At 33.3% G+C, this 144,179-nt stretch overlaps 1 protein-coding gene across 1 annotated transcript; it reads left to right on the top strand.

Annotated features, from left to right (window-relative positions):
• The first annotated feature begins 40,854 nt into the window (after window positions 1-40,854).
• On the top strand, window positions 40,855-73,059 carry LOC128984028 (loricrin-like). The gene is made up of 3 exons (XM_054403310.1): window positions 40,855-40,919; window positions 66,539-68,346; window positions 70,400-73,059. Exons 1-3 carry the CDS (start codon window positions 40,899-40,901, stop codon window positions 70,725-70,727), a joined length of 2,157 nt encoding a protein of 718 aa, XP_054259285.1. The 5' UTR covers window positions 40,855-40,898; the 3' UTR covers window positions 70,728-73,059.
• The last annotated feature ends 71,120 nt before the right edge of the window (window positions 73,060-144,179 follow it).

Here is a 144,179-nt window from a genome sequence, read left to right as displayed (position 1 = left end):
CAATAAGTGGTGCAATTAGGGGTTGGTACATAAAGGTTAATGAGTCGTTGCATCACTGTCAGTTATGAGTAGTGATTATTATAATAGTACCTAATTCAAAAACGGTCGTAGGTAAAGTAATGTAAGCAACTCGCGTAGTTTTAACGACACTATAGAAGTTTTGTATTGACATTTTGTACTCGTGTCGTTACACTATCTTTACACGATCGTTGCGTAGACTACTATTAATGTGGCCCTTACACTGTTTACAGTATCACTAGGACATAATGTTACGTTTTCCAAGAACATAGGATGTTTTAGGACCCTCCAGAACATGTTTCACCATTCTTCCATACAAGGTAAGTATACTTCCAAGGTACCAGATCCAATAGTCAATGGTACCAGGTTCCAAGTAGGTTAAAGTAAGGTTAAAGTAGTAAACATCATAGAAACCTATCCGGAAAATATTAGTAGGCCACTTTAGACATAGAAATATGCCAGTTTGCGCTGTTTTTGACGTTGCTTAATTGTTTTGTGAACCGATTCTGATTTGAATTTATTATTCTATTATTTCAATTTATTATAAAATATTAATTATATATAATCCATTATTAAGTAGCCATTATTCTCAAATTTGGAACTAAATTAGGAACTAAATATTGTCTAGTCAGAGTTTCAAATATCATTAAAATGAAGAAAATAAGCAGGGAAACCATATGGCTGTGAGTAACTTTAGTATGGGGCCTTCGATAATATTATGACATATGGGTTCTGAGACACCATGTATACATATCACACACACTTGGTGAATTAAATGTACGTTTTTCTGACAGAAGGAACATTAATTACTTCAAGCTAGCTCTGACGTAAGCTATGTCTTTTTTTAAATAATATTAAAAAAGTATCAATATAAATGGATAAAATACTAAATGACTGTATAAGAAATTAACTACATCTGAAAGGTGGCATAACACACAGGTACCGGTAAATATTTTTAGAGAGAAAAACATTTTCCTTCGTTGTCTATCGTACAAAAACAATAAAAAAACATTTGGGACCTTAACTCGTTTTATTTCAATGTTGTTTTGACCGACTTGCAGTTAGTGAACTCAGTTAACGTGTGTTGGATTCCCTCAGTTTCGGTTGGCAGTTTGAGGTTTACGTTGTAAATGTAAAACACACACAACACAGCTGGCTGCTACGTTGGCTACGTTGGCTTGCATCAATTATTGAACCTTCTATTGGTTTCTCGTTTCAAATTGGACTTTTAAAATATTTACTCTCCAACATACATATAAATCACCTTTAGAAAAACATAAGATAATATAAGTTTAAATTAATTTGAACTTGATCTACTATACAATAGATAGAATTTTTTAACGAATGTTAATACTGTGTGCTTTTGAAGTGGGCGATACGCTGAGTACTTTGGCCACTAAATGAAGTAATTATAACACACACTTACAAAAAGGGAGTTTCATCCTTTTAAACATGCAATTAATTATGCACGCAATATGCTTTCTTTAAAAATAAACTTCCTCAACCCATTGTTATATCTACTAGCACTGAAAATAAAACAGTACAGCGTTATATTCAATGCCATTCTGGATGACCATTCAAACTAAATTTACTTAGTTCCACTCCAAAAGTCAAAACCTTCTACTCTAGAAATACCAAGAAGATAAAATAATATCTTATCTTATTTCTTCTTACTAATATTATAAATATGAAAGTTTGGTTGTTTGTAAGTAACTCACATTGAGATCCCCTGAAAACTACTGTGTTTTATTTACATTGTGGAAATGTCTGTGTTATTAAACAATAGAGCTATATTTAATTAATGAAAGGTTGTAAAAGTGTTCCGGATTTTCACTTTGAAATTTGTGTAATGAGCTGCAGTCACAAATCACAGAATTTCGAGTCAAACGTGTCTATTTTATGAGACATTAATTTATATTTTTCCTACACTACAGTATGTTTTGACCAATTGACTTCAAATGAAGAGTAAGAAGGTACCACATTTAAGTTAGCGCATCCTTTCAAATTAAATCATGGTAATAATAAGTATTTATAAACATGTATTATTGTGCCACTTATTTACCGTACTAGATAGCCTAACTCTATTCCTTATTTGAACTAAAAAAATCAAACCAATCGGTGGCCTAATGTGTTGGTTTCAAAATCAATCATGGATAAGTGATTACTTGATGCATCAGGTTTAAAGATCCACATTATTCTGTTCCACATCATTTTCCCGTTGCAAACACGGATATCAGCTAGTTTAGAATAAAACTGAAATAATGTTTAATTTATTGTTCTTATAAAGCAAAATTCCTACTGATGTACTACCATAACATCTAATACCGTATACTCTAATAAGACATAGCGTCTGGCTTTGTGTTTGTATGGTTGTACAACTCATCTCGACATCCAGCAAAAGGATTTTCCTAAAGTTTGCAATTAGAGGCTTGTCCTCCTAAAAACTTGATTGGCGAAAGTCAATACCTCAAGAAAACTCAAGTTTCCTTACACATCTTATAAAAAAAAATACATTAGCCATATGGGTTGCTAAGTATTGTTGGTTTGTCAAAATAACAAGGAAAACGTAAACAAAAGAAATGTAACATAATATTTATAAGATTAATTAAGCAATTACTTAACCTGCTGAACAATAGTCAGTGTGTAACCAGACTAAAAAGTGTTGTTCGTGTGTTGGACCTTAAGTACAGATTTGTTGAAATAAATACCGGTAATAAAATTTTAGTAAGACTTGTTGATAGGCGCTTGCTCCCTGCCAATTATTTTTGTTAAATGTTGTTAATTGTTTTTAAACTTATTGTTAGAAGAAATAAACAGATTGTAAAACAAATTCTGATAAGTAAAGTATTTATAAGAAGCCATTCACAGTATACTAGCAAATTAAAAAAATATTGTAAAAAGGGGAAAACATCAGTTGTAACTATTGAGCTAATATTAAACAGATCTCAACATTGGATCTATTTGATCGAAAAAATAATAGTTTTGATCAGATACTGATTACTTTACTTGGCTCTCTCCCACCAATAATACTCCACAAAACTCCAAGTGCTAAGAAAATTGTTAGCAAATTTAAGTTTAACAGTAAAATACATAATATTGATATTAATTTATCTTATGTAAATGCAAATGCTTTTGAGGGAATGCAGTCCAAACCCGTACTCTCCAAGAAACATTTACTAATTATAAATCTAAGGGAGTATTAATGTGTAATGTATTTGGAGAGATACATTAACAAATTAACCATCCATTGTAGTTCCATAACGTATATAATAATATCCATACAAATATTACCAACTATTTATACAATAAATCCTACAATAACCGAGGAAAGAGCTTCGTTAAGGACATTGCTGCTAGTAGCCGTTAGTGGTAGGATAAACATCTGGTCGAGGTTAATTGTTAAAGTGGCGTCCTTTAATGGATTAGACGAGGTTTTAGTGGCTCATAAAACAAGGCTCATCGCTCTTGTCGGCTCACCTACATCCCACAATCCTGCGCTACCTGCAAAACGTACAAACATCGCTTATAACACTTCTAGTGATCATAAAACAAGGCTCAACGCTCTTGTCGGCTCACCTACATCCCACAATCCTACCTGCAAAACGTTCAAACATCTTTTATAACACTTCTAGTGATCATAAAACAAGGCTCAACGCTCTTGTCGGCTCACCTACATCCCACAATCCTGCGCTACCTGCAAAACGTTCAAACATCTTTTATAACACTTCTAGTGATCATAAAACAAGTTTCATCGCTCTTGTCGGCTCACCTACATCCCACAACCCTGCGCTACCTGCAAAACGTACAAACATCGCTTATAACACTTCATGTGGTCATAAAACAAGGCTCATCGCTCTTGTCGGCTCACCTACATCCCACAATCCTGCGATACCTGCAAAACGTACAAACATCGCTTATAACACTTCATGTGGTTTATAAACAAGGCTTATCGCTCTAGTCGGCTCACCTACATCCCACAATCCTGCGATACCTGCAAAACGTACAAACATCGCTTATAACACTTCATGTGGTTATAAAACAAGGCTCATCGCTCTTGTCGGTTCACCTACATCCCACTGCAAAACGTACATACATCGCTTATAATACTTCATGTGGTCATAAAACAAGGCTCATCGCTCTTGTCGGCTCACCTACATCCCACAATCCTGCGATACCTGCAAAACGTACAAACATCGCTTATAACACTTCATGTGGTTTATAAACAAGGCTCATCGCTCTTGTCGGCTCACCTACATCCTAGAATCCTGCGCTACCTGCAAAACGTACAAACATCGCTTTTAACACTTCTTGTGGTCATAAAACAAGGCTCATCGCTCTTGTCGGCTCACCTACATCCTAGAATCCTGCGCTACCTGCAAAACGTACAAACATCGCTTTTAACACTTCTTGTGGTCATAAAACAAGGCTCATCGCTCTTGTCGACTTACCTACATCCTAGAATCCTGCGCTATCTGCAAAACGTACAATCGTCGCTTATAATACCTCTTGTGACTGGAACGTTTGGGGTGCAATGATTGAAATAAAAACACCATTTGGGGAATTAAATAAAACCCGGCCGACTACATTTTTACGGTTTGTTAGAATCTTGAGGACTGGAGAGCAAGGAAACTTTTGGATCGGCGGTTAAACGTGGAGGGAAAAGTGGCAAAGTCCGGCAATCCGGGAGCTTTATTGAAATCATACGATATGACGTCACAGTCGCCTGATCGCAGTCAGGACACAAAATGCAAAACATATTGCCAACTCTTTATAACACAAATCTAAATATCGTAAAAATGGCAACATTATGGTACATTATGGTATACATTATTGTATACACTACATTTCCTCCCCTTTAAGTTTAAAATTATTTTTTCTTAAAATACGCCATTTTTATAAACACATCAAACCAATTGAATAATCATTAAATAACCTAAAACAAAAAAAAACTTTTTATAAAACAATATTGTATGATTCAATAAAATAATACAAAACAATAAACATTAAAACATTATTGTATACACTACAGTGACCATAAACACGATTTTGAATATTACCTTTACATTGGAAATGAATTAGCCACTAGATATTGGAATTTAATTTTCAATTCAAATGTTAGTATCTAATAAAAACAATAATGCTGATTAGATTATAATTGTTTATGTGGAAGGAATTTTAAATTGTTGACAGCTCAGCTTACAATAATCAGTATATTTGTATTTGTTCTTTGTGCAGATTATAGGTTTACGTTGTTTTGGTATTTTCAAATTTGTATAATTTTAATGTACAGTATAATTGTCTTTATTGCAAACATTTTCACACGCCTAAAACTGTGCAATGAAACGTGTGAGGATAAAGAATAGTTTTTATTTAATAAAATATGTAGGATTTTTTGGCAATTTGCTACCAAAAGGGTTATAGGCACTATCGTCATTCAAAAAGTGGTAAAGAATTGATCGTAATAACTAAAGAGCATAACTGATACTTACGAATCCTGGTATTTAATTACGGAATCGGCTTGTCCTAGTTAAGACACTTTAACGTCGTTTATTGTACACTCAACCTTTATTCTTCGAAGCGTAAAACTACGCAAAATGGCGTGACGGCACTGTAACCAGGAAAAAACATCTTCTTACTAGTGAGACAAAGCGTTAGGTAAATTGCAAATTATAATTTTTTTCTGAAAAATCAATGGAATAGATACTGGAGAAATGTATAGGTAAATTCAATATCACAAACCAAATCTTTAAATATAAGTTAAATTGTTTAGTGAAAGGTGGCATAACACACAGGTACCGGTAAATATTTTTAGAGAGAAAAACATTTTCCTTCGTTGTCTATCGTACAAAAACAATAAAAAACATTTGGGACCTTAACTCGTTTTATTTCAATGTTGTTTTGACTGACTTGCAGTTAGTGAACTCAGTTAACGTGTGTTGGATTCCCTCAGGTTGGGTTGGCAGTTTGAGGTTTACGTTGTAAATGTAAAACACACACAACACAGCTGGCTGCTACGTTGGCTACGTTGGCTTGCATCAATTATTGAACCTTCTATTGGTTTCTCGTTTCAAATTGGACTTTTAAAATATTTACTCTCCAACATACATATAAATCACCTTTAGAAAAACATAAGATAATATAAGTTTAAATTAATTTGAACTTGATCTACTATACAATAGATAGAATTTTTTAACGAATGTTAATACTGTGTGCTTTTGAAGTGGGCGATACGCTGAGTACTTTGGCCACTAAATAAAGTAATTATAACACACACTTACAAAAAGGGAGTTTCATCCTTTTAAACATGCAATTAATTATGCACGCAATATGCTTTCTTTAAAAATAAACTTCCTCAACCCATTGTTATATCTACTAGCACTGAAAATAAAACAGTACAGCGTTATATTCAATGCCATTCTGGATGACCATTCAAACTAAATTTACTTAGTTCCACTCCAAAAGTCAAAACCTTCTACTCTAGAAATACCAAGAAGATAAAATAATATCTTATCTTATTTCTTCTTACTAATATTATAAATATGAAAGTTTGGTTGTTTGTAAGTAACTCACATTGAGATCCCCTGAAAACTACTGTGTTTTATTTACATTGTGGAAATGTCTGTGTTATTAAACAATAGAGCTATATTTAATTAATGAAAGGTTGTAAAAGTGTTCCGGATTTTCACTTTGAAATTTGTGTAATGAGCTGCAGTCACAAATCACAGAATTTCGAGTCAAACGTGTCTATTTTATGAGACATTAATTTATATTTTTCCTACACTACAGTATGTTTTGACCAATTGACTTCAAATGAAGAGTAAGAAGGTACCACATTTAAGTTAGCGCATCCTTTCAAATTAAATCATGGTAATAATAAGTATTTATAAACATGTATTATTGCGCCACTTATTTACCGTACTAGATAGCCTAACTCTATTCCTTATTTGAACTAAAAAAATCAAACCAATCGGTGGCCTAATGTGTTGGTTTCAAAATCAATCATGGATAAGTGATTACTTGATGCATCAGGTTTAAAGATCCACATTATTCTGTTCCACATCATTTTCCCGTTGCAAACACGGATATCAGCTAGTTTAGAATAAAACAGAAATAATGTTTAATTTATTGTTCTTATAAAGCAAAATTCCTACTGATGTACTACCATAACATCTAATACCGTATACTCTAATAAGACATAGCGTCTGGCTTTGTGTTTGTATGGTTGTACAACTCATCTCGACATCCAGCAAAAGGATTTTTCCTAAAGTTTGCAATTAGAGGCTTGTCCTCCTAAAAACTTGATTGGCGAAAGTCAATAGGGTGAATGGTACAGTTGTTGGCACCTTAAGACAAATTTTCTGTTTAAAGTTTAACCGTTTACAGTGGAATCAGAATTTTGGTGATTTAAGTTGTTGAATACATTGTTTGAAGGTTTAAAATTCTATAGCAATTATTGTATTTTCTTTTCTTGTGTTACATCTATTTTTTATAACAAATTTAAAAAAAAAATGTACATAGGGCACAGTTGTTGGCACACATTTCATAGTCATTGGCACCCTAGGGGCACAGTAGTTGGCACTGAATATTTTTATGTATATTCCTAGTTATTTGTGTATTTCTAGCATTATGACTAATTTCTAAAATTACCTTAAAGGAAATAAGTAAGAAGTGAATGAAAATACATAACAAATTGTCATAAAAATGTATTTAAATATAAATGTATAAAAATTAAAAAGTAAATAAAATATCAAAAAAGTATCGAAAAAACAGGAATAAAATACTGTTCTTGTTCGTTTGTCAAACAGGAATAAAATACTGTTCTTGTTCGTTTGTCAAACAGGAATAAAATACTGTTCTTGTTCGTAGACCACTTACACTGACAACACATGTCACATGGTAAACCTTGTCACACAAATCACACTCTGCAGCTTCGTCATTAGCTTTAAAACCACGCCCGCAAGAGTAACAGAGTCCAGAAACATGTGTTTTAACACTTTTCTTTCCCAAGCTGGATGTAGGGGTAACTTTATCAACAAGTGCAGGACTGGCTTGTTTTTTGTCATCATGTTCAGAACTGCATTGTTCTTCAAACTTCTTTAACATTTCCGATTTATAATTTTTATTCTTTAACAATTTAATGTCCTTCATAGTTAACACTTTTTGGCTTTCTGTTTTTGCACTATTAGACTTATCTGTTTTTTCACTTCCAACACTGAAACCAACATTAGGCCTAGGTTTCTTTATGGCAATAGCATTTTTTTGTTTGCTCGTTTTAACCATTTGATTTTCTTTCTTCAATTTTTTTGACATTTTGTTTTCTTCTGTTTTCTTCCTTGCTTCTTCTCTTTTTCTCTTTCGCTCAGCTTTGGCTAAATATTCTTGTTTCTTCTTTTTTTCCTTCTCTGTAAAAAGCTCCTTCCGCTTCTTGGAAGTTACTACAAAGGGCAGCCTTTCAATTACTTTAGTTCAATTACTCGATCTTGTTTACATCCCATGGACACAGGCCACAGGCTTTAAATCCATTTTCAAGTGTCTTGGGTTTCACAGTGGGTATGACATCTTTAAAGATTGGAGCAACATTTAATTTGGTTATGGCATCATTCGGGTGAGTTCTGCGCCACTCCATGACACCCTGCTTCCAATGATATTTGATAGGCCTAAAAGCAGCAACATCAGCTGGTTGAAGAATCCTCGTCGCATTTGGATATAGGGCAACCACTACAATTTTCAGTTCTGTACAGAGCTGGCTCAATTGATAAGTGAGATGGGTTTTATGTCCATCCACAAATAAAATTACAGGTAACTTTACCTTTTCCTTAATCAAATAGTGGTTGAATACATTTCCTATGTATTCGAAGAATACCTCGGCCTTCATCCAGCCACTATCACTATGGCCGATCCCCCAGTGATTTGGGACAGATCGAACAATATCTGTAGGAATCCTCTTGTATGGATATATGATCATTGGAGGCACTACCTTCCCTGATGCAGAAAAGTAAACATAACAGTCACAGCGGACTTGGATTTACCTTGTTCTATTTCATAAACGTTTTTTGTACCCTTAGGAGCTAGAACTGTTGAATTTTTTGGACACAACACAAAATTTGTTTCGTCCCCATTGAATACACGTTCAGGATCCTTCAGTACTTCAAAACAACCCTCTTCTTTTAGAACACTTTCTATTTCGGCGAACCAATTTCTTATGTTTGATTCACTAACACAAGAACTGGCGTTAGTCACAGCTTCAGGCTTTCTTGGTACTATTTCTGGATGACGTCTTAAAAAAGCTCGATACCATCCTCTGCCAGGGTAGTTGTTATTGAATATTGTTTTTCTTTTGTTAATATCCAAGAATTCCCTAACACTAATCAAAATGTCCTCTTTTCTTCTAGGGAATCCTTTCCACTTAACTAAAACCCCTTCTTCTTCTTTACTTAAAATTGTATCAGGTCCTTTTTCTTTCTTTACAAATTTGTTACTCAAACGAAACTGAATAGTGGATCGAGGTACTTTATATTTAATCGAGGCTGCTTTTTTTGGTAAGGCTCCTCTTCTTACTTCGCTAACTGCAGCATCTAGATCTGCCTCGTTATATTTTTTCGCTGGCATTTTGATTGGTCCCAAACTATTTTTTCTGAAACAAAAGAAAACCAAACCAATCACTCGGCTATATAAAATTTATAGTGGACCTAAATGGGACTTTTTAATTCCCAAAATCAAAAATATTTAATATGCCAACAATTGAAACCACCTTACCAAAGCATGTTTCAGTCGTTGGCATCTTTATGCCAACAATTGAAACAGTGAGGTTTTATGTTACAGTTATTGGCACCCCCTGGAAGTGGAAATTTTGGAGGTGTTGGCCACAATCCTGACATAAAATTACTCACTAAAGACTTTTCTGGGTCTTAAATTGTGAAATAATTGGTCTAAATTACATAAAATTTGTGTAACTATATATTTTATAAAGAAGGTTTCTTAGAAAGATTTAGAATGTTGGACATAATAATTCTAAATAGCTATAAAACATACATAACAAATTAACCGGGTATTTCAAAATTACAATTTTGACAGCTGAAAAAGTAACATATGCAGCATTAATCATTATTTTAAAATGATTCATTATTTTATTATATATTAAAATTAAAATATTAACCATGCCAACAACTAAAACACATGGTTTTCAGAGAGGCACAGTTATTGGCACACGAGTGCCCACTACTATAACATCATTACTTATTTGGTTTAGTTATTGGCACCCTCCTTAAGATCAAAGTTTTTAAGGTTATGTTACAAAACATAACCTAAAATGAACCAATAAAGTTTAATGTTAAAAAAATCAGTGGAATGTAAAATGTCTTTGATTTTTGCCGTTGTTTAAAGAAATTTTAAACATCATGTTTCTAAACAAATGCATAAAAGGAACTGTAAACTACTACCTACCTTCTCGAGAATTATTCCTAGCACGTGGGGGGAAGACAAGATGCTTGCTGTCATCCACTAAGAGAACTCGTGCTGCACCCTTTTGGCAATGGCGAGAATTATCTGTTTCCTCCATAGAGTAAGTAGTTCTCTTATTATAAGGAATATAGTAAAAAGGTGACAACTACTGTACCCCTGCCAACAACTGTAACGTTCACCCTACCTCAAGAAAACTCAAGTTTCCTTACACATCTTATAAAAAAAAAAAAATTAGCCATATGGGTTGCTAAGTATTGTTGGTTTGTCAAAATAACAAGGAAAACGTAAACAAAAGAAATGTAACATAATATTTATAAGATTAATTAAGCAATTACTTAACCTGCTGAACAATAGTCAGTGTGTAACCAGACTAAAAAGTGTTGTTCGTGTGTTGGACCTTAAGTACAGATTTGTTGAAATAAATACCGGTAATAAAATTTTAGTAAGATTTGTTGATAGGCGCTTGCTCCCTGCCAATTATTTTTGTTAAATGTTGTTAATTGTTTTTAAACTTATTGTTAGAAGAAATAAACAGATTGTAAAACAAATTCTGATAAGTAAAGTATTTATAAGAAGCCATTCACAGTATACTAGCAAATTAAAAAAATATTGTAAAAAGGGGAAAACATCAGTTGTAACTATTGAGCTAATATTAAACAGATCTCAACATTGGATCTATTTGATCGAATAAATAATAGTTTTGATCAGATACTGATTACTTTACTTGGCTCTCTCCCACCAATAATACTCCACAAAACTCCAAGTGCTAAGAAAATTGTTAGCAAATTTAAGTTTAACAGTAAAATACATAATATTGATATTAATTTATCTTATGTAAATGCAAATGCTTTTGAGGGAATGCAGTCCAAACCCGTACTCTCCAAGAAACATTTACTAATTATAAATCTAAGGGAGTATTAATGTGTAATGTATTTGGAGAGATACATTAACAAATTAACCATCCATTGTAGTTCCATAACGTATATAATAATATCCATACAAATATTACCAACTATTTATACAATAAATCCTACAATAACCGAGGAAAGAGCTTCGTTAAGGACATTGCTGCTAGTAGCCGTTAGTGGTAGGATAAACATCTGGTCGAGGTTTATTGTTAAAGTGGCGTCCTTTAATGGATTAGACGAGATTTTAGTGGCTCATAAAACAAGGCTCATCGCTCTTGTCGGCTCACCTACATCCCACAATCCTGCGCTACCTGCAAAACGTACATACATCGCTTATAACACTTCATGTGATCATAAAACAAGGCTCATCGCTCTTGTCGGCTCACCTACATCCCACAATCCTGCGCTACCTGCAAAACGTACAAACATCGCTTATAACACTTCTAGTGATCATAAAACAAGGCTCAACGCTCTTGTCGGCTCACCTACATCCCACAATCCTACCTGCAAAACGTTCAAACATCTTTTATAACACTTCTAGTGATCATAAAACAAGGCTCAACGCTCTTGTCGGCTCACCTACATCCCACAATCCTGCGCTACCTGCAAAACGTTCAAACATCTTTTATAACACTTCTAGTGATCATAAAACAAGGTTCATCGCTCTTGTCGGCTCACCTACATCCCACAACCCTGCGCTACCTGCAAAACGTACAAACATCGCTTATAACACTTCATGTGGTCATAAAACAAGGTTCATCGCTCTTGTCGGCTCACCTACATCCCACAATCCTGCGATACCTGCAAAACGTACAAACATCGCTTATAACACTTCATGTGGTTTATAAACAAGGCTCATCGCTCTTGTCGGTTCACCTACATCCCACTGCAAAACGTACATACATCGCTTATAATACTTCATGTAGTCATAAAACAACGCTCATCGCTCTTGCCGGCTCACTCACATCCCACAATCCTGTGCTATCTGCAAAACGTAAAAATATCGCTTATTTTGGGGTCATAAAACAAGTTTCATCGCTCTTGTCGGCTCACCTACATCCTAGAATCCTGCGCTACCTGCAAAACGTACAAACATCGCTTTTAACACTTCTTGTGGTCACAAAACAAGGCTCATCGCTCTTGTCGGCCCACCTACGTCCTACAATCCTGTGCTATCTGCAAAACGTACAAATATCGCTTCTTCTTGTGGTCATAAAACAAGGCTCATCGCTCTTGTCGGCTCACCTACATCCTAGAATCCTGCGCTACCTGCAAAACGTACAAACATCGCTTTTAACACTTCTTGTGGTTATAAAACAAGGCTCATCGCTCTTGTCGGTTCACCTACATCCCACTGCAAAACGTACATACATCGCTTATAATACTTCATGTAGTCATAAAACAACGCTCATCGCTCTTGCCGGCTCACTTACATCCCACAATCCTGTGCTATCTGCAAAACGTAAAAATATCGCTTATTCTTGTGGTCATAAAACAAGGCTCATCGCTCTTGTCGGCTCACCTACATCCTAGAATCCTGCGCTACCTGCAAAACGTACAAACATCGCTTTTAACACTTCTTGTGGTCACAAAACAAGGCTCATCGCTCTTGTCGGCCCACCTACGTCCTAGAATCCTGCGCTACCTGCAAAACGTACAAACATCGCTTTTAACACTTCTTGTGGTCATAAAACAAGGCTCATCGCTCTTGTCGGCTCACCTACATCCTAGAATCCTGCGCTACCTGCAAAACGTACAAACATCGCTTTTAACACTTCTTGTGGTCATAAAACAAGGCTCATCGCTCTTGTCGACTTACCTACATCCTAGAATCCTGCGCTACCTGCAAAACGTACAAACATCGCTTATAACAATTCTAGTGATCATAAAACAAGGCTCAACGCTCTTGTCGGCTCACCTACATCCCACAATCCTACCTGCAAAACGTTCAAACATCTTTTATAACACTTCTAGTGATCATAAAACAAGGCTCAACGCTCTTGTCGGCTCACCTACATCCCACAATCCTGCGCTACCTGCAAAACGTTCAAACATCTTTTATAACACTTCTAGTGATCATAAAACAAGGTTCATCGCTCTTGTCGGCTCACCTACATCCCACAACCCTGCGATACCTGCAAAACGTACAAACATCGCTTATAACACTTCATGTGGTTTATAAACAAGGCTCATCGCTCTTGTCGGCTCACCTACATCCTACAATCTTGTGCTATCTGCAAAACGTACAAACATCGCTTATAACACTTCATGTGGTTATAAAACAAGGCTCATCGCTCTTGTCGGTTCACCTACATCCCACTGCAAAACGTACATACATCGCTTATAATACTTCATGTAGTCATAAAACAACGCTCATCGCTCTTGCCGGCTCACTCACATCCCACAATCCTGTGCTATCTGCAAAACGTAAAAATATCGCTTATTCTTGTGGTCATAAAACAAGGCTCATCGCTCTTGTCGGCTCACCTACATCCTAGAATCCTGCGCTACCTGCAAAACGTACAAACATCGCTTTTAACACTTCTTGTGGTCACAAAACAAGGCTCATCGCTCTTGTCGGCCCACCTACGTCCTACAATCCTGTGCTATCTGCAAAACGTACAAATATCGCTTCTTCTTGTGGTCATAAAACAAGGCTCATCGCTCTTGTCGGTTCACCTACATCCCACTGCAAAACGTACATACATCGCTTATAATACTTCATGTAGTCATAAAACAACGCTCATCGCTCTTGCCGGCTCACTTACATCCCACAATCCTGTGCCATCTGCAAAACGTAAAAATATCGCTTATTCTTGTGGTCATAAAACAAGGCTCATCGCTCTTGTCGGCTCACCCACATCCTAGAATTCAGCGCTACCTGCAAAACGTACAAACATCGCTTTTAACACTTCTTGTGGTCACAAAACAAGGCTCATCGCTCTTGTCGGCCCACCTACGTCCTAGAATCCTGCGCTACCTGCAAAACGTACAAACATCGCTTTTAACACTTCTTGTGGTCATAAAACAAGGCTCATCGCTCTTGTCGGCTCACCTACATCCTAGAATCCTGCGCTACCTGCAAAACGTACAAACATCGCTTTTAACACTTCTTGTGGTCATAAAACAAGGCTCATCGCTCTTGTCGACTTACCTACATCCTAGAATCCTGCGCTATCTGCAAAACGTACAATCGTCGCTTATAATACTTCTTGTGACTGGAACGTTTGGGGTGCAATGATTGAAATAAAAACACCATTTGGGGAATTAAATAAAACCCGGCCGACTACATTTTTACGGTTTGTTAGAATCTTGAGGACTGGAGAGCAAGGAAACTTTTGGATCGGCGGTTAAACATGGAGGGAAAAGTGGCAAAGTCCGGCAATCCGGGAGCTTTATTGAAATCATACGATATGACGTCACAGTCGCCTGATCGCAGTCAGGACACAAAATGCAAAACATATTGCCAACTCTTTATAACCAAAATCTAAATATCGTAAAAATGGCAACATTATGGTACATTATGGTATACATTATTGTATACACTACATTTCCTCCCCTTTAAGTTTAAAATTATTTTTTCTTAAAATACGCCATTTTTATAAACACATCAAACCAATTGAATAATCATTAAATAACCTAAAACAAAAAAACTTTGTATAAAACAATATTGTATGATTCAATAAAATAATACAAAACAATAAACATTAAAACATTATTGTATACACTACAGTGACCATAAACACGATTTTGAATATTACCTTTACATTGGAAATGAATTAGCCACTAGATATCGGAATTTAATTTTCAATTCAAATGTTAGTATTTAATAAAAACAATAATGCTGATTAGATTATAATTGTTTATGTGGAAGGAATTTTAAATTGTTGACAGCTCAGCTTACAATAATCAGTATTTGTATTTGTTCTTTGTGCAGATTATAGGTTTACGTTGTTTTGGTATTTTCAAATTTGTATAATTTTAATGTACAGTATAATTGTCTTTATTGCAAACATTTTCACACGCCTAAAACTGTGCAATGAAACGTGTGAGGGTAAAGAATAGTTTTTATTTAATAAAATATGTAGGATTTTTTGGCAATTTGCTACCAAAAGGGTTATAGGCACTATCGTCATTCAAAAAGTGGTAAAGAATTGATCGTAATAACTAAAGAGCATAACTGCTACTTACGAATCCTGGTATTTAATTACGGAATCGGCTTGTCCTAGTTAAGACACTTTAACGTCGTTTATTGTACACTCAACCTTTATTCTTCGAAGCGTAAAACTACGCAAAATGGCGTGACGGCACTGTAACCAGGAAAAAACATCTTCTTACTAGTGAGACAAAGCGTTAGGTAAATTGCAAATTATAATTTTTTTCTGAAAAATCAATGGAATAGATACTGGAGAAATGTATAGGTTAATTCAATATCACAAACCAAATCTTTAAGTATAAGTTAAATTGTTTAGTGAAGGTTAATCCAATAAATCCTCCTGAGTGAGTGAGACATCCGCACTTCTATCTCGATGCTCATGTATAATGCAGACAACGGAAGTCCTTACCTGCCTTATACCGGTGTCCGGAAAGATGGGGACGAGGAAACTTAGGGACACGGAAACTTGGGGACAAATCGGGTTTTGAGCCGAGGGGGAGGCAAACGGAGGCTGACTAAGCTCTGAGAACGACTCTTTAAATTGACTCGTTCTCTATTGTTATTGTACCTAGGTCTAGTTGTAACTACTTGTTGTATTTATATCTAGTTCTACCTCCCCTTACATTTTTCACCTTGTTTGGATGGTTACTATTTGTAGAGCTTAGGGACAACAGATTTAGTACATTGAAGTGTATTTGTAGGGTTATTTTATTAATCACGGAGTAAACCCAAATTGTAAATGATTATTCAAGCGTACATTTTTTAAATCAAAAATGCGCTTGAATATTTCTAAAACAGTAGCTTCAACTTCGTGAGGATATTATAGCCTCCAATTTATGTTATACGACCGTGAACATGGACAAATTTCTCTCGTTTGTATTAGAACAATAATACAATATAATTCAGGAACAACCCGTGACTAGCTATTACTGAGAAAGATTAAAGAAATACCTGTTGTAAAATGTAGTCATTGGCATCTGGTACAAAGTATTCCACCTGTTGTTTAATCCAAGCAAACCCATAAACATTCAGTACTTGGAAAGGTAAAGGAAATATGAGTGAACAGAATACAGCGATGTCCCGTTAATCCCCTCGCACGTTTCTTCGAATCGGCTTCATTTGCAATTTCTTAGATTTTCCTTTTAAACAGGCCAGTTATTGGGGTGTCAGGTCACTCGGGTCAGTTAACTTTTGTGTAGTTGCGAGATTGTGATTTACAGCCAATTTCCAATTTACAGCCTCAATATTGTTTTGGTTTTACGTGGCAATCGCAAAAGAGGAATTCTAAGGATCAGCTGTTGATAAAACTATTTTTTCTGAATTCTTAAAAGTGGTGGTAATTTATTCCTTCGTCGTCAATATATACTGATTGAAATATTTATATACAAAATTACCCAAAACACTGATTTGTATGATATTGGACACGTTTTCTTCAATTTTTTACTGCAAACGTCACTTACCAAATACCAATAATGTGACGATATAATATTTCGTCTAAAAACAAATGCCGATCTGTTTAGAAATGTGTTCTTCCTACAAACTTGGTTGGTTTGGTTAGGTTATGACGGTTTAATTTCATAATAAAAAAATATAAAATTGAATTTGAGGCATTTATAATTTTATTCGATGAAAAAAAATAATTTTTCAATTACTAAACCTTCGTTATAGTCAATCAGAAGCCTCTAAATGACACTGTTGGCAAAATTAATCCTGAAAAACAAATTGTGCGCGTGGGTGAATATAGAAAGGTCTGTAAATTACATATTTTTGGTCGAGATTTCGACCACTGGACAACCTATAGTTTATTTAAAACCTTTACATTAAAAAAGTTATAAATTTATTACATTAATTTATTACCTCAGCCTACGTTGGGTAATTTATTGCCGAGAGATATAAGGTGATTGATCTAAGTGTGCCAGCCGTTTTATTCGAAAACCATAAGAGATACAAAAAAAGTTAAATTGTAAGTGCCTTGGATTTTTTATTAAAAAAATTATAGTCAAGTCAAAAATATTATTTTAGCCGCCATTTTTCCAATATGGCCGCCAACTTTGATTTTTCTTATGGAACACCCTGTATTTCTTGATGTATTCTGGTAGAAAATGTAATTTTAAGACGATTCTATTCTCGTAATTTTTTTCATAAACCTAACCGTTTCAAAGATAATAATGGTTTAAGTTGTGAAATTTTGAATGGTTTTAGAATAAAACAGCTGGCATGCATGCTTAGGCCTTTATTGAAACTCTTTCTCATGCAGAAATTTCAAAACTTTAACCATTATTATCTTTGAAACGGTTAGGTTTATGAAAAAAATTACAAGAATAAAATCGTCTTAAAATTACATTTTCTACCAGAATACATCATAAAATACAGGGTTGTACAGGGTATTCCATAAGAAAAATCAAAGATGGCGGCCATATTGGAAAAATGGCGGCTAAAATAATTTTTTTTGACTTAACTACAATTTTTTAAATAAAAAATCCAAGGCACTTACCATTTAACTTTTTTTGATATCTCTTATAGTTTTCGAATAAAACGGCTGGCACACTTATATCAATCACCCTGTATAGTATCAAAAAAAAAAAAAAAAACTGGCTGGGTAGCTGAGTGGTTATAGTGCTCGGCTACTAATCAAAAGGTCGCCGGTTCGATCCTGAAAAAAGTCAGTAGCTTTTTGATGGTTCGAAACTGGACCCAGCTGTTCCTGATCATTGGGCTTTAAATAAATGATCCTGGCTAATGAAACAGCTGATCTTAGTCAGTAACAAAGCTACACAGATCATCTCACACCATTCTACACTCATCCTTCACTCATATTTGGGTTAAAATACGCACCTAAGTGGCGTCCCCATCTAATGATTGATAATTGAATTGAATACTCGAACTCGATAGTATGCGACCGTTATTGCCAAGTGTTCTACGAAATAGACCCCCCAACGGACGACATTCATAATGTCCCTGTTCTGCAAATTCATTGAATAGAATACTGAACCTCTCAGAGAATTCGATATAGTTTTGCCAATGTTAGTCCTTCCACGAAACACAGGTCCACTGAACTATACCCCCATCCGTTATGTACACATATTAACAAAAATACATTGGGCCATTTTCACCAATTTAGTGAATATAAGAAAAAAGAGTTTAATCCCGTGGTGGATCCAGCCAAGGATCCCTTGACCAGAAAATCTTTAACCATCGGGTAATATCATATAACATATTTCGCTTTATTTTTACAAAGCCTTGTAAACCGATTTGAACCCCTTGAAAAAATCACTATATTTTTGTTGAAATTATATGTCAAAATGACAGCGGATCAGAAATTCAGAGATAAAGTGTCTATCCGACATAAAAGTAACCAAATACACGCAATGTGCAAACAAAAATACAATTTATTTCATAACGTTTGTCGTAGGCCTACACAATCACAAAAATATTTTAATTTTAAACTAATTATAACAAATATATCTTAACAATGTGTCATAACATTATATTCAGTAGTATTATTGTATAGAATGCGTTTATATTTTCTGTAATATATATTTAACTTACCCAAAATGGGTAAAAAAGAATCTAGCAAACCTAGGCGATTAGGCCTGGATCAATCAGTACTTGACTGACTTACACATTTTTAGTTTACTGTTTGGAAATATTCAAATTATGATTTTGAAGTCAATCCCGTTACTGTAGCTCTCTGTGAACTGAAACAGGAGAACGATTCGTTCTAAAAGAGTCGTTTCAGAGCCTAGTTCAGCTAATCTCTCCCTCCCCCCCGGTCGAACCCCTATTTGGCCCTAACTTTCCGTGTCCCTAACTTTCCTTGTCCCCATCTTTCCTAAACTCCCTTATACCCTTCAGTCCACTGCTCTTGTGTCCAGCCAGTATCATGTTACTATTAGCATACAGTGTACCAGACTACTTCTCTGTATTTCAAATGGTTATAAGCCCTGACAAATCTCGTAACTTTCACTCAACTATACTCTTTTCTTGAACGTGGTATGTGAGAAAGTGACAGAAAGGACTGGAAGATGATCCACCATTAAAAGATATACGGAGCTGGAGTACGTATAGCAGTTTGTTACCATATAGCTTTTATAGTTTAATTATAAACACAGATATTATTAGTATCACAGTCTTAACAAATATAATCTCTGAGTAGGCCTTGAAATTTAGAACGCTAGAAAAGCATTGCATTACTGTGCTGGTTGGGCCTGTTCTAATATTTACAGTTCCTCCGAAAACGCGTTGTTTCCGGTTTACCCAGAACTGACTTTAAATTAATTGTCTTTATAGGATTGAAATTCTGACCTCAGATATTAGCTTTTTCCAGATCTCAAACATAGCTCAACACCGTTAGGACATAACCGATATCACAACGATATGATATTGTAAATGTTTGTATTTACAGTCTAAAAGTGTGTACCAACAGTTAGTGTTCCCATCTAGACCAATTCATACTTTATATTTATCTGTAAGTGAATCAACCAAAGAATTTTCGTAAAACACATAAAGCTTTCAGTGTTTAATTTTGATTACGTCGAGCTTATTCTCATAGTAATTTAGCATTAAGGCAAGAAAACTGATTTAAATGAACGTCATTATGAATACACAAAATCTATGTTAAATATTTTAATATTGTAAAATTAAAATTTACTTATCCAATTTTCACTTTAAGGTAGTGTTGTGTTTTAATTTATTTTAATTAATCAAAACTACAAAAAATATTATAACTTTTTTGATTTTTGATGAAAGATTCAGATGATTAGTGAGTTATTAATATAGTTTTCTTAACCATTAGTTGTATCATTGACTAGGTTGTATTCCACAATATTGTACTAGAAAGAAATTTACTAAATAACCAAGAACAGTGTGCCCACTAGCACCACGTCACACAAACCTCACTCATGCAATGATTCGTTACTATAACACAGTGTGAAATCTCACTTTTAAAAATAAAGCGCTAAAAACAGCAGCAAATATTTTAAATGGGAGAAGTATTTCATATTAAAGGTAGTAATTGCATCGCACAGTTGACATAAATGTGTTGAATGTTGATGTGTTGGCGTATTGCGGACGTACTGTACGTTACGGTACAGTTGTAATACGAAGCACGTATTGCTAGGTTCAGTTAATTCACGTTTGCTATACACAGGACGACTCGATGATGTTGATTCTGCTCCAGTGTACAGTATGTTCCGTCCTGATGCTTGGGTTCAGTCTCCCATGTCAGTGGATGGGTGGCTTTAAACTCAAACCCAGCGTTTGTTTCATAATGCAGGTCTGTTTACTACTTCAGTTGTTGTCTTTTGCAGTCACTTATTGGCCAAATCAGATATACCTAAAAAAATATAGAGTTATTAGATACAAAATGTATCTAATAAATCAGTAACAATTGGAACAAACATAGCCTCTCATTTTATCCTAACGAAAAGTAAAATATATGCTGTTAGTTGCATACAGTTTAGCAAATTTTCTTATTTCTTTGTGGGTTAATATACTTTAGCAAATTAACTTTATGTACTTTTCTATTTCCACTAAGATGTCTAGTAAAACAGCACAAATGATTTTGATTTTGACTTACTATGTTATATAGCTCTCATAACTTGAAACAAAATGGTACAACCTGCAATGCTGTAAAATATGGTTCACAAGATATGAACATTTTTGTGATTTAACTCATAAAATATCATAATTATTTCCACAGCTTATCCATTATAATTAATTGTTTATCCAAACTTATGGAAGAAAGTACGTGTTACCATTCTGATACCGTTTATTTTATTCCAAATAGTTTGTAATTTATAGGCTAGGCATATTAGGAATATAAGTGACAGTTAGCGGAAAGTTTAGGTACAGTCCTAATCATCACTTTTCTTTATGTTTTTTGGGTCGCTGAACACGAATATGAGGTTTGCTGACAGATATTTTGCCCGAAACATTGGTTATTTTGTGAAAAACCTTAAAATTTGGGCACTTTCTTTGGTTTTTCGGGCAAATCTCGGTAAGTATGGGTTTTTGATAAAATCCTGCTTTATAAAATTAAAGATGACAAAATTTACTACAAGTTTCCTATATAATGTTTGTTTCTACGACGAACCGTTTCGCCACTAGAGCACACTAAAAAAGGCCAGAAGTACAAAAAATTAAAAACATTGCTAAATGCAGCCGTTTTACATTACGTTTCCATGGAAACAACCCATGTTACGATAATTTTAACTATTTATTCATGATAACAATTTGAAACACACTTAAAAATACCCCCGCCGCAGCAAACCTGCAGACTAAGCGAATTTCCATTTCCCTGATTGGATTTACACTAAAATGTTTCCTTAGAAATATCACATTTATTCCCTATTTAAATAAATGTTTAACGAGTACTTAGGTTTGCTGCAAAAGGGAGGGTAAAAAGGTTTTTTTATGTTATAATTTAGTATGAAATGAATGCATTTTCCAAATTTGGTCAAAACATGTTCATAAACAAGCAAACTACAACAGTTTACTTAGTCTCCATAAAAATAACATGGACATTTTAAATTTACAGATTTTTGGAATTTTCTCCGTAAGAAGGACAAGAAGTGTTTTAGTTCTTCATCAGAATTCTTAGCGTTGCTGATACGTTGAAACAATGTGTTGGGGTTTACGGACTTCTCTAGAATTCTCTACTTTCATCGCGTTATTTACTATGACAAGTGGCTGGACACGGTCTACTCGTCTGAATTTGACGTTACCAAAGTTAAAAGTTATCTACAACTCTTTTAATGTATTTCATCTTTTTTTCTCAACCACTATAGCAGTCAACCCTGTGGCCAGCAACATTCCCTGTGCTGAGAAAATAAATGGGGGATTTGTGGGAACGGGAAATGTTCCAGCAGTCAGTCATACATCTTGGCATAGATTTATCAAGTGTGTTTCAATTCATTATCATGAATAAATAGTTCGTAACTTAATTTATCGTAACATGGGTTGTTTCCATGGAAACCCAATGTAAAACCTTTGTAAAACGGTTAGGGTTTATTTTCATTTTTCGTTTTGCCCAGCATGATCGGACTATGGGAACAGGGATTTATGGGGGTTTTATGGGGTAAAAATTGGCTTTTCCTATTTTTGACCATATAAACTTAAAATTTAGCGATTTATTTCCATGCCATTTTGTAGAGCTTAAAAAAAATAGTTTAGTATATTAAAGCGTTGTTATGCGCCTAATGGTTACGGAGAAAATTCCAAAAATCTGTAAATTTAAAATGCCTATGTTATTCTTATGGAGACTAAGTAAACTGTTGTAGTTTGCTTGTTTATGAACATGTTTTGATCAAATTTGGAAAATGCATTCATTTCATACTATATTATTACATTTAAAAGATAACACCTTTTTACCCTCCCTTTTGCAACAAACCTAAGTACTCGTTAAACATTTATTTAAATATGGAATAAATATGATATTTCTAAGGAAACATTTTAGTGTAAATCCAATCAGGGAGATGGAAATTCGCTTAGTCTGCAGGTTTGCTGCGGTGGGGGTATTTTTAAGTGTGTTTCAGTTTGTTATCATGAATAAATAGTTAAAATTATCGTAACAAGGGTTGTTTCCATGGAAACGTAATGTAAAACGGCAGCATTTAGCAATGTTTTTAATTTTTTGTACTGCTGGCCTTTTTTAGTGTGCTCTAGTGGCGAAACGGTTCGTCGTAGAAACAAACATTATATAGGAAACTTGTAGTAAATTTTGTCATCTTTAATTTTACAAAGCAGGATTTTATCAAAAACACATACTTACAGAGATTTGCCCGAAAAACCAAAAAAGTGCCCAAATTTCAAGGTTTTTCACAAAATAACCAATGTTCCGGGCAAAATATCTGTCAGCAAACCTCATATTCGTGTTCAGCGACCCAAAAAACATAAAGAAAAGTGATGATTAGGACTGTACCTAAACTTTCTGCTAACTTTCCTAATATGCCTAGACTATTAATAAAAACAGGTGCTACAAACACTGACAATAATTATCACTTAAAATTCGTATCGTGGATGTTATTCCCTGGTGCCATGTACTACAGTTTTCGATTTGTTATGTACATAGTTTATAAAGGTTGTAAATTATAAATCTCACGATAAAACTGTGGCCTAGCTCGAGCTATACTCGCGGCCCATAACCCTTTACAGCTGGTTAATACTTCACAGGCCATAACTCTGCCAAGCTTCTCCGTACATTTCTGACGACTGGTCCACAATCCAAGTACTGTACAGTAACACAGGCCAACTAGGGGCATTTGTCTTACACGTTCTTAATTGGTATTAATTGTAAATATTTATAGCAAAACAGTGTTATAAATCGTCACAGATTGTTGTATATTCTCAGAGTGCAATTTAAAATAATTCGCTGGATCAAAATAAATACCACTGGCAATTTCAATATGCTGAAATTGTATTGTTTAACAAACACTGTCTCATTTTGGAATTATTAGGTATACATATTTTTTGGTCAACTAAACAATATTAACTGAAGGGTTTTAAAATAACTAAATTATGAGGGGTGAAAATTATTTTATGTCATTTTAGTTTCCAAAAAATACAGAGAAATTATTATAAAGTAGTGTGTGTATCAAAATCAATAATTCAAATGACAAATGCAATTGAATAATCAAAAATGGTAAATATTTGCAGATAGTCGAAGCAATATCTTTAATTGTAGAAAATTATTTTAAGTGTCTATGGTAATAGTTTAAAAGGATTATTTAAGGAAACTGTCTTTCGTTCTTTAACATCCAAAAAGTGCCTCTGTTTTGTATCTAAAACAAATAGTGCAACGAATGAAACTTCGGTAACTAGGGTAGAGCTAAAAACACAGAATGAGAATAATGATTTATAAGTTATCTTAAGCTACGTACTTGCAATAAAAAATAACACACGATTCATTTTTACGAGTTTGGGTAATTTATTTAGTGAAAAGAATTTATGAATTTAGTTAATTTGTTGTGTGAAAGTATAATTATTTTCGTTCCATGCAATGCAATTTTGTGGTTAGCATTGTAGGATATTTACAAATGTTAAATATGTCTCATAACATTATTTTATGGTGAATATCATATCGAATAAAAAATAACTGTATCTAACTACCACAATAAAAAATTTGTCGAAATAAGTTGACTTATTTCAAAGTAAATTTTATCAGAACCCTACCTTTAAGTTTTAAAACCTATTAATTTTATTTACCTGTAAATTGTTGCCAGTCTACCTGCAACCGCTGCCGCGCCGTGTCATGATAGAGCTATCGTGTTATTTCGTGTTTAAATGTCCCGTGTCCCGTGTCCCGTGTCGTGTATGTACTGTTTGTGTAAATTATTTTGATATTTTTTACCTAAAGCTCCGGAGATGCTGCATTGCAACGAAAAATGTCAGCTTTGAACAACATTATTTGAAGATGCAATTTTGGACTACTAACTGAGGGAGATAAGCCTATAAAGTCATTTATACATAGTCCAGGGGCTATCAGAATGAATACTATTATCAGACCAGTAAAAATCGATCCTGGCCTCACTTGACGACCGACAAAGTAATCCACTTTTAGACTGCTTATTGAATTATGCGTATTATGCGTACCACCACAATTCAAGCTTAAAAATGTAATATTCAAATGAAATAATACATAAGGATTGATGAATTTAGGGTTTGTATTTTTACTATTATTCAATATGATTCAGATACTGTAGGCTAGTCTAATATTTAAGGACAGGAAGTTTGGAGATATATAGTTTGTCTTGGTAGAGTATATTGCAGACGGTCTGACTTTATGTTGTGATCTCTGTGATATATGACCACTTCCCTTTACTGCATTGATACATAATGCCAAAAACAACTGAAATGTAAGACGAATAGTTTTTTCAACGCAATTTTATTATTTTACTGAACAACGTATAGCTAGCCAGCCTAATTGGTTATTTGTATTACAAAATTACTATCCAAGACCTTTCTAAGAAACCTTGAGTGATTTAGTTAACTCTGATGGTCGGCAAAATATATTTTTCAAATTTTATCTACATTGCACATGTAAGTACAAAGCATTTACAAGTTCAGAGGAAAGATTTATCACTCAAACGCCCATAACGCATTTAAAATACCAAACAAGTCTTCGTTCTATAGCAGCCTACAGTAGAAATAGTAATTATAAATTGAGAAAATTTTATAAAATTTGATTAATTGAATCTAAAGAGATCGGTAAAATAAACAATATTTGCAATTGACTTGGAAACAGTTCGCATAGTTTTGCAGTTTATCGTGGTAGTTGAATAGCAATGGTTATACGGTTGGCTGGGGCTTACAGCTGAAGTGGCATCCTTTAATGGATTAGATGAGGTTAAACTGGTCCATAAAACATACCTCGCTACTCCTCATAACTGATACCAGTGATACCCCCCACCTGCTACATTAGATTGGGAGGTGTTCAGTAAGTCCATAATATATTTCTGTAAGACACATTCCTTGTGTTTCGATATGAATTCAAGTAAATATATTTATTTGTTGATTCATTTTAAATATTTAAAACTATACAAAACAGAACAAAGAATTCGTTAACTGTTCCGTGTTGTAGTTTACTCTACGTTGATGTTAATTCATGATAGGTTAAGGATATTTGTACATTTTTTGTGCTTAAAATGCTTATTAGATAATCCAATTTTGAAATGAATTATTAAATAACAATCCATTATATTATCCATATCTATTCTATAATATTAAAACGAAACAGGGTTTTTTATTTCACGAATCTGAATCAACCACTAGACGGATTTTCATGATTTTTGTGTTGAAAGAAAGATAATTTTGAGAACTAGGGAATGTCGAAGCCATAATTTTAGTTTAGGGTCCCAGTTATTTAGAAGTTAAGTTTTAATTTTTGAAAAGTCTAGCAGCCGACGCTAAGATTCTAAACTAGATTTTTGTGTAGTAAATTTGTTTAACATGACAGCTGTAAACATTCAGCGTTTGTAACACAAATTCAGCATTTGGATACAATTAAAAGACATACTAAGGGTTGACTTATTTATACTATGTGTAATGCTAATCATTGATACGTTCAATCCTTCGAGAAGAGGATGACAGATTATTTAAATATACATAGGTAAAATACGAGAGGATGTTCAAAGGATATTTTAAAATAAATCTTTGCAATCTTCGGTTTGTTTTAGTGCAACATAATTTTCTTTTAACTAACAGCTGGTTAAACATAAAAATGCTCTGTAGAATTATGAGGTTATTTTATTTACTCTGATTTGTCATTGATTTTTAGGAAATAAGTAAGATTAGTAGACCACAGAGAAAAGTAACACCATCGATGTATACAAGTCGAGGTGTGTGTACACGAGTCTTAAAAAAAGGATATGCAAATTATTATACTCCTAAACTTTTTTAGGAAAGGGTAGGAAAATCCATTTTTTACACGTTTTAATTCATCTTGGTTTGTTTACAATCAATGTTTTTGAATGATTAAACTTTGTTTTGATTAGGCACGGAAATATTGATGTTGTAAAGAAGGAGATCAAGAATCCTCAGGAATACAATTTTAAATTAACACCACAACCCAGACGGGGTTTATCCAAAGATATACAGATATAAATGACATAGATTGAGCACAACGTCATCATTGACCTAGGGATACTGCAATTAGACTATAGCCATCCTTTTATGAAATCTAAAAAGTAGTTTGGCGTGTGTTTAGTTGTGGTTACGTTAGGAGGCGCTCAATATTTTATAGTTTAAATAAATGAATATGGGGAATTACGATGTACATTGATTCAATGAGGGTGGTGTAATAATTAAGGATATTAGAACTGATAACGGAATGGATAATAAACATAGACAATTAATTACGTCACTAGCTTTACAAGCGTGTTTTACGTTTTAAATTCCTTCAACATGTGACCAGTTCATTTGATCAAATGAATATTATTTTATTTTTGACTCAGCTGTTTACCAAAACAAACTATATGTTGTTGTTTTTACTTTTCTTTGTTTACACTTATTTATTTAGCAATTGATGTAGTGAAATTGATATAAAGGATATGTGTGGACGATTCGTTTAATGACATCAGGACACCAACGTTATAATTATGTGAACTGTGAATTTTATTGGATGTTTTCGTTTTATTTTAGGGAGTTTCTATTCAGACCTACCGGAAATTGTGTATAGTATGAGTAATTGTATTGTGTTGATATTGATTATGGAAGAGGCAGGTATGCGATGGAATTGGAAGGTAATATCGTTGACTAGGCCTATACAATTTCTCAATTTATAATTACTATTTCTACTGTAGGCTGCTATAGAATTTGTCTTTATACGTGTAAGCTAGCTGTTCTGATTTATACACAGTTTTAATTGACTACTCCCGTACGTAGGACGGGCTAACACCTCGTTAGGTATTAAATTGAAAATTCTATCCCACAAAATTAATACAGTCAATTAAGCTAGATAAATGTTTGCAAAAATATATTCTACATAAGCAGGATTACTAATGGTCATATTAAAGTTTTGATATTCTGACCTACTGTAATTAGAGGTGAGGTTTTAACAGATATTGATTAGTTTCCGATCAACAATGCAACATTGTTTAAATTTTCTCCTTTTAATTTTTATAACTATTTTAATAGTTTACGTCCGATTCGCATACCTACAGAATTTACACACCAAATTTCATAACGATCGGTGAAGTCGTTCCGGAGGAGTTTGCAGACAAACACTGTGACACGAGAATTTTATAAAATTTTCTCAATTTATAATTACTATTTCTACTGTAGGCTGCTATAGAATTTGTCTTTATACGTGTAAGCTAGCTGTTCTGATTTATACACAGTTTTAATTGACTACTCCCGTACGTAGGACGGGCTAACACCTCGTTAGGTATTAAATTGAAAATTCTATCCCACAAAATTAATACAGTCAATTAAGCTAGATAAATGTTTGCAAAAATATATTCTACATAAGCAGGATTACTAATGGTCATATTAAAGTTTTGATATTCTGACCTACTGTAATTAGAGGTGAGGTTTTAACAGATATTGATTAGTTTCCGATCAACAATGCAACAATGTTTAAATTTTCTCCTTTTAATTTTTATAGCTATTTTAATCCGTTACAAGGTTTTTTTAATGAAACAGATTTTTAAGCCCCTCAGTTGTAGAATTGAGTTTTGGTAAGCAATGATGAGGTAGTGTAATTTATTTTTACTGCAGCTTTGTATACATCTGCATTATTCTCTTCTGTGTTATCTATCATGTTATGAAGTACACTAGTAGTGCTATTTGCATAAAATATTATGTTATTAAGTTTATTTAAATATCCTTTGGCATTGCACCTATCTTCATACGAAATACCTATAGGTATGTACTAAACATTGTACATTGTGCTCTTCAATACAAATTTGATAGTAACCGTTATAGCAACCACTACAAATATCAGTTTAGAAATTCCAATTTAAAGTTAAAAGTAATGTCCCAGAGACTCCTATTCTCACTGTTAGTCTGTGTAATATTCCCGCGCTGCCGGGAACTGTTTCCAAGATTTACAACAGTTCCGATAACACATTGCTCCCAGCTCGGGCCGGACTGGCTTTGGAAGCTATCTTTGTGAAATACCGACCAAATACGGGTTCAACTCCTTCATTGCCCTTGGGGCCACACGTTGCCTATTACTTTAAAAAAGATTGCCAATTAGAGATAACATGAATTAAGCGTTTTCATTGCACTGGTTTGCTAAACATGCACAAATCTAAAACAAAGCTTTAAAGTACAATAATGTAACAGAGTATTGCATGCCGTTTGTTGAATATATAGGATGTGGCTATTTTCAATGCAGCATACGTATTGGTGAGGGTAAAACATAGTAACCTGTATTAAGCACAAACGACGAAAATTGGATTTGAGGGCCCTAAAAGATTGTGCAAATTCGGGAGCATACATTATTATTTCTTTCAAGTTGTGGATTATTACATATTCATTATATTCCACCATAAGGTGCATTAGTAGGTTTTAGCGAATTTCCCTATAGGGAAGTAGCTATTACCGTAGGTCTCATGGTAAGACTTAGGCCCGGGACCGATTTACTTTTTCATTTTGATGTCCCCAGAGGCCAAAAACACCATTCGTTCAAATTTTTATATATGTATATATATATATATATATAGATTTATATATATATATATATATATATATATGTGTCCGTGAACACGATAACTTGAGTAATTTTTATCCGATTTTGATGAAATTTGGTTTGAAGGTGTAAGGCGGGATAAACTTGAATGAGTTCGCGATCCAGCATGATCGGACCATGGGAACAGGGTTTTATGGGGTAAAAATTGGGTTTTCTCACTTTTGACCCTCAAAACACAAAATTTCCCAATTTTTCTCAAGACCATCTTAAAGAGCTTAAAAAAAACAAACAATTCAGTATATCAAAGTGTTTTTGTACGGTTATTGGTTACGGAGAAAACTAAAAAAATGGTAAATTTAAAATTCCCATGTTATTCTTATGGAGAATATTGTAAAATGTTGTAGTTTGCTTGTTTATGGATATATTTTGATCAAACTTGGCAAATTTATTTATTTTATAGTAAGCTATCAATATTTTACTAAAAACACACTTCGTTTCCTTGTAGCAGCAAACCTAGGTACTCGTTAAACCTAATGTTATTTAAAAAGATCAATTGAAAATCAATTCAGCCAAATGGAAATTCGCTTAGACGGCAGGTTTGATGCGGCGGGGTTATTTTACAAACCGATGGTTTAAATTGTACAATATTTCCTTATACAGGGTGTCCCGGAACTCTCTACCAATATTTTAGGGCATTGCTCCTGGGTAAGAAACATAACTAAATATCATATTTAAACTGTCCGGAAGTCCATAGTTACTCACACAGCCGCCATTTTGTTTTTTTCAGTTATTAATTTTTTTCATAAGAATGGTTAAACATACGAAATGGAAACTTCGCACAAACATTTATGACAACTAGACAAAGCTACCAAAAAATTTTCACAATTATTCAAATTCATAAAACAAAATGGTGGCCATTTAAATTTTTTGTAAAATCAATGTTTTGAGTTATTTAAGAAAGAAAATTTTAAATGGCCGCCATTTTGTTTTATGATCTTGAATAATCGTGAAAATCTTTTGGTAGCTTTGTCTAGTTGTCATAAATGTTTGTGCAAAGTTTCCATTTCGTATGTTTAACCTTTCTTTAGAAAAAAAATAATAACTGAAAAAACAAAATGGTGGCTGTGTGAGTAACTAAGAACTTCCGGACAATTTAAATAAGATATTTAGGTACGTTTCTTACCCAGGACCAATGCCCTAAAATATTGGTAGAGAGTTCCGGGACACCCTGTAATACTGACGTACATAATAAAGCAATAATCAAACTGGAAAAAAAATTAGCCGTCAATGTCATTTTAGCTAAAGCGTAAACTGTATCCTCGGGGTAGAACGAGGATAAAAAAAAATTCTTATAATTTGGTATGACTATTCAACACTATTTATCCATCCATCCATCTATCCATTTATATATCTATCTATCCATCTATCCATCTATCTATCCATCTATCCATCTATCCCTTGGGGGGGGGGGGATTTCTCTGTAACATTTCTTTTTATCCGTCCTACTCAACCGATTGCGATTGAGGGTCATTGTAAAACACCATCCATCTATCCATCTATCTATCCATCTATCCATCTATCCCTTGGGGGGGGGGGGGGGATTTCTCTGTAACATTTCTTTTTATCCGTCCTACTCAACCGATTGCGATTGAGGGTCATTGTAAAACACCTCAATCTAGTGGAGTGGCAAATGGTAACTAATTGAAACAGCTGTTAAGATTCATTAATTCCATTTCTCATAAGGTTAACATGGGAAATTCCAGAGCCACTGGGGCGGAGCCCTTTTAAGAATTTCGAAACGGGAAATAGTTTACGTCCGATTCGCATACCTACAGAATTTACACACCAAACATTGCAAACACTGTGACACGAGAATTTTATATATTAGATAGATATATATATTTATATATGTGTCCGTTAGCGCGATAACTCGAGCAAAATTGATCCGATTTTGATGAAATTTGGTACAAACGTGTAAACCTACATTTATTCGAACGAGTTCGCGAACCAGCATAATCGGACCATGGGATCAGGGGTTTATGGGGGGTTTTATGGGGTAAAAATGGGGTTTTCTCATTTTTGACCCTAAAAACTTTAAATTTCTTAATTTCTCTCTAGACCATTTTGAAGAGCTTAAAAAACAAATAATTTAGTATATTGAAGTTTTTTTGAATGTTCATTGACTACGGAGAAAATTAAAAAAAAATGTAAATTTAAAATTCCCATGTTATTCTTATGGAGAATAAATAAACTGTTCTAGTTTGCTTGTTTATGGATATATTTTAATCAAATTTGGCAATTTGTCTTATTTCATACTAACCTATCAATATTTCAATTGAAAAAACACACCTCAACATCTTCCCCGTAGCAGCAAACCTAACTACTCACTAAAATTAATGTTATTTAAATAGGAAATAAATCTGAAAATTTATTGGGAATATTTTAGTAGAAATCAAGCCGGGTAAATGGAAATTCGCTTAGTATGCAGGTTTGCTGCGACGGGGGTATTTTTGTTATGGACTATCACAGCAAAATAACTCTATATTTGGATATAAAATTATAATGGAATGCCAAATCATACATAGCCTTTGGGACCCTTTATACCTCTCGTTAGTGTATTACCTAAGGATATAGTAGTTGTTATACAGCGTTTAGTTGTTTTATTTAATTTGATATTTTCTATGTCCTATGTACAGACCGACGTTGTGAAAATTAATAAGTGTGAAAGGAAATAAATAATTTAATCATTTAGTAGTTTTACTCCCCTAATAACGGTCTCAAAAAAATAATCTTTGAAGAGTAAAATGTTATCGCATTATTGGGTTTTGGCTTTAAAAAATTCTAAGCCTATTAAAATGTGCAATTTCCGCACGGGTCCCCTCGTATTCAATTATTAGTTTAAAACTTCCAAATGGATTGTAGAGTTACATGTATTTTATAAAAACTTACGAGTTTGAAACCACCAACACAGATGAGGTATATAGAAATAATTATGATTTAAAATACGAATCGCTGATGGAGACAATTGATTGCAAAGGTCCCAGTGGGTCTTGTTAGAAGAACCTCTGGGGGGATGGAAAGTAAATAATCCATCAAACCAGGGGTATCTGCTGTCGTAATTGCATACAAATATGCCAATTATATTTAATCAATTGTTAAAAGAGGAACAAAGCTTTAACCGATAATTTAGAGAATAATCACTTGTTAAACGAGGAGCTTTTATGGCTAATTTAGAGAATAGTGTCTTGGAGGGAAATCGCTAGGTACTTGGAAACATAATTGTAAAACAAATGACATAGTTTAAATGTAATATGTCAAAAATAAATAGGCTACATAATATTTAAGCTTGCGAATCTTTTAGTCTTATTTACAGTAAATTGGTAATAACACTAAACCTTGGAGACAATAATGCAACGATGCATATCAGCTATGCAAGATCGTCAATAAAGTAAAGGAAGCAGTGCTGCCACGTTAGGATCTTGTTTTGTCAATAAACTATGAATGATATCTCTATATAATGTATAGTGAATTTCTGTATTTTTTTATCATGTTAGAATTTTCATCATTCTACATGTTTACTTCTCAAATTCAGCATGTGTACGTAAGTAAAAAATTTACTCATAAAAATACATTATTTTTTAATAAAACATATCGTTTGTGAACCCAGGTGTAACCTAGGCTTATGTTTTAAACGCTATTAAACATATCAACTTTCACTGCAAATACGAAAGCTGGAAAATTCATACATGAATGTGCATAATACAATTCTAATGTTTTGCTAGTATTAACTCCTGAATTTGGTATTCGCATCTGGTTCTAAACGATTTAAAAATGTTTGTAATTGCCAAAAGCGTTAAAAACCTCCCCTAATTGAACTCGTGTATGAGAAATGACCCTCTATAAAGCATGTTCATGAATAAGCAATATTAAACAAGATTCAGTAGAGGGTATTACGCCAAAACTGCGTTATGCCGACATTAATATTTTAAAAGGGTATAACGTTACCGCTACGTGGCTTGTTGATATTTTATCTTCAGTGTAAACTAAATTGCCTATACCCCCAATAAGTTGGCTTTCTGCTTTATTCATGGATTTAAATATTTTATGTATATATGCAACTATATTTTCAAAACATTTAATGTGTGCGTTGGGTTTTACACCGTACTGATGATTTCAAATATGTTGACCGCTAGTGTAATGCCACTGCTGTTTGTGTAGTTTAATACGTGTCGTGTAAGCAATAAACAATCCCTTTAAACAGTTGACGTATGCAATAAACACAAATGTAATTAATTTTATTTTGACTTACAACATTGATTTTACTACTCCAAAAAAGATCGAGGTGTTGCAATTTAATCATCCTCGAATAGTTAGTTTCTTGAGATACCATTAGTGTAGACTATTTCTCTTCGTCTTGGGGAAAGTTTTTATTCACTCGACACTAAAAGAATAATTGGGTTAAAATATTATAAAGGAAAAGTAATTTGTGGAAATAAACATATTATACGTTCCAAAAACTAACTATACTCGTATATCCTTATAGGGATAGTATACTATAGCCAAGTAAAAAGAAAGAAATATATATATTTATAGGAATCGAATTATCAGTAAAATAACTATTGACTTTTAGTATTCTTTAAGAACATTTAACATAATTTAACATAGTACTACTGTACTGTTGAAAGATAACACTTTTTAGCTAAGCAATATCTTGAAGACGTAATCGTTTATTGTATTATTTTAAACATGTATGCCACCAAATAATATTCTTTTCAAGACCAGGATTTTTTCTGTGATCATGATGATGAAATCATTTTATTTTATTTTATCATCATGATCACGTAAATAGTTCTGGTCTTGAAAAAATATTGTTTTGTGGCATACATGTTTAAAAATAATACAATAAACGATAAAGTCTTCAAAATAGTAAGGTTATCTTTCAACAGTAGTACTCTGGAATTGACGAGTTAGCAGGCAATTTAATAAACAACTTAGCGTAGCAGATATTCGTATGGGGCTGGAGGAGGGCCAAGTTCAACGTCGTATAAGATAATATATTGCGGCAATATCTAGTCTAGGGACTTTGTCATCACATTGATATTGGAGTAACATAGCAATGATACATTCTTGTATAGTTTATATACGCCAAATAGGAAAAACATTTTCACATCAAACATCCATAGAAAATATTCCTGCATATATAGTAGACGTTGTCAAAGTCAGGAACTTTAAGCTGGCCACCAGAATAGTAAAAATGTCTTGCAGTAATTAGTTGCATACTTTATATTAATCTGTAATAACAAAGTTTTCACGACTGACACAGTCTGAAATAGAAGTAGTTATAACAATGAAAGAATTGCTCATTAGCTGGCAACAAGAACAGACATTATGTATTGTATGCGATGTAGATATCAGTACACAATGTTTGTATCTCTTCGTTAAACTTCTTTTCATAATCTAGTAAAATATCACCTCAATTAAGGAGGCTGTGTGTATTTTTATTTGATCAGTTCCTTACTTAGTTTGGGATACTGAGGAGCGATTACAGTTCTGAGGCAAGTTAACAAAACATATCTTATCGTAAAATTGACAAGATTGGAATTTTTTCTTTTCTTCTTGTTAAATTAAGAATGTTAACTAATTGAAAGTAAAAATGTTTCACGAAATGAAAGTATTTTTAAGTTGGGAAAACTACGATATTTTTTGTATAAAAACAAAAAGAAGTTATTTTTTGTAAAGCTTCCTCAGTAAAATACCTTAATTCCTACTACGATGTCTAGTAAAATTACCTCTTGTAGCAGCTTCGTACAATTGGATAACTGCACATTCAAACTATGAACCAAAGTGAATAACAATTTAAAATGTACAACACAATGATTTTTGTTCATTAGCTCCAATATCTAATTATATATCTATTATATATGTATAAAATCGATGGTAATATTCCAATGTTCCAATAATATGATCGTAAGTGTGAGAACTTATGGTCTAAGTTGTGTGATATAATTTAAATTTGTTAAGTATTACTTCAAGTTTGCTACAGAGGTTGTAAAGGAATGAAATATTGCTATAAGTAGGTAACTTAGTTTTCAAATAAGAAGTAATAACGTTGTAGGAGCTAGGGCAATATTCGTGGACCGTAACAATCCAAGATTTACAGTCGGGGCAGCGGTGCCGGTGCTGGTGCTGGTGCTGGTGCTGGTGGAGGAGGTAGATATATCGCTGGCACTGCAGTGGATCTCACTTTATGTGCCCATCACCGTGAAATATGGATGTTTGAATTTCTAATAAAGCTTTTTACACAGTTCTGTGCTGCATAAATAAATTTGTGTCCAAAACTTCACTGCTCGGAAAAGTATAGGATAAAGTAACTGACAAATTGTAAATCGAAGTAATAAACATTTCGGTAGGTAGATATTGAAAATAGTTTTATTTGAATAGGAGCAAATTTGTTTTCGGAATAACTTTAATACAATTAGTATTTTTTTGAATTCATATTTGTTTAAATTTTGTTTGCAATCAAATAATGTGTATGAAATATTAATTTTATATATATATATATATATATATATATATATATACCATACTAATATTATAAATGTGAAAGTTTGTGTGTTTTTTTGGTAGTTAGTGAGTTTGTTTGTTTGAAGTTCAATCACGCACTATCTACTCGACGGATTGGGCTGAAATTTGGCATGATGATAGCTCACATTCCTGATGTACATCGGCCTATTCTCATTTCAAAAATCCTTTCGGGCTCAACCTCAGTGGCTCTGTAGTTCCCCATATGAGTATTCACATTTAAAAGGAACTAGTTGTACCCGCGGGCTTTGCCCCGCTTAACTTCATAAGTATTCGCATGGCTCAATCACGTCCTGGTTGAAGTTCGTTCGCTACGCTCACTCACCTTCAGGTTGGAAATCGTTCGCTGCGCTCACTTGTTTTCAGGTTAGCTCGTTCGCTACGCTTACTCGTCCCAGGTTGATGTTCGTTTGCTACGCTCACTCACCTTTTGGTTGCAAATTAGCTGTTGTCATAAATTTAAAATACCCCCGCCGCAGCAAACCTGCCGACTAAGCGAATTTCCATTTGTCTGAATTGATTTTCAGTTAAATATATTTTAATAACATTAGGTTTAACGAGTACCTAGGTTTGCTGCTACAAGGAAACTAATAAAGTGTGTTTTTGAGTAAAATATTGATAGCTTAGTACAAAATAAATAAATTTGCCAAGTTTGATGAAAATATATCCATAAATAAACAAGCAAACTACAACATTTGACAATATTCTCCATAAGAATAACATGGGAATTTTAAATTTACAATTTTTTTAATTTTCTCCGTTACTAATAAAAAAAAATACTTTTATATACTAAATTATTTGTTTTTTTAAGCTCTTTAAAAAGGTCTAAAGAGAAATCAGGAAATTTTGTGTTTTGAGGGTCAAAAGTGAGAAAAACCAATTTTTACCCCATAAAACCCCCCGTAAAGCCCCGTTTCCATGGTCCGATCGTGCTGGTTCCTGAACTCATTCAAGTTTATCCCGCTTTACACCTTTAAACCAAGTTTCATCAAAATCGGACAAAAATTACTCAAGTTATCGCGTTCACGGACGTATATATATATATATATATATATATATATATATATAAGTCTATATATATATAAATATATATATAAGTCTATATATATATATATATATACATATATAAAAATTTGAACGATTGGTGTTTTTGGCCTCTGGGGACATCAAAATGAAAAAGTAAATCGGTCCCGGGTCTAGGTCTTACCGTGCCACCTACGGTAATAGCTACTTCCCTATAGGGAAATTCGCTAAAAATGTCATCCCTTTTATTGTTTATAATACTTTGATAAAGGTTTTTATGTTTTAATATTTAACATTGGAGAATTTAAACGTTGTTTAGTGCACAGGTGTGCTGCGATTGGGGTTTAATACATTTGGACTTATTAAAAAGTAAAATAGTTTTCTGTGCTGCACTCTGTAGAAACACTGTGGCACTATTTCAAATCATGACTAATGCTAATATAGAATGTTGTGATTATTCAAACCTACAAAACAGTTGGTGAAAGTAAACATCTCCTTTTAAATTATATTTATTTGTAAACATTGTAGATCAAAAAGTCTGACATTGGCCCACTTAAAACCCTCTAGGGCAGAGCCCTTTTGACGGATCTGCACCAAACTTCACTCGAACCATCTTTGAAAGATGCTTAACAAAGCCTGAAAGTTTCATTACAATCTGTCTAGTGGTTTCGGAGTCCATAACGTATATACACACACACACACACACACACACACACACATACATACATAGTTCCTCTTTTAGCGAATTTCCCATATAGGGAATAAGCTATTACCGTAGTACTCATGGTAAGACCTGGACCCGAGACCAATCTAATTTTTCATTTTGAGGTCCCTAGAGGCCAAAAACACCATCCGTTCAAATTCATATATATATATTTATATATATATATATATATATGTGTCCGTTAGCGCGATAACTCGAGCAAAAATGATCCGATTTTGATGAAATTTGGTACAAACGTGTAAACCTACGTTTATTCGAACGAGTTCGCGAACCAGCATAATCGGACCATGGGATCAGGGGTTTATGAGGGGTTTTATGGGGTAAAAATGGGTTTTTCTCACTTTTGACCCTAAAAAATTTAAATTTCTCAATTTCTCTCTAGACCATTTTGAAGAGCTTAAAAAACAAATAATTTAGTTTATTGAAGTTTTTTTTGAATGTTCATTGACTACGGAGAAAATTTAAAAAATTGTAAATTTAAAATTCCCATGTTATGGAGAATAAATAAACTGTTCTAGTTTGCTTGTTTATGGATATATTTTAATCAAATTTGGCAATATGGTTTATTTCATACTAAGCTATCAATATTTCAATTGAAAAAACACACCTCAACATCTTCCCAGTAGCAGCAAACCTAACTACTCACTAAAATTAATGTTATTTAAATAGGAAATAAATCTGAAAATTTATAGGGAATATTTTAGTAGAAATCAAGCCGGGTAAATGGAAATTCGCTTAGTATGCAGGTTTGCTGCGACGGGGGTATTATAGATATAGATTAAATAATTTAGTCAGCTAATTGTCTAATTTCAATTAGGAATTGAATTTAGTCAGCTGCTGTTTCAACTAAACAAGTTGGTTCTATGATATGCAAGAGTATTGAAAAGTTGTTAGGTTTACCAACAGGGTGCAGCACTATTATTTTTTGCATTTATTACAATAGCTAATTTGTACTAAGCAGCAACAAAAAGCTGTGATACGCAATGAGAACTGTCAAAGTAGGATTGTTTACAGTTATGTTTAGGCCTATATAGTTTGTGATATTGTGCGAATATTTTATAATCCCCCCCCCATTGGTTAGGTGCAGTGGTAGAATTTTCCTTCCACCATGGTTATGGCTATGGTAGATGTGTTACACTATAGCATACCGTAAATTTAGAGAACTAAATTTTATCAAACTGTGTCCTCCTACATTGCAAACGCAAAGCTTGAGTATAAATACAATAAGCATTTTATGCTTATATGCCAACCCCGTACGAAGGACGGGTACTAATATATATATATATATATATATATAAATAAAGGTTAAACATTAATAAACTTAGTACCCAAGTTACTATGTATTAGTTACTTGGGTACTAAGTTTATTAATGTTTAACCTTTATTTATATATAGTAGCCTTATTTTTCATATATATATATATATATTTATTTATTTATATATATATATTTATTTATATATATATATTTATATATATAAAAAGATATAAATGCTAAACCTGTTTTGCTTTGGTTTAATATAGAAAAGGTAAATAATTTTGCATAGGTGACTGAACAATTATGTTTCCAAACGTTTTCCTAGTTTGTTAGTTGTATTTACAGTGTGTTTCTTCGAAACAAATCTGTTAAAAAGTATGCACAATATGTCACAATATTCGAGCATAGAATTTTTGAAGTGCTAGTATGTAATTTTGTCAAAGCTGGGTGAAGAAGACCCTAATTGGTGACAACTAAATTGAGAGAAATTGTTTCACGTACATCAAAGATTAGGGGGAAGCTTTCTCACTGGATTTCCTGGTGGTAATTGGAAGATATAACGGTAATGGTCACCTCTGAAGAAACCGGTTGCCTAGGTCACGCAAAAAAGCAGAATATCCTCGGAGGCTATTTCATTCCAATTCAACTCTATTGGCAAAATCACTGCCGTGTACTGATTCAAAATAACCACCAGAGATGTAAAGACTTGGAAATTTGTGTGTGATCACACAGGTCAGACGTGAGGTATCAGATTGATGCCAATCATAAGACGTCCTTCTTTGCAGTCTCTGTTGGTACAAGAGATAAGTTGGTTGATTAATATTTAATAAGTTTCAAATGTTTTTTTATCAATAAAAACAAATTATAAAGTTGGCATCTTCATTTTACTTTTCCCTGTCTAAGTGAAAGAAAGAGTTTTTAAATCTGAGTGAAAATAAAATGTATCCGTTCGTTTTAAGTTTGAGGCATCCCTGTAAGCAAGGTTTACTGTACAGTACTCAGGGTAACACCTTTTTTGGTTAATAATTTGAAAAAAAAAATTGAATTTATAGATAGTTCTTATTACAACACTAAATACTGTAATTGCGAAAGTAAGTAGGCCTATAGACTTTTACTTTCCACACCGTTCTGAGAAAAATCCAAAATTTTACTGTTGAAATCTTCCACAATTCTACGTTAGTCTTTGACAAATGTCATGTGTAGACAACCTTTGTACATTATTGAACACATCAAAATATAATAACTTGCGTTAATTCAACATATTTTGTAGCAAATACATAACAATCATGACATGTTACAGAAGCAAACATGAAATAATTGTAGGTAAACAGTTCTCGGAACGACGGGAACCGTGAGACGAAAAGTAAATTATGCATGCACCTGTCTATGTTTCATGACGAAATAAATTACTACAAAACAACTTTCTGTTTCCGACGCGACATCTTCTGGGAATGTTTTCATTTTCTGCAGGGTTGCTGACCGCGGGGGTAGCGGAGCGGCGCAGCGCATGTACCGATGTATCAGACATGCGCGCGAAGGTCACGGACCTTATAAAGCTGCGCAAAGCCGCGCGCGCAGATAGTGTGTGTTCTGCGCCGCTGCCAGTGCCGCGCAGTGTGCTCAGTACCGGCTTTGGATTATGGACCTCCTCACCCCTCAGGTAGCCCACAACCTTATAAGCCTATGTAACATATGTGTGTTGTAGACACAAAGTCTGCGCGAACAATTTAAAGATGGACTCCATTAGGACTTTCTTAAAATAATGCATGTTTTGCTACCTGAAACAAGAAAATTAAATTGATTGAAAAATTATATTTTTAATCCTGTGCGTGCTTTGTATGGAACTTAGGATATTGCAATGAATTTTACAATTGCATAAATACAATTGTTTGAATGGAATTGAATTTATGACGAAAATATCGGTGGACAGTAAATTTATTTTAGCAAACGTAGAACATCTTTGAATGAGTTGATAAAATATACAATACCCACATTTTAAAATTAAATAATGCAAATTAAAAATAAAACCTCAAGGTATGTACCATGCACATACCTTGAGGTTTTATTTTTAATTTTATTTTTTTAATTTTTACACACTTTTTATAAGATGTGGTATGGGTTTCAATGACACGAGAAAAATGCGTGCTTCGAACTTTTACAAAGCCCTTGTAACAATCGGTTTTGGAAGCAATTCTTGGTCTTTTCGAAACATTGCCTCATATAGCTCAAAAGTATGACGTGATCTTATTGAATAAATATAATACTCAATCTTGAGCAAGTGCTATATCCGTCTTACAAATATTTAATTTCCATAATTCACTCTCTATCTACCTAGCCAACCACAACAAATAAACTTATTTGTGCGCACGAGAAAACATGAATGGCTACTAAATCTAGATAAATAAAATAGAGTAGTAAATGTACCTCACTTAAGAAAGATTTGATAATCGATTTGAATAAGAGTTGTGTTTCATACACACTGTACATATCATGCTGCATTTGATGAAGTTGCTTAAACTTCTATGATAATTGATTAACGATTAAGGTTCTCAATTTATCAGTAACAGACTACAACATAACAATTAAAACAGTTTTAAATAATGTGTATTGGTTTTAGGGCGTATAGTTCCTCATAACATACAATAGGTAACGTTAAAGTTGATAAACCTAAGTTTTTGCAAAACTGAAAGGCAAAAATTTACTGATCTTAATTTAGTGACAAGTACAAGAAAAAAATAACACGAGGTATACACTTTAAAGTACAACGGATCAAGCAAATAAATTAACAAGAATTGTTAAAAAGTTACATTTTTTTACCTAAAAAGCTTCAGTGGTGAAAATTTACCTTGTAAATTCTAATCTCGATAATGATTTTACTCTGTCCCAAGTGTAATTCGTTTAAGGCAAGTTAAGATCTGAAGTTAATATCTGCTCGCTGTAATCCCATATAACGAGTTACTACAACGGGTTAATCCTGAATAATTAGAAGAGGATTACAAAGCAGCGTTGGACAAGAGCCTTTGCAGCTTTACCTTCTAGTGTTGTTTTGGGCCTAAAACTGGAAATGTTATGCGATAATGCATATACTCATGGTTAAGTCTAGGGGACACATATGTGTGGAGACTACTGATAATAGAATTATTTAGATCAAAGTGGCGTGGTGATAAATGTAATTGGTAGATATTGTGTTCAATACAAAACTATTTCCACAACTGGTGTAAGAATGCACTTAAGTTAACGCTAACCTTCTTATAATTCATAACATGGTCCGTTTACAGACACAGATTACTATATCCTGTTATTCTTTAGATTTTAGAACATAAACTAATTCTATTAGTTTGGGAAAATACGTTAATGAAAATATGATAATAGCAACCTTATGAATGTCACAAAGAATTCTTTAGCACCAGTCGACTCCAACATACAGTATTAGTTCAGCCAAAGTAGCGTCGGATTTTGAACTCAATAGGTTGCATGATGAAAGTAGTTAACTACCTTAATTCGTGGAAAGGTTTCCATTGGTAAAACTTTACATTTGTGGCGAGGGATCAAATAGTTTGAAGGTTTTCTCTGACTTCACAAATATCTCTTAACAGTAAATATATTAATTACCATGTTAATGGCCCCTGGATATCTCACTAATAATATTATGGTACTCACGGTAAAACATGTTGAGCTTTCACCTAAAATCAACAAAATTTGGATTACTTGACGAGGTAATCATACCATTATATTATCAGTAAATATATAATATATTGTTATAGAGCGAATAAAAAAATCTTAACATTTCATACAAAGTGTGCTATACACAAGTAAGATTTGTTTTTAAAAATGTCATACGCAAATACGATCCACTTCACAGTGGAGATTTTTAACCTATCTTTATGATGGTTATCGTAATCTTATAGGTTATTCTAGACGATTTATTCTTTAAGGTGTATCTGTTATTTATTTTACTCCTGGTATTTTCACAAGTTTTTTTATCTTTGTAAAATAATATTGCATGTTTAAATCGTTTCTACAGTGTTTCACTTAAATACATAGCCTTTTTTTCACTACTGTGACAACATCACTTGATAATGCAATATTAATAAATGCAGAAATTAACTACCTATGGTAATATTAAACCAATATTTTAGATCAACCTAACCAATTTATTTTTTATTTGTCTGTTCCCTAACTTAATATGGCACATACGGTGTAAAAATAACATATAATTTACTAAAAATAATTCAGTGTCCTAAGAATCTTAAAGGTATGAAGCAGGTCGAAAACTCAGGGTAACATGATTAATTAAACGCACCCTAAATTTTTTAAGGATAATTGTGTTAAATCATTTTTGCGTAAACACTGAAAGTAAATACTTTCAGGGGTTTCCACCAATTTATTATAATCTTGTAACTTTTTCAATGCAGACTATTTTAGTTGGCTTATTACGATTTCACCATTAAAACGCGTTTTCCCGTAACTAGCAATGTAAAATTATATAGTCAAAATTTAATAAAGCATTTTTTGTTTGTTACATAAACAGCAATATGGACTAATGACGTCCTTATTTTTACCAGGCCCTAACTAAAGCCCCTATTTTTAAATAAATTAATTATGTATTAACTTGTGAGATTTGTCAATTTGAGGAGGTCAGTAATGTAATCAGTTTAATCAGGAAAGCATAACAAGAAGCTACTGTTATGTTTATTATAATACTATGTAATGAAAATTAAAGACAAAAACACAATACTGAGCCAAGTAAACGTTTAAATACTGAAAACACATTAAAACCATTTATGAATGACGGTAGCTGATGTTTAAAATTCAAACTTAGTCAATTATATTTGACAGGGAAAGAAGGGAAGGAGTTATTTTCAAGAGGGATGTAGCTGTTCTATTGTTTACTGAAGTCGCATTCTAAATTAACTTCCTGAATGACGTCCTTAATTCTTGTCACTGTTTTATTTCACTCTAAGTTATTTATCTACATTAGAGTAGTTACTCAATAATTTATCAAACAATAAGAGTGGAATTATTTATGGCTTTTACAGAAAAAACACATTTACAAAGCTACGAAACACTTAAATATGGCCTGTAAAATGTTTTTTTTAAAAACAAGAGCGATACTTAATAAACGTATTTATTTTATCAGATTGTTACGTCGAAGATCACATATACAGTACCGTTTTTGGCTAATCCATGACACTGCACATCGTTAACGATTTTGTGGAAGATCTCTCCGTTCAAATTTGTTGAATTCGCAATGAACTTATCGGTTTTGGTTAATTGGGTTTTATCGTTAAAATAATATTGTAAACATACATTTTAAAAATTTTCTAAACAATTTTGTATTACAAACCATAAACTGAAATCACTGAAAAAAAAACAACTCTGTAATGTAAACGTATGCAATTAGACAACAATAATATACACTTTTAACTTTCTTAAGTAAGCACTACTCACACATAATGTTCCCCCCTTTTAGTCATTAAAACCTGTTGTTCGACTTTTACACTCACCAATGACAGCAGATAAAAACATTATACAACAAATCATATAAATTTCAAAATGGCTTGTGACGATTTTTCACTAAAGAAATAGAGACTATATATGTTTTTTCATTGGGATTTAACTCATGGTAATGGTTTATGTCAATTAACAGTCCTAGATATAATTAGGTACTCGGAATGCCTCAGTACTTCGGGGGCTAAGTTTTGGTGGGAGAGGGCTAAGCAAAATATCAGTATTTGATGGGATCTATTTTCCCTATATTGAGTAGTCTTCAACATAATGTTTGCTCAATAGTTATTCTCTTTTTACAGTTTTTTTATTCATTAAAAATAATTTAATTTACTGTTCTGTGGATTGCTTGTTAAAACACATGTGAAAAATCTTTTGTTTACTTTTTCCTTGTTATTTTGTTTGGCCAACATAGTTACTTGGCAACCCAAGGTCAATGTCAGTTTTTTTAAATTTTCAAATGAGTTGTGTAGTGAAATACGAAATATTCTGTCATAATACCTATGAACTGTCACATATCAATAAAGCAAGGTAGCTGTTAGCTGTCTTATCTTTGTGTCTGTGCTGCTCTTAAGCTGTAGAATCCTAGCCAGCTAATCGTCAAGTCATAATATCTATCACCTGTCATATATCGGTAAGGTGAGGTTACCTGTCTTATCTTAGTGCTTCTCTTTAGCTGTAGAATCCTGGTCAGCTAATCGTCAATACATAATACCTATCACATGTCTTATATTGGTAAGGTGAGGTAGCTGTTAGCTGTCTTATCTTAGTGCTGCTCTTTAGCTGCAGAATCCTGGCTAGCCAATCGTTAAGTCATAATAGCTATCACCTGTCATATATCGGTAAGGCAAGGTATTTGAGTTCTGCCCTTTAGCTGCAGAATTCTGGCCAGCCAATTCTCAAATCATAATATCTATGACCTGTCGTACATTGGTAAGGCAAGGTATCTGAGTGCTGCTCTTTAGCTGCAGAATCCTGGCCAGCCAATTCTCAAATCATAATATCTATGACCTGTCGTACATTGGTAAGGCAAGGTTTCTGAGTGCTGCCCTTTAGCTGCAGAATTCTGGCCAGCCAATTCTCAAATCATAATATCTATGACCTGTCGTACATTGGTAAGGCAAGGTATCTGAGTGCTGCTCTTTAGCTGCAGAATCCTGGCCAGCCAATCGTCAAGTCATAATAGCTATCACCTGCCATATATCGGTAAGGCAAGGTAGCTGTTAGCTGTCGTATGTTAGTTCTGGTCTCTGACCGTAGAGGCCTGGCCAGACAGCGTGGACCATTGTCTCAGAACAATCGGGCGTTTGATTTAGAGATCCTCTGCTCATCACTTGGCCCTCCTTGGCCTGCTTCGACCTCAAGGTGACGTCAAGACAGACTATACGATAGATAATGTATACAAGCAATATGTTATTGGATCCAATGCTATAGGTCCTTATAAGCTACCATATATGGAAGACGTGATTTGAATAGGAAACATAGAATAAACTATACAGTTTTAGTCTTTATTACATCGTATATCTTTTTAAAATATCTCAAACGTGTGCTATCTTGTAAAGTAATAATTTAGGAATCCATTGTTATTAAAAATATATTTATAAATTTACCCAGAATTCAACGGTGTAGAGGAATTGTTCGAGTGGTATAGGGCGTAGCGTGGTTCTGTGATGGATGTGCCGCAGTTTGTCTCGTGGATCTATTACTTCCAGCTGCTCTGCAGCTTTTCCAAACGATTTGCATCCAACAACATCAAATGGAATCCGTAGTCGTAGATCTTCTGCTGTACCTGTACCCACATAGCCAGAGAGAGGTCCATTGAGTTGTGTTGGTTAAGTGGTTGATGGATAGTTTAACTCATAGCTTGCAAATGATTTGCAGCCAACGAGCCAACAGATAACATAAAACAGTCATACATCCATTGTTTCCGACAACAGCGTACGTTAGGGCTCGGCCGTTTGTGACACCTTGACCTAGTCTCCAATCTTCGCAACACTTAACAATTCGTTTCGTTCCGCAGTTTATAGGCTCTGGCGCCTCTTCCCTCTTCCTCGCAAAATAGACAATTATATAAGATTGGCTATAGATAAATTTCTAATTTGCGAAATCAGAAAGATTTAAATTATGGAAGTAACAAAAACTAAACATTGGCTTGATGGGTGCAATATCGATAGGGGTTTATATCAAACTTATATCAATACTTATATTTATATCAAATCTATATTAAAATATGGAAATACCCGAGTTGTATTTAAAACTCTAGATTAATTGAAAAGCTGCTAAGTAAGTAACGGTATTTAATAGCGTTTTAAATTTACGTAACAAATTAGAGGCCTTTTGGGTATAAATAATTTCTCAACCCTCCTATTCAGAGATTAATCACTGGGCTACAACCCCCCAACCAACGTATCGAACCCGACCGAGGCGAGCCACAACTACTTCAGCTTGCCAATGTGAAATGTTCAATCCGTAAAACTGTCCATTTCTAACTTATTATTTACAGCAAACTGTTTTGTAATTGGTTGATTCTATCTCATTGTTAAAACCTTGTAAAGTAAAAATATGCCAACTGGGTTTTACAGTTTTAGACTGATAAACTATATTTATTTATTTATTCATTCATTCCGACGGCAATCGCTATTTTACAAAATAATACATTGACAAGATTTACATGCAACAAGATATACAATAGAAAACATCAATGAATGAGTAAGAAGTTTGGTGGTGGTGGTGGACAGTTTGAGTAAAATTGCAACAGTTACAACATTGTGAAAAAAGTAACAAAAACAAGCAAAGTGTGAATAAACAGTGTAAATAATTAACTACAATAACAATAAGTGTGAATAATTAACATCAATAAAATCAGTAATCATCAAAATGACAACATTGTAAATATGTTTACTAGCATATATGTTTGATAGCATTTAAAACTACACCCAAACTACTAATTAAATAGTAACTAATAACTACTAATTAAACTAGTAACTACTAATTAAAGTATATGAATTAAATTCTTACTTACAGATTAGTGCATTTATAAGGACAAGATGCATAGGACCTTGCTAGCTCAGTAAAAGTGACAACGATAAGCTAAAGAGACCGGAAAAACAAAATTTTGAGTATAATTCTCACTAGGCGTGTCAATTGTTAGTTAATGACGTGTAAAGACACATCTTGCTAGGGCCCTCATAAACAAAAGATATACGCTCCTTTTGAGAAATCTTTATCGCACTGTGCAGTCACAATGTTGAATGCGAAGGAAAAACATTTTTAGTTGAATTCAACTTAAGTTGGGCTTTACAGTTTTATATCTGTCATGAAAAATAATACCCCCACCGTAGAAAACCTGTAGGATTATCGAATTTTCATTATTGTCTAATTAAATTATGGCTAAAATATTTCCTTAAATTTTTCAGATTTATTTCCTATTTAGATAACATTAGATTTAACAAGCACAGGTTTGCTGCATAAGGGAAGGAAGAGTGTGTTAATGAAATAAATAACAAATTATTACAAATTTAATAATTTAAAAATAATAACTAAGGCAAATTGTAATTGTAGCAAATTATACGAAATGATACAATTTCCGAATTTTTTAAAACACGAGCAAGCTACACGGGAGCTAACATGGGAACATTATATTTGTAACCTTTGATCCTACAGAACTACAGAACCCTTCAATAAAAAAATAACAAAATAGATTTCAAAACTTTGGACTATGGTTGCAATGCAAATAAGGCGTGTTTATCTTTCTATGGTAAATATTTGGAAAATATATGGTACTGTAAATATTTGTGAATTAGCTGGTTTCTTTTTTGAAAAATTCAAAGCCTAAAAACACTCCCAATGCTGAAGTTGGACAGTTTCCACGACCCTATCATGATGGTTAGCAAAATATTTTGAATAAGCCTAGGCTTACTCGAGTTGAATAACAAAATGACTCCTGTTGTCGTGTTTACGGACATTAACGCATATACATATATATGTATGTACATTTTTACGAATGTGGTTTTTGAGTTCTGATTATAAGTTCCTGTATTTTAACAAACATCTGTTACCAATACTTTTTAAAATATAGTTTTGGTGATATGTATATTGTGAGTAGGAATTTTTATGTTACTGCCTTTGATTGTGTGTGAGTTGTTTTAAAATGCAGTTATGGCTAAATGTACAGAAACATACCACTGGCACAGCAAACCAGTAGATTATAGGAATTTCATTTAGTGTGATTGGACTTTTAATTAAATATTTCCATATTAAACAAGATATTTAATCCCTATTCAAGTAACATTAGAGTACAATGAGGACAGGTTTGCTTCTGCATGAAAAGGTAATGTGTGTTTTTTTTATTAATAGTATAGGACGAAATAAATATATTTGTTAAATTTAATCATAACATAGCATAAACAAGGACTGGGATTTTTATCATGTGCCAGTTTTCCGAAATTGTAAAACAATGTTTATTATACAAAATTCTTTGTCCTTTTACGCTTTACATGATGGTTGCAATAAAAATTGGGAATTTTCATGTATTTTGGGTCAGCTTTGAAAAACCCCATTTTCCGAAAAAGTTTTAAACTTTATAACCTCGTTTCCATCATGCTGGTTTGCAAACTCAATCCCGCAATCAAGTTTATTCCTATTTTAAAATTCATTCCAAAATTGGGGTACATCAAATTTTGACCAAAATTGATTTAATATTGTAGGCTATGTAATTTTTTATGTCTCAATATAATAATTTATTATTATGAAGAAATTATTCTTTCCTTAAAATGTCTTGGCCTCCGAATAATAACAATATCATCCTCTTCACTAGAAATACTAGATTCATCGATTGTGTGTTATCTTACTACGAAATTTCACTTTTCCAACTACAGTATCACTACTTGCTACTTGTAAAACCTTTATGGTGATTTAGAGATTGCTAAAATATTCCCCAATATACAGGTCCTGTAAAAGTTGCTCTTTATGAGACACTACACTAAAGATGTCCTGTATTATTTACTTGTAATACGGGAGAATTAACTGTAAATTACAGTTACAGGGGAGACTCTTTATGAAACATAAACTTGTAACTTTTACCCGTAATACAGGAACTTTATACCTACCTGTATTACAGGACCTGTAACTTTGATGAAACAGGCCCTGGGGGCATAAAAATGTTAAAGAAATTCGGTCCCGCACCTAGGAATTACTATACCACATACGGTAATAACTACTCTCCTATTGGGAAATTCGCTAAATACGGCAAATAAAACAATTACAATGATGTTTTTTATTTATATTTAGAAGTAAAAATAAACTCGGGGTCATGTTTCGATATATTTATTTGACTTTAATATTTTAATCTGAAATGGTGACCATACAAAGTAGGTAATTTAAGCCAAGTATGAATGGAGATGAGTGTAGATGAGTGACATGACCTTGAAGTCTTAGTTGTTAGTGACTTGCAGACATGAGTTAGGCCCTTAAAACATGAAAGTCAGGTATTTTACATTTTTAGTTGTATCATTCTCAACAAAAATGTTGTATTGTGACTTAAGTCTAGAACGAAGGGTCTTTGATATAACAAAATACATTACTTTGCCTGAGGTGAGACTAACTTTTGACTTTATGTATGAGCGGAAATTTGTAACGAGGATCGAATAGAGTTTCATAACTTAATCTAACTTCTTAATATTTCACAATTCACAGAAACAATACAGTGGTAGAAGAGAAAGTTATTGTTGGTGTTTGGTTGACTGTTATTTCAGCGTCCTTTGTTTGCATTGGGTACGTTTCGCTTATTTGCATTCTCTCGAGCAGCGCACTGAGTGTTTAGAATATTTCTCTTTTTAAGAGATTGCCTCGGTAAAAATTTCATAATATCGGAATTGATTTATAAACGTTTTTAGTTTTTAAAGGAAAATGCCAGACCCTTCCCTAACTAATAAAACATTCGGGATATATTTATAGTGTTTATATCCAAACCATGATTGGGAGGTCAAACTATTTAGTGTTAGCATTTAATATAACACTAGTACTAGCCTAAGCGCTTAAGGACGTATGAAGAACCGCTCAGACATAAGTAATTATAACTGAAATCGTCTGCCATTAAAGTAGAATAAGGTTATGTGTTAGTTGGGGTTTCTTAATGGTATGAGTGGTTAGTTGATTACTAAAGCATCATTTCAACAAAAGATATTTTTTCCAATTAGGTAATACTATTAGGATTGCTTTAATAGCAGTGAAAGCCAGTTGAGTGGAGCAAAAAGCAATAAATGAAAAAATGTTTATAGATAAAATACAAAATACAAATGTTTCCACACTCTACCACTCCGCTAGCCTTTACTACTTCCTTTACCACTTCCTACGTCGTGGACCTGTTTCCCTCTCTTCCCATCACATTTTATGATTGCGCAAAAGGTTCCCACCCTCTCTGCACTGCTAGCCTTCACTACTTCTTTTACCACTTCCTACATCGTGGACCTGATTCCCTCCCTTCATAGAGCATTTTAGGATTGCATATACATTAATCTAACTGCCCCAGACTGTTATCATGCTCCAGACTGTTATCATGCTCCAGACTGTTCTGCTTTACTACATCATTCTTCACTTCCAGCGTCTTGGACCTGTTTCCCTACCTTCCCATAGCATTTTAGTATTGCAGGTACATTAATGTAATTGCCAGAAACGGTTCCCACACTCTAAGTAGTAAAGGACTGCCAGCCTTTACTACTTCCTTAACCACTTCCTACGTCGTGGACTTCAGCCCCCTTTTCCATAGCATTTTAGAAACAATTATCTAGGTAACTGCCACAAACGTTTCTCATCTTCCGCACTTCTCAAATTTACTACTTCATTCACCACTTCCTTCATTATGGACCTTTTAAAGTTTGCCATTTATGAGATGGGTCCATGAATGTTATTTGTTATAACCTTTTTTAGCTACGTATATCAAATCTGTTAAATATGGTACTGTACTTAAGAAAGTATGCTTCATGCATGACTGTACTTAATTGATCAGAGGTAGTTTTCAAATCACGACTTAAATGTAAACCTAAGACTTTCTCTGTATTATTTGATCAGTGGTCATCATCTGATTTTTTTCCATTGTACTGTGTTTAGGTAGTGGCTTGCTTTTAACATATGCCATGATTCTATGTTTTGTTTACACTTTGTTGTTATTTTGTGTAACCATCATGGCAACCCATAAGCCCAATGTTAAAGTTAAAAAAACTTTGAGTTACTTTAAATTATATAGGCATTATCCAAAATTGAAATTTCTTACGTCCAAACCGTTTGACAAAACAACCTTGGTAAGTTTGGCTAAAATATGTTCAGCCGTTATTGAGATTAAGTGTTATAAAGATTGCATTGAAGTTAATCCCAAAGAGCATCGCTTCGCTCCGCTCAATAAATATATTAGATTTCAATTTCAAAATTGTATCTAAAGTTACTGTCGTAAAAAAATTTTAACGTCCTTGTTACATACATATCATTCCTCTTCTTACAACTCTAAGCTTAAAATACTTAAAATATGAAATAAATTGAATTATAATTACTATAGTGTGTGCTCTATTCGATTCTTCCAGGATTAGCCCTCGATAATCTATGTAATTTATGCCGTTAAATAGCAGTGCATTTTAAAAATATAAATGACAATAAAATAAAAACCTTTAATTGGCTGTACTGTTGTCACTAAAACAACTAGTTAGTTTTTTGTTAGTACAGTAGTAAGAAGAGGACAATTCAAAGCTTAGTCAGCGTATTCTCATAAATAAATATTCGGGGTTGATCTCAAGTTGTGTACCTACATTTTATATAATGATTTTGGTAGATGGTACATTTTTTTAAAGTGCAAAGTTTGTATAAAACGTGGTGATGCCCTTTATTTACCGGTTCTCAAATTATAGTTAAGACATTAAATTGAAGTAATATATCGCGATGTCAACTGATATGATGAGGGCCGTCCCCCTGAGGAGGTAGCGCGCCACTGAAAGGTGTGTTAAAATGTTTCTAATGCCCATTAACTGAGTAGCAAGCTTTAAAGCTCTGTTAGGGTATTTGAAATATTGAACTGTCCTGGGACTTTTTACACCCTGTATATATATATATATACTGTATATTAGCTGTATATACTGATAAGCGTAAATATACGTTTACATATTTCGACGAAGTTGATTATAAGGCGTAAATCTTTAACAGATTTAGGCCTATTAGGGATGAGTACGAATGATGAAATGTCTTTAGAGTATTGGACATGAGCAAGCAGTGCAGTGCGTTGGAGTGCGACTGGAGGAAGAGCCGGTTCCAGTCCGGTGGTTGTTATATCACTGTCACTGTGTTTGCCTTGACAGACAGCCGCGGGACACTTCCTATTGGGCAAACCTCCCTGCTGCGACGGTCCGGCGATGGCTCAATCCCCATCACATGGCTGTTAAACAACCACCTCATAGGTATCTCATATATATCGACCAGAGACATATCTATAACATATTACAAAGAGACACACACAGTGTGCCACTGTCAGAAATTATATTTTCTCCCCTAGTTACTGTGATAGTTTATGTAACATAAAAAGTGCTATAGTTTACAATAGTCCTTCTTTCTGTATATGCTAAGCACAAACTCGACAGAATTCATTAATTTATTCCAGCGCACTATGTTGGTGGATCAATCCTACTACGTTAATTTAATTTGTAACTGGCTACAAATTAACATGTGGTGAAATGTATGGATTTCTTTTTCGGGGTCAAAAACTAACGTTTCATCGGAGAGTATGTATGTTAGAACTTGTGTGAAAATATTATACAGGGTGGCTGAAAAGTAACTTGCACCCCCCCTTAACTTTTCAACCATTTGAGATATTTGAAATCTGTTTGCGGAAATCTTCTTAGATATGAAGCACTACAATAATTATGGTCAATTTTGAAAATTTTGTCCTTAGGGGTAGCGGGGGTAGGGGGGTAGCTCAAAATTTTCAAATATCAAATATAGTCGAGTTTGGTATCATTTTGTAGGTCTTGACAAAACATAAATATTGACATAAAGAAAACCAAAATCGGCTCACTAATAACAAAAAGCGCCTTAAAACGTTTCAAATCCAAATAACCATGAGATTGGAAAAAAAAATATCTTGCACCCTCTTTAACTTTTTAACTATTTGGGATATTTGAAATCAGTTTGCGGCAACTTGTTTGGATATGAAGCACTACAATAATTATGGTCAATTTTGAAAATTTTGCCCTTAGGGGTAGCTCAAAATTTTCAAATATCAAATATAGTCGAGTTTGGTATCATTTTGTAGGTCTTGACGAAACATAACAATTTACATAAAGAAAATAGAAATCGGACCATTAATAACAAAAAGCGCCCTAAAACGTTTCAAATCCAAATAACCATGAGATTGAAAAAAAAATAACTTGCACCCTCTTTAACTTTTTAACTATTTGGGATATTTGAAATCAGTTTGCGGCAACTTGTTTGGATATGAAGCACTACAATAATTATGGTCAGTTTTGAAAATTTTGCCCTTAGGGGTAGCGGGGGTAGGGGGGTAGCTCAAAATTTTCAAATATCAAATATAGTCGAGTTTGCTATCATTTTGTAGGTCTTGACGAAACATAACAATTTACATAAAGAAAATAGAAATCGGACCATTAATAACAAAAAGTGCCCTAAAACGTTTCAAATCCAAATAACCATGAGATTGGAAAAAAAAATAACTTGCACCCTCTTTAACTTTTTAACTATTTGGGATACTTGAAATCAGTTTGCGGCAACTTGTTTGGATATGAAGCACTACAATAATTATGGTCAGTTTTGAAAATTTTGCCCTTAGGGGTAGCGGGGGTAGGGGGGTAGCTCAAAATTTTCAAATATCAAATATAGTCGAGTTTGGTATCATTTTGTAGGTCTTGACGAAACATAACAATTTACATAAAGAAAATAGAAATCGGACCATTAATAACAAAATGGCAGTTCAAAATTACTTTAAATAACCATTATCTCAATCATTTTTAGCTGCCATTTTGTTATTAATGGTCTGATTTCTATTTTATTTATGTTATTTGTTATGTTTCGTCAAGACCTGTAAAATGATACCAAACATGACTATACTTGCTATTTGAAAATTTTTAGCTACCCCCTACCGCCGCTGCTAAGGGCAAAATTTTCAAAACTGGCCATAATTATTGTAGCCCTTCATTTCCAAACAAGTTGCCGCAAACTGATTTCAAATATCTTAAATAGTTAAAAAGTTAAAGAGGGTGCAAGTTAATTTTTTTTCACCCTCATGGTTATTTGGATTTGAAACGTTTTAAAATCCTTACAACTCTTCTCAATTGTTTAGATAAATAAAAAAAAAACATAAAGCATATGTTAATTAAAAACAAAGCCTAACAAATAATTATATTATTTTGATGTTGATCAATCTTGAATCTATACTTTATAAAAATAACTCGATTTGCAACAACTTAAAATAACCTCATCTTTATTCCTCGCCTGTCAACTGGGGTCAACGAGTTTGTCTTATAAACCATGTCTCTTTAATATGACTATAAAGACAGAGGCCATACATGGCCTGTTAATCATACACGCCTCTGTGTTATGGTTTACCTCAAGTGCTATTTCTGAATCGTTCGTCGTCAGTAAAAGCCACCGCCATTGAAAATAACAAGCCGTAGTGACCTTTCATCAAAATAAAACACAAAGTTTTGCCAAACGCTACTCTTTGAAAGTTTCCTTAAAAACAGGAGCATTAACTTCCTATAAGACTGTATATTAAACATAGCCGGTAGTCTATTTTATCCTACCTTTAAAAGTAACTGTGTGTTAATTTAAATGTCTTTGATTTTAACAGTCTATCTGTAATTCCCATCACATGACCATTCATTCATTCATCGTGGATCACCTCTAATACACACATGAAATAATTTTTTCTCTCATAAAATAAAACTCTTTTAGGTTACAAAATAAATAACAAAACCCTCGATTTTACCTCACTTATATTTACACTACACAGTCAACATATAAAGATAACATTTAAAATTAAGGTTATAGCGTCTTTTCTAAGCATATTCCGTAAGCTCTTTTACAGTATTAATTTCTGTTTTATTTATTTATTTGTTTATTTATAGACGGAAAACTCAATTTTCATATACATACAATGATGGCAAAACGTTACATTCAGGCTTACATAATACATGTCAACATGACATGAAGTTGCCCAGACTAAAAATAACCTAATAAATAAGGATGTATCAAAAATATATCAATATATAACAATATATAACAACAATATTTAACAATCAAACATGGGGAACAACAAATTTGGTAAATAGCTAACAAAGATAGAGAATCAAAACAACAAGTAACAGAGTAAAATAAATCACTTAAACAACAACAGCAATGATGAAGAAAAAAACTAGTAACAGTATAATTATCTCAACAGCAGCTAAGCGTAGATACTCTTCAGCCCATTTCTAAAGACTTTGGAAATAATACTTTATTCCATACTGGATTCTATTAAATGCATCAAATAAATTGTATGGCCCTTATATCGCAGTTCAAGATAGTGAAACTTATTATTTTAACATAAACTTTGAAACTTATATTCAATGTATTTACATTTTTAACACCTTTACCTTACATAGTCCAAACAAGTTGCGATTGACATAAATAAAAAAATATTTTGTTAACTATGTTATCAATGTTTATTTACTGTTTTAAGATTCAATTAATTATAGAAGCTAGGCTGAACAAAGCAACCCCGCCATTTTTGAACACTTGCTTTTACAGCAGCTCAAAAGATCAATTCCTTACTTTACTCAGACTCTTTGGCAAAACATGGGTATATATGTGTCCAATAAAATATTAGTTATGCTTATTATTTTGATTAATATGTGTTCTACATAAAAGATAACAAATCTAAAAATAAACAGAAAACTGCATGAGATGTAAGTGTAGAGAAAGATTGAATAAGACACAAACAGACCTGATATTCAGTTGTAATTAGAGGTGAAAGATCAAACCGGTGGCCGTGTTATTGGAGACAGGCTGAGCAGGATTAAGATTTGGGATTGAAACGTTTGCTCTTCTAACTACTATAAACCAGAGGGATCTATTAAAAGATAAAGCAGTGCTTGTAGATTACAGGTTTAAAACTTTTCAGTTGGCTTATTACATCTTACATTTATTTGATTTTTATGAGTTAACATTATTTTATACAGCAGTGAGGTGGTAATATTGTAGATCGTATCTATGAATCGCACAACATGTAATTATTAACCAGGTCAATGAGGATTTGCTTTTATGATTGATAACATAAATGCATCAAATTTTGATAGGTTTTAATTAATTTTTAAATTACACAATATCAACAGCTTATTATTTGCACAAAAGCTACAGTAAATGCAAAGGGGGTTAATATCGAACATTCTTGGGAACTACAGACTACTTGATGGATTTCATAGTCGTTGTAAATATAGTTGTTTCATTGGTACAAGAAACCAAGCTATACTTATTGGGAGATAATTATTCTTTTGACAATTTGCTATACGAATAACCATGTGGTAAGAAGTACCATCCAAAAGGGAACAGTTTTAACACATTCTAAAGTCGAGTTTGAACCCCCTCATTTTGCTACCTACACAGCAATCATGGCATGCTCACAAGGCATCTTCACGTAAATCTCATGTAATTTCACCGATAGCTTTGGCGTGTTCAAAGAACTTTTGTGTCAGATGTTGATAAAAGCTCCACCAAAGATAACATGGCAAACAAATAGTATAACAACTACTTTGGATGTTAGTGAAGAATATTTAATTATATATACACTCTTCTGGATAATTGATTGTAAATTCCATGAGTTATAGATGTTATTTTACAATTTAATTTTATTTTACAAACCGTCACTTTACATTAAACTACAAGGCTGGAAAGTAGATGTTTACTGTACGATCGTGATATTTCCTATTGCCAGACTTGCCGAGTTCAGGATGTCATGCGAGTCGAGTCGCTTGTAGCTTATGTTACACTACCAGCTAATGTACAGAATTGGTAGTTTAATAATATAGATTAGGCCCAATTATTTGTACAGAATTATCAACTGTTTTTGAAAAGCCAACGTTTTTAACCTTTGAAAATATTTATTCGTGATAGTGTCATTTAAAAAAATTGTTTCATACGTAGTGTAATGCTTCGTTGAGAGAGTACTGGAAAAACGTATGTTATGCATTATTGAACAAGTACCGCGTGAGAGTGACCTATAAATTTACCGTACTCTAGTTGACTTTTCTGTACTCCAGCTGACTTTATCGGAGTCCCTTTATGTAAGCAACCACATTATGGTTAATCTAAATACAGAAATCAGACGCTTACTGTGTAGTGTGGGTAAAAATATAATTGGTTTTGGTTTTAATAAACTCTATATTTATGTATAGCTTAATTTCAGTTGTTAGCTGACTGTAAACATCATTAATGTAGTTCATTTGTTTAATCAGTGTTTTGTAATGAAACGAAGTTGGCAGGTACGATTAGCCCACGTGAAGAAAATACGATGACTCCATTGCCACGAACAAGCCACGTTAACATTTTGAGAGCGATCTTTACACACGTAAATTAAAGTGGTGATCTGTTCCATCTTATTACATTATAAATAAATGACCGTTTGATGCCCTTAAGCCTTTTAATCATCACATTTATTTTCTAGTTATTTATGTTTTTCACCATCGCCACGTCGTCTATTTACTCTATCGTTCCCATAATTTCAACCTAACAAAAGTAACCTTAGATTGTGCTATAATGTTTCAGTAAGTATCAAGAATTCAAATCGTGAATGCTACTGTCATAAACATGCGAACCATATTTAAATTATAATTTCATTTGTACTTGCTAATGGGCTGTTAATTAGTGACGTTATCATACAAAAGTTAAATTTCAGATACTAACAAGATCAGAGTTTGGTCGTTCCATACCTAATACTTCAGAAAATGTCAATAGCAAAAACTATTCAAAGACTTAATAGATTTAGAAGATTTAGAAGATAACAAATATAAATTTCAAAATCTATCATAAGGTTGCAGGGTTGGAATGAAATCACTTGGGAACCTGACCACGCAAATAAAAACTTCGACCGAATTGTTTTGTAGAAACCGAAACTTTACCCTCCTGGACCAAAGTTGGATACTGACTTTACAACTACTAGGCTATATCCTACTTCCTTTCACCGTTACCTACAATTTCAGAACTAAATTCTTCTATGTATTTTACTTCGTTAAAAACATAATATTTTAACGATACACTTATAAATAAATTGGTTGGAAATTAGTAATGAATTTTTGACAGGTTTAATGCATTTTTGACACTTAATAAAAAAATATCCCCGCCGCAGCAAACCTACAGACTGAGTGAATGACCATTTACCTGTTTGGATTTTCACAAAAATATTTCCTTTACATTGTCAGACGTATTCTCTAAAAAATAACAAAAAATAATAAGCTTAATGAGTACCTAAGTTTTCTGTCACGGGAAAGGTAATAAAGTTGGTGTATTTATTTAAGTGTTAATAGCTTAGTGACAAATAATAATAAATTTGCCAAATTTCACAAATATATGGACATGTTTGTGATACATGGACATATATTATATATTATCAAATTTGTGATACATGGACAAATACATGGACTGGACAGTCCATAGATGAGAAAACTTCAACAGTTTATTTATTCTTTTTTTTTCATCAAATCAATTTATTTTCAGATAATAAAACATGAAATAGGATATGTACAACAAACCACTGTAATTAGGTCCCTGTAAAGCTTGAGTGTAGGGGCCGAGTTGAAACATTAAATGAATATTACACCTACAGACAGTGTTATAAATAATAGGTACACAATCTTTGTTACAATGCATTGTGACATGATGGTGTTTAATTACTGTATCAATTTTATAGTTGTAATAAATGAATTACTGTATCTATGTGTAAGAAAGTTGAGGTACTGTAAACTTCAGAGACCTTACGAAGAACAACAACTATTCATCTATTTAGGCCTAAAATAGGTCAAGTAGTGCAATCCCATGTAGAGAACTACTACTGCAAGCCAAATAAGATGAGACAGGAATTTATGTAAATTTATAGTATTGAAATGTTAAAAAAATAAGCTTGGAGTGGATGTCTTATTAAAATAACATGGGAATGTAAAATTTACAGGATTTTAAAATTTGTGTTTGCAACCATTAGATGTACAAAAATGCTTCAATATTCAAAATTATTAGTTTTTTTAACCCCTACGGCTATTTGGAAAACAATTGGCAAATGTTATTTGTTTTTTTTTTTGGGGGGGGGGGGTAAAATTAGAATACCCTTCATACCCATAGTCCGACTTTTTTTTACATACACACTTATTATTTCTTAATAGCTTCCTATAATTTTGAGTTTTGCAAATTTTTTTATATTTCTGTTTGTCTTTGGTCCTGGAATTATACCTTTAAAGGTCGGTAGTGAGTTCAAAGACAACCTGCATATATATATATATAATTTTAACGGGTGGTGGGGACTCTCTGGGGTCCTAAAATCGAAAAAATAATTGGTCCCTGGTCTACATTGTACTATGAGATAAAATAGCTTAATACATGGGAAATAAAATAAAGGCGTTTGTATAAATAAATACAGAATTGGATAATTTTTAAGGTAAAATGCAGACCCAAATATATTTCAATATAAAATAAATTATCTTAATCCAGTCCTCACAGATCAAAGCCATTGAGTGTAAAATTAGTTGAATTGCATCCCCTTCTCATATGACCTTTGAGTCATATTAACAATGATTCCTAATTTGGGTAGTGCTCCTCTTCAAGTGATGAATAACATACAAAAAGGTAACGCACAGCACATTTATTTGATTGCAAATTTACCCATGGTGAAACAGGTTTCGGAGGGTGCATTGAGTATTCTCTTCACAATATTATAAAACCTCATACTGTCATTTATTTTGCCGTAATTTTAATTATTTTTTCAAATTTAATAATATTTGAACTGAAGTTTTTTAGGGATTCTTTTAATTGGTAAAGAAATACGTACCTGAGATATGGAGAAACTAATAATTACCAAAGGCTCATTTTAGTTGTCGGTTGCAAATTCATTTCTGGTCTGTATTTAGATGTTATGTACTAAATGGTTAGTTTATCTTATCGTAAAATAGTGTTTAATTGATATTACAGAGTGAATAACAGGACATAATAGAAACAATATTTGTATCGTGCAGATATAGACTACATAGTTGCAATTCAGTCGAAGAAAAATCTTTTCCCCCTCAATATCCATAAATATATTGCACACATCAGACTAAATTAACTAGTTTATTAACCATTGAGCCATTACTATAACCAACCAGGTTGGGGATTGAATGTTGAATGTGTGATGCGGATTAGGACACCGTGACAATGCAGATACAGTCATCAGTGTTAATCCACCAACCTCATAGTTCACTGGTACCACATCGTTAGTTTACTACCGTTATGCCTGTTTATATATTGCTTTGATATTGGTATAAAATAGTAACCACTAATTTTACATGAAAATATTTACTTTGAAACTATAAACCTAATTAGTATTAAGTCTGATAAAGCTATTAGCTGTGGTTACTTTGGCGCTGTAGTCTGTAATAGCTTTAGCTTCCCTATTTTGAGTCATCCATCATAACAATGTAATGAATTGAAACCTTTGATTCATAATTATAAAGTGAGCGAGTTTATCTTTTGAATTTAAATTTTTTAGTAGGCCTACTTGTATTTTTGGTTTAATGTAGTTTAAGGATAAACTTAAAAAAATATGTAAATATGTATTATGAACATTAATTTAGCCTTCTTGCACGCAAGTAATTATGCGACTCTTTTTTTTTTTTTTTTTTTTTTTTTTTAAAAGAGGTTGGCGGCTCTGTTATCACATTTTCGACTACATCTAACGTTAATAATTAAAGTTATGGTTTCGACCATTACCATACTAAAGGAAATCAAACACACAGACTTATAGGATTGTGTAACACATTTTTCCTGCACTAAACGTCTTAGTTAAGATTCGAGCCACATTTGGCTGATAAGGTAACACATTTTTTGTTGTATCTAAAAGTATACTATATAAAAAGTCCAAGAAAAGTATTACAGTGTTACCTCTTTGCAATCTTTAAAACCACCGTAAAACGGGTTTGGGCCGTGTTTTCAAACATCTTGCTAAGCGTCATTATGTTATTTAAGCTATGATTCAATTATAAAATGAACTTAAATACGACGGACTCATGAGGGTAATGGTTAAGTCCTACATTTCCAAAATAAATCTCCTCACAACACTCCAATCACATCTTTTGTAACTTAGCGAACAATTAAAATCTCGACGATTCCGCAGAAGAGTGATCCCTTGAGGAAATGAAACTCGAGGCTTGCAATTTATTCAACACATCTACAACTGGAATGAAATTAGCGGAAATTAGTGTTATGAACAATTTGCATCGTCTAACTCGGAAATGCTATTACTGAGCAATTATGAGCCATTCGCCTTGGGTGTGTGTGAACCTCCTTGGATTATCTCACCTTGTACACGGTCCGTCAGTCCTGGTTATGGCTGTGGTCAGAAGTGATGTCTTCATTGCGGCACCCACACCTCACAGTTTAATGTGTGACCGATCGTTCGCTAAACTTCCATTGACTTACACATTTCCACGCCAAACTGGGTTACTGCAGCCGCCGACACGGGTAATTTTTCGCTTAGAGTTTGCAATGTTTCAATGACCGACTTTGACGAACAAATCGTGTTTTAGGAAAGTAGAATGGGTATGAACCTTTCAGTATTTAGGCCCACGCATACTACGTTTAGTCAAGTATTATTCAGGATGTTGGCTTAAAATATCTATTCGTTAGTAGTAAAATGTACATACCTTTGCTCTGTATACTTATTCTGAATAGCATAGCGAATGTAATTTATTGCCATCTTTGGCTGAATGTGATGATTTAATTCATTATCTCATTCAATTATTATGAAATTCTGAAGTTTGCCAACGTAGCAAAATATCGCACTATCCTGAGACGTAGCATTTATTATAGTTTCACTGAATAAAAATCAAGGTCTGTTACAGTCACTTCTAAAACATTTTCTTTAAAAGATACTGGTTATCTAATACTCACAGTCCCACACGTTGAGCAACAACAACAACATACATCAATGATTATTTAATACTTTCAAAGAATCCTCCAGACAGTTATTTTTACACTTTAATGTTCGAATAAGATTATTTTGTTAAACAGCACTAGAGAAAAAGTAATATGCAGTTGACTGTAAAAATAACTAAGAAAAAATATAGCATCAGCATCAAGTGAAGAGTAACGGGTTTAAATTGCAAAACTCTGTATTCTTCCGTACAAAGCCTCTTGAGATGAGAACAGTTTCTGGTTGGAAATAAAATAGAAATATAACAACTCTCGGGAGACCTCACGAAGCCGCTCGTTACGTTATAAAACCTCCGCGCTAAAGAATATTTTATTTTAGTTGAAACTAATTTAATTTGATATGCAGCATAACAAAGAGGGGAAAGATATTCAAAAGTAATATTGAACAATATTTTAATAAGAATATTAATTCTTCCTTATTTTAGTATAAAATATTTTTAATATGTATTTTAAGGTGTTTTGTTCGATATGGTTCAAGTCCTTTACTGTACTGTAAAGCTGACCTATTGTTATTTTTTTTTTAATTCGTAGGCCAATGGCTCTGGCGTTAGGAATAGTCCAAAAGGCCCCGAAATCCTAACAAGAATCTTTCCTAGGATTGAAATAGCAACCTTTGATCTTTTCATTAGTCGTCGTAATTTATTTCTAAACTGAATTTTTATGTTTGTTTACCACATAAATCAGTGCATATGCTGGAGTTAAAAAATATAGAATACATGAATAAAAAAACAATTGCTTAACAACCAATAAAACTGTAGTGCTATGGGAGATTTCTGATGCCACTTTTGTATCGTAAGTAAGTATTGACCATGGTGTGGGGCGGAAGGACATGTTTGTTGCCGCGTACACACAGTAAAGATCCGCCCTGACCGCTCGACCGAGCAGGCAAACAATATAACGAGACCCATGCTCTTGTATAACCTTGCTGTAGCCACGTAAAATACTGGGGGATATACACTATAAACTGCATCAAAATAATGATAAACGTATGAAAATATATATTGTTTGATCTCTTTACGTGTACAAAAGGTCGCAAAAACTTTGTTTTCTAGCAATCGTAATATGTATGAAAAACACTTTTATACGCAATAACGTTGATTAAGAGAATATAACACCATAGCGAATATTCTAAACTAAATAGTATCATACTAAGCTAATACCATTTTACAGGGAGTTAGTAGAGCCGTTCTTATTACGTAAATGACTCTTGGATCAAATCTCTCTCATATCTATCATTTCATTAAATTAGATTAGATTCCTGTGACGCTTTCACACGTGCAATATAACGTGTATAATGACGTGTTTCGCATATCTTATTGTGTTTAGGTATTGCTAATAATAAGCATCATGTTGATATTTTTTGTCAAATTTAACTCCTTGTTGATAAATAGTGCCATCTTTTGCTGAATTTTCTTTGAGCAAGTAATATTATTGATTAACTATCTGAAAATTTAATGACGCTATGTTTTAAAGAAGTACCCAGCTATATACCTAACTCGCCATGAATATTATGTTCAATCTTTACATAATTTCTGAGCTTATATTTCTTATAATTTTTCAAGAATATTTCATAAAAGGATTTAGATCCAAATTGATTGACTGTCTCTTTTTTACAAATCATAACATAAAAATTAAATAATATCAGACAAAATGTTAATTTTAGTAGTCATTTATCAACTATAGTGCTTAACCAAATACCGGTAACACTATTTCTATAACAATTTTCAAGGAAATATATTTAAAAGTATTTACTTTAAACCTCTCAAAACAATTTCAACGAGCCCAGGGAAAATGTTTCCCTTGCAAAAACCTGAGTGCTTTCTGACATTAACAACCTCTTCAGGCAGAACCTTGTTTGTTACGTTCCGATTCAATCTGACTGAACGGTCTAGAAGCAGATGAAATATTTTTAATAATGGCATAATCATATAAATATATAGATTTGCTAAACGCACATTATTACTGTCACTTCAATCTTAAGTATGTAAATTAAATTTTTTAATATATATGTACAACAGTGATTAAAAGTATTTTGACAACATTTGATAAACATATCCCTAACGAACAAGTCCCAGAAAAAATAGCAGATTAGTATGAAGTAAATAAAAAAAAATCTATAAACGAATATTAGATCAAATAGAACTAGAACTTGCTGCAAACCTTGCCACATTGTAAGTAAGTAATTAAAATACAATAAAAAAATTTATCTTAATATTTTGGAATGTAACAAAGAAGCTACTACTACAGTATATACCAAATGTAACTAGAAAACAGGATCTCTAACATAATGCATCCGAGTATAAAATGGATGTTAAAAAAGTCCGAAAATCACCTCAACAACAACTATTTAAAGTGTGATCACAAAATAACAAAGTACTAAAACCAAAAAGCATGAGTTGGGTACAAATCCTAATTTTACGGTTTACAAATTGATCCATGCAAGTTTCCCAACTACGCTACAAAGCTTCGTAGAAGGCTCTTAGAGTTGTGAGGAGCTTAATACTTTGAGGATAAAGACTGAAATTAAGATTACAAAATATAACTCCCTTCCTTTGCCAGCAGCCCATATCTGTTCCTGATTCAAGCCTTAAACTTAGGATACAGTTTTGATTAAGTGTTCGATGATCAATGCAATAGTGATGTTAAATAACAAACTAATAAAAATCCGTTGTACTGTAAAAAGAATATTAGAATACGAAAGAGAAAAAGTGCAAATTCTTCAAACAAATTGTCCCTTACATCAAATTAAATACTGAAAACATTTTGTGTGTATTTAATTCTAGGTTGATGCTGTAAAACTTCCCGAGGTGACTCTATTCCTCAAATACGGCAGTTATGTCTGTTCACGGTTCCATTTGTGTGAATGTTTGTCTCATCAGAAAACATAACACTTTTCAAAAAAAATCTTTATTTTCATCAAATCTGTCCAAGAAGTCAACAGCAAATTGTAATATTTTTTCTTTGTCACCAGGATTTATTTCATGTAAGAGTTGTAATTCATAGGCACGTAAGTGAAGTCTTTTGCACATCACATCATACAGAGTACGTTTAGATACTCCTAATTCTAAACTACGTCTTACCAGTGATTTGTTTGGGCTTCGTTGACATGAAGTACGAATCCGTTTAACAGTCTCCTCCGAAGCTCTCGGTCGTCCTATCGATTTTCGTTTCAAAACAATGCCCGTTTCCTTGAAACACTTCAACCAATTCCATTCAATTTTTGCTGTCGGTGCTTATCCACCGTACTCACGTCTGAAGTTGCGTTGAACTGTCACAATAGACTTGGTTTGCACTAGCCAAATCACGCATTGCACCTTTTGCTGCGGCATCGCCATTGCACTAAACTGAACAACTGCACGTTTACAGACAACAATGTAAACCGACCTGCCAACTGCAGGAAATAAATTCCTACGTGTACACGAGAAAATTTGAATGGTTACTGAATTCAAATAAAGGCACTAGAGTAGTGTAGGTTACTTAATACAACTTTTATTATTGATATATAACATTAGGTTTTTCTTTTTCAAACACCCTGTACAAATAGGTTAATCTTAGTATCAACTGTTTCAGAGATGGCTAGTGCTCGTGTTGATTGTGGCTGCAAATGCCAACAAGAGTTCTCTGTATCGGCCTACACGAAGCGACCAGTACTACATGAGCCGCTACGGCAGCAACAACGGCTGGGGAGCACCAGGGGCAGGCTCCTGGGACACGAGGGGAGGAGGAGTGTCGTCTTTCAACTGGGACTCACAAGACGCAATCAACAAGCAACCCTGCCCTCGGTGTGGCTCTGCTGCAGCTAGGGATCCTGACTATAGAGGTAATGGATACGACAACCTCAGCCCGGAGTGGGCGTATAGAATGATGACGTTAGCAAACAAAGGAGGCTGGGCTAAAGGCGATCCAGGGTGGGGAGGAAAGGACCCTTGGATGATGCAAAAAGGTGGTGCGTGGGGAGGACAGCAAGGGCAACAAGGTTCATGGACAGGAAGCATCAAACCGGTAGAACCTAGTTGGGGAGGGCAGCCAGAACAGTGGGGAGGGGGTGGTCAGTGGAATGGAGGAGGAGGAGGAGGTGGAGGAGGCAGTGGACAGTGGAGCGTTGGAGGAGGCAGTGGACAGTGGAGTAGTGGAGGGGGCGGTGGACAGTGGGGTGGCGTTCAAGGTGCAGGTGGAGGTTGGAGTCGGCAACCGGGCCAAAGTTGGAGTAGTATGGGGGCTGGTGGGTGGGGTGGGAATGGACAACCACCAACAGGAGGGGGGAAATGGGACGACTCGACGCGAGTAACAGGAGGAGTATTAAACTGGATCGGTGGCCCACCAGGTCAAAGCAGTAGCCACCATGGTCATCATGACAAAGGTAGTTGGGGTAGCACCGGGCAAGGTTGGGGCGGAAGTGGTAGTAGCAGTGGATGGAGTGGAGGGGGTGGAAGTAGTTTGAATGGAGGTGGCTATGCTTCAGGCTGGAGTTATAGTCAACCAAAAGACACACAATCTTGGAACAGTAAGGGACCACCCTCTCAATGGGGATATAGTATGCCTCGAGACCCGATATCAGCACAGTGGGATTTAATGCGACCGGGAAATCCTGGATGGAACCAAGGAGGGGGCTGGAATAAAGGAAATGTAGGTTGGGGACAGGGAGGTATGGGAGGATCTTGGAGTCAAGGTGGATCTGGATGGTCAAGTCAACCTACGGCTCCAGGTTGGAATCAGTCACCTCAAGGATCTGGTTGGTCACAACCCCCTACGCAAGGTGGGGGCTGGTCACAAGGGTCAGGTGCAGGATGGAGTCAAGGAGGTGGTGCATCTATGTGGAACCAAGGGGGTGGCACCAGTTGGTCAAAGCCGCCTCAAAGCTGGTCACAAACTCCTCAAATGAATCGTCCGGGTTGGGCTTCAACTGGATCACCTCAACCTGATCCAGGGTGGCATCAAAGACCTCCTGTCTCAGACTGGAGTTCTTCATCAAAGGGACAAGGCTGGGGTGGATCGGGAAGCTGGAGTCAGGGGTCTGGAGGTTGGCAGCAGGGACAATCACCAGCTCCTCCCTCAGGATGGGGCCAATCAAGTCCTTCCCAAGGATGGAGGCAGCCTTCAAAGCCCGTAGGGTGGAGTCAGCCTCCTACGGGACCAGGAGGATGGGGTCAGAGTAGCTCTTGGGGTCAAGGTCCATCAGCGTCAGGAGGAAGCCATGGAAGTTCTTGGAATCAGGGCCCTCATGATCACGGACACCACGGGGCACATGACAAGCATCAGGAGTCTAAGTGGAACTACGGGATTCCAACTCCTGCCCCAGGATCTAGTTGGAGTTACAACGAACCAAGTCGCCCTAGTTGGGGTTCAGGTGGAGGTGGCAGTGGACCTCTCTACAAAGAGTAAGTATACTGCACTTCTATAACCTTCTGTTTCAGATAAAAAATACCTACACTGTTTTCCAAGCTATAAAAACAGTTAAAGAACTTTAGGCATATGATTCGAATTATTTGAACGCAACTATAATTATATAATATTTATTATATATATATATATATATATATATATATATATATATAATTATATAATAAATAGTGATATTTCTTCATAAAATATACAAAATACACGCAAATTTATTAGTCTAAATTATTTGGTCTTTCTAGAACTAACATAACACAAAAGATAAAATGTAAACAATAAAATAATAACATTAATAATCATCTGATTATTTAAGCATATGACAATCCTCCCACCTATTAAGCTGCCCTTAGTTGGTCGTAGTGTCTCTTAAATAACTGCCCGACTTCTGATTTCACAAGGTACATCACGTTCCCAAGCGGCCTTTCTACTGTTCCTGTTGAACTAACTTAACACAAAAGATAAAAATGTAAATAATAACAATAATAATCATCTGATTATTTAAGCATATGACACATAGAATATAACCTTTTAAATAAGATGTAATTGTTATCGGTATAATATGTTTTAACTAAGACTATCTGAATTGTATGTAAATATTATTATCATTGATACATTTGGAACAAAGGTAGAATTATACACAATAAGAATATTCCCAAAAATTTTGGTTGGGGACACATCATACAAATTTGAAAGAAAAAACCAAATATGTTACCTATAAAAGTTGAACAAAGGTGGTAGTGACGGTGCAAGCTGTAAAACAATGACAAGTCTCAAGTTGAAGCTCTACATTTGTTTTGAGCGTCTGCCAATATTCCATCTACCATTTACCTTGCAATCTCTCGCCGTTTCTTGGCAGGCTGTCACTGACACGGTGCAAAAGTTTTAGCAAACATTATTCTTGGTCCCAGACGCGAACTAACTGTTACGTTCGTATACATGTTTCAAAAATACTGCTTGAGACCCAATATGATATTAATCTTAATATAAATACCAATGAATTACTGTGCGTAATATTTATGAATATGTATTCTATTATTTTATTTATTTAGATTAAATACACCAAGGTTAATATAGAAACTGTTAAATTCAATAACAGATCAGAAAGCATTGAAATATTATTGATCATAAGATACACTATGTAACCTAAAACACAAATAATGATAATTTTAACGCTATAATATTGTAAAACTCATCCGTGTAATGTAAGTATCTACGTGTATGATATAATTTAAATCTCATTGGGGAACCTGTATACCATCAATTATTTATATTAATTTAACATACATCTTTAAATAACTTCTACAGCAACATATATCAAACTAGACAACAGCTTTTGGTATCTATATTATTTAGATAGTAGGTTATATTATTTACCTACGCCCGATTTTTTTAAACTAGCCTTTTAAATTAAGTCCGTAGTATTGAAAAGATTCGTTTTACACTATTGTTCACTTATAACAGCATTGTTTTGTCACTATACAGTACCAGTTTGGACCAATGAGGCTCAAGGATTGAGAGAAAAGAAGTAAAATTGTAATGCTTTGCACATGGACATCAACTTATCAGCTGTTAAGACCAATTTATTTGATTATACAATGAGTGAGTGGTTGGAACAATGAGTCGATGTATCGCAATGCCGTAGTAATAATAGAGATCGATGATCGCAATCAGTGGCAATGAGAGCTTATAAACGGAAACATAACCTCTCTTAGACGTTATGATTAGAGATTGTTGGTTATTTAAAAATATAAAAAAACTGTTGTAGGTAAAGTAGTTTATGCAACTCGCTTAATTAGCCATTAAGACATTCCAAGAATTTTTAAAGGCACTCACCAAGGCTTGTACCTTAAATTTTCTACTCGAGTCTCAAAGACTACATATCCTTACACGATAATTGTGTAAACTACTATTCATAAATTCTAATATAACGAATCGTGAAAATTTAACAACTACGATGGTAAAACTCAATTGAACGCTGATTTGCATTGCAATTTATGACTACATTGTGTAACTGTTTATATGGTGTTTTCGCAGTGATTGTCGCGGAGGTTCACATGACCACGGCCATGTACCTGACCACGGCCATCACCAAGACCACGACCACGACCACGGCCACGGGTCATCCTCCAGGAGAGGTGGTGCGGGCGGTGGGGGGAGCTACTACGAGGACGAGAGGGGAAGCTACCCCTCCAGCTCCGAGTATGACACTCGACGGCGCCCAGCATACAACGGCCACAGTGGGGTGGGTGCCGACATCGAGTATCCGGAGCCCTTCTACCGACGAAGCAATACGACCAAGAGTCATCAGGACGACCAGGCGGCGGCGACCGCGACCACAGTGGCATCCACCAGCAAGGCGTGACCTCTGGCACAAGGGACGACCAGTAGTGTGGTACTACCACCCTCTAAAGCTATTTAACAAAACTGTACTTACCGTACTATACAGAATGGTAAATGTAAAAAATATGATGTATGAACGGCTAATTTACAGGTTTTCCACGTGTATTAAACCAAGTCAAAATTCTTTGAATTCTTCAATGTCAAACGAATCATCAGAAAGACGCACCATGCTGTTTACTACTTGTTCACTGTTTATTTTTATATTTCTTTGCCATGTCATACATATTTGATATACTTCTAAAAATGCAGGCATACCTAATAATAGTAATGTAATTTTTAATCTAAACCAACCCCAAATATAATGAAACGTATTAACTAAATAATGGATGTAAATGTTGAAACGTACTTCCTTTTGGTTTTACTTTGTAATAACTAAAGTTACAATTATTCTCATGGCGATTGACGTGGTACGAGCTATATAAATTTGCTGTTGACTGAATATTCGTTAGCTGTGATAACAAATCAAAATGTTTAAACTTATTCGTTTTAATTGCACTATACCAAACTTGATATCACTGTAACTTCAAAAACATTGTCTCGAAGTAGCAAGACTGCTTGTTTTATAAAACCACTGAGTAACAGAGCAGTGTTGGCCCACACCCAAGTGTGGTCGGTTACATTGTCACTGTCAGTGTGAGTTGGCTGCTATTATATGTGTATGCGGCTCAACGATCGCAGCTTTATGGGTTGAGCTACAAACTTGACTTAAAAGTGGAGGGCGTAAGTAAGCAATGTACCGTGACGGATTACGTTGGAAAACAGACGCACTATGTCTTTCATTTTCTTTAATGCAAAATGTAATTTTTTTAAATAAAATCAAATACTGATACAATTGCTGTACGCGTTGTACCACACACTGGTCGTGCAATCACCCTGAATTGGGAAAATGTCGTTTTCCGTTTAACGCAAGAATTATTTACTTGCCGCATCCAAGATGATGCATGCTATATTTAAGTGCAATAATTAATTTATGTATTTTTATCGTTGGTACAACCAAAGATTTTATTTTTGTAAGTTATTTTAGCTTTAAAAATAATGTAACGAAAAATACGTCTATTATAAGGTTTGATTTATAGTTTTTGATAACATAGTAGAAATCACTGCCTTTTAATGCAGTAAGATAAGTGAAGATGATGTTTATCGATGGGTTTTTACACTTAGTGTTATGTCTTAAACATCCTTACGGAATACTTGACATTTCATTATGTGCTTTGCTTTAAATAATTACAATACCTTTCGGAATACAGTAAGGCATTTCTGAACTGACTTTGTAAAATTGTGAAACTTATTTTGATAACTCATTTTATGACTTTTCTCTTAATGCTTAAAAATTTCAAAATAATTAAGATATATGTTCCTAATTGGTGTTAAAATAGGTTTTTGAATATGCTAACACATCTGACACTAAATTGAGTTAAGGTCTACAACTTATATATTATGAATTATGTATTAAGCTATGTATACATATAGCAATTATCTGCTACCTTTTAATCCAATGATGCAACTTATAATTTATTAGTTGTACGCAAAAGAATGCCAAAAGCATAAATTACGCAAATAAATTGTCTCGACTATAATCATTTCCATATAGATCGAATATAAAATAGAAGTATTGTTTACCTTTGATGATACAGCTATATTTTGTCACAACAAAGAAATTACTTAAAATAGTAATTGACATCTGTAGGAATAAAATGAAATTAAATATTTATAAGAGAAAGAAAGACAAGTAATGTTATATAAACACAAGGTAACATAATATAAAAGGTCTCTCAAAGGTTGAATTCAATATTTCCAGGTACAGTATTACGTGTGGAGTTTGTGAAGTGAAGACAATCAGCTGGTACCGAAATAAACCAATCAAAATGTTTAACTTTACACCCGTGCTGTGTTACTTGTAAGTTGTTATTAGTTCATAACAATCAGCAAACAATCTACTTATCATTGTAATAATTGTAGCTTACAAACTGTTTTGTAAAGGAATTATGATTTATAGCTGTTGATCAAATTATCAATTCGTGATTTAAATAATTGGTATGAAAGTAAAGTTCTGGAAAAGGTGATACTTTTATAAGTGAAAAATCATTACAAAACATGTGTTAAAAAATATAATGGTGCTTTTAAATGTATTTTCTAACTTATAAGACGAAACTATCGAAATAATACAATCAATTGTCGTACATTCATTCTTCACACCAACGATATTTTAACGATATTTCATGACTAAATCTGTGATCCAACATAGAAATTAAGTTATTATAGTTGTGAATGTTATTAAAACATTGCAAATTGAATTGAAGTTTATTTGGCTAACAACCCTTGACATTTTTGCCATGTGCTTAGGGTCACTATTTCACTTGTTAATGTTTAGCCAAATATCTGTTCCTACAGTCACCTGACAAAGTGGGCTTCTATGCACTGATTATAAACAGAAAGTTACCAATTGCTGCATTTACTTACTTTTGCCAAACGCTTTTTTTGCCGCACTCATTTTTGTCACGTACCAGTATTACAACCAAACAAGACAAAACAGCATTCGTGTATGCTTGGAAATAGGTTGGCAACACTTAATACTACGACTACAATCCACTGCTGCAGTCATTTCCCATTTCGTCCAACGCTTGGATCTAAACCTAACCTAAAACGTGTACTGTTCGAAAGACTAATTATTTCTATACTTTATAGTAACTGTAGGAGAAATATAATGTGTAGTACGAGTGCAAAGTCCCTTTTCTGCACTCGAGAAACTTTCCACACTCGCCTGCGGCTTGTGCGTAAATATTTCTCTCGTGTTCAGCTAAGTGCTACTTTGCCACTAGTTACACAAATAACTTTTTTTCACCTATGTATTTGTAATTAACTGCGTTGCTTAACAAGAATGCAGTAAAACGTATGTAAATAAATATCTAATGATCAAGTCATTAAAATTGTTTACGTCATAACTAACCAATAATAAAAATAAAAATTGGATATTTTCCAATACACTCCTGATTTGGTCTTGCGACCAAACACTAAAGATATTTTCATAGTTTCTTGACCATTGTCAAGCTTAACGTTTGACCTGATGTGTTCGAATTGGGCGAGTTGCTAGCCTAGTTTCGTACCCGACATGTTTCCAAGTACTTGAGGGAATTGGATTTTTTTTTGTCGAACTCGTTTGGGCTTCTTCTACAAAAAATTAGTCAAAGAGATCTGACTCCAGTAAAGATCTTCATAATATCGTAAAAAATTATGAGTGCTTGGACAGGAGATTAAACTCGGCTGTAGTAATTGAGCCAGCTAAAAATTTACATCTAGTGATTTAGGTGGTAGGATATCTTTTTATTGACTTTTTAAATTAATTTTATTGCAATAATAAGAAAATTTTGTTAACCATATGCTTAATATAAATATTTTTACTTGCTCTCATTATAGTTATTAAACAAGAAAGAGTTTAATAATTTTAATTAAAATAAGATAACCTGAAACAATATTTCCTACAAAACCGACACATGACTTGTGCAAACTTAGCTGATGACGTCACTCTAGGATGTGTGGCCTTGGTCACGCTCCGTGTATTGACATGACCGTGACGCCGACGGTAGTTAACACCCATCTAGATCCTCCAGTGATAACAGTCTCCTTCACAAACCTAATGAGTGTTCAGCAAACAAAACATACATCGCAAGTACGGTGATGCAAAACACACTTTTATGAAGTAGAGGTGATGTGAAACAATCCAACTACCAACCACAGGAAAACACACTCTTTGGGCACAGAAGATGGTTACTAGTTGGGTCCGTTGGGTCTTTCAGTAGTTTAAATCAAAACTACTTACATTTTATACCAGAAATTACCTGGGTTAGTCTTATAACTTTTTCAAAGCAACGTGTAATAGCACAAAGAGAGATTCTCTGTGTTTTTTGAACAACAATATTTTATGTAACTTTTATCATCAAAAGTTGTTGCGATGTTGCCCGCTTCAAGGGTATTAGGTAACGTTTTTCCACTTTGATATGTTAATACAGGAAGCTTAAACATGGGAATAACGTTGCCCACCGCATGCTGTGTAAACATAATGTGTACACATATTTAAAAACGAATTATTAAGTATTTATACACTTTACTAGATCCCAATGAAATATACTTCAGGTTTATTGGAACAAGTCGTTAACAAATATTTTATTTAAATTATATTTTGTTTGTTTACATAATATCAACTTGTAAAAACTTATAGAAGGGTTTTATTGAACTACCGAATTAAAACATTACTTTGTTAGCACAACAACGCTTTTTTTGACGAATGCAGTGTTAGGTTAAAATGAATTATTTCAAAGCTTATAGTTACTGGCGAAGATCAGCTTATTTATCAGTCGTGACCATTAATCCAAAGCCCAGTGATCAAGATCAGGTTAGTTAAAGTCACTTTATTAACACGAAGAGTGTGCATATAACTACTACACGAAGAGTGTGCATATAACTACGAATGCAGTATGAGTTTAATAACTGAAGAGTGTACTACTACATGAAGAGTGTGCATATAACTACTACATAAATATTAAGTGATTCCAAAGCTTTAGAAGTGCCCAACTTCATTAAAGAACTGACTTAGTAATTTATTAATATATAACAAACACTTCACCAATTACTCCCAAAATATGTTAGACCCAAACAAGAATGATATCTTTAATATAAATAATTAAAATATTGAAATATGTTATTTAGTTCAACTTAAATACTGTTAGTAAAATACATAAATGGTTAACTTTCTACTAGATGTCTATGTCACTCAAATCTAAGATCATCACTACCTACTTATAAAACTGATGGTAAGAGCGAGGTTCAATTATTGTTGCATGCTAACCGAAAATATTGTATATTCTCATATTTATTTATGTATCATACAAACCTATAAAATCCCATAAATTAAAAGGATAAAAATATGAGTTTTAATGTTTGAAACAAAAAATGTAAGTAATTTGCTTATTGTTCAACTTTAAACAGATTCTAAATTAAATAAAGTAAAAAAACTTTAGCATATGAATTGTGATTTCCATACAGAGAGTGTATTTTTGTCTAGGTGCACAGGTAGGATATTACTTGCAATAATCCGGATATATTAAAACAGCCATATCACACTCAACTGAGCTTTCAAATTTATGCATTTTTAGTTATTAACTATTTGTAAAGTATTATTTTTCAGTAAAGTAAGGAAAAATACGGTAGTTTACATGTGTTTAGAACTAACAGTTTAATAATTGATTTGATTATAAAATAATGACGTTTTCAATACAGGTTATAACCATCAGGTTGCAGATGTCATTCAAGACATTTTAAATTTACATTTACCATGTTATTCTTATGGATAATATTGTAAACTGATGTAATTTATTGGTTGTTTATGGGTTTCTCTTTGTACCACTTTAAGGAGTTTAATACAAATAATTTAGTATATCAAAGTGTTTTTGTACGTTTATTGGTTACGGAGGAATTTAAAAAAATTGTAAATTTAAAATTCCCCTGTTATTCTTATGGAGAATATTGCAAAATGTTGTATAATTTGCTTGTTTATGGATATATTTTGGTCAAACCTAAAATTTATTTATTTTATGCTAAGCTATTAATATTTTACTAATAACACACTTTATTAGACTCACTGTAGCAGCAAACCTAGATATTCGTTAATCCTTATGTTATTTAAATGGAATTAATTGAAAGTCAAATCAGGCAAATGGAAATTGTCGTCGACTGCAGGTTTGCTGCGGTGGGGGCATTTTGATTTTACCCGTGAAATATATTTACTCCCACCGCCTGCCCATTATATGGGTTGTTAACAATCTGATGGGAGAAAGTATGTCTGAGTTTGTAAACAGTTTATTTCCTCTTCGGCTCATGGCTAAAATACTATCAATTTAAAAAATAGGATAAAACAATTGAAAAAAAATATAAACGGATTTCAATCCTGAGCTTTAAGGATAATAAAAAGAAGACAACCATTTCCTTATTCCGAAGTGACAAACGAGAACTGCAATGGTGGTTACTTTCACATTCATATTGACCATAACACATTTTGAAACAATATTTGATAAAATGTTTAAGTTTTAGTTTTGAATCCACTCAATATAAATATTAACTAAAACTTCTTCGTTAACCACAATAGAAGTTTTGTACGAACCCGACTTAAGCATTCACATGCAACGTAAAACCTATGTATCATTAAGCTGTCTGGACTTTATAATGTAAACACTCTTAATCCGGGAAAAGTAAAGATATATTATCACTAATCCAAACAACACCACAATTTCTACGGAGAAGGAAAATGTAAAGAAGAAAGTTAAGTTTTCAGTTTTTAGAATTCTATAATTGTTTTCTTTAAATATGAACTTTATATTGATTATTGGATTACTTCGTTGTTATATAAGCTACTTAAGGTTTGCAAAGGTAAAACTTGTAGAAACTTTGTTTTGTTCTGAAACTGAAACTTAGTTGCGACACTTCTTGTGATCGGATAGTTTATCATTACAGCTTAACTCTGTTCAGCTGACAAACACTGCTAGGCTTGGTACATTATTTACGATAAGTTTCAGTGATAACCTAAAATGTATACGATGTAAAAAAGTGTTATACATGAATTTAGTATAAAATAATGAACTTGTTTAGTCGGGGTCACCATTTCTAACGGATGAGTGCTCTAAAATGAATCATTCAAGTAAAACGATTAATTTATTTACAAAGAAAGAAATTGAGTGACATCCACTAGATTTGTTAAACAGTCAACTGTGTAGCCTAGGTTTCTAGGGCTACTAAAACAATAAACAAACAATTTAAATATGCACAAAACATATGGTTGAAATAGTTGTGGAAGTGTAGTGGGGCCACAATAATTTCTGTCAAATTTAATTTAATTTTTGTTATACTCATCTGAAAATATTATATTGAAAAATAAAAACTTAAGCGTATATTGCCATTGATTATTAAGACTACTGATGATATGAACTTAATTTTAATAAATCACAATGATATTTCACTCGCTCGAATTACAATACTGTAGGTCCTTTTACTATAAATACACTTGATTGTAATCCGTTTCTGGTAATTTAAATGGAGTAAAATATTGGTATAGTTCTTGATTGTAAAAAGGCATTTTTGAATGTGTACTACTTTACATATGTCAATAAATTGTATATCATTTTGGTATTAGACCTGTGTCAAAAGTTAGTTGTAACTGCTGTACAATACATTGTTTAATTTTTTATTAGTTTATTGATAAGCTATTAGATGGATAATTAACTTCACCGATGCTCTCTGAAGGTTGATTTGTATTTTAAGCTGTTAAGAGGCAATATGTCAATTTTCAGCGAACGTCAAGGGTGTTTACTGTTTCTGCTGTCACTCTCCTCTTAATTATATCTCCTCTTAATGTTGAAATGTTATTTTTTATTCTTAGCGTTAGTTTTATTTTGTAAGTATATTTTGTATCAAAAGTATATTTTTGTTTACTGTATATATTATGTGGAAATAAACACATTTCATTTCATTTTTTCATTTCAATTTCAGGCCGTGGTATTTCATCTCAAATGTCGCGTTTTTTTTATTTATTCATATACAGTTTGGTAACTGACATCGTGTCTGAAATTATGATTTCTTTTAATTACCAAGTTAGATATCTCATTCGTTATAAATACAATCTATCCGGACGTCATTGTCAATATCATGTTGATGTTAGGAAACCTACTTAACGGAAGTTATTAACCATTTATTTAAAAACTACATAAGTACTAAGGTACAAAAAAAACAAACAAACAAAGGACGTTTTACAAGAAGATAATCATGTGAAATAATATAGAATGTTTGTTTACAAAATACAATTATTTTTCAAATACAATATTTATGAACATTATTTAATGTTTAAATTATATATTATTATGAATAAAATGAATTCATTTATTTATAAGTTGGCAAATTTTCGAAATCGCATCAAGAACTTACAAGACAGTAACACCAATACATGCAATCATCTTACTTAAATACAAAGGTGTCTAAATAATATATAAATAAAATAATTAAATACAAGAAAAATTTTCTTCATACTATCCTTCTAACTAAACCGCATTGATGATGTTCACAAATTTGTATAGAAATGAACCAGGATTTCCAAAAACTTGAACAACCAAATAGGTTAAAAAGTCTTCGTATCCAACAAAGTATAAATTGGTAGAAATTTAGTTATAAACTCATGAACGACGCTGAAATGCAAATGTTGGCGCGTATTCTGATCACGCGCGTACCTCGGATGTTCCATGTTGAGTACATCCTGTTTGCTTATTCAGGGAGGTCCAACGTTACTCTCCCTAATGCTCTCAGGGAAAAACACCAACGGTGTAGGTGGTATATGGTTGTGTATAAATAATTGAAAGTTACTGCAATGAGCCTACTAATCATCGATATCTGCTACCTTAAAAAAAAACTAAATTGAAAACTATCTTTTTGGTTAAAGATTTAAACAGTAAACGAAGGGGACCGTGCCCTAATTCCTAATTGCACATTGTAATGTGGTTAACAACTTGTTTCCGAGGCGAAACCAAGGATGCAATACTATATACTTTTACTTTCCAAAGATTATGTTTGCTTAAGACTAGGTGAATACAACCAATAATTTACACAACTAGACCATGAAGGTTGTCTCTTGTTTACGATGACTGTTTAAACATGCAACTGAAGAGTCAGCTGTTGAATTACAATTCACATTAAAACCTTTATAATGAAAGTTGGTAGGCTTCAACGAATCTTTAAAATCGAACTGTAGAATTAAATCAAACCCAAGGGGTTGGAGCCATCGATCTCTATTGTTCGATGGTTGGAGCCCTTAAGGGAAATACTTTTTTAAATACTATTCACGGGTGCGCTAGAGCTTAAGCGTTGAAATGACACATTAATGGTTAATTAGTTAAACAATTTAATTATACTAGTGTACCTGTTGCTCGAAATCGAGCAATTTTCAAGTACCGGTATTATACAGAAGTTATTTTAAAAGAACAGTAATAATGGTCATAATTTTCGATGAGTTTAAAAGACCCGACTAAATATTTATGTAACTAATTGAAATACTCACGCTATTTAATAGCACCTTGAAATAATAAACGCTTCTTGAAAAAATATTTTAGAATTTTTGACCCGACCTTATTTTTTAGTGTTTTCTACAAATGTTTCCCAGCATAAAGCTATTACCAGTAAACATTTCTTGCATGTATTTATTTGATCAGACTTTAGGTAGGTTTACTTTACCACTGTGACAACATGAAGTGTCCATATTCTTCATGGTTTTATTTACTTCCAAAAAGTTGCTTAGCATAACTGGCAAAAATGATTCATCTCCCTAAGTGATTGTGTACCTGGATTCCTAACTGTGAGACCACGCCTCTCCTCTACTCTTCTCATATGTATAAGATTTCCTATTAATTGTCTCATCCTCCAGTTTTCAATATTTCTCCTTTAAACTCAAGAAGTTGTCTGTTCTTCCAACAACACTGATTGACTGTTTAGATTTGTCTATAACCTCCTAAATATTACTAACATTAATATTTACTCACAAAAAGCTGGTGAGTTTCTTTTTATATACAGCTGTTTTTGTTTTAAAATTAGATTTCAATGTAACTCTTATGGGGAAAATGCGACCTTTAAGAGCGTCTCGTGCCCTTAAGGGTAAGAGTTTTTAAATTCTAAAACCTTTATGCAAAACTACGAATTGAGACGAATTATTTGACACCTCAAACGTTAAAATCGATCCAGAAATAACGGAGGAGTTTTGTTCACAAAAAACAGCCCTCACGTATTAATATAAGATATTACGGAGATTTATTGAATACCAGTGATCATACGCAGTTATATAAACTACTTTGATTACAGCTTTGAGCCTAAATTAGATCAACAAGTCAGTAATTTTAGCGCTTCGAGACAGTTCATTAACACGACATTTGATTGAGTTAACAGTTTAATACTTGATGTCAACATTTTGTATCAAAGGGCGCTGAGAAATTTTACAGATTTGCGGGCCTGCTATACGACATGACTTTGGCGTATGCTGCTCTAATCTGATTGTTATACGGAAAACGGATTAATTGTAGCTAAGTTCACTCAATGAGTACCGGGAACCGAGACTTGCTCGGTTGTTGTTAATTGGGCGTAATCGTTAAAGGAATATCAAAAAGACATTTTATAGTTCCCGAAAAACATTTCAGTACGTTTTAATGAGTTCACGAACCAGCTTTATCGAACTGTATGAACTTTGGGGGGGGGGGGGGAACAAAACATTTCGCAATTTCTTTTAAACCACCTTCTTTTTTAGATAAAATTTCGGTAGTTTTGTTTATTTCATTCTAAGCCATAAAAATTTCAATAAAAACACACACACCTCACCTTCTACGTAGCAGCTAACTTAAGTACTTATTGACATGAATGTATTTAAATATAAATTTTATTTGACAGTTTGAAGGGAATACTTTAGTGGAAATCTAGCCTGGTCCAATTTACAAGGTTTAGTTGTATCCCCCTCTTTATTCAAACGACGCGACGCATTGATAAGTAGGCAGGGTTGAGGCAAAGCTTATCTTCACAGATGATTGTAGACACATACGTTCCTGACATGACATGACCTGACTGTTGTATTTAGAACTACCCGCTCGAATTAGAAATCCATCCAAATTTCCTGGCAGTTTACCTCCTCGATAATAGTGAAGCTACATATAGGCTCAAAAGAGTTAATCCAATAGACCTTCCAAATCGTTTTTTGTACGTTAGTGCACTTGATGGAGTGTATCTAACCCATGTTAAAAATATGGTCATGAAATTTACTTATTGTTCTAGTATTGAATAGATTGTAAATAAATACTTGATAAACAAATTTAAAACATTCATGCATATTTTATTTTCAATTTTTTTTTTATTTTTGTCTTTTATTTATTGGAATAAAGATAATAAATAAATTCATTAAATTTTTAAAGTGAACTAAATAATAAATCAGGATATTCTGTTAATTTAAATATTATTTCGTGTTCTATCACGTAATGCAGAAAGTGATAGAGTATTTACTCTAATCTGGATGGTTGACTTTGTTCAAACATTAAAATCAAAGTGCCAAGACTACGATGTTTACTGACCTATAAGATCTTTCAAAACACAATAAATATGTGGGGTCTAATAACAAACCAGATTATTATTTGTATATCATACATATTCAACTCATATTACCAGTCCGTTTCTAGACAACTACTTTATCTTGTAACAAAATGTGACAATTCGGTTCGTGCCTCAGTAGATATTATTTATCTAGAAGTTCACTCTTCCGTGACAGCGACATTCTAACTGATGGCTGGATAAATATTAGCATTCGTGTAATGATACAACCTGATATTTAAGATCTGGCGGAGCTTTATTTACAATACGATCCTTTACAGAAGGCGGGGAGAAGTTTTTTTACATATCCCTTCTACAATATTATCTAGACCTGTTTTGCGGAACTTATGTATCGTAATTAAATAATCATTGATCTATTTACACTGTTATTGAGGGCAGTATGCAGTTCTTTTTTCCCGTTTTATTTATTATTAAATTTATTTAGGCGCAGCCAATACATGGTATCACTCATTTTACAGTTAGACCTGATCCGTTTTATATAAAACCGAGCATTTTATGTCAAACCTCCAACACAGCCTATACAGCTTCGGTAGGAAACTCTATACGTAAAACCATAGACCAACCAACTTCGTTTTATCTATGGTAAAACGAAGAAGAGCTACCAGGTCGATGATTACGACAGAAGTTTAACAGCAGTTTGAGGCCTTTGATCCGTAGTTGAGCGAGCGCTGACGTTGCACTGGATGTTGTAACGAGCAGACAAAATGCTGTTAAAACTTTCCGTAGACGAAGCAGATAGTGGATGAAATATCGTTATAGTGGCTTAGTGCTTGCATAAAACATAAATTTACTAAAATAACTTTGTTAAACATTAAATCCACACAGAGCTGCATATTTACAAACGTTTAATCTCTATGAACATGATTTAAATTAGTTTTTACTATTTTTTTATTCAATTTTGAAATTAATATAAACTTGTATATACTAATTAGCATATATTTTGTATATTTATCGTTAGCTAACCATGTGGTAATAGTTTTCACACATTTTTCAGTTATTCTGCACCAAAAAAGATAAACGCTGCAGGTACACCCAAACCTCAACATCGGAAGCCGAAGCAATTATTTAACTGTAAATTTAGAAAAATACCATAAATATTTATATTGAAGAGCGACAAAATGTTAAAAATAGAAATTTGTCAACATTTTTTGTGCTTTGAAATAATTATTTAACTAGTGTACCTGTTGCTCGAATTCGAGCAATTGCGAAGCATTACAGGCGTCTCAAAGATTATGGAAATACTCACGATCTACACAACAGTTATATATAATCAAAATCTTTTGTAAATATCTTATCTTTTTCCAAAAAGCTGATCTTGTTTTTTTAGCGTTTTAGTGTGAAAAAACATTATTTCTATTTCTTCTACTTGGTTGTGTTCTATGACTTTTTCTATGTTTCTATTGTTTGCAAATCGGTTATTTCAATGATTGCTCAAGAAACGTAGCACAGTATTAATTCAGTTTTATTTTTAGCCTATATCAAATTGTCCAGGATTTCTCGCTCTTTTCCATTGTAATAATTACACGAACCCAAGTTTCGTCTACAGATGCAATATGCCAAAGAATATCACCTACGTACAATCTCCAAGAAGTGGTAAAAAAGGCAGAAACCAACCCATACAATAGATATAAGTTAACTCCATAAGAAATAATTTTAAAAGTAACTGTGATATTAGGATTGTCCACTGATTTGGTAATAGAACATTATATTGCAAAACATGACACGATGCAGAAGAAAATCAATTGTAAAATCAGAAAAATCCATTGCAAATACTGTACTTCAGTTTGACAAATTCAATAAATCATAATTTAAATATTAACAGCTGTTGCATTAAAAAAAGTAGTGTAGAATTATGCATATGGTCGTAATGTAAACAAATCTGAAGAGAGCCCCAATAGAATTTACCTCTTTCCTCTTTTGATGGCTCATCTACAGACCAAGACCTTTCTTTAGAGACCCCTACCAAGTTTCTACGCCCAGCCGTTCTCTCAAATTAGCTGTGACAAAACCCCCGGTTTCCTCCATAAGAATAACATGGGATGGGAATTTAAAGGCCACGGGGGCAGAGCCCCAAGGGAATTCACCATGTTTTTCTTTTGATGGCTCATCTACAGACCAAGACCTTTCTTTAGACACCTCTACCGAGTTTCTACGCCCAGCCGTTCTCTCAAAATAGCTGTGACAAAGAAAAACAGTTTCAAATTAATATATAGATTACTGCGGAAACTATTTGCTATATGCAGGATGACGATGGTTTTTGTGTTTTGACAAATTGTGTTAAGTTTAAAAGACAAATTTTTTGTGATTTTAGTGGCCTGTGAATGTTTGTGATAACTCCTTGAAGGAACGGCAACCTTGCCCCCATCCTTCCCAATGGGTGATACTCTTAGTGGAAATGAGAAAGAGAGGGAACTATTTGAGGATGCCGCTGCAGATGTCAAAGGAAATGATCTAAAAGTCACAGTTGATTATGTCAAAGGGAACCTTCAAACAGATTCTGTAAATCTGTCTTTGTGACTAAACATTATCTATTGCCCTATCAGCACGTGCCAACATGATTTGTTAGTACATTGGCATATTAAATAATAATTAATTAATTAAATTTTTAACAGACTGTTGGATTGTTAATCATTATATAAAAATGTCTTCATGAGAAGTTCAGAATTGGCTTTCAGCTTTTAAGAGGTTTTTGTTTTACATAATAATCACTGATTTAAAATATTTCCGTTTATTAAATATTTAAAGTGGCAATTAAACGTATTCAAGTTTAAAGCACGATGTAGAAGAATACATTGTATTTAAAAACTGATAAACCAATCAGTTCTTTTCCATAACAGCCTCGAGTGTTGAGCCGAAGCTAGGACGTAAAATAATCTTCATGCAAATTTGCTAATGGCTGGATTAACTTACACTTTCCTCTCGGTATTGCTATAGTTATTATTGGTGTAAAATTTAACTTTCAATTTTCTATTAAAAATAAAGAAGGTTATAGATTTTAGAGCAGTTAATAACGTACGTTCTAATGACTCACCTGAATAAAAATTAGTCAAATTCTAATAAATCTGCATGAAAAAACTATCTAACTATACATATAACTAACGTTATATTCATATTGTAGATTGTCTAATTAGCAGTTCCCATCCTAAAGCTAATACATATAATGATTATATATATTTTCCTTAATTTTAATGTGCTGACAACATAACTACAATAATGAGCAGATATCTTAATTGTAATTTTAAAAAAATCTGAGATATTAACACAGAAAGCTATAAAACTGATTCATATAAATATGTTAACATACAGGTTTTAGCCAACAATGTTTTAATGAAAAGCTAAAGAATAGTTTTAATTACGTAAAAAAAAAGTTAAAACAACATTTTTGACTTTCAATGGAGCCATTATCAAAGTTGTTTGCCCCACAGATGTAGGTGTATTCAAACTTATAAATAAGTTAATCCAAGCGGCATTTTTACTTGTATTATTCGCTCCTCGAGAACATAATGAGAAACGAGTTAATTTGAATTAAATAATATAACATTGGATTTAATGGTACTGGGCTTCTACGCATGTTCTGTATGTTTATAGCTAGCAATTAATACTTACTTGATATTAACATTTTGTGAGCTGCATCCTTACTCTTTGAAATGGGTAGGTTTCATAAGCTTACACTTATCTAATATTTACACTATTTACAATCATACTATAACCAATCTTTTAAATAGGCTACAGTGAATATGGAAAAAAAACATTTCTTAAACCCGACATGAGTAACCTAACCTTCTTATAAAAAAATATACTGCAGATCAGCTGTGAAAGATGGAATGCGCAGCCGTGGAAGAGTGACAATGAGTTTATAGAAGTGAGCGGATGAATCCTTACAGAAATATAAAATTATTAACTTTTGTCTAAACTAATTATATGTTCCATTTCCATGCTTAGCTAACTATTTATTACAGTGAAACACAGTTAATTGAGCCCCTCACATACTGTACTAGGGTATACAATATTGTTTTTATGTCTAAGTTTATAATACGAGAATAAAAGGCCAATAAAAGACCTTAAAAGGCAATACAATAAGTTGCCTTTGAGCTTGGCTTGGTAAAACATTAGTATACTCCAATGAATGCAGTAACTCACATCAGCGACATCATTGGGTGAGTCATTCACAATGCGTTTCTACGTCGATCCTTATTTAAAAACTAGCAACAGTTTTAACATGGCCATGGCATGTATTGTTAAATTCACATTAATACAAGTCGGATTAGAATTGAAATATGTCGAGTAGAGTTTATCAATATTGTTTAGAATACATAATGATCCAGTAGTTTTACCTACAATGTTAGTCGTGTTCAAAGTTACTGTCTCTGGGTCTCTGTGTCTGTGTCTCTGGGTTACTCGAGATTCTCCAGGCCGACGTTTGTCAGTGTAATATCCCTGGAGAGACATTTAAGTCACAGTGAGGCAGAGCGTAATGCAAAGGTCCTTTGAGATGACACCAGGCGACTGTCTTGTCAGATGGAATGGCTTATCAGACCACTTAGTCAAACCACCTCCATTACCTAATGACTCTAATCTGATAAAACTACAGATTAGGTCCTAAATTAAATATTTACAAATCAAGGTGTACATAAACCATTATTAGGTCAGCAAAGATCATTTATAACAATAAATTACAAATCTTCGCATAAAGATTGCTACTGACTTTCAATAGAGGACATTTATAGTTTTAAATATAATGTCAGTTGAATTTATTTTCTTAGAAGGTTATTTAGGTTAATTAGTTTGGTGTATTGGGTTAATAACAACCGCACCCATTTTGAAATCATCATTGACATTATTTGATTTTGTTTGTGTACTTTTTCTCATAATGTTTCAAATAAATCAGCTTTAAAAGTTACATCCTACTGGTTTTATCCTCAATGCGAGTAGCAATGAAATCTACACGAATGCTTACAGTTAAAAAATAATAATTAGTCACTGGTCATTGACAACACACTATTTTTGTGCTTAATCTATCAATGTTCTATTAATAACAACTATTATGGTGTTCGAAGGTAGTTAACGAACACTTTTGTTGCAATGTATTTAAATTGTGCCCTCAAATTAAAAACTGCAGAAGTAATTACTTTTTTGAATTCATTAAGATGAATGAATGATTAATATGGTAAAAAGATAACTGAAGTTTATCTTAATAATTGGAGTTCATTTTCGCTTTAAACCAAGTTAAGAGTTTTAATGAGCTGACAAGTACTTTGAGTATCTTTCATATTGCACTCATCTGTTGTGCGCATAGGGGCCGCAAAATCTGCCCATTTAGAAGAAGAGTTAATTAATAGCATAATTAACTCTCAATAATTTATTGTTATAGTAAAAATTGCAAATATTAAATTTTATACTATAGTAATGTATGAACTAAAAAGGAAATACTACATAAAACGAGATTTTTAAAGAAATATCACTATATTTTTATATCGATATTGGATCTAAAAAATTTATGTCAAAAAAACACTCACACACATATATATACGGTAAATATTTGAATAAATAATTTTTACATGGGTACTAAGTTTATTAATGTTTAATCTTCCTTTATACATAGTAGCCCTATTATTATATTTTTCATATACATTTATATCTATATACAATAACAGTACGAACATCAACAACTGTAAACATATAAAACACTTCACCGTTCGTAAACAAAACGAATTCAAATATTCATCGAATTGATTCTGTAACACTAAATTCTGCATAACAAGTTGGCCTATAAAACAATGGGAGCTAACAAATAACCCTTAAGCACTTCTGTGATACATGGGTAGGTGGAGTAGTTGATTAAACACGTCGTGTTTAGTGTTTGTTGTATTAACAAGCTCATTTATATAACATTAACACGGATGTGTTAGGTGAGGCTAGAATAAGGTTAACTATAAGATTAAGCTATGATTACGTTCTGTAATGCTCAAGATTATTTTGACTTATTTCGTACTTTGTAAATATGTTAATTCCATAATTATATATTTAAACTATGTTATGTTCATATTATCAAATTATGGCATATTCCTGGTTACCAGGGACTACGATTTTCTCTGCAAAGTGGTGCGTTAAAAACATGGAGAATCATTGAATGGACATCAGTGCATTGACACGTTACCTAACACTTAAACCAATCAAAACAGGCTTTGGATGTTATAAAGAATGTTATGTAGGAAATACTGCTTGCGGTGTCCAAACCCAATGGTAGTAGTACTGTGTTAGAGAGAATAGATTTTACCAATATCGCATAACTGCCTGTCACATGTTTTACTTCCAAAAACTAAGACAAGTTTCTTGGGCATTCGATCAACTTTGATCACCCCATACAAGTCAAGGCAGCCCGGTGTTCTTTTGCATTGAGGATTTTTAACCAGTCAATCTCGGCCCTTTTTTGATATGTGAGATGACAACAGAGTTGTGTTTAAAGGACTCTTAATTTCTTAGTAGGTCTTAATCCACAGATTACTTGGCTCGAAAACTAGGCCAAAACACAGCACACTTTTCAATAAATGCTGCTACCGAAACATAAAAATATTAATTATCTCTACTTCAGTATTCAAATATTGAAAACAAAAACAACGAAATACATTGTTAGTTTTATATTCCAAATTTTTACATTTTTACATATTTTACATTCAACATATAAATTTCATCAAAGTATAACTATTAGAGTGTCTATTAAAAACCTTTATGCAAATGCAGAACAAACAAACACATGCACATAATGCCTAGTAAGGCACGTGTACTAGCCTGTACGTACATACGTTACTGATACATTTCAAATACTTTCTCAAACCATAAGTGATATTGTTTCATTAAAGTGTGAAGTTCATTCGTTAAAGTACTGTAGTATGTGTAAATTGAGTAACTCGTGAAATTTATTTATTTTGGCTTTAAAGTATCTCATAAACACGTGGGCAGAAGTTCAAACTCTAGGTTTCTTTTACATATACTTTTGTTTTGGTTGGAACAAATCATAAAAAAAGTGTATACACATAGTTTTAAAACTATTACGGTAAACTTTCAAATAAAAAACTTAATAAATCAATATTAGTTTAAATGCTTTGATAAATCTCAACGGCTAGATCATTTCCCAGCCTAACCTCATCAGAGGTGTGTAGGACAACTCACAGGGTCCTACAAGGCTTGATGCATTTCAATTAAAGAGATAATTTGATAATTCATTGCTATTATATTTTATGAGTGTCCTCAACGTAACTAGAGCAAATCAGTCACTGCGGATTAGATGACTAAACTTAATTAAAGGTAGGCCAAAAATAGTAATTAAAATCATTATTTCCGAGCCTTTATTGTTGACCCGGGCTAACTTCTAAAATTACAAAGAACATTGTATGGGACCTCTACATATCTCGAGTATTTTAGCTGTATCATCGGCAGAATGCTAATATTTATCCAGCCATTAGTTAGAATGTCACCGTCACGGAAGAGTGAACTTCTAGGGTAAAGGATATTTACAGGCACACGACTCGCAGCTTTAGCTTCAGTTATCACCATCAAGATGTATTTTCAACCTATATCATATAGTCCTAGAATATAAATATGGTGTAATTGTTAACAGTTTTTGTGGATCTTCTAAAATTGAATTCACTCCTCTAAATCCTAGAGTATTTCTTGGACTAACATATTTTATACTGACAAAAATTTGGATAAGCTAATATACAACCTGAGTCATATCCTGGAATTAACATTTATAAGATTAGTATTAAGAGTTTACCATTAAAACCAATAAAATATTTTACAAAGATTATTCTACAGACCAACAGACCGATGAACATTTAAATCTTTTTACTATTTTGGTTTTTACTGAACACAAAGGCAAGTGCTCAAATGAATAACTGTATGATTTATAGTAAATAATTGTACGATGTACTGCACTTAACTACAAACCTTGAACCATAAACTCAATTATTTAATTTTAATTTAGAAGAAAATTATTAAAATTTCCCCTTTTGTAAAACAAAATCTATGGCTACTAAAATATTTTATGTGAAAATATATTTATGTATTTTCCTGAACCGAGGAGGTCTTGTTACACTAGAACAGCTGGTCCTGGTAAGCGGCGAAGCTCTCGTTCTTTTTAAATTGATTTGATTTTTTATAGTTTTTATTGGTCTTATTTAGCATAACAGTAGACTTTTTTTTAACATATTTAAACATTTTTGAACACACGTGTGGAAGACATTCGTAGGCCTACTGAGGAACATTGGACCTAAACATTGGAATACACGATGGGATGAGATATTTGAAATAGGTGACAAAACAGTTTAATACAACAGAAGAATAAAACATATTGTAAAACACAATACAATCATTTATCCGAAAAAACCGAAAACATTTGATTAATTTAAAAGCCACTCTACTACAATTTAAGCCTATACTTAAAACTCATAAAGTCGGAATGCCTAATTGACCTGTCCATGTGAATGTCAATGTGTATTGACCCATTTCCATCGTATAACTTAAATAAATACCTAGCAAATATTCTTAAATCTACACTTGATATGATCACCGATAGAACTTGTCCAAACTCCAAAGAATTCATTGATTCCTTGAACCAAAAAATAAACATTACCCAAAACAGTATCCTATTAGACTTGATGTTTATAATATGTAAGTAAGCCATTTATGCATTGGTTATAAAATTACAACAATACGACAAATTCTCTGAATGTGAAATACAAGATATTAAAACAATGCCGAAGAAATAACCGAACAAAATTATTTTGAATTGAACAACAAAATACTGCAATCCCAAAGGACTACCTATAGGTGGCTTCTTATCTACTCTACAGGCATATAAGACAACAATTAGAAACAGTTTGAACAGTTTGAAAACACTAATATATTATCACCAACCAACCCCCACCAACGTAAAATACTATTCTATACAACATACGTTGACGACTCGTGTATATTGTTTAAAGGAACCAAACGACAGGCAAAATGTTCATAAAACATCTCAACAACATTCATAATTCAAAAATATTCAAAATAAAATTGGAAACCAACATTTGTCTAAATTTCCTAGACATCAAAATATTTAACGCAAACAATAATAACTACGAATTTGGTATCTACAGGAAACCTGAAAAAAAACTGATTTAATAATAATAAACAATTCCAATCACCCTTATCAATATGAATTAGCAGCATTCAGATCCATAATATACCGACTTCTAACGTATAATTTGTGTCCCTGTGAATTCAAAAAAGAAAAGAATATCAAACAAATTGCTTTCAACAATGGGTACGGCATTCAGTTAATGATAATTTATAAGAAGAAAGACATACATGTAGCACTACATGTTTACTAAGTAGTAAACATGATTTTCCCACGGATAAAAAAGTCACCCCATTCTGATATGTAAATAAATTTTCCGAAACAATATGCAACGTTAAAAAATATGGATTCCGACCTGGTTATAAAATCTAAAGAAAACAACTGTATACACAGGAATGATGCGTTGATAAAAAGCAAGATAAAGGTGTGTATTTATTACAGTGCCGTAGGTGGTGACAACTGTGAAAAAAACATGTTGGATACACAACGAGACCTTTTGCTCAAAGATATAAAGAGCATAACGCCATCAAACAATATAACCCAAAATCAATTGTTACACAGCATTTACAAGATAACATCGGCCACAAAATAAAAAATTGAAAAATCATTTAGCATTTTGAAAAGCTGCAACCAACAAAAAATCTTGTAAACATCCGACAAACATCGCTTGATGGGATTTATGTAAATACGTAATTTATAATGCTGCTGATGATGAGCTGCAACAGCTTGAAACATGTACATCATGAAGAATGAATTCGTTTGACACCTGCTGGCATACCTACGTAAGTAGTTATTCACATATAATTAAGTAATAAAGGTGTCGATGCTGTTTAATTTTAGATGAGCCTTATTATTAAGTAAACTAGCTTATATCTATCTTACTAATGTTATAAATGTGAAAGTTTGTGTGTTTGTTTGTTTGTTTGTTAATTTTTGAAGTTCAATCATGCATTAACAACTGGACGGATTGGGCTGAAATTTGGCATGATGATAGCTCACATTCCCGATTAATACATATTAGCATTAAGAATATTACCATATTCTTATCTCAAAAATCCTTTCCGGCTCCGCCCCAGTGGCTCTGTAGTTCCCCATGTTTACCTTATGAGTATTTATATTGAAATGGAATTAAAGAATTTAGTCAGCTGTTTCAACTAAAAAAAGTTGGTTCTATGATATGAAAAGCATTAAAAAGTGATAAGATTTACCAAAAGGGTGCAGCACTATTATGCTTTTGCAAATGACAGCTAATTTGAACTAAGCAGCAACAAAACTGTGATACGCAATGAGAACTGTCAAAGTAGGATTGTTTACAGTTATGTTTATGTTTTTAATTTCATGAATAATTTGTGATATTTTGAGAATTTTTGATGATTTAGTTTTCTCTATTGTTTAGGTGAATTGGTAGATCATTATGGCTATGGTAGATGTGTAATACTATAGTATATTGTAAATTTAAAGAAGCAAATTTTATGAAACCGTGTTCTCCCCCATTGCAAACGCAAAGCTTGAGTATAACTGCAATAAGTATTTTAAAATTATATGCCAACCCCGTACGAAGGACGGGTACTCTGCTAGTCATAATTAAATAAAACGTTTGAAAAATCAACAAGGAATCAATAATAAGTTAGATGAAGAGTTTTCTCGGTGGAAATATGTCTATTTAAAATTATGTACATTCCTTGATATGTTAATCTTTTGTTTTTAATTCATGTCAAAAGTTATAAATACATTAATATATTTTTCAGTGAAATTTTAATTGTAAAAACACTATATGTCTAACCATTTACTGTCAATGAAAGTAGGGGCCACACTGATAAAATAGTTTTAGGCCATTTATAGATTTACAAAAGGTTTAAAACTTAATAACCCTTACTCCAACTTAACTTTTATCAGATACCAATTGAAATACTTTACTGTAACAGTTTTAATTTACAACACGCATTATAGATACTCTGATTCCAAAGAGTAAAAGTTTTAATAAGCTAACTTTTCAAAGAGAACTCTGATCTTTTAATTCAGAGCAGAAGATAGTAGAATGTTTACAGGTCTTCCAAGTCAGATCAATTTAATTTCAATTAGTTTTCTAGTGCAATCCTTATATGGATATTGCTGGTCCAATTCAGAAATATGTTTAGTTTCGTATTATTATGAATAATGTATATGAATATCCATTAATATTTTGATTATATATTCGTTACTAACACGGTAGTAAATTTAATCTGCTGAAGCTACAGGGATCGTGTTAATCTTTGGTCTGATTTAAGATATTTAGAGGATAATATAAGTCATTTATCATTTTTAATCCACCAAAGACACTCACATGTAAATGTGACGTTACGTAGATAAAATCTTAATTTTTTCATCAGGGATGTTAGCCTACTGTCTTTATACAATTAATTTATATTATTTAACATATTATGCATTTAATAAATAGGCATTACCTACACTATCGACTAAATCGTTTATTCGTACAGCAATGTACGACAAGAGTGTCACATGCAATGCTATGTTCAAAGTCTCTAGGTCACTTGAGATTCTCCAGGCCGACATTTGTCAGTGTAACATCCCTGGAGAGACATTTAAGTCACAGCGAGGCAGAGCGTAATGCAAAGGTCCTTTGAGATGACGCCAGGCGACTGTCTTGTCAGACGGAATGGCTTATCAGACCACTTAGTCAAACCATGTTCATTACCTGATGGCAAAGATGATAGCATTAGTACGACAAAACCACAGAATAAATAGCTAATTTTTCTGGAGTTATAATATTGTAATGGTAAACATTAGTGACGTGGTCAGCAATGATTTTTAACACAATGCAGTAGTTCAATCTTTTTAAATATTTTATTGTAAGATACTTCACTATTTTGGATTTTAATTATTTTTACAGAAAAACACTTTTACAATGAATTAATTGTCAATACTTGTTTAAATAAGCACCACGAATGTTTCCAGAACAAATACATTCAAACTCCCATTGTGTTTTCGATTCAGGAACACTAAATCCAGCACAACAAATTGGCCTATAAATACAGAGGGAGCTAACAGATAACCCTTAAGCACTTCTGTGATGCATTGGGTAGGTGGAACAGATAATCCAGCACCGTGTTGAGTGTAGATCTACTAACTCTCTGCCTCTGGGTTAAACCTAAACACTCTACAGGGTGGTCTGGAAATCCTTAACTACCTTTTAAGATACAATTACTAGAGTGAAGACGATCTAGAACATCACGTTTCTTTGTTCTCACAAACTAGTTTACGTAATTAGTTTTTTTTTTATCAATGTACCACATTCCAATGCACTACAAAAGGCAGTTTTCGAATAAACGATAGTTTTGTCAAACACTATTTACGTGGTTATATTTCGTGGAGTGCGGTATCCAAGATAATTGAAAAATGTGTCAAGCAACAGTTGTATAGATACCTCAAAGAAAATAATATCATTGACAACGCACAGTTTGGGTTCAGAGCTAACGTAAGCACTACCCATGCCTTATTTAATATCTCAAAACATATTTATGAAAAAATTGATGATAAAAAACGTGTGCTTGTAACCTTTTTAGACTTGGCAAAAGCATTCGATTCTATTGATAGGCATAAATTAATCACAAAACTGCAGTTGATAGGCGTTGACAACCCATCACTTGACTGGTTCCGCAGCTATTTGACTGGTCGATCACAGTTCGTTACTATCAATGGCGAAAATAGTGATATCACCAACATTGACTATGGTGTCGTCCAAGGAAGTAACCTAGGCCCTCTTCTCTTTTTAATATATATCAATAACATTACTAAATTAAGAGTCAATGGTAAATTGTTTCTTTTTGCTGACGACACAGCGGTAGTGTCCTCGGGTAATACGTGGGATGATGTCTACCATCAAGCTGCATCTGACTTACTTAAAATAAAAAATTGGCTGGATCATAACACATTGACATTGAATGTATCAAAAACCAAGTGCATGCCAGTTTTCTTATCTCGAACTCGTGACCCTGGCCCTAGAAAACTCTATCTTCATTCATGTGGCGATCTGTGGTCTAATACCTGCGGATGTGACACAGTCGATCGTGTGGACCAATACAAGTACCTTGGGGTGATCATTGATCAAAGGATGACATGGTCTCCTCATATTATCTATGTAAAGCAAAGATTGAGGAAACTGGTCTACGCCTTTTATCAACTAAGCCGTGTGTTAACGGTTGATCACTGCAGATACGTTTACTATGCATACGTGCAGTCTGTGCTGCAGTATGGCATACTGGCGTGGGGCGGTGTATCTGCTGCCACATTGGCTCCTCTTCACGTAACCCAGAAAACCTTAATCAAAATTATTCTTAAAAGGCCAAAACATTATTCAACTAGTTTACTTTTTTCCGAATTCCCAGTTTTAAATATTAGACAATTGTTTATCAAAACACTATTACTTTTCATTAAGAACAACAAGGAAATTATTTTTTCTAACTTACAACACAGTTATCACACTAGACACAGGCGTAACTTTGGATACCGCACTCCACAACTAGCATATAGTTCCTTGAAAAATAACGTGTTTTACATAGCTCACATCCTTTATCGCAACTTGCCGCCCAACATAACTGATGCTGAATCAGGCAGTGTCGCTGTGTATAAAACCAAGGTCTGTGAGTGGCTGATGACTGTGGGAAGAGAGGCTGCAGAGGCTTTAATTCGCTCGCCTTACATTTAAATTAATCTCTGACATCAAACGCCGCCATAATAGCTATCAAAATAAATTTTTCTTCATAGATTAATATTTTTATTGTTGCTTAAGGCTGTTTATTGTTAATTAATTCTAGTATACAATATATTTATATAGCATATATATACATTTATTAAAAGCTCCTGATACGTATTAAGTACAGATGTACACATTATTTATAAACAGTGTGCACATTTTTTTGACCTATGGACAATAACCAAAACTTATTTCCTGCTGGTAAGAGCTCTTCCCTCGAGCACGGACTTGCAGTCCATTCGGGGGAATACTATTCTTACCCTGATAATGTATTCCTGTATTTATATATGTGAATAAAGTGATTTTTGATTTGATTTGATTTGATTTGGTATGCTAGTTTGTCAAGGATTAATACTCTATCAATAGAGAGTGCAGGGACACTCTATATATTTAAACTAATAGTTGATATTTGTGTTAATTCTCAGATGGATGAAATATGGAATCATAAAATGGTACAAACCTAACAAAAAATTAAATGAAAAAACTACATTATAAAATGCATGAAAAAATAATAAAGTTATTAATGAGATCGCTATATTTGTATGGAGTTCATTTGAGTTAAACTAATTTGTTTTAATTCTCATAACATTAAATCCACTATTTTACATGGACGGTGGTTTCAATTATTGAAAATACATTTTGAATTTATTCAAGATCGTTTAGCTGTTTAACGAACATTAATATCTTTGTTTTTTGGAGGAGTATCCGAGTTACAAGGTTATAAGAATATAATTTTTATAACCTGCAGACATGGTAAATATATTTTTTAAATCGTTTTCTCCTTTTTAAATAGTACAAAATGGCCAAAATTTTCAAACTAAATAACATTTTAATGTTTAATATATATTTTTTGTATTAATTTATAAGACTTGTTAATTGTTTGAAAGAAATGAAAGTACTACAGCTGCTATTAAAATATCATATTGACGAACAATCACTAATTATTTATCTGTGTATTGTACTATTGTGATTAACTATGTGTATACTATGTAACTATGTGTTAACTATTGTGTATGGAAATGTGGTAGGCCTACGTTATGTTAAAGCGGAAACAAAAGGAAAGGAATCTTTTTAAAAGGTTATAATAACTATACTCACCAACATAGATTTAGTTTGAGTGTAATGTAAAACAATAATAGATTATATGTGTAATGGCTTCATCTCAGGTGATGTGGTAATGACATGAGGTGACTGCGGATATTGGATCTACAGGGGTGGATTGTTCTCGCAAGATACGACCATCTAATGTATACTGTACATAGTGTTCACCCACCCTTCTTACATAATAGGCCTATTTAGTACACTGATTTATCATCAGAATAAACATTTTCTGAAGGGCTACTATAATGTTATAATTAATTTCTATATCATTGTATGTTTTTAATTTTTTTTTATCCCAAAGATTTTCATGAATCCACCATACTTATAGATCAGGCACAACAGCTAGTTTACGAATAATGATGATTTTCTAGTTCGGGATGATTATCTAATATTTTACTGGGCTTACAATTCAAACAAGTGAGGATGAAAATTTTTAACAAAAACCTAGCCATTAATAAAATTATATTGTAGGCTGAATTGATATAATGTAATAGCCAATCAGAAAATTAGGAAGCTCTGATATCAACTGCAACTAATTATTTGTTCTATCGAGATCTGGGAAGAACGAGATTAGATTGAGCTAAAGACACGACACCGGATATTACCTTATGCTTGGTAAACCTGAGTTGGAGATAGAATATAGCTTTAGAGCATTTGTAAGATGGTGCATAAATTCATATACCATTAGACCATGTATAAAGGTATATTATTAAACATTAAAAAAATTTGTAACTTGTCATGTAACACCTGTAACTAGTATGTATGAACACAAAAGTTCCTTCTAAATGGTGGTTTGAATTAATTGTTTATGGAAAAGCAAACTTTCCTCATGGTTTTATTGTATTTTAAATGGATTATTGTTAGGATTACTTTGGTGTTATTTTCGTTTCACTTAAGAATTAATTAAAAGACATGACATAAGGCCCAAAATATGAATAAACCTCGAATCTTAATTTTTTAACTCACCCCATGCCAACAAAACATTATTTTTAGTCAATATAGGAAATGCATTGTGGAAAATAATTTTGAATTCCTTATGCATGAAAAATAATCTTCTAAGTATAATGTATTAATGATTTTTAAACGTTTTACCTCTCTGTAGTTGATTGCAATCATACAGTAGGCCTACCTCATTTTTAGTCATATCTATATATCCACCTATATACCACCTATCGGATTTTATCGTAATAGTGGCACTTATAGAGAGTTGGAAACATATCAAGAATATAATATGTTTGTCACCATTGACATGTTATAATACTAGCCCTTTGTTCTTTGTTCTCTAAGTTGTATACTTTTTCATAGTTATACAGTTTTAACTGCAAAATTAAAATTACAAAATAATGCCAAATTATAAAAAAATAACATCAAAATTATAAAATAAAATTTAATATCTTTATTATTTATTGTACATTTTATTTCTATTTTGAATACTTATTCATACCTGAGGTTAAAATTCATGTAATTTGTTGAATTACGATTAAAGACGAGTGCTGCTGAATGATGTATTTTCGGACTTTGAAATGAATATGATTTGTTATCTATAATTAGCTGCAGAGAAACCTTTGACGCTTTTGCAGATTCTTGAAAACTAATTTGGAATTTTGTAAAAAGCGTTTGTATATCATTATCAAATTCTTCACTACATTTTTGATCATAGTTAATCACGGTTTAATAAGTAAATACAGTTGGTTTACTTTGTTTTTAAGTTGAGAAAACAACTTTATAGAGGGCACTACGTGAATAGACGTTACTTCAGATCTCAGCGTCTTCATATTTCCAGTCCGGAGGTTTTCAATATCCGTCCAACAATTGGAACTTCGGTCTGTTATTGACAACGACCTCTTCAACCCACATGTTTAAATTTGTATGATAATTTAAAGGTTCTTCTTACTTTTTGTGGGAACTGTTTTAATAAATAAATAAAAGCGAAACAAATTGGAAATATACATATAATATTAAGAACAGTATTTAATAACTACAATCGATAAATACCACAAGTTTTCCTTTATTGATGATACGTCAGAAGCAGTTACTTATCTTACAAACTTTGAACTTATCTTTCTAATATTAGTTAAAGTTTGTGACAGTTAGTTTAATAGCATTTGAACGACATAAACCATAATATCAGTTTGTAATATAAGAAACATGTAGGTATATTTAATATGCGAGACTGCATGGGACGGCATGATAAGGTACACCTGACATGACTTTAATACGCTATTACATTTGACTGACACCTCAGTATACCACTCCCTGCCTTGCTACTGTGTGTGGGACATGCGATGTCTTTACTTTTCCCAACACTAAAACATTAATGTACAAAACACACATTCAACATACAATACACTTGTGTTTGTGTGTTGTAATTTTTTAGCTTTAGTGAAAAATTTATATTTGTACATGTTAGTATTTAAAATTTTGTCCCTCTCTTCAGGTTCAACTTTTGTCACCTATTGTTTGTATTACACCCTTGCTTATCACTAACCAATAGTTCATCCAAGTAAGAATTGTCCAATGGAAAAGCAGGATCGGTAACCCGCTGAATCTACTTAGCCTAATATAACAAACAATTTATCAATATTAGGTACAATAATATCTCACTAAGGGCCCTACTCTGCTCTTTGGATACTAAACTGGTAAAGGGGATTTTAAAATTAAGTTTGGTTGCTTGTGTGGTTCAATGGATTAAATTTTACTTCTACATACTTTTATATAGACTTTACATTAGTCTCATATAAGCCCATTGCCAAAACGAAACAAGACTTATATTATACTTACTTACATTATAGATTAAAAATTCCTATTTGGGTAGTTATATCTGTGTATTAACATTAAAACCCCATACAAATAAACAACTTCAAAAAATGTGTGTCCTCCCAAAAACTGAAATGGAGATTGCATACCCATTTAGATTAACATAAGCTAGAATAAATATCTTTTAAAATTGTTTTGCTGCTTTCCAATTTAATAGTTAAATTACTTAACAATAAAACATCAAGCTAAATTATTATAATCATCAATTTTTTTTTTATTTTACTCCATTCAAAAACGGGTGCACAAAAAGAGGACTAAGTTAATAAATAAGCATATATAAAATCAAATTTAGCACAGTATAGCACGATATAAAGCGTTTTAAGGGCTACAGTTGTTTACAACGTAATTATTAATTAGTGTTGAAGTATGAATCAATTAATTTACAAACAATATTAGGTGAAAGTTAATTAGCATTCAAAATACTTGAAAGGGATTCGAGGTATTTGATTATGAGAATAATAAACATTCCACTCAAAACGTTAATCAGACTATATTGCTGTTAATTACTTTTAGGATTTCTTAATTTTCTCTTTTGAAAACTCTTCTGAGGGACCGTTTGCTACTTATTTATTAAAATTATTCTTTTAGATGTATGTTAAAACACGTGTAAATCGCTTGAACTACTGAATTTTATAAGTTAAAATAATACCCGAATAACTATCTCAAATCGTTACTTGCAATACGCATAACATTTATTGTACCGTTTTCACGAATGCCTTTAATATCAAACACGTTATAAGATTAAATAATAGTAAAGATTTTCTTTTTAGGGGTAAAAAATGGAATATCATTTTAGGCAAATGGAAATTTGCTTAGACGGCAGGCGGGGGTATTTATAAAACACTCATATTACATTTTCTTATAATACCTTTAGGAATAGAAATGCTTTATATTATACTAGCTGTACCCGCGGGCTTTGCCCAGTTTTACTTCATAAGTGAGCTCGTTCGCATGGCTCAATCACGGCCTGGTTGAAGTTCGTTCGCTACGCTCACTCACCTTTAGGTTGGCATTGGACTCGTTACTGGTTGGAACGAATGCTATTGAACATCATAGAACTGAACCAACTTGTTTAATTGAAACAGCTGTTAAGATTCATTAATTCCATTTAAATATGAGTACTCATAAGGTTAACATGGGAAACTCCAGAGCCACTGGGGCGGAGCCCGAGAGTCCGATCAGAATAAAAACAACTTAGTTTTCCTATTTAACGCCTAAAGAATCAGTGTACCAAATTTCAGCCTCCTAGGTAAATGGGAAGTGGGAGAATTAGTGATGAGTGAGTGAGTCAGTCAGTCAGTCAGTGAGGGCTTTGCCTTATATATATATAAGATAGACTAGCAGAGTACCCGTCCTTCGTAAGGGTTTGGCATATAAGTATAAAATGCTTATTGAATTATACTCGAGCTTTGCGTTTGCAATGAGGGAGGACAAATGAAATGAAATGAAATGAAATGAAATGAATGAAATGAAATGAAATGAAATATGCATACTATTTTCAAACAAACTGGAAGTGAGATCTACAAGGCAAGGTACACACGACTTAAGTATCTTTTTCGCAAAGAAGTAAAATTGGCAAAATTGAACATATCAGATCTAAAATAACTTCATCAGATAATGTTTCTAAGAGTGCATGGTCATTTGTAAATAGCATTAGAAGTAAGCCTAGTTTGGAATCTGGGCCTAAGAGAAACATATCCCTTGTAGAAGGTAATGAGGTAATTGTGGATCCTGTTGCTGTAAGCCAACATTTTAATGACTATTTTGTAGATATTGTTAAGAATGATGCAGTAGAAAATGAGCTTAACTTGTTTCAAAACCAGGGTACCGGTACTGATTTTATCAATACTCACTGGGGAGTTCCACTAACTATTAGTAATGAATCTGTTGTTTTGATCATAAATAGCTTAAACAACAAAAGCTCTTCTGGCTGGGACAGCATATCTCCAAATTTGTTAAAGAAATGCAAATCTGAACTGGCTCCTATTTTGGTGCATTTGATTCAGACTGTGTTATCAACATCTATCTTTCCAGATCCACTTAAACTCACAATTGTTAAACCATTGAATAAGAAGGGGGTAAAGACAGATGTTCAGAATTATAGGCCTATTTCTCTCACGTCTACTTTTAGTAAAGTAATCGAGAAGTTTGTTCTTGGGTGCCTAATACAATTTTTTGATGATCACAAAATTTTGTCAGATTTTCAGCATGGCTTTCGTAAGGGTCGGAGCACTATCACTGCTGCTGTTGATTTTGTTCACACTGCTCTTGAAAAACTTGATGAAGGTTGTAAAGTGGCAGCGCTTCTGCTAGACCTTTCGAAGGCCTTTGATCGGGTTGACCATTCTATCTTATTGGTAAAACTGATTGGCTATAAAGTTCCAGGATGGTTGGTGAGTCTGGTGGAATCTTATTTAAAAAATCGCCAATAATGCACCACAGTTTCTTTTGATGATGGTACGACAGAGAGAGAACATAGGTCGGAAACACGAGTGGTAACCTCAGGGGTTCCGCAGGGCTCAATTTTAGGACCTTTTCTGTATATAGTTTATGTAAATAGTTTTATTGTCATGGATAATGTTTTTGCATGTATGTATGCAGATGATACTTCTGGGCTGTGCTGGGCAAACAATATGGTAAATCTTAAAGCTTTATTAACCAATTTTTCTGAAGCTGCCAATGCTTATTTTTTGGAAATAGGTTTAAAGGTAAACTTAAGTAAGACTGATCTTGTACATTTCTCAATTGGTCGCAATGTTCCGGCTTTTAGCATCTCAGGTGATAATATGACTCTGGATGGTAATGATTTTTGTAAATTTCTTGGAATATTTTTTGACAAACATTTTACATGGGATAAACACATTGACCATGTTGGTGCTAAAGTCTTGAGTGGTATTTCTTTGCTAAGAAGACTTTCAAACTATTTGGACTGTGAAACATTAAGGTCAGTCTATTTTGGAATGGTGTATCCATATCTGGCTTATGGGCTTGTCCTGTGGGGAGGTTCTTTTCACACCTATACCAAAAGAATTTTTCTGTTACAAAAAAGAGCTGTACGTTTGGTAGCAAAAGTTAGCCCAAGGACTCATAGCAAAGGCATTTTTGTGTCACACAACATTATGACTTTGTACGCAATGTATGTATACCAGGTTATATGTTTAGTTAAATTTAGCTGTAGTTCTGGTATTTTAATTGCTAATGTAGGACAAATGCATGACCATAACACTAGACAGTGTAATGATTTTTTCAGAGTGAGAAGACATTTCAAAAGGACAGAGAATAGCCCTTATGTCAAGGGAACAATTTTTTTCAATAAGTTACCAAACTCCATAAAGAAACTAGAAGGTAAAAACTTCAAAATTGAATTAAAAAAATGGCTTATTAATAAATGCCCAGACAGCCTTGAAATGATTTTTTAAGTTGAAGGTATGCCTATTGTGTAAGTAGATTGGTTTGTTTGCCTCAACAGGATTGTTTTATTGTAGAGTAGAAAGCATGGTTTTGTTCTTTCTAACTTAAGTTTGAGTTTTTTTGCATGGTTTGCACTGTATGATATGCTACTTATTTTATAATCTAAGTATTTTGACGATTGCAATGCATGTTATATGATGTTAAAAGCAATAAAGACATTTCATTTCATTTCCGGGACTAATCCAAACAAAGTTAAAGCAGACGAACATTAATTGTAAACAAAAAGCTACCATTAAATGTAAACATTGTTATTTTTCTAATCTTTCCTTGAAAAGTGGAGCAGTAAAATAATTTGCATTTATCCTTTTTTATTAAGACTCGTGTACAGAGCCTCGATTTGTACTGTGGTTTAATTAATTTTGGTTAAAACTGTGGTCTAATTATCTCTACTAATCTTACTTATTTCCTATAATCAATGACAAAATAGGAGTAAATAAAATAAACCTCATAGTTCCATAGTTTATATTTAACCAGCTGTTAGTGAAAACAAATTATATTGCTCTAAAACAAATCAAAGATTACAAAGATTGCTTTAAAAAATAGTTTGAACATCCTAGTATTTTACTATGTATATTTAATTAATCTGTCATCCTCTTACAGAAGAATGAAACGTATCAATGATTAGCATTACACATAGTATAAATAAGTCAACCCTAAGTATGGCTTTACATTTTTATCCAAATGCTGAATTTGTGATACAAAAGCTGAATGTTTACAGCTGTTATGTTAAGCAAATTATTTTATGCCAAAAGCTAGTTTAGAATCTTAGCGTCGGCCGCTAGACTTTTTAAAAATTAAAACTTAATTTCTAAAAAACTGGGAACCTAAACTAAAATTATGGCTTCGACATTCCCTAGTTCTCAAAATTATCTTTCTTTCAACACAAAAATCATGAAAATCCGTCGAGTGGTTGATTCAGAATCGTGAAATAAAAAAACACTGTTTCGTTTTAATATTATAGATACTCATAAGTTTAACATGGGAAATTACAGAGCCACTGGGGCGGAGCCCGAGAGGATTTTTGTGATAAGAATATGCCTATATGTTAGTCGGGAATGTGAGCTATCATCATGCCAAATTTCAGCCCAATCCGTCTAGTAGTTAATGCGTGATTGAACTTTAAACAAAAAAACAAACACACAAACTTTCACATTTATAATATTAGTAAGATTAAATATGTCTGCAACTGGTTCTAATGTTATACTACTGTATAAAACAAATTTAAAATGATAGTATACCACATCAAATAAACCTAAACAACTTAAACAAAAAATAAATAAAACATTAGAAAGATTATTCCTGAGCCATCTGGAGGAATTAACAACTTCACAATGAAAAATTATCAAGTGGCATCTTATATATTTGAAAAAAAAAAATTGAGGTCTCAAATTGAAGGTTAGTATGCAAGAACAGATTTTACATCAAACATCGGCATATAATTAAATTCATTGTCATTTTCAGAATCCTCGTTAAATTTCCAATAGTAATAGTACAAATTCATTGAGATTAAACATCTGCATAAGCCCTTATTTGACCATGGAAGTTTGAATTTGTGATTTTTTATAAAAAATTAATAGCTTTTTCCAAAGTTTTTCTATACTACACTGGACTGTAGAGAGTGTCAAATATCACTAAAAACTTCAGCAGTTAATAACCTTTACAATGATGTATAAACATCTACTGTTCCTTTGATTTGCCGTTTTCAAATTTAAGAGTTTCTCATGAAAAACACGGAACGGCTAATGTTTAATTTCCTTTAAAAAAATATGTATTGGCTGTTATGATACGGCAGCAGCTGCTTTAAAAATCATGTTTAAATGGGTATTATTGCAATTCTCAGAATCCTTGTAAAATTCCTAACAAGAATATTGAGGAATTGTTAGGATTAACACTTTATGAAACTATGTTTTGTGATGAATTTTCATTTTGGGGGTTATCTACTTATTTATTGGAATAAATTAAATATCTGTACGGTGTTAGTTCTATGGCACATTCAACCGATGTGCGAGATTGACTTAAAGCAAAATACACAACTTGAATGATAAGAATTATAATGATGGTGTGGTTTGCTGGCATGCCAGGTCGCCAGACCTAAGTCCACTAGATTTGCTTTGTGTGTTATGTGGAGTACTTGGTCTACTCATCTTTAGTAGAAGATATTTAGGAAATTAACTACTGGATAATGAATGCAGATGTGCTAGTCAGAGGAACGTTGTATTTTAATGTTACTGTTGGTGCCACGTGCAAAAAAAGCTTGGCTGTGTATCTGGGAAAATGGAGGAGATTTTGAAAAAAAAACTCAAGTAGTTGGCATTAAATAGAAGGCAACTATTAAAACGTCAAGGAAGTAAGGAACAGTTATTTAAGTTTCGAATATTGTGTGTTTTAGAATTAACTTTTAGTTTTTGTATAAATAACTAAAACTAAGTATTTTTGAGGTGTTAACAATTATTTTAGTTAAGAAATATGTCACTTGACTGAGTTATTTCCATTAGCATGTGTCTAAGCACTACAATCAATTAATTGGTATACTATTACATAAAATGTAATATATGAAATGTATAAATGTATTATTTGTGAACTAGGTTAATTGTCGGTTTTCGGTGAACATATTGACAAGATTGTAAAGTGTAGTATCTACATAATTTTATAGGCTACTCCATTGGAAGTATTTGCTTAGGCTTAAACAAATCTTAAGTTAAATGTACCATGTGTAACTTTAAACAATATTCAATGTATTCAAAAAATAAAAATAAAACTAATTTAACATGTTTTCACAAAACATACGTTTATATGGATGTTAATCCTAATAGATTCATAATATTCTTATAATAAATCTAACAAGGATTCTAAAAATTACAATAGACCCTATTCAAATATAACTGTTATTGCAGCCATTGCCATATTATTTAAGCAAATACATGCTATTTTAAAGGAAATTTAATATTAGCCGTTCCGTGTTTTGCATGAGAAACTCTTAAATTTGAGAACGACAAATCAAAGGAACAGTAGATGTTTATACATCATTTTAAAGGTTATTAACTGCTGAAGTTTTTAGTGATATTTGACACTCTCTACAGTCCAGTGTAGTATAGAAAAACTTTGGAAAAAGTTATTAATTTTTTATAAAAAATCACAAATTCAAACTTCCATGGTCAAATAAGGGCTTATGCAGATGTTTAATCTCAATGAATTTGTACTATTACTATTGGAAATTTAACGAAGATTCTGAAAATGACAATGTTCGGAATAAAAACAATGTTTAATGCACTTATGGCCATTTTATGTAAGTAAGTACAAATATTTTGAAAAAATCTTAAATTGTCTGTTATTCCCTACCTGTGAGGGTATGGAAACTTAAATTGGTGCCATTTTGTCACCAATACTTAGTAATTTAACACATCAAATTTTTTAACACTAACTTCGTTCCACCCTGTATATTACTATTTTTGGATATAACCAATAACATACCTGGTCGAAAACTCGGCCAAAAAATGTACTTTAAAGACTTCTCTATTTTCACCCTACGCACTAATTAAAACATGTGATTGGAATTTCTCCCATTTGTTTTGATTTTCTGTTTATATTTCGTTGTTATTTCTTCACCAGCATGGCAACCCATAAGGCCCATGTTAGTTCTTTTAAAATTTTAAATTCATTTTTGTGCTTATTTTTTAGTCTATTTTAATTTCTAAAGGGATTATTCGCATTTACAGGAAAATATCTTTCTAACAGTATGCTTATATTTTCCCTGCGATGCACAGGAGCTGAGAAAACATGTTTTAAAGAAACTTGCATACCTTACGGGTGATTGATATAAGTGTGCCAGCCGTTTTATTCGAAAACCATAAGAGATATCAAAAAAAGTTAAATGGTAAGTGCCTTGGACTTTTTATTTAAAAAATTGTAGTAAAGTCGAATAAATATTTTAGCCGCCATTTTTCCAATATGGCCGCCAACTTTGATTTTTCTTATGGAACACCCTGTATTTTATGATGTATTCTGGTAGAAAATTTATCGTAATTTTAAGACGATTTTATTCTTGTGATTTTTTTCAGAAACCTACAGTTTCAAAGATAATAATGGTTTAAGTTGTGAAATTTTGAATGGTTTTCGAATAAAACAGCTGGCATGCTTGCTTAGGCCTGTATCGAAACTCTTTCTCATGAAAAAATTTCAAAACTTTATCCGATATTATCTTTGAAACGGTTAGGTTTATGAAAAAAATCACAAAAATAAAATCGTCTTAAAATCACATTTCCTACCAGAATACATCATAAAATACAGGATGTTCCTGAAGAAAAATCAAAGTTGGCGGCCAAATTGGAAAAATGGCGGCTAAAATAATTTTTTTGACTTGACTACAATTTTTTAAATAAAAAATCCAAGGCACTTACCATTTAACTTTTTTTGATATCTCTTATAGTTTGTTTGCGAATAAAACGGCTGGCACACTTATATCAATCACCCTGTATAGATACTGAATACAAAATGTATGTATGCAATTTCATTTAATTAACTTCATCACTTTTATATTACAGTATTATATGCAATTGCCATCCTATTTTCCTGTGTATAGGTAAATCGTTTACCGACCTCACGATTAGATAATTTGGCAATAAATTGATTATTAATAATATGAAATCAAGCATAATTGCAATAGTTCCAAACAAATGTTGAGTTGGTGTTGAAAACGTTGGCAGAGTTGTATTTATTTGGAATAATTGATAATGGGCATTGAAACTACAGGGTTAAGCTCTTACAGCAGCTGTCAGTCTGGGATTTATTTAGACCCATCAACTGCTTACAGATTTTAAATAAACCTGTCCGGTGTGAAGACCATATAGTATTCTATTAAAATGCAAAGATACAATGTAACAGTTCATTATCATAATATTTAATATTCATATTGTATTATTCCGGCTATGCTAATTACATTAAGATGTTGGTTGACTTTTCTTTGATCAAACTTAGACAGGTCGAAAAACACTTTGTTAGTTTCTGCCTTCAAATTAGCTTTTCAGTTACTTTACACTTTTATTAAAACTCACTATTTGTTCAAACAATGTAATAAGTACATATACAAAGGAAATATCTGTATGAGTACCACCAAACACTTCTAGTAAATAATATTTCCAGGCTCTCTATTGCCTTCATTTTTTTAAAGGTAGGCGATGTACAATATTTGACATGTTGTAATTCACCAAGTGTCCCAAAAACTCATTGACTCATTGTTTATAGGTTAGTAGCAATGATGTGCTACTTGGCTTACAATAACTGAACTTTTTAAAGTCCAAGTACTTGTTAAAATCCATGCAAGATTAACATACTTTAGTTTAATTGCAAAATATCAGGTGGAGTATTCTAAAATGTACATAAATATTGACATCTTTAGTATAGCTAGTTGCTCTCCCCGAGCTTCGAAACTGGGATAGAACGCAGAGTAGATATTTTGGCTCTTTCAAATGAGAACTGCTGGCTGAATAGACCCTTATTATTATTTAAATTTTATTGTTTCACGTAATTATGCGACACATTTGAATGCAACAACTAATTAAGTTTATATATATATATATATATATATATATATATATACACGGCCGCGCCCGGGAAGCCAGTCACATAAAATATACACTGGAAGTCAGTCAGTTGCACCCCCCAATATATTTCAAGACTGTGATATATATATAATATATGTTGGTAAATATCTTAAGCCTAGACATATCTGAACGTATATATCTCTTTTTTTCTTAAAAATACTAAAATATAATTACGTAAAAAATGCTATGCTAATGCAGTCACCACCGCATTTGCATGGGAAAGCCAGTCACGTAAAATTTGTGCTGCTAAGCCAGTCACTATATATTTTACCGCATACCACTGGAATCCAGTCACTGAAAATCCACCCGGGTATCCCGTCACTTCAGTCACTTTCACCCCTGCCCTTCTACTTTGTGATATTTATTTGTTCTACAAGCTTGAAAATCCGCACCTCAAACAAATGGATTATGCTTCAGGCATTGAGCACTCTCATAACCCATCTTTTGCACTTCATTTTAATTAGTTGTCTTCCAGATTACTTAACAATTACTATTCTACAGATTAAATACCTAAATGTCAATGTAATCTTTGGTCGTCTTAATAGTCGTCCTGGCAACTGTGGATACAAATATGTACCGTACTAATTCGCAAGCGTAAGGTGGGAAGTTATTGCTTTATAGTCGCACAATTAGGCCTATTGTTGAGTCCTTGGAGGCAAGCGGCCATCTTGGATGATTTCAAAAAGCTGCAAAATTTATCGTCCAAAAATATTTTTCAAACACCAAAGGGTTTATAATTTAAATAGCTAGTATACTGTGGGATTAGAAATGTTCTTTGTAGTTTTGAATTATTCTCCAAGGGAGTCCATAAAATAAGTTAACGGTCACGGTCATCTTGGAAAAAGGCCAACTAATACGAAAACAATATCCTGTGTTGCGCGGGCCGTAGCACACAAATAGTTTTCCCGCCTCAAACAATCAAAGGCGTGTGGAACAAGGCAAAATTCTTGTCTCTTTTGTGGCGAGAGGTAGGGGCGAGCCTAACGGGTTCCATTGATGGGCTACCCGGCTACCGACCGACCTGGGGTAGCGACTAGCGAGCCAGTGGATGGTTAAAGGTTCTGCCGGTTATTTCCATCTTATTGCTGGTTCTCGAGCTTTTTGAGCTCGTTGTACAGTGAAATATTACTTCCCTATTTTATATAGCCACAATCAAAGCGATTTTTACAAGAAAGAATGAAGATATAGACTCAGTGATGTGTGGTTACTTAATTAAATCATGTTCCTTGATTGTTTACCCTTTTGTAAGAGCCAATAATCAATCAACTTATATTTCTTTATTTTTCGATTTATTATCTATATCAATTCAAGAGGTAGCCCTGTACCTGGTTAACAAATATACCGATTACATTTAACGTGTTTTCTTTGAGTTACGCCCCATGGGATTCCAAAGTTTCACAATGTTTACATTTTTGAAGAATGTAGATAACAGAATGTTTAACGAAGTCAGCTTTAAATGCTGTCAATAAAGTTCTTTGATTTTGCGGTCCAAAAGGAAGAAACGATTCGATTTGTGAAACTTTTAACTTTTGCTACGGGCCTGTTAATTGGAGATTGTGACATTCTTAATTTAAGGAAGTAAACGTATTAACATGACGTGTTTGGAGTGGGATTTGAAATATGCGACGTGTATCAAACTTTTTCTCTTCAAAATCCTCTCCGATGTAAAACACAGGTACGGCAGCTAGGTTTATTAGAATTCAAAAGTTTTTTAATTGTCCTCCAATGTTTAGAAATTATTTTTCGATCAAGTTGTTTAATTAATAAATAATTGTTTTGCCAAATTATGTTTCGAAAACAGGAACTAAAAATAGATCAGGAAATAGATATTTTAGTTCAGAAAACAAAGCCAATCAAATAGGCCTACGTACTTTTTAAATAAAAACACTTTTTAAATAAAAAAGTTTCATCTCAATTCCGTTATTATCTGAATCATCAATTATTATCTCAATTCCGTTGTTGTCTATCTTCCGTCTGTCACGGTCCAAAGGCCATTTTACGCGGCCTTCTCCTGAAAACGAGAGTACCTATCAAGATCCTCGAATCATTTTAATGTATTCACTGGATTGGCGAAAGTGTCTTTAGCTATTAAAATATGGCCTCACTACTTTGTAAAAAAAACTTACGGACGTTTAAAACCCAATTTTGTGCGATTTTTGTCAAGTTTTCTCACAATGTTTATCACATAATCATCATATGAAATAGCGAACAGCTGTTCGGATCAAGATTATTTTTCTCTAGCTGTCACTGATATGTTTAAATTGAATATTGTTTACAAATACCGCAATCATTTCAGATCAAGTTTCAAAAGCAAATCCAAACCAAGTTGGATTAAAACCGTCTTTCCTTACATAACGGATTTAATTAATCGCAAGTGCAATAATGTATAGGGTAACCGTAAATGAAAATAGAGCTTCTTTGTGTATAGAATTTCTATCGAGTTTTGGGTTTATAACCGGGGGAAAGACTTTGACTCAGTGTTCTATATGCCTGGGAAACTTACATTTTTTACATAAGCGTTACCAATAGCTTACATATAAGGTTTCAACTCGTTGACGGCACTTCAATGGTGGTTGTGTAAAGTGTTTAGAGACAACTGCAGTGGGTGATTGTAACAGAGGTTTACGGATTATGCTCAAATCGTATTTCTAATGTGTCTTCTCAACGCTATGTGCTGCTCGCTGGACCATACGTCCAACAGACCAATTATCCATCTCTTGGGTTCGTAGGCTTAAACAATTATTCATAAGTTGGTAGCGCATATAACTCAGTGTTCCATACGGACAGGCCAAGAGCACCTTTGATAGTGAAATTTCCAACCTGAATGTTTAATGGCGAGGTTGAGGTATAGTATTTTAACTATATATCGTTTGGTTAGTTAGGTAAGGTTAACCTAACCTAACTAACCAAACGATATATGGAATTAAACAATCGAATAATCAATATTACTAATTTAGTTGTTTGTGCCAACAGATATGGAAGTGTACCCCTCATAGATCTATTACGCATTTTTTTTTACTTGAAACTGTCAGATACTGTATTTGTTTGTATATAATAGTTCGGCTAGCATATCTGAAAATATGCAAACCAATAGTTTTTCTTTATTTAGGAAGGTTTCAACTGACCACTAGAGGATCCCCGTGCGTAGAACGGGCACACAGCTAGTAATTAATATTTAATTAATACATCTTATCTTACTAATATTATAAATGTGAAAGTTTGTGTGTTTGTTTGTTTGTTTGAAGTTCAATCACGCATTAACTACTGGCACAGAAGATATACTGTTTTTAATTTATAAATAATTTGTCATATTGTGCGAATCTTGGTGATTTGAATTTGTTGATTTGCTTTTTTCTGCTGTTTAGGTGCAGTGGTAGAACATTGTTATGGATATGGTAGATGTTTTATACTATATTATACCGTAAATTAAAGAAACGACACGACGAGTGTCGTTGTCAATAATGTCGTCTGATTCTGACTGATGTCAGATGTTACACTGAATCGGTCACAGGGATAATAATTAGTTGTAACCTACCACTAGCTTACCTAACTAAGTTTGAGTGTTGCTATTTGCAGTGTGGGATGATTGCACTGGACAGTTTAGCTATCTATTTCAGAAAAATAAAGTTTAAAATAAATCAAATTCTAGGATCTGTTCTTAAGTTGTGGCCGTTTTGAGATGGATGCTTTCAGAGTTCAGTTTAGCCTAGCCTGAACAACTGGATTAGTAGCTTGACTTAGTGGTTCATCCATGTTTAGTTTATAAACACGAATCAATGCCTAATATAGATTATACGTGCCTTATTCTACTCTGTTTTAAAACTAATATACATAGGCATAAGCTTTAATTTTTGTATTAAATACTGGGTGCATCATGAAGGTAACTCCGTTAGGTTGCTTTTTATAAATAAATAATTTCATAAATCACTGATACCCTATATCATCTAAGTGTGCTCAGTACATAATGACACTCTCTCAAAAAAGTACTAATCCTAACCCAAAAAAATATAGATAGGTAGCTTTAGGCCTACAGAGGATGAGTGTTTATATTTATATCACTTATATTTATATGTCTGTGGTTAGGTTTTGGTTATGTTTGCCTTAAGTTGGCTATAAGCTTAGGACTAGATATCAAATAAACTCCCAATTAACTTATAGTGCAGCCTAGCCCTAATTTGTCAGTGTCAATGAAATAGTGCAATATCAAGGACAACCAAACTTGGATATACAACCATGTTTATACCTAAGGTTCCTTTTTGGTACTCACCAACAAGGATCAACCGTAATTATTTTCAGTCAGAAAGTGTCCTGAGTTTCCAGAAAATTGTAACTTATTACATTTTAAAAATTGAGAGTAAATTAAACGTTTCGGTTCTGGTTTTGGAGCGAGTCCAAGTTCTTGCAGTGACTAATACTTCACAGGAAGGAAGGTGGGAAGATTTTCATACTACTAATAGCCTTCTTTGAATTCAGCGTGAAAAATACTGGGTAATTTATATAGTTTCGGCCATTTAGGGGAACCAAACAAATTTTTAAAAACCCTTCTATCTCATCATTTCAGTAAACTATGATATTATTATTTGAATAGAAGTTAAATGTCAAGAAAAAAAATACCGCAAATTATTATTTTTGGGATAGCATTACATTGACCAAGGAATACTCTCAAAGTGTAAAGTTTCCCGAACAAAGCTCGGTCCCCAGCTACTTGTCAAACAACGCAGTAATGTACGTTATTTCATACAATTTGTACCTGAGAAATGTAAAAATGGAAAATGCATTTCTCGTAAGTGTAAGCAAATCTTAAAATGATAGGATTTGTAATGATACGATCTTAAAACGAGCAATTCAGTATTCTTATTCAAAACACCAAACACCCGCCACTGGATCAAAATATGCCCGCACGGCGCAATCCGGCACGGTGGGAAGCCCCTCGCGTACAATTTAAATTACGTACATAAGCCAAAAATAAAAAAATATGATTTAGAACATTTCACTTTTTGTATACAGAATCCACTGTTTTTAAACTAACCTGACCAAAAAATAAAATAAAGTAGTAGCCGACAAAAAAAGTTCCGTGGAAATTTGCTATGTCACGTTTCATAAAACATTAAAAATAATCGACTTTATTTGAATATTTAAAATGAAAAGTACCGGGGGACCGAGCCGTGGCTCAGTATGTATATTTCGATTGTAAAAGCAATATAAAGGAAACTCGTGTTTTCTTTATAACTAATTTCGGCTTTTATTGTTTAAGTTTCAGTGGAATTTCAATTTACTGTACTATGATGTAACTTTAAATGGACAATGCAACACATTACTTTATTTTAATCTTACACATTTCTGTTATTGTAAATAAATCATAGAAATTTAAAAAAAAAAAGTAGTATTTTTTTAAATACGTTCTTAATGAATGAATTAATATGCGATCACAGGTTAATACAGTAGCAATCAACTACACAGCATTAAAACAGCACAGTGTATGTAAGGGGTGTGATTTATTTCTTGGTACTAAATTAAGTCATTCTTCAAGTATAAGTAAAACTTCAGCATGGGCATACTCTCTAACGTACTATCATATGATGGATTAGCTGAAGGCAGATAAGTCCGATTCAAGCTTATATTGCTTACTATAAAGATTGTTGTAATACAATTAACTTTAACTAGTGGTCGTCCAGTGGTCGAAAACTCGACCAAAAATATGTAATGTACAGGTTTCAAATGATTTAGGCCTAAAACTTTTTTTCCCCGTGTGAGTAACTAAGGACTTCTGGATAATTTAAATATGATATTTATATGTTTCTTACTCAGGAACAATGCCGTTCCGGGACACTATATAAATGGACGTTAACGTGATTATAAATTTGCATTTTACATAGTCAAAATACTAATAAAAACTACACCGTATGCTTACTCAAACAAAACAAAACTTGCTTACTGTACAGCAATAAATCACGTAAAGAACAAAACAAAATGAAAATGTAGACTAGAAGACTACTGATACCGTAGTCATCCTAGGCTACTACTACATGATGTTTCAGAACAGAAGTATGGGGATAAAAATATTAAATAACTCATAAAACACCATAAAATCATAGTACTGTACTTAAGTCTTTCTGGTAATAATAACAATGATAAAAATAAGATAAAGATAAAAATGACACCTCTTATTATTTCTCTTTGTTCTATTCTTTCTTTGGTTTCTATACATCCACAAGTTTTCATGGTTACTAATCACCCAACGACCCAACCACAAAATATTGTAGTGTTGTGACAGCAGACAGAAGCAGACGATTGTCAGTATGTCAGTGTCAGTGCAAGATTGTCAGTGTGTAGGTGCGAGCGTATAGGTTGACCTTGACGATACTGATCGATATTTCTCCGTTTTGCTTCCATCTTATTTTTGTTAAATGATCTGTAATATTTCAATAATTGGGAACCTACTGCACATAAAAATTACCGTAAATAGTTAAATATATCGTTCATATCGAAATATAAGACTGAAAAACACAGTTAATAAAACATTTTCTTGGGATTTGTGAGGTTATCTATATATATAAAAGGCAAAGCCCTCACTGACTGACTGACTGACTGACTCACTCACTCATCAATAATTCTCCCACTTCCCACTTCCCTAGGACGCTGAAATTTGGCACACTGATTCTTTAGGCATTAAATAGAAAAACTAAGTGGTTTTTATTCTGAACGGACTCTCGGGCTCCACCCCAGTGGCTCTGGAGTTTCCCATGTTAACCTTATGAGTACTCATATTTAAATGGAATTAATGAATCTTAACAGCTGTTTCAATTAAACAAGTTGGTTCTGTTCTATGATTTTCAACAGCATTAAAGTTACAAGGATTACCAACAGAGTGCAGCACTATTATTTTTTTAATATTTGACAACAGCTATTTTGAAACCAAACGGTGAGTAAGCGTAGCGAACGAACTTCAATCCGGAGGCGTGGTAGCGTAGCGAACGAGCTAACCTGAAGGCAAGTAAGCGTAGCGAACGAACTTCAGCCAGGACGTGTGAGCGCAGCGAACGAGCTAACCTGAAGGCAAGTGAGTGCAGCGAACGAACTTGAGCCAGGACGTGTGAGCGCAGCGAAGGAGCTCCAACCTAAAGGTGAGTGAGCGTAGCGAACGAACTTCAACCCGGAGGCGAGGTAGCGTAGCGAACGAGCTAATCTGAAGGCAAGTGAGTGCAGCGAACGAGCTCCAACCATAAAGGTGAGTGAGCGTAGCGAACGAACTTGAGCCAGGACGTGTGAGCGCAGCAAACGAGCTCCAACCTAAAGGTGAGTGAGCGTAGCGAACGAACTTCAGCCAGGACGTGTGAGCCATGCGAACGAGCTCACATATGAAGTTAAACGGGGCAAAGCCCGCGGGTACAGCTAGTATAATATATAGGCATCATGATGATGCGACTCCAGTTAAGCGAGGTTCTACTGTATTTGCAAGTTAAAGTTACAAATAGAAAACCCATTATATGGTTTGTATTCAATGACCGATGTATTATACAAAATAAATTATAACTTATTTTGATATTAATCAGCAGCATTTATTACAGCTTGCAGCACTTATTGGTATATATAAATATCCCAGTTACTATTAGTAAAAAAAAAATAAAACACAAAATTGTGTGGCCATTCAATTTTTATAAACACAGTGTTAAACATTTGACTCTGCAGAATACGGGATGGTAAAGAGTGTTTGGTTTCAAGAAAATAAAATAAAAAATAGTTTAACCTGCTTTACTATTTATTTTGAAAAATAATAGATAGGAAACCATAAGGATAGGTATGGGATTGAACTGAAATAATTGCAGGAAAACTTAAATCGTAGTCCACAATCTGTACATTGTTAGAGAGCGAGAGAGAGAGAGAGAGAGAGAGAGAGAGAGAGAGAGAGAGAGAGAGAGAGAGGGAGAGAGAGAGAGAGAGAGAGAGAGAGAGATTTGATAAGGAATCTGAAAAGTAAACAAATAATCGTTTCTGGCGTTCGTTATATTGTACCCCCCTCCCCCCCCCCCCCGTATTTGCACTCGTGACCACTTTTTGTTGCTTCCTTATCATTCATCCGTCCCAAAATATAATTCCTGTAATAGTTTGTTTGTAAAATTGAAATTATTATAAAAATATTTTATCTTTCGAGTGTAGTTTCATGGTTATTCTTATCAGATAGAATAATATCGTTGTCATATGTAATAGTTACTCCTTCGCGTTACGCAATTGCGTAAAAAACAGTTCCAGTATCTCGGACAAGATTCACGTATATTTCTCGAGATAAAGAAAATCCGTATAGTCTCGGTCCGTGGAAACACTGTAAATACTAGGATAAAAAATATTGTATAAAGGAGAAGTTGACTAAAATTTCAACTGAAGGTAAAAAAAATCAAAATAACTTAAAATATGAGATGATGAACGGGTAGGATCAAGATTCAACCAGTTATAATTAATTAATATTCGACGATCCTTATTAGAGGTGCATCATATTTATTTGGAGTATGAACATGTTTAAACATTAACACGTAGTTAATCACTATCCCAACACAAATAGTAACAAGGAGTAAACGAAGGTTACAGACCGCTGGGTTTTACCGCTACAAAGTAGGGTAGGGTGCCGTACTGGCTACACTACTCCACGATAGAACACACGATGAGACAGTCTCCGCATTGGTATTGCAGTTACGCTTATCGACACAGGCAGCAGCACCGGTTTGCTGTTTTCATACGTATAAAGTGCACGGGAAGCCATACCTGACTGGCTTATGGGAGAGCTGACTGGCTTTCGGGCGGGTGACTGCCACACCGAGTAAATTACCAGCGCACTGACTGCCAAACCGGGTGGGCACAAAAGTATATATTTACATATATAACTTATCTAATATGAAAACAGTTGGAAGACTTATATACGAATATACAGGGATAAGAGGTTTGAACCCTCCTAAAAATACTATCCTACATCATAAAAAGCTTACTATTAGCTAAGGGAGTATGTTTTATCTATGCTATTAGCCTCACTATTCTTGGTGCAATACAGCAAATGTATGGTATCAAAAAATTAATCAAACAAAAACAAATGTATTAGATGAAGCGGCTTAAATATTTTAAATGGGATTAAATTCGACCATTTAACTAAGGTTCGTCCCCCAAGGAGACAGTTTATCGAAAAAGCTATATTTTTCAGGAAAGTTTTTCACCTAGACCTTTTATTCAAGAAAGCAATTAATATATGTGCAGCATATTCTTTCCTTAAAAATGCGTGATCCTTATTACCTTTACAAATAGATGTAAAAGTTCAACACAAAAAACAACTAATTTAACATCAATTATGTGAAAGTTTCACATATGACAATCCTCTTTAATGTTAATCTTATCACTATGAATATATTAATCCTTAACTTATAAAGCGTATTCTATATTTCCCCGTAGTAAAAAGTCTGCAATCAGTAACAACATTGGAACATTGGAACAAAAATCATAATTTTATATTTAAATGAAAAGGTTATTTGTAAACTCGTTAAAATTCTAAAAGGTGATTTTATTAAAATTACATATAAAAATGCAGCTTAAAATTACAGTATACAGGGTGATCAACTCAAGGAGGCCACCATTGGGATATCGGAAACGGTAAGAATTAGAGAAAATTTTAAATGGGGGACATTCCTTTATTTTTTGTGGAAGTTAAAAATATGATTTTAGTTTTTCAAAATTCAGCCGCCATTATCCAAAATGGTGGCCAACTTTGAAATTTCTTAGGGAACACCCTATATTTTATCATGTTTTCGGATAGAACATGCAATTTAAAAACTTTTTTATTCTTGACATTTTTTCGATAAACCCACTCGTTTAGGAGTTACAGCCTATGGAAAAATGACTTCCGGTGTACATTTTACATCATGAAGCTCCAAAAAAAGTAGGTTTATAGCGAAAATGCGAAGAGAAAATAAGTCAAATAAGTCTTAAAATTGCATCCACATTCCATTAAGACCATAAAATACACAGTTTTCCACTTTTCAAATTTGCCGCCATTTTGGAAAATGGCCGCCATTTTTAAATAATAGAATTAATATTTTTAACGAATTTTATGGACTTTTTGGAATGTGGATCCAATCTGAAGACTTTTTTGACTTATTTTCTTTTCGCATTTTCGATATAAACCTACTTTTTTTTGGAGCTACATGATGTAAAATGTATACCGGAAGTCATTTTTCCATAGGCTGTAACTCCTAAACGAGTGGGTTTATCGAAAAAATGTCAAGAATAAAAAAGTTTTTAAATTGCATGTTCTATCCGAAAACATGATAAAATACAGGGTGTTCCATAAGAAATTTCAAAGTTTGCCACCATTTTGGATAATGGCGGCTGAATTTTGAAAAACTAAAATCATATTTTTAACTTCCACAAAAAATAAAGGAATGTCCTCCATTTAAAGTTTTCTCTAATTCTTACCGTTTCCGATATCCCAATGGTGGCCTCCTTGAGTTGATCACCCTGTATATTGCTATTACATACTGAAACTCAATCCATAATCAACATGGATTCAAAGTAGAATTAATATCTTGAAACGTAGCAATGAAACGTCGGTGTCATGTTTATACTAAAAATTAAAAGATAAATTAAAATCTTTATCCGATCTTTATCCTTTATCATCCGATTGGGGAATCGGATGATAAATGTTTAAATGCTATACCAATATTGACACTTACTGTACGTATCATGCTGCTGCAACACAACAATCATTAATTCAAACATTAGTTCGGTCCATCCATCTGCCTACCTGGATCGTGTCACGATTTATTTAGTGATCAGCTGTTGATATTGAATAATGAAAAGAGGCTGCAGATGAAAAAAATCACTGTACATACATAAATCATGTTAATATACTCTTATATGACAAATGTTTGCTTGTATATATGCTTGTATACTTGCTTGATTGCACAAAGATCATAAAAATGGCTTCGACGGTTTTCTTCAAATGTTGTAAATAGCTTATTTATGGCCTGAAAACGTCCAGGAAATTCTTATTTCACTACACAACTTATTTGAATTACAAATTTAACATTGGCCTTATGGGTTGCTAAGTAACCATGTCGGTTGAACAAATGACAAAATTGGTTGGAAATAGTTAACAAAAGAATTGTAGCATTTGTTTATTACAAGTCATCCACAGTGTACTAGCAAATTACAAAATACAGTACAAAGGGAAAAACATCTATTGTAACTATTGAGCAAAAACTACACTGAAGATTACTCGACATATGGGTACAATGGAAATAAACTATACTTTAATACTTTGGATTGAAATGGCGACCATATACAAGGTAGGTATTTTGAACCAAGTACGAATTGAGATGAGTGTAGGATGAGTGGTGCGATCTTGTAGTCTTGTTACTAAGGCAGACATGTTCCATAGACAGGACTGTTAATTAATAGCCCATACAGCCAATGGCAACTACAAGTGGAGTCTGAACCACATTTTTGCCTTGTAATTTACGAATTGGTCTAATTATCAGGATGGTACTGGCAGTAATGCGGAGATTCTTAGTACCGAGCCATGGCTCGGTCCCCAGTTACTATACATGTGGAAGAAGAAACTTTCTTTGATTAACTTAATTGAACAATGATTTCCAGTTAACTAATTAATTTTGTTAGTTTTCAAGTAAACTATTACGTCTTGATCATATGATTTTTAAGCAATCGAGACGCAGATTTCTCACTTGGTGCGTTTCTCTAAAACTTTAGTTTACGATTTATAGGGATCATGAAGTCACAGCTGCATACTTGACTTTTTTAAAACAAAGATACAATTGTGTAGACCTCTTATAAATTTGTTTAAGTAGTTTGTAGAAAAATCTAAAACACACTAAATTGAAGGTTGTGGTACAAGTTTTGTTTAACGACTAACACACTGTGAACAACATTTTCTATCGAGTTGCTTTCTAAAGCAACACTAAAGTGCTTATTTCTTTTGGGATATTAAGGAACATAATCTATTATTCCATAACAATATTATGCACCAGTATGAAAACTGATAATAGCATAAATATTTTCATCCAAGAGCAAAAGCAAAATGTATTAAAATTTAGTATTAAAATGATGTATTTAAAAAGGTTAGATAATGAAATTGAAATCAACCTGGCTGAAAAGATCAGCGGAAAAGATCTGCTGCAAACACCTCTTTGGTATGTGGGTAAACAAAAGTACAGATTTAATCGTGCTTAAATTACAAACGTTTACAAACTTAAAAGCAGACGTTAACCGAAATAACATAGTTTGTGAATTCAAAGAACGGTAAAGTGAACATACAACCACATTTAATTTTTATTTTTCTTCTAAAATATTTCTTTATTCTGTAGCTTAAAAACTATGGTCAATTAGTATTAACCAATTGGTATTAGTATTAATTAGTATTTTCAAAAAGTTATAATTTCCTAATATATCTATAACTCGCTAATAAATAAATATTGAATCCACTTTTATTAAAGAGAGTTTTAAAATGTGCCAAATAAAGATAGTCATCCACGCCTTGAAGGCATCTTTTAATTTGTGTTCTATAAATTGACCTATAGCTTGTTGTAGATGTTGACTCCAATTTATTTAACTTTTGAAATTTAAACCTAATCAACAAATGTTGCGTCTCTGGCGATAAAATTCTAGGAGGATTTATAAAGCATTAAAGAAACTAAATCGGATTTAAGTTCGGGACTTGTTGGTTTATGGAAGTATTAGCTTACTCTGTCCATGGAAATTTTTATAACCAATTTTCCTAATACAGTACTCTACCACGTTTCAGTCATATAAGACTTTTTTAACCAATTTTCCTAATACAGTACTCTACCACGTTTCAGTCATATAAGACTTTTTTAACCAATTTTCCTAATACAGTACTCTACCACGTTTCAGTCATATAAGACTTTTTAAACAAATTTTCCTAATACAGTACTCTACCACGTTTCAGTCATATAAGACTTTTTTTAACCAATTTTCCTAATACAGTACTCTACCACGTTTCAGTCATATAAGACTTTTTTAACCAATTTTCCTAATACAGTAATCTACTACGTTTCAGTCATATAAGACTTTTATAACCAATTTTCCTAATACAGTACTGTACCACGTTTCAGTCATATTAGACTTTTTTTTTACAAATTTTCCTAATACAGTACTGTACCACGTTTCAGTCATACAGTATACGACTTTTTGTCGCCACGTCGACTCTTATGCATTTCGTAATACGCAAACTCCTCCTAGACGGCTGAATCAATCGTTTTAAAATTTTGCCTGGTGATAAAGACCATATCGGTGAGTGCCAACATCTATGGCGTTAAAAAAGTCTCTCAGGAACCCACCCCACTGGGTCTCAAAGTTTCAATGTAATCCTTATGAAGGAATGTAATCCTTATTGTGAAGGAAGTAGTAAAGGTGAGTTGTCCGGAGTGTGGAAACTGTATATGACGATTAGATCAAGGTATCTGCAATACTAAAATGCTATAGGAAGTGAAGGAAACAGGTCCGCGACATAGGAAGTGGTGAAGGAAGTAGTAAAGGTGAGTTGTTCGGAGTGTGGGATTTTTTTTATGACGATTAGATTAAGGTATCTGCAATCCTAAAATGCTATGGGAAGGGAGGGAAACAGGTCCGTTACGTAGGAAGAGGTGACGGAAGTAGTCAAGGCGAGCTGTCCGGAGTGTGGGAACTGTATATGACGATTAGATCAAGGTATCTGCAATACTAAAATGCTATAGGAAGTGAAGGAAACAGGTCCGCGACATAGGAAGTGGTGAAGGAAGTAGAAAAGGTGAGTTGTTTGGAGTGTGGGATTTTTTTATGACGATTAGATTAAGGTATCTACAATCTTAAAATTCTATGGGAAGAGAGGGTAAGAAGAGGTGAAGGAAGTAGTAAGGTGAGCATTGTGGAGTGTGGGAACTGGAAACCGTTTGTAGCAGTTAGATTAATGTATCTGTAATGATGAAATGTTATGAGAAGGGATGGATGCATGCCCACAACATAGAAAATGGCGAAAGAAGTAGTAAAGGCTAGCAGTGCGGAGTTTGGGGAATGTTTGTGGCAATTAGATTAACGTATCTAAAATACTAAAATGCCATGGAAAGTGATGAAAACAGGTCCACGATGTAGGAAGTGGCTTAGGAAGTAGTAAAGTATGAGCATAGTGTGAGAACCGTCTGTGGCAGTTAGAATAATGTATCTTCAATCCTAAAATGCTATGAGAAGGGAAGGAGACATGCTCCACGACGTAGGAAGTGGTGAAGGAAGTAGTAAAGGCTGGCAGTGCAGAGTGTGGGAACTGTCTTTGGCAATTAAATTAATGTATCTGCAATCTTAAAATGCTATGGGAGATGAGGGAAACAGGTACACGACGTAGGGGGTGGTGAAGGAAGTAGTTAAGGTGAACATTGTTGAGTGTGGGGATGGATTAATGTATCTGCAATGCTAAAATGCTATGGTAACATACTGTTGACTGTAGGTTAAAATGATTACGAAGCACGAATCGATACATATATTCGATACATGCAATCAAAAACAACATAGAACAGAACAAATACAATAGAAATTTACAGCTAAGTTGACAACAGCTGGTTTTTACTCCAAAGAGACTAAAAACGATTTTAGTACTTCATTGCTTCACTGCTACTTTAGAACCTCAACGCATGCATTAAAAACTACTGTTTTCACTGCAGTAAGACAAAAACAATATAATATGAACCCTTGATGACTCCGCTAAATTTGTTGGATGCCTCTGCAAACGCCACCTAGTATCTATTCAAAAAGAGTTTAGATAGCATACTGAAAACTTAAAAGCTAACATAATGACTCGTCGGATTCAGCTATGTAAATTTAAAAAAATTGAAGGAAACACATTTTACTAATTTTACCTGACATATAACTTAAGGGAATATAAGGGACATTAACTTATATAAGTTAAGTCCACATGAGTAGACATCAACTTCGGATCTGAGCGTCTTCATATTTCCAGGCCGGAGGTTTTCAATATCCGCCCAACAATTGGAGCTGCAGTCTGTTATTGACAACGCCCTCTTCATCCCTCAGGTTTAGATTTCTATGATAATTCGTAGAAGTATCTTCCAATTCTCATCCCATTGAAGGAAGTATTGATTAGTTAGTAGAGTTCAGAGAGTAATGAAAATGTTGGCTTTAGTACAATTTTAAGGGAATCACATTCATAGAGCAATAAGTTAAGTTTTAATGAATGCCTTCTTGTAGATAAATTATTGTTAGCTTTTTTCTTTTATACGACATCTCATATCTAGATGTCAGTCAGTTTGATTATTATTTACTATTTAACGTATTTATATCATTTTCATAGTATCTTCCTCTTAGAAACGTATTTGTATTTAGAAAAAAATATAAAAGCAGACATATTTAATAGCGAGAATTTAAGGGAATTTGAGTTGTGAACACCTGACATGACGTTGATGCGTTTTTACAATTGATTCTCATCTCGGGATTTCACAATATATCGTGCAATGCACCTTCAAACCAATTTTAATGCTGTATTTGTATTCCCTTTGGTCCGTTAGGACACGGGTTGCTTTTTCCAAACATTATATCATCTAGCTATGACCCCTAATCACGAAGCATTAACTTTGTACTAAAGAATTACAATAGTCATGTATTCAGAGCTCTTAAAGTAATTGGAAGACTCAGATTATATAGAGAACTAGCTGTGTACCCGTTCTACGTACGGGTTGAATAAAATATTCAATGTTTGTATAGTAAAATAATTACAAGCAGCCCAACGGCCGAAACTTTATTTTCTTATATTAATAACACGTCACCCGTTCTATAGTCAATGGTATTATTTGCATTTTATTTAGCTTTAAATAGCTTTGTGCTTATTATCGTAGAATTTTCAAATACCACCGTATATTTTATGTTAGAAATAACCCAAACACCATTTATGGTGTCAAAAACTGCCTAAATGGGATAAAATGTAAAATTGTATATATTGCAATTTAAAAACACCTAAGATATTATCACAGATCAAGACTTCCACAGTTTTGTGTTAGATGTGAAATATTCCAGGAACAGCTGATATTATTTAATTTACAATAGATCACTTGACTTGTATGGTAAAATTTAAAACAAAATGAGTCTAATTGCGCACAAAACTGGATTTTTGAGTGTTCGTTATTTTATTACCAATGGACGTAGACTCGTTTTAAGTAATTAAAAACCTTCTCATGCATGTCTCTACATGCATTTAAACTGTTTCGATGTATTCTCTAATACATCGAAACAGTTTCATCATAATCGGATTTGTCGTTTAACCGGAAAAGAGAGCATAAATTGCCATCTTGAGTGTTACAGACAGACACAAAGACAGACAGACAGATATATAGAAATTAAGATAACACGCGTTTCGGCTTTCCTATCGTATGAAATGAAAAAAATAACCGAAACATTTATGATTCTACGCAATGTACAGACAAAACTCTAATTTTATTTATATAGAAGAAGATGTGTTGGAAATGTTGCTTTAGGTAAATTTCGGAGCACTTGATATAGGGCATTCATTGTGTGAGTTGCATAGAATGTGGTATGTTAAAGAACAAGTTACCGTGAGGGAACTAAAACCGTAAGCCTGGTAATGTTCTATATGTTGCGATAACATTATGCTATGCATTCTTATGCATCTGTTGCCTTTACAAACCTAACGGGTGTTTGGCTAATAAAACATTGCACCGATAGTGATGATCAAACATTTGAATGACATAGAGACGGTGTGAAATAATCAAACTACAGTAGAACCTCGATAACAAGACTATTATGGAGATAAGACTTGTTTTTAAGATTAACTTCTTATCGAGGTTTGCAGTAACGTGTGATTATGCCTTATGAGAAAAATAAATTCAGGGGATTTGAAAATGACACTTGTTATCGAGGCTACACCAAACATATTACAAGAGGACAGCATTGTATACACTCTCTTTCGACATAGAGGATGGCTGCTAGTTGTGAAGTTTAGTACAGTAGTTAAAATCAAAAGTACTTACATTTATATAAGCTATCTGGGTTCGTCTTATAACTTTCACAAAGCAACGTGTAATAGCATCTAGAGAGGTCTTCTGTATTTTGCGAACAACGATATTTCACATAACTTTTATCATCAAAAGTTGTTGCAATGTTGCCCTCTTTAAGGGTATTAGGTAACGTCTTTCCACTTTGATATGTAATACAAGAAGCTAAAATTGGGAATAACGTTGCCGATCGCATATTGTACAGGTACACAAATTGTGCACTATCATTACGAACTATGCTTATTTAACTAATGAATCAGAGCAGTAGGCCTACTGTACCGGTGCAACAAGGTGTTTCAATGAATGATGAGGGTGAGGTTAAAATGAATAATTTAAATCCTTAGTCAAAGAGAAAGACCACCTTTTTCTTTAGTTAGGCCCATTCATTTCAAGCCCAGTGATCAGGGACAGTTGTGCTAAAGTTACTTCATAGAAGACTGAGCATGTAGTTATTCAAGACAGTAGTTATTCACCAGTCCCACCTACCTATTGCAAAAGCACTTACAAAGATAGAACAAATAATTAAAACAAATTCTTGCAGCACGTGTGATGAAATGTTAATGGTATCAAATAAATTGGGGTTTCAATTTTTTTTTATATATCCATTAACAAGCCAACTACATCAGTGAAATATTACATACCCCTAGATTCAAATATTATAGGAGTTTTAAAACATTTTTTCCTCAAAGTTTCGTTGTACAACAATGCTTAGTACTACATATATTATTTTCTTTTGTGAGCTCTACAAGACGATGATGCCAATAAAAATTGTGTATATGTATCTTAGATCACGTGTATAGGTCCTACCGTGCTTCCTACAGTACTGCCTTATTCCCTGAGAATGCCCCCTTATGTGGGAAATTCGCCAATAAGCCAAAATAGCCTACATGTGGAATCGATAGTGACTTATAACTTATTGTATGGGTTATATGAGAATTCGAGGTTTTAATTACTCAGGATATAAATCCTGTGGTTACAAATTACACATTTCGTAGAGTAAGCCAATTCAAATAGCCTCTCTGCGTGAATGTACATGGTTAAAATTAAATGAATAAGGGCTGTGGTGACGAGACTGCAGTTCTTATTTGAAAATTAGAATCAATTATGTCCAAGAACGCTGGTTATGCATAAAAGTGAAGGGAAATACTAGACATGTTTGTTAGTGTTCTATTATTTAGTTCCTTATGATTTGGAACCATGAATCTTATTGTAGGAATCGGGAACAAAATATTTTGACAGGACCTTGAATAAAAAGGTAAACTTGACTTTTTTCATTACTAAAGTGCTAAAACGTAGACTATTGAAAAAAAAAACTAACAAAATAAAATTATTAAAAATGTTAAACGCAGTTCACCCCTTGCAAAGAAGCTATTTATTCGACGTTTTAAGCGAGGGTCAAAATGGTGGTTATTCTCGTATTTATACTGACTATAATTTTGAATCAATATTTAATAAAAGGATAAATGTGTGGTTTAAAAATCCACTCAACGTATAACTTTAAATATATGCATGGCTCTATTGTTAGAACCCGATCAAGTACTCACATGAGTAAGCTTTCCCTGTCATCAAGCTCCCTAGACTTTACAAATTGAACTATTAATCCAAGAAAATAAGAAATATAGTTTGATCCCTAAAAATATCACCACAATTTCCCTAGAAAAGGTGAAGAGGAAAGATAAGTTATCAAAACAATAATTTGTATGGAATTCTATATTTGACGTTTTCTCTAAATACAAACCTTATATTGATCATTGGGTTACTTCGTGGTTACATAAGCGCCCCTACTTAAGGTTTACAAAGGTAAAACTTGTAGAAACTTTGTTTTGTTCTGAAACTGAAACTTAGTTGTGACACTTCTTGTGATCGGATAATTTATCATTACAGCTCAACTCTGTTCAGCTGACAAACACTGCTAGGCTTGGTACATTATTCACTATAAGTTTAAATTTAAATGATTACAGTACGTTACAATATTTTGTTACTGCATTCTTTTAATTTTTACAACTTTGATTTATTTTATGAACAGTAACACAATTAAACATTTGATCATTATTTCAATCACACCTAGGTTATTAACCAAGACTATAAGTTGTTATGCAAGGTTATAGCATCATACAATTATTCTGTTGCAAGTTACTATGCGACTTACCTTTAAATTTAAACTTGAAAAGGAATTTTAATTGGCATTGTCAAAAGGAAGCATCATTCAAAAATCACTGAAGTGTTATAAATATGTAATAAATCATAGTGCTATTCTCTCTGGCGAATCACACACGCCACGGAAGCTGCGACTAATAGACAATTCATTGTTTTAAATTATTATTGATTTATTTATACGATTATAAATAGAGAATTTACTTCTCAGAGACTCTTTGAATAATGATTTGTATTATAAGCTGTTGAAAGACATTATGTCCATTTTCAGCGAGCGTCTCGAAACACGGTTTACTGTTTCTGCTGTCACTCTTTTCTCGATTCCAGACCGAGATATTTTCTCTCGATGTCAACCAAATATTTAAATTGTTATATTTAGTCTCTTTTTTGTATAGCTCTTTTTGTCTTTCAGTATGATTTCTTCTGTTTTAACCCGACTACCTCGCCGTGAACCATACTTATCAATCTACCTAATGTAAAAATAATGTCCTATTTATAATACAAAACTTACTCTACCGAAGTTCAATAGCAACTGCTAAACTACGGTTGGTAATGAATAATACGAGGATATCATACAAATAGGTGTAATTAAGCTACAAAATTTTCTACGTATACATAATTCAATTGCAATATCTATCTATATCCCAGATTAAGTCTATTTAATACGTGAGGGAGATTCTGGTTTAAGCAAACACTTCTCCTCTGTTGCTAATCGAAGGACGGACTTTAGCAAACGGTGTGTCATTCCTTATTGAGAATTCTTTTGTTTGCATACTTTCTTCTTTTAAATGCTGCATACTAAATCAGCTGTCGATTTTGGTAACATAGAGCTTACATATTATTTGCTGAATATAAACAAACGACAATGACGCTGTAGTAATAATAGAGATCGATGCATCAACATTTTATACAACATGCCGTTTATGTGAACGCAACTCCTCCTTTATCTCTTGATAAATTTTAACATTGGAGTTGTTTAAAAACTAATTAATTAAAATGTCTTCAGAGTTAGTATTTTTACGCCATACTACACCGTTTTAACGAACTTCCCACGCAAGTATTTAGTCCAGAAAACAGCTGTTTGCCACCAGCTTAATCAGATGGGGTTTCATTGCGTACTACTGTACTGTAATGAGTTTTACCGGACACCAATCAGCTGATTATACTATATTTGGGTGGCAATGAATGGCTGTAAACAAAAACATAACCTCTCGCTTAGAGGTTATGACTAGTGATTATTAGTCCTTTAGTTGGTGGTAATATACTGTATGAGGATTTGTACAGGTTTAGTAGTATGGCGTAAACCATCGTACGTAACTCGTCCAATATGTGTTTACCGGACTCGTATGGCAATCCCGTACTCGACTTCGTCTCGCACTGGAACACACTCGTCCGGTAACTTATTTTCAGGACTAGGAACGTAATATACTATTGTATTCAGTAGCAGTTTGTTGTTGGACACCGCAGCACGGTAAACAGTTGCAATTGCTAGCCCAAAGGTCCTATATCACACAATAATTCTCACCAATCATAATGATAAATTCTTACTTCAATACAATGTTGATGTGTTCAGGAGGATCGAGGTAGAATGGGTAGAATTCATTCAACAACAACAAACAAAACAACAACAAAACTCAGTTCAGAACTTTACATGAACCTTACGTATATAGGAAAACCCCTGTACACTGAGGTTTTTCTTCACCCCAAAGTTGGATGTAATAAAATACAATCCTGGGTATAATGATGCTTTATCTATCTTCAAAGCTTAACATTGAAGTCAAATGCTGTATTTAAATGCAATAACCTATGATTTGAAAAGTCAAGGTTTGACACCCCAAACATTAAAAATGATCAATCTTGTATGTATAATTGCACTTTAACTTAGTTTAACTTAGTGTAATAAACTTTCCTTTATTACAATATTTAGCAAGAAATATCACCTTATTACAATCTCTGGGAAAAATTTATTTTTTGGTTCTGTTACAATTACTGAAAAAATACGGGTTATTAGCTTAAACAGAAAGAAATTGTAGTTTCGCTCAGAAAGTAACGGATCTTAAAGAACTTTGATATTCAAACTGTTTTTTTTTTTTTTTTTTTTTTTTTTTTAAGTGGGTGGACTGTAAGTTTAATTAATTGTCTATTTTAATAGTACATATGACATAATAATTTGATAATAATTTAATCAGAGAGTATATCCCAAACTACCTTGATGTTGATGTTGTTGTGTCATGCAAGCTTGGAGTTGCTTGACGTTTGCAACTGGTAATCCTCTTTTTTGTTTGATACAATAACACGACACATAAAAAAGATTTCATGAACGAGGAAGGTGTACCAATTTTAAGAATAATCTTTCTCTAAACAAAATATGGTATTGAAAATCGGAAATTTCTATAACAACAAACAAAATCAAATACCAAAATCTGAACAGACACGTAAGAAAAAAATAGTCGTATCCAACAAAAGTACAAATTGGTAGAAATTTAGTTATAAACTCATGAACGACGCTGAAATGCAAATGTTGGCGCGTATTCTGATCACGCGCGTACCTCGGATGTTCCATGTTGAGTACATCCTGTTTGCTTATTCAGGGAGGTCCAACGTTACTCTCCCTAATGCTCTCAGGGAAAAACACCAACGGTGTAGGTGGTATATGGTTGTGTTTAAATAATTGAAGGAAAATGCACTTAATAAATGACTGTGCGTTTCGGTACCTATCTGCTACTTTTACAACACTAAATTGAATAAGTACAATTGGCTCTCGTTCACATTTGAGTTGCTGTCCTGGTATTTCTGTATGTACTACTGATCACATGTGATTTGTTCACACTTGAACCATTCGTTAATGTTTGTGTTTATGTAATTGTAAGGCGAATAAGGGGGGCGTGCAGTGCACCAAGAACTCACTTTGAGGGTATCTTTTTTAAATATACCTAATGGTCTGTGTATTCTTTAAAAGTAGTATTTTTTCACACAGTTTTCTAAGAAAAAATTGAGTTTTCCTTTCTTTAAAAAAAAAATATAAGTTTTGACGCATTAAGAGCTACAAAAACAGCACTACACTTTTTCTATACAGCGTAAATACAATTCTTCAACAAAGCCATATTAGTCCAGGCAAATTAGACTAAAAAAAGGTAGTGCTCCCCGAAAAATCGTCTAAAGCTGGAAAGTGTTTTAATACCTTTTGGGGTCCCAAATAATAGTCCTGTGAGTTTGCGACGGATTCTGACGTCTGCTTAAGTTTTGGGAATCGAAAAACTATGAAAATTTTGCACTTTTTTCAGTTTTTCGCTTATAACTGCTAAATGACGAATCCTACGGAAATTGTTGTTCGAAGGTGTATTTTAGTGCATAAAATTCTGCGTCAATTGGTGTAAAATACATTGAAATCGGCCGAGTGGTTTAGCCACTGTAGCTTTTCAAAGTTGGGATATTTTCATTAACATGGTAAAAAAGTTAATTATTTGATCGGTTTTTGGCTTACAACTCCTTAACGACGCATGCTATACAAAAATGCACTTGTAGTTAGTTTGAAGAACACAAAATTCTGAGTAGAATGTTTATTAATTCTTCAATACCCGCAATTGATTGTTAAAATTTGGAAACTTCACTAAATTTGGTTACAGCGTAGATTCTGTCCTGGATGGATTATGGACTATTAGATAGGGGTTTATTCCATGGCAATCATCCAGAGGTTTATCCTAGAAGCTGTGAAAGGAACAAGAGATTTTAAATCTAATATTCTTATCTGAGGTTACAAAAAAAATTCTAGGATTCGTCCCAACCTCCTATCCCTGGACACATTTTAAGCGATTCTAACATATGATAAGATATTACAAAGAGAAAGATTTTATTAAATAAACGAAATATGATGATGGGACGGATGTACAATGTACATTGTCTCATTATGGATTTCGCCTATTTTGAGAAAACAATTGGGAGTCTTCGTAGATTTCACCATATAACTTCACTACTTCTCATCATTGAAATGTTAAGAATAAGGATTCATTTCTTGCTCTTATTTGTCACAAATGGAGACATTCGGTATACCCTACCATCTTTTTTTTCATATATCAAATTGAGATAATCGTGGCCCTTTCAAGTCTTTCAGAAGAAAGCACCTTTGAATTTCAAAAGAAGCAGGTTAATGTAAACCTTTTTTTACATGTACACTATAGTCGAAATAGGAAGTTACAGGATAGAAGTTCTTGTCGAACCGGTGGATTAGCCGTAGTGATGGGAGTTAACCCATTGGCGTTAATTTTCCATACCCATCTCTCTGGATTGAGTACACTTTTAAATGAGCTCTAAAGGATTGGTGGATAGCAGCCCCTTTAGTAAGAATTAAGTCAAAATTAGTTTTTGAAAGTGTCAAACCTCATCTGATATGGGTAATTTCTGCTCCCATCCATGTACAGGGTCAACCTGCTTCTGCACCTTCGCCAAGCGTTGTAACCCGTCAGAACACAGTGAGATCCACATTGATTGGAGTGAACAGCATGAATAGTTCAAATTTTCTACTCTTCCACATCACGCTTTCGTCATCAAACAGTGCTAGTGGGTACGGAGTACGGACCTATTTGTAATCTAAAGTATGATTCAAATTGAGGCTTGGATTTAATGTGGAATATCGAGTGCTGACTGATGGGGGCAGATTCTTCTTGAATCTTTACTGGTGCCTTCACAGCTCGCAAGGTCACCACTTCCTTTTTTTCTGCACAGTTAATGATCAATATAGGCTTGCCTATTTACGATTTTCTTGCAAGCTGAGCCTTTTCATTATGCTTTTTATATCTCGTGTTGATGCTATCATATGGGATAACTCCTGAGCTGTAGACATGAGGGAACTATTTTCAGTAAATTGGTCGTGACACTGGAACCATTTGATGAATTTCTTTTTTATCTCACTGTATCCCTGGAGTTTATATTGTCAACGTGCTGATAATATGTTGAAAAGGTGATCCCACAATATCCCTCAATTTGATGGGTAACATTCACTGCGATTGGCATGCCAGCGATCCATCTAGGTCCCCATTGTTAATTCCCATATTTCGGAATAGCTATCCACAATAAGATGTTGCTTTCATGAGTACTTACTTGTTCAATGGCCATATTACGCCATAATCTGGACCAATACTTTTTGCCATGCTTTAACTGTCAAATATCATTGTTCAATAAAAATTGTATATTTAGCATTAGCCAGTTTGCCATTCAGCTGCTAGAAAATAAATTAAATTGTTTACTATTGATGAAAATTTAGTGTTATTATTTGACATTTAAACCTGTGTTGCACTAAAAACATCAATAAATAATAGTAGCCTACATTTATTTTGTTATTGTAGTTTAACTATTGGTTACGGACGAGTTCAGACAAGGTCCCACTAGAAAAACAGGCCGTGCTGCAGGATCCATGACGTCACACTAGTAAATAGATTCATTGATGCATTCACTGCCTTATCCCCTATGTTTTTGGTAATTAAGCTGGTTGTTTGACAGATTTAAACGGTAAGATTTTAGTACAATTATCCACCACTGTGACGTAGTATTGTTCTGCCCGTAGTGCAGCATGGCCTGTTTTTCTTCAGTATAGCTTTCAATTTTGGAAAGTTTCCGTCAGCAAAGAAACTTGACAAGCATTCGATCTATTGAATCCGATCTTAATGAATTGAAAAGCATTCTACGCAGACGTTTATGTTCTTCACACTAACTACTGGTACATTTTTTCTATAGCATGCTTCGTTAGAAGATGTAAGCCGAAAACTGAAAAATGAATCCTATAAATGGGAGGTTGAAATGAATCCTAGAATTTTTGGAACCTCAGACTACAATATTAGACTTAAAATTACATAGGGCGTCTTACTCTCTTCACACGTTATTGGATACACCTCTGGATGATCACCATGGAATAAACCACAATTTAATAATTCATAATCAATTTAAAGGACAGTATCTACGTTATTACCCGTGTGACCTTAACTATCCTTATGAGTCCGTACCGTTACTATAAACTATAGTACACGCTTCACCCGATTTAGTAAAATTTCCCACTTTACCAATTAATTACCGGTATTAAGGAATAACAAAAACTTGTGACAAAGAATCTTGTGTTTTCCAAACTAACTACAAGTGTATTTTTGTATAGCATGCGTCGTTAGGAAGTTGTAAGCCGAAAACTGATCAAATAATTAACTTTTTTACCATGTTAATGAAAATATCCCAACTTTGAAAAGCTACAGTGGCTAAACCACTCGGCCGATTTCAATGTATTTTACACCAATTGACGCAGAATTTCATGCACTAAAATACACCTTCGAACAACAATTTCCGTAGGATTCGTCATTTAGCAGTTATAAGCGAAAAACTGAAAAAAGTGCAAAATTTTCATAGTTTTTCGATTCCCAAAACTTAAGCAGACGTCAGAATCCGTCGCAAACTCACAGGACTATTATTTGGGACCCCCAAAAGGTATTAAAACACTTTCCAGCTTTAGACGATTTTTCGGGGAGCATATGTCTAATTTGCCTGGGCTATATGTGAATCGGTCATCAGTAAACCACTTCTCTCTTAATTTTAAAGCAAACATAAATAATTGTACCTCATGTGTACTACGAAGTAATAATAAAACCGAAAAACATTACAAGTTTCATGAGCTAAACAATTTATTATAACTTCATTGTGGCTGACTGGCTAGTTAGTGTAGGAATCATCTCTCTCATATGGATCGAGGAGGGGATGTTGGAGAAGTTTTGACTTAAAATCTAATCCATTGACTCTCATAAGTTTGTTGGGGGATTATTTCACAATAGAAGCATAGGGTCTATAGAGTATGGGGAACACAGGCGTTGAGCTAGATTTATTCCTCGGCAATAGCCAAGGATAGGATAGTCTCCTTTTGTCAAAAAGACTTCATTCATAGTGTACTTGCAAATCACTTTATTTATGCAATATTCGTCATACTTTACTCATAGTTGAAGAAAGGGCTTCACAGACAATTAAATATAAAGACGTGGTGAATAAATTATACAATCAGTGAGAAAAATTATGAAATAGAAAGTGTATGAAACCAATTAATGAAGATGCGACTGGACATTCATGTTGACCTTGAGACAATGTCTGCACAAATCAGAGATGCTGATTGGAACTGTTTACGGTACTTAATAGAGAAAAGACACTCCCGTACACACTGCTGATAGAAAAATATTAGGTCGTATCAAAGTATATATAAAATAAATAAATCATAGTCTATTTATAGAACATATCTTGCACGCTGAGTCATTAACTCGAAGCCACTTGAATTAGATACATCACTGTAAGAAAATTTTATGGAAATTTCTTACAGTATTGAATGGAATTTGTTGTATTTGGAAATTGTATCAATTAATTTTAAAATCTTAAAACAATATGTTCATCGTATCGAATTCATAAAATTTTATATAATTCATCGTATGTATTTTTCATCTTGGCTCAAAGCATTTAAATATAATTTAAAGATTATTTCAGGCAAATACTATTAGGGAATACCTTCGCCACTGAACAACTTAAAAGGTAATAAAACATGCATGATTTGTTATGGACGTTAAATATGTATACCATTCTATTAGTTGAGGTATCAACTTTGACAAACAGTTAGCGGTGACGTTCCCTTGTGATAGTGGTGTACGAGGTTCGGTCGACCTAATGGCTTACAATAAAATATTAAAACAAAAAATGTTTACATTTTATGGGTTTTATAGCTTACATTTAAATGTGAAATAATAAATGTTATGCCCCAAATCACCAGTAACAAAATATATTTATCCTATCCACCTATCATATATTTTATACTGTATTCCATTTATAAACTTGAACGAAAGAAAAAAAAATAATTTCTTTAGATTTGTGGGTTTTGCTCAAATAAGTTCAAACTAGGATTATTACGATTACTTAGCCACAATACTTATATAAATAACTACTTTACTCGTAGTGCGTGTTGTAACTTACGTGTACTTTGACGGTAAGGAAATATAAAATACATCTAATAAAATGAAACAAATATTTACTCTTATAGTTTTTCACTCCCTAAATCAGTTATTTGTACTGAGAGTCGGAAATAAAGGAATTTTTATTCATACTGTTTTAACAAGGCGGTAAATATACATGAAAGAGAAAGATGATAAGTGGTGATCGATTGTGAGTGGTTACTCCAGATCATATTGATGGCATCTCGACTTTAGTTAACGGAAGTTCCGAACAAGAAGTTTCAATAAGTACAACTGGAATAATAGTAAACCTTTTAATTAATTAGCTTATTACTATTTAAAAACTGTTTCCTTATGAATTCATCGCTATAAATATTGATTTAAAATTATTATTTTTAATCCTTATAAATATTTATTTAAGATAATTAAGAGTGTTCAATTAATGTGACTTCATTCATGGTCAATGTTATGCGGTTTTGAAGAAACACTTTTAACTATTGTACATTTTATTGCTCATATATCGGTTCAAGCAAACTTCAATGCAGCTAGAGTTCCGATAAAAAAAAAAACAGATTCAAACTTCTTTCTATAAAACAGGATTTAGCTTAACAGTATAAAAACATGAGTGAAGAGAATGATTAACCCCGTTGTTAAAACTTGCTAGTCGTTTGAACAAAATAATTCTATACATAATAATGGGCGAGTCTTTGACACACGGAATGCTGACGCTGTTTGTAGTAACGAGAACACTACCCGCCGCCGCTGCTGAGTACGTGTCTTTCTGTGAGAGATCACCGAGTCAGCACTTCACTCAGTTGAACTTCTATATGGAATCATAATGCACCTCTATATGATGAGGATACATGCAATAGTATTTGACACATGGAATGCTGTCACTGTTTGTAGTAACGAGACCACTACCCGCCACCGCTGCTGAGTACGTGACTTTCTGTGAGAGATCACCGAGTCAGCACTTCACTCAGTTGAACTTCTATATAGAATCATAATGGACCTGTTGTGACTTTGAATTAGAAATTTTCTGGACTTTTAGAAATTTGATTGTATTTAATCACATGACCAAGATAGTCAATCTGTTCGCAGAAGAATTTGCATTTGTATTTGTTCTCATGTAGACGGAATAGACACAACCATAAATTATTGTAGCATTCATCTTTTGTTGTACGGTGCGCGATTATGTCGTCGAAATAAACTTCAGTCTTTGGTAGCCCGTTTAGAATTTGGCTTGGAATGCGATTGAATTCGGCAGGTGCGGTCTTGATTTCGAAACTACATCAAGTATGTCCCACGGTTTGTAGTAATAGTTTTAATTTTGCTGCTTGGGGCATCAACTGGAATGTGCAAATAAGCCTTGTAAATATCAAGCTTGCAAAAATATTTAGAGTCTCGCAAACAGTGTAAAACATCTGGAATGTGTTTGATCGGGAAATTAGATGAAACAAGACGATCATTTACGCCTGTTTTGTAATCCACGCATAACCTCACTGTGCCAATTTAGGAATGACAACCAAAGGCGAACCCCAATTGCTAGCATCGACTTTAGATATTATGCCGGATGATTCAAGACTGTTGAGTTCTTCCTCAACCTGAGATCTAAGAGCAAACGAAACATTTTGTGCTTTGGTATACACAGGTTTAGCATTTCACGTTATTGAAGTGTAACTTTGTGGTTGTTTTGTTTGTTGCTTTTGGTTCAAATTAGCTGTTGTCATAAATGCAAAAAGAACTAACACTGTTACACCCTATTGGTAAACCTTATAAACTTTTAATGCTATTGAATATCATAGAACCAACTTGTGTAGTTGAAACAGCTGGAAAATCCTTTAATAACTTTTAATTAATTATGAATACTTATCAGGTTAACATGGGAAACTCTAGAGCCACTTGGGCAGAGCCCGAAAGGATTTTTGAGATAAGAATACGTCTATATGTTAATCGGGAATGTGAGCTACCATCATACCAAATTTCAACCCAATCCGACCAGTAGTTAATGTGTGATTGAACTTCAAACAAACAAACAAACATACAAACCCACAAACAACACACACAAACTTTTACATTGATAATATTAGTATGATATTATAACTACAATAAAAATCAAATAAAATTGTTATCAAAGTAAAATAACAATAATTAGTAAATCATTTTCTTTGCTTAGAATGTGTGTTTGAGAAGTGAGGGATGTACCCTTTTACGAAATGGAGAACACATGTATAAATAAATACAATGAATACGGTTTTGCTTACATCGGTAAGAATCGCGATTTCATTAGTTACTTAATTACATGGAGTAAGAATAACAATATAGTTATTCCCACTACATCTGCGATTCTATGAATTTATATAAACTTCTTCAATCACATTTACAGCCTCGAGCTGAAATTACATCAACAAGTTAGTAATTTTCAGCGCTTTGAACTGACAAGTGCTCGAGACAGTTCATTAACACGATATTTGATAGACTAAACAGTTAATTATTTCATGTCAACATGTTGTGTCAAAGGGCATTGAGAAAGTTAACAGACCTGGGGGCCGGCCATACGACATGGCTCCGATGGTTGCTGTTTTAATTTGAGGATGTATTAATATTAAATACAAGAGTAGACTGTAGATTGGGCTATTTAGCGATCATTTATCTTTGATAATTTGCTTTCTCATTGAAACCAATGTATATTTTCTCCATAAAAAATTCGCGATGACGTTCGAAATAGTACCTGGCACAGACGTTAGAACAGAAAAGTTATGGACCATTTCACATAAATATTGAAATTAACATAAGCTTCGCTAGCCCAAATCTTATACTAAAACCTCTAACTGTGTGGACGTTTTTTATGGTTTGATGTAATAATACAAAGATGATAAAACGAAGTTAGTTTTATGCATAGTTGTTTATAAAATCAATGAAATATCTGTAACTATGTTTCCTTAATCAGTAGTAAGTGTGTAAATGTAAAAGCAACGGACTATGGAACTCGTAAAAATAACTGGTTTTTTATACTGAATTATTCGTTGATGTTTGAAGGATTAAAGGTATAATGAAACATATGTTACAAAAGCTCCGACAGTTGTTTAAAATGCCCTTTTCAATTCAGTTCTTAGAATTATATAGATTCACTTTACAGTATTGTTTACTGACTTTACAGCATAGTTTTGTTACTTTACGGTACACGTTTGGACGAATAAGGTTCAAGGATTGAGAGGAAAGAAGTAAAATTGCAATGCTCCTAACGTCAACTTGTCAACTGTTAAGGCCAATTTAATTAATTATACAATGGGTGAGTGGTTGTGATAATGAGTTGTTGCATCACAATCGGTGGCAACACGATGTCTTAGAAACGTTCATTGTCTTAGAAACGAAAACATATAACCTCTCTTTAACGTTATGAGTAGTGATTGTTAGTAATCAAACAACAGTCGTACGTAAAGTAGATTACGCAACTCGCGTTAACCCTTTGAGACACTAGTAGAAGTTATAAAGGCACTCGCCAAGTAAAGGCTCGTACCTTAAATTAAAGACTTTCTTAACCCGATCATTGCCTAAACTACAATTACTAATAACTAGTTGTTACCCACGGGCTTCACCCCATTTGACTTCATAAGTATTAATAAAACTATTGATTGGTTAGGGCTGAACTAAACAAAACAGAATACAAACAAATAATCTCACATGGTTTTAATAAGGTAATAAATTGAAAGAATAACATACAAATTAATACAGCTGAGGTATTTTTAACATTAGGTATATGGAAAGTTCCCTTTGGTAAGCAATTACGACCTTATAGGGCAATTAAAGAAATAATGGATAGTTTTGCGCAAGGTTTGTCGTCATGACGAAAATTTTAAGTATATGGTTTATGGGGGTGTGACTTGTAGTTTTCTCAAAAGTTCATGGGTACTTTTGGCTTTATATATAGACTAGCTGTACCCGCTGGCTTTGCCTCGTTTTACTTCATAAGTGAGCTCGTTCGCATGGCTCAATCACGTCCTGGTTGAAGTTCGTTCGCTACGCTCACTCACCTTTAGGTTGGAGCTCGTTCGCTGCGCTCACTTTGCCTTCAGGTTAGCTCGTTCGCTACGCTAACTCGCCTCCAGGATGAAGTTCGTTCGCTACGCTCACTCACCTTTTGGTTGCAAATTAGCTGTTGTCATAGATTAAAAAAAAAAAATAATAGTGCTGCACCCTGTTGGTAATCCTTGTAAGTTTTTAATGCTTTTGCATATCATAGAATCAACTTTTTAGTTGAAACAGCTGACTAAATTATTTAATTCCCTTTTAATATGAATACTCCTAAGGTTAACATGGGGAACTATAGAGCCACTGGGGTGGAGCCCGAAAGGATTTTTGATATAAGAATATGCCTATATGTTAATTGGGAATGTGAGCTATCATCATGCCAAATTTCAGCAAAATCCGTCCAGTGGTTAATGCGTTCACTTGTCACAAACATACATCCATACATACATCCAAACTTTCTCATTTATAATATTAGTAGGATGTGTTTGTCCCAGATGTTTTGATAAATATATATTTGTTGTGTTTTATGTATCGTATGTATTACTGAACAGCTGTATGTATTATGACAGCAACTTAGATACATGGTCATGTACTTTTTTTATAAATCCTAACCTCTTAGGTAAGTGGATGCATTGACTTTCCCTTGTCTGTGGTAGAGGTTAGGATTTATAAAGAAGATCATTGCCATGTATCTAAGTTTTTGTTATTTTGTCCTTGTAAATATTCATATGTGTTCAATGTTTGAACAAATTATACCAAATCGACAATATATCAAGTAACAGATGGAAAACTAAAAGTTTAGCTAGCCAACGAGACAAAGGACTGACGATAACGTTTCGACTGAGAAACCTAGGTCTCCACTTTAAAATACATTAGATCGTAAGGGAAGCCTTAGATATAACTATGTTCAATAAAGATCCAGAGGCTATACAGTATCTCCAAATAATATTTTACCCCAATCGGTAGATTAAGGTTATAAATTAGGAAGCTGGTGCAATTACAAGATGAGATTAAGGGAACGATTCCATTATCGGAGAGCAGCTAGGGCACATTAACATTCGGAAACGGGATCTTTATTGTTCTTCTGATTGTGAAATGGAAGTCATTCTATTCGCATTCACAGGTGACCGATCTTCATTAGCTCGCCAGTAGGCCTACACCTCAGAATCAAAGTAAACTAAGATTTTGTGATTTATAGCATGAAGTATTTTGATAGTATTAGTTGGTAATTGGAAAACCAGTAAGTGTGCCCATCTAGTTTATTCAATAAAACCTGTACAGCATTTGAGATTGTAAATAGAGGTTAAGATAAAAGAACGTTTGATTAAAAAACTGTAACCATTAATTCTTCCCATTGGATTGTGACCATGTATTTAAATTTGACTTACTTATATTTGACTTGATTATGTTTTATTACTTTTAAACAGATGTCCTCCTATTATTCCAGAAAGATTAAAATTAATGGTTTCTGTTTACATTTTTCGTTATAAACATCTGTTATTATTCTTATAAAGAAATAATTATCTATATATTTAATACACAGTTGTAACACTGTTTTCTCAGTAATTACTGGACCGATCTACAAGATTTATGTCTCAAATTAAAGGGGATAGTGTGTAGATATACCGAACTTCCTTAGAATTTACGTTTTTTCTAAGGGCTACGACCTACAGCCCTTTAAAGGTCGAGTCAATACAATTCTTATTGAAGAATATAATACACAGTTTATAAATTATTCGTCAGCTGTTTAATGTTTGTCAGACATTTGTTATTATTTTTATAACCTCACTTTCAGTATGCAATTTTAAACTTGGAGTTTCTGTTTATAAACACACGATTTTGATCAAGGAAAGTGTATTTGTTAACTTATTTTTGAAATGTTTTAGTTTTCCTGCAAAGTGATCTGAAGGAAAGTGGTAATTGAGATTAAGTTTGAGTATGAAATGTGAAATAATACCCATAGTAGGGAACGGAAACTTATTGTTTTGATCAATATAATTTATACTCTACGGCCACCAGAATAATCATGGGGAAATCCGCTTGCAAGTTGTATATAAGCTAATGAGTGGGAAACATACAAACATTTTATAGTAGGTGACGAATCTTACTCAAGATCAGTGTTAGACGTTCAGTGGTACCAAACTTTACCTCCTCGAGATGGCGAGTACGCTGGGATACGTGGAACTACAATATATCAGTGAATTTTTTTTAAGTACACAGGGAAGTTGCTTAAAAAACTGTGACTTACCATTCGGTTCTGGCGAAGAAGTATGTGACTTGATGTTTAATGGCAATGTTGACTCGGGTCATTATAGCGTTATAAAACTTTATCATTAACCCCAGGGTGTGAAAAGTACAAAAAGAAAAAGAAAAGGTAATCATTAACCAGGCGTAAAGAGACATACCGAACAAAAAAAAAATGTAGAGAACCATCGAACTAAAAAGGTAATGAGCAGTGTTGGTGAGCAGTGTGGGTAGTTTAAATGTGCTCTGGAAGTCCCTACAAAAAAATACCAACTCTTTTGAATTGGGGTCGTTAGATTGGATTTGTCACTACTTCAAATCTATGAATTTCGAGTCAGAACAGACTAACTGGGACACAAAAATGTACTAGTTTTCCTGCAAAGTGATCTGAAGGAAAGTGGTAATTGAGTTTAAGTTTAAGTATGGAATGTGAAATAATACCCATATTAGGGGACGAAAACTTTTTGTTTTGATCAATATAATTTATTCTCTGTAGCCACCAGAACCATAGGGAAATCCGCTTGCAAGTTGTACAGATAATTGCTAATGATTGGTAAATATACAAACATTTTATCGTAAGTGATTAATCTTACTCAATATTAGTGTTCGACGTCCAAATTTTACCTTCTCGAGATGACGAGTACACTGGGATATTTGGAACTACAATTTATCAGTGAACTATACCCTAACTATATTTTTTCGAGTAGGCCTACACAGGGAAGTTGCTTGAGAAACTGTGACTTACGATTTCGGTTCTGGCGAAGAAGTATCTGACTTGATGTTTAATGGCAATGTTGACTCGGGTCATTATAGCGATATAAAACTTTATCATTAACCCCAGGATGTGAAAAGTACAAAAAGAAAAAGAAAAGGTAATCATTAACCGGGCGTAAAGAGACATACAGAACGAAAAAAAACATGTAGAGAACCATCGAACTAAAAAGGTAAAGAGCAGTGATGGTGTTAAATGTGCTCTGGAAGTCCCTTCTAAAAATACCAATTTTTTGAATTGGGGTCGTTAGATTGGATTTGTCAGTACTGCAAATCTATGAATTTTTAGTCAGAACAGACTAACTGGGACACAAATATTTTTTCCTTATGTTGTCACAAGGGGAAGGTAAAATGAACTCCTTATAAACATTTTGAGTTTATGGAAAATCTTATCAACAGCGACTATAAAAAAAGTATTAAGGGTCAAAAGAGACAAAAAACTATTTGAGTAAAATATAATACAAATCTGCATTTGAAATGGCGAGTTCTAAGTCTCACTTGAATAAAAATCTTCCTGGTAGTGGTAGTCATAGTGGTACATAGTTATAAAATCCACGACTCATTTTCCATCAAATTGGACCATTAATACCCTCTAACATTAAACAAAGTATGCCCAACTTTATATATACGACGTAAACACAGCTTTTACTCACAGTATGGGTCAAAGATTCGTGAAATGTGACCAACTGCTGATGCGTGATTTACATATAGGCTGATTATCTTTATTCCATACAACAAATGTAATGAAAAAAAAAAACGACGAATATAGGAATATACTTGAGCAAATTATCTAAATAGCATAAATAGCTGGTTATAGGTTATCAGCATTGCCCAGTTCGTATACTATTTATTTTTCAAATGAAACTCAAATTAATATAAAACATTCATTTGGTTAAAATAATATATCGGTTTGATTAACATAAAATAGTTTATACAGGTAAACTATCAGTTATATTTCATGTAAAAAGTTAAACAACCCCTAAATAAAATACAAAGATAAACAGTATTTGTTAATTATTATTTCTTTTATTGCTGACAATATTCCCGTGGCGGAGCACGGGCGGTTAACTAGTAGTTATTAATTTTACCACACCATATATCCAAATAGAATGCTTTTCACCATTGTGTTATGTGCATTCTAGTGATAGTACAAT

The sequence above is a fragment of the Macrosteles quadrilineatus genome, unplaced genomic scaffold (genome assembly GCF_028750875.1).
Source record: "Macrosteles quadrilineatus isolate MER2022 unplaced genomic scaffold, UCM_ALF_1.0 Scaffold_2__2_contigs__length_208266976, whole genome shotgun sequence".
NCBI classification, from domain to species: domain Eukaryota; kingdom Metazoa; phylum Arthropoda; class Insecta; order Hemiptera; family Cicadellidae; genus Macrosteles; species Macrosteles quadrilineatus.
This window is presented reverse-complemented; position numbering and strand designations above follow the sequence as displayed.

What these genes read in the sequence shown, in the direction of transcription:
- LOC128984028 (XM_054403310.1), top strand. Translation starts at nt 40,899, where the DNA reads ATGGACCTCCTCACCCCTCAG. An exon ending in TGGACCTCCTCACCCCTCAG is followed by an intron (nt 40,920 to 66,538) that starts GTAGCCCACAAC and finishes CAACTGTTTCAG; the next exon opens with AGATGGCTAGTGCTCGTGTT. An exon ending in AGTGGACCTCTCTACAAAGA is followed by an intron (nt 68,347 to 70,399) that starts GTAAGTATACTG and finishes GTGTTTTCGCAG; the next exon opens with TGATTGTCGCGGAGGTTCAC.